The 117,705-nt window shown below is 41.4% G+C and overlaps 1 protein-coding gene across 1 annotated transcript; it reads right to left on the bottom strand.

The window, feature by feature from the left end:
* Positions 1 to 20,138: 20,138 nt before the first annotated feature.
* Positions 20,139 to 54,337, bottom strand: LOC110522285 (patched domain-containing protein 1). The gene is made up of 3 exons (XM_021600550.2): positions 53,499 to 54,337; positions 50,581 to 51,061; positions 20,139 to 27,704 (listed from the first exon to the last, which is right to left on the bottom strand). The coding sequence occupies exons 1-3, from the start codon at positions 54,096 to 54,098 to the stop codon at positions 26,023 to 26,025; spliced, it is 2,763 nt and encodes a 920-aa protein (XP_021456225.1). The 5' UTR covers positions 54,099 to 54,337; the 3' UTR covers positions 20,139 to 26,022.
* Positions 54,338 to 117,705: the final 63,368 nt, after the last annotated feature.

Raw genomic sequence — 117,705 nt, 5'->3', positions numbered from 1 at the left:
AGTTTGCTTTCAAGTACCACATGTCACACCTTATACTTCATTCCACATTCTTTGAGGAATTCGTCTTTGTCCCTTTATTTTGTAAAAAAAAAGTACAGCATTCCATAGCCATTGCAAATCTGTTGTGTTGAATAATGATAAGTGCAATAAAAGGTGCAGTTATGCACATATATTTAGATGATATAGATGTTTTATTTATGTTTGACAGGGCATCCTCATGAGGCATCCAACACCCTCATGAGGAGAGAATAGAATGGTACACAAATAGTCTGACTCCCATGTTGATACACACTTCATTTAGAGTCACCTAACACTTAACTCAGAGTCACATAACACTTCTACTCGAAAGGCTGATTCAATCATCATGACTTACATGCACAATACCCTACAATAAATTGATCCTAAAATGTAAGATATAATATTCATGTGAAGCAAATATATATATTTTTATATTTTCTACAGAATTTCAACTGAACATTTCCATGCCTTTGAGCAAGCATGGCCTAAACATTATATTGCTGTATTTAGTTGCTGACAATGGCACTTAACAGTAAACCATTTTATTTAATTTGGCAAAGGCTCAAGATCTTGCTGTAGAAATGGATATCCAGTACCAAGATTGCAGATTTTCCTCAATTTTAACTGCATGCTTACAGTGCATTTGGTAAGTATTCAGACCCCTTGCCTTTTTTCACATTTTGTTACGTTACAGCCTAATTTTAAAATTGATTAAATCGTTTTTTCCCCCTCATCAATCTCCACACAATACCCCATAATGACAAAGCAAAAACAGGTTTTTAGAATTTTTTTCAAAAGTATTTAAAAAATAACTGAAATATCACATTTACTTAAGTATTCAGACCCTATACTCAGTACTTTGTTGAAACACCTTTGGCAGGGTTTTCAGACTTGTATCTTGTTGGGTATGATGCTACAAGCTTGGCACACCTGTATTTGGTGAGTTTCTCTCATTTTTCTCTGCAGATCCTCTCAAGCTCTGTCAGGTTTGATGGGGACACTGCTCAGCTACTTTCAGGTATCTCCAGAGATGTTCGATCGGGTTCATGTCTGGGCTCTGGTTGAGCCACTCAAGGACATTCAGACACTTGTACCTACAGTTGAAGTCGGAAGTTTACATTCACCTTAGCCAAATACATTTAAAATCAGTTTTTCACAATTCCTGACATTTAATCCTAGTAAAAATTCCCTGTCTTAGGTCAGTTAGGATCACCACTTTATTTTAAGAATGTGAAATGTCAGAAAAGTAGTAGAGAGAATGATTTATTTCAGCTTTTATTTATTTCATCACATTCCCAGTGGGTCAGAAGTTTACATACACTCAATTAGTATTTGGTAGAATTGCCTTTAAATTGTTTAACTTGGGTCAAACGTTTCAGGTAGCCTTCACACAAGCTTCCCACAATAAGTTGGGAGAATTTTGGCCCATTGGCCCATCCTGACAGAGCTGGTGTAACTGAGTCAGGTTTGTAGGCCTCCTTGCTTGCACATGCTTTTAAAGTTCTGCCCACACATTTTCTATAGGATTGAGGTCAGGGCGTTATGATGGCCACTCCAATACCTTGACTTTGTTGTCCTTAAGCCATTTTGCCACAACTTTCGAAGCATGATTGTCCATTTGGAAGATCATTTTGCGACCAAGCTTTAACTTCCTGACTGATGTCTTGAGGTTTTGCTTCAATATATGCACATAATTTTACTCCCTCATGATGCCATCTATTTTGTGAAGTGATCCAGTCCCTCCTGCAGCAAAGCATCCCCACAAAATGATGCTGCCACCCTGTGCTTCATGGTTGGGATGGTGTTCTTCAGCTTGCAAGCCTCCCCTTTTTTCCTCCAAACATAACAATGGTCATTATGGCCAAACAGTTATATTTTTGTTTCATCAGACCAGAGTACATTTCTCCAAAATTACAATCTCTGCCCCCATGTGCAGTTGCAAACCATAGTCTGGCTTTTTTATGGCGGTTTTGGAGCAGTGGCTTCTTTTTATGGATCAGCTTAATATTGCGGAAAGAATGTTGCTTCCATCAATGTAATTGCCTACATCATTTCCAATCCCCCATATATTTTGTGGGTAAATATATATATCCATACACGCATGCATACATATACACATAGATACAAACACATACCTATATAAACATACATACTTTTTTTAAAGAATATACCTTTATTATTATTCCCCTCAAACCCTACCACCCTTCCCCCAATTGGAGTAAACTAATAAACACTTTGGCTTTTACCTTCAATTTATATATCTTATATACATTTTACAGACACAGTCTATTTTACAATATTTATTTTTTGTTTGTTTTTAGTCCTTCCTCTATTTCTGATGTCCATCCAGTTTGATTTCTATTTGTAACTGTGCTATTTCACAAAAAGTTCTGAACCTATATACATTTTACAGACCCCATATGTTTTACATTGTTTATCTTGTTATTAGTCCCACCCTTCAGCTCCACTCAACCCCTCCCATCTATCTCTCAACATCATCCATTTTGGATTTCTATTTGCCATATATTTTTCAACTGTGCTGTGATGCTTCACAAAATAATTTAACCTTTCTATTCTCATAGTTTCTACAGATTGTAAATAAAAAAATAAAAACTTTTGCTAAATAATTATTATATTATTGATTGATTGACTATGGCTTTTCAAATCACCCAGTATTGCTATCTGCAGCGTTAGTTTTAGGCAAATGTTGCAATTCTTCAGCCAATAACGAGCTACATATGGACAATACCAAAATAAATGATCTAATGACTCTGCCTCCTCACAGTAGAATCTGCAGAGCTGGGAAGATTGCACGCCCAATTTTTCAGTTTTTGATTTGTTAAAAAAGTTTGAAATATCCAATAAATGTCGTTCCACTTCATGATTGTGTCCCACTTGTTGTGGATTCTTCACAAAAAAATACAGTTTTACAATGCCTTGCGAAAGTATTCGGCCCCCTTGAACTTTGCGACCTTTTGCCACATTTCAGGCTTCAAACATAAAGATATAAAACTGTATTTTTTTTGTGAAGAATCAACAACAAGTGGGACACAATCATGAAGTGGAACGACATTTATTGGATATTTCAAACTTTTTTAACAAATCAAAAACTTAAAAATTGGGCGTGCAAAATTATTCAGCCCCCTTAAGTTAATACTTTGTAGCGCCACCTTTTGCTGCGATTACAGCTGTAAGTCGCTTGGGGTATGTCTCTATCAGTTTTGCACATCGAGAGACTGACATTTTTTTCCCATTCCTCCTTGCAAAACAGCTTGAGCTCAGTGAGGTTGGATGGAGAGCATTTGTGAACAGCAGTTTTCAGTTCTTTCCACAGATTCTCGATTGGATTCAGGTCTGGACTTTGACTTGGCCATTCTAACACCTGGATATGTTTATTTTTGAACCATTCCATTGTAGATTTTGCTTTATGTTTTGGATCATTGTCTTGTTGGAAGACAAATCTCTGTCCCAGTCTCAGGTCTTTTGCAGACTCCATCAGGTTTTCTTCCAGAATGGTCCAGTATTTGGCTCGATCCATCTTCCCATCAATTTTAACCATCTTCCCTGTCCCTGCTGAAGAAAAGCAGGCCCAAACCATGATGCTGCCACCACCATGTTTGACAGTGGGGATGGTGTGTTCAGCTGTGTTGCTTTTACGCCAAACATAACGTTTTGCATTGTTGCCAAAAAGTTCAATTTTGGTTTCATCTGACCAGAGCACCTTCTTCCACATGTTTGGTGTGTCTCCCAGGTGGCTTGTGGCAAACTTTAAACTACACTTTTTATGGATATCTTTAAGAAATGGCTTTCTTCTTGCCACTCTTCCATAAAGGCCAGATTTGTGCAATATACGACTGATTGTTGTCCTATGGACAGAGTCTCCCACCTCAGCTGTAGATCTCTGCAGTTCATCCAGAGTGATCATGGGCCTCTTGGCTGCATCTCTGATCCAGCCCTGGAGTTTTTCCATCCTTAAAGGCCCCAATTATATCAAGCAGTTCCTCCTCTGTAATTTGGCCTTCACATGAGTCTTTCTGTACAGATGTTGATTTTACATTATTACTAGGAAAAAAATCCATACAATTCGTTTGAGTGAGTGGAGATGGAGGAGACTGAAACGAAAACATATTCTTAAAGTACTTTACTTCCTCCTTCAAAATATAATTTGGAGAATCATGCGTGACTCCATCATTTGTAACAAGTTTTAATACATTTTTGTTTGTAACATTTCTATATTGAAGATTGAAAAAGAATTTGTTGCATTTTTCACCATATTCCATCCAGTTCGCTTTATTATTATAATATATTACACGAGATCTTTCTTGAATAAGTTCCTCCATTTCTTTTTGTTTTTCCTCTAACTTATTCTGTGCCTCTATGGTAACGTTTTTATTGCTATCTAACTGTACTGTTAGTCCTTCAATTTCCTTTGTTAATATGGACTCTTTTGTTCTAAATTGCTTTTGTTTTATAGATGAGTGCTGAATTGCATGGCCTCTAAAGACACATTTAAAAGTGTCCCATACAATAAGGGGATCTGATGTACCTATGTTATGTCTGAAAAAAGTCAGTTATAAATTATTCTGTCCTAGTTCTAAACAATTTATCATCTAGTGGGCTTTGATTAAATTTCCAATATCCTCGCCCACGTGGAAATTCTGTAAGAGTAATATATATGTCAATTATGTGATGATCATTCTGTCCCTTATCAACACTTTTTAAACTTTTGGTGCCAGAGAGAATAACATAAGAAAGTAGTCAAGACGACTAGCTTGATTAAGCCTCCGCCATGTATTTCTCACTAGGTCAGGGTATTTAAGTCTCCATATATCCACTAATTCCAATATATCCCATGACATTCATGATTTCCTTAAGTGCCTGAGGGTGATAGTTTGTAGTGTGATTTCCTTTCCAGTCCATAGAGGTATTTAAGACCGTATTAAAATCTCCCACCATAATAATAGAGTCTAGTGTTGCTTGTAGAGTTGATAAATTCTTATATATATTTTCAAAGAAGCTTGGATCATCATTATTCAGACCGTATAGGTTAATAAGCCATATCTGTTTATTGCAGTGGCTTCTTCATTGCTGAGCGGCCTTTCAGGTTATGTCGATAAAGGACTCGTTTTACTGTGGATATACTGTAGATAATTTTGTACCTGTTTCCTCCAGCATCTTCACAAGGTCGTTTGCTGTTGTTCTGGGATTGATTTGCACTTTTCGCACCAAAGTACGTTCATCTCTAGGAGAACGCGTCTTCTTCCTGAGCGGTATGACGGCTGCTTGGTCACATGGTGTTTGTACAGATGAACGTGGTACCTTCAGGCGTTTGGAAATTGCTCCCAAGGATGAACCAGACTTGCGGAGGTCTACAATTTTTTTACCATGATGTCAAGCAAAGAGGCACTGAGTTTGAAGGTAGGCCTTGAAATACATCCACAGGTACAACTCCAATTGACTCAAATTATGTCAATTAGCCTATCAGAAGCTTCTAAAGCCATGACATCATTTTCTGGACTGTTCCAAGCTGTTTAAAGGTGCAGTCAGCTTAGTGTAGGTAAACTTCTGACCCACTAGAATTGTGATACAGTGAATTATAAGTGAAATAATCTGTCTGTAAACAATTGTTGGAAAAATGACTTGTGTCATGCACAACTATAGTTTGAACTATAGTTTGTTAACAAGAAATTTGTGGAGTGGTTGAAAAACAAGTTTTAATGACTCCAACCTAAGTGTAAGTAAACTTCCGACTTCAACTGTAAGCCACTGTTGCTTTGTCTTGACTGTGTGTTTAGGGCTGAATTACTGTTGGAAGGCGAACCTTCGCCCCAGTCTGAGGTCCTGAGTGCTCTGGAGCAGGTTTTCATCAAGGATCTTTCTGTACTTTGCTCCGTTCATCTTTCCCTCAATCCTGATTAGTCTCCCAGTCCCTGCAACTGAAAAACATCCCCACGGCATGATTCTGCCACCACCATGCTTCACCGTAGGGATGGTGCCAGGTTTCCTCCAGACCCTTAACATTCAGGCCAAAGAGTTCAGTCTTGGTTTCATCAGACCAGAGAATCTTGTTTCCCATGGTCTGAGAGTCCTTTAGGTGCCTCCAAGCAGGCTGTCATGTGCCTTTTGCTGAGGAGTCTGGCCACTCTACCATAAAGGCCTGATTGGTGGAGTGCTGCAGAGATGGTTTTCCTTCTGGAAGGTTCTCCCATCTCCACAGAGGAACTCTGGAGCTCTGTCAGAGTGACCATCGGGTTCTTGGTCAACTCCCTGACCAAGGCCCTGCTCCCCGATTGCTCCGATTGCTCCCCGATTGCTCAGTCTCTAGGAAGTATCTTGGTGGTTCCAAACTTCTTTCATTTAAGAATGATGAGACTACTGTGTTCTTGGGGACCTTCAATGCTGCAGACATTTTTTGGTACCCTTCCCCAGATCTGTGCCTCGACACAATCGTGTCTCGGAGCTCTACGGACAATTTCTTCGACCTCATGGCTTGGTTTTTGCTCTGCCATGCACTGTCAATTGTGAGACCTTATATAGACAGGTGTGTGCTTTTCCAAATCATGTCCAATCAATTGAATTTACCACAGGTGGATTCCAATGAAGTTGTAGAAACATCTCAAGGATGATCAATGGAAAGAAGATGCACCTGAGCTCAATTTTGAGTGTCATAGCAAAGGGTCTGATTACTTATGTCAATAAGATATTTTTTGTTTTTTAATACATTTGCAAAAATATCTAAAAACATGTTTTCACTTTGTCATTATGGGGTATTTAATCTGTTTTCGAATAAGGCTGTAACGTAACAAAATTTGGAAAAAGGGAAGGGGTCTGAATACTTTCTTAATGCCCTGTACATCTACTTTGTCCTATAATCAGATGGTCAACATAATCAATAGGAAGAAGATGAAATATTTTAACTTCATAATTTGCAAGGAAATCCATGGAAACAGTTTTTTGCATCATGCCCTTTAAATGCCATGATTAAATGATATCTGATGATCTGAGGAAATTGTTGCATTAAAAGATAGGGTCTCCCAAAATTAAAACTCCTATAAAACAATTGTGACCTACTGTAATACTTGGCCTGCCACGGATGAAGACAGGGTCACTGTGCGTCCATTGGATAAATTATATCCACTATCCTTTACTGCCACCAGCTGGTAACTGAGATGAACTACACGATATTTGCCTCCTGGATGGAAGTGGTTGGTGATGCAAGTTACGTTATTTTGTGTAGACATTCTACAAATTTGAAGTATATAGAAGGCAGTAGCTAGTACTAACTCCTAGTAGGGCTGTATGGTTGCTGTTTTTTAGATCATTTTGTTTTGCAAAGCGTATTCCCTGAGGCTCACTGGTGATTTTATTCAGACATTTACCAATTGTAGATGTTCATCTCAGAGTGAAGTTTTTCCCTTCATACATCTGCCCTACTCTTCTGTGAACCTTGATGTTATAATCCTGTAAAAAGAATCTTAATATTGTAAAAAAGTACACATTTAAATTATGAATTCTACTGTCTACATTGTCACCCATCATCAACAATCAAATACACTGCTCAGAAAATATAGGGAACACTTTAAACAACATAATGTAACTCCAAGTCAATCACACTTCTGTGAAATCAAACTGTCCACTTAGGAAGCAACACTGATTGACAATAAATTCCACATGCTGTTGTGCAAATGGAATAGACAACAGGTGGAAATTATAGGCAATTAGCAAGACACCCCCAATAAAGGAGTGGTTCTGCAGGTGGTGACCACAGACCACTTCTCAGTTCCTATGCTTCCTGGCTGATGTTTTGGTCACTTTTGAATGCTGGCGGTGCTTTCACTCTAGTGGTAGCATGAGACGGAGTCTACAACCCACACAAGTGGCTCAGGTAGTGCAGCTCATCCAGGATGGCACATCAATGCGAGCTGTGGCAAGAAGGTTTGCTGTGTCTGTCAGCGTAGTGTCCAGAGCATGGAGGCGCTACCAGGAGACAGGCCAGTACAGGAGGAGGCCGTAGGAGGCCGTAGGAGGGCAACAACCCAACAGCAGGACTGCTACCACCGCCTTTGTGCAAGGAGAAGCAGGAGGAGCACTGCCAGAGCCCTGCAAAATGACCTCCAGCAGGCCACAAATGTGCATGTGTCTGCTCAAACGGTCAGAAACAGACTCCATGAGGGTGGTATGAGGGCCCGAGGTCCACAGGGGGGGGGGGGGGGGTTGTGCTTACAGCCCAACACCGTGCAGGACGTTTGGCATTTGCCAGAGAACACCAAGATTGGCAAATTCACCACTGGTGCCCTGTGCTCTTCTCAGATGAAAGCAGGTTCACACTGAGCACATGTGACAGACATGACAGAGTCTGGAGACGCCGTGGAGAACGTTCTGCTGCCTGCAACATCCTCCAGCATGACCGGTTTGGCGGTGGGTCAGTCATGGTGTGGGGTGGCATTTCTTTGGGGGGCCGCACAGCCATGTGCTCGCCAGAGGTAGCCTGACTGCCATTAGGTACCGAGATGAGATCCTCAGACCCCTTGTGAGACCATATGCTGGTGCGGTTGGCCCTGGGTTCCTCCTAATGCAAGGCAATGCTAGACCTCATGTGGCTGGAGTGTGTCAGCAGTTCCTGCAAGAGCAAGACATTGATGCTATGGACTGGCCCGCCCGTTTCCCAGACCTGAATCCAATTGAGCACATCTGGGACATCATATCTCGCTCCATCCACCAACGCCACGTTGCACCACAGACTGTCCAGGAGTTGGCGGATGCTTTAGTCCAGGTCTGGGAGGAGATCCCTCAGGAGACCACCTCATCAGGAGCATGCCCAGGCGTTGTAGGGAGGTCATACAGGCACGTGGAGGCCACACACACTACTGAGCCTCATTTTGATTTGTTTTAAGGACATTACATCAAAGTTGGATAAGCCTGTAGTGTGGTTTTCCACTTTAATTTTGAGTGTGACTCCAAATCCAGACCTCCATGGGTTGATACGTTTGATTTCCATTGATCATTCTTGTGTGATTTTGTTGTCAGCACATTCAACTATGTAAAGAAAAAAGTATTTAATAAGAATATTTCATTCATTCAGATCTAGGATGTGTTATTTTAGTGTTCCCTTTATTTTTTTGAGCAGTGTACATTTAACTTGTAAAGCTTTTACAAAGTAATTAGTCACAAATCAATTTAAACCCCAAAAAACAAAGATTGCTTTGAGAGACTGACGATTAAATACGCTTTTAAGCCCTGTAGAGGGAGCCATCTTCCCAGGCTTTAAAAACAAAACAACCACTGTTTTTCACTCTGTCTGGATGAGATGCATTGCTCTTCCACCACAGGAGGTTAGATTGGAATCAAATACATCAAACACATGGTTTCCGTGTGTTTGATGCCATTCCATTTAGTCCGTATTCCAGCTATTATTATGAGCCGTCCTCCCCTCAGCAGCCTTTACTGCATTCCACTTATTCTAAACTTTTTGATTGGATCATTCAATTCCGCATGGGGGTGTGGAAAAAAATACATGTGTTAATTAAATAAAGAAAAATATATTGTGTTGTAGAAACAGTCCTAGTAGCAAGTGATTGCTACTAGGAATGGCTAGCTCCACCTTGGCAGCAGATACCTGCATCTGGAGAAGCATTCATTCATTATCAATTTCCGTGAAAGGAGTTTGCATTTATTTTAGTGGAAGTAGGATGGAGAGAGGTTACCCTTGCCTGGGCCCTGCTCTTATAATAAACTGTGTGAACTCAGTGGGGGACGGCTGTATGATAGGCAGCAGATAAAATCCAGGTCTTCCATCAATATTTAATTCCTTGAGAGACAGTGGAGCAGAAAGAGCGAGAGAGAGAGAGAGAGAGAGTGAGATGGTAAGTGAGTGAGGGGGTGAGAGAGAGAGAGAAGGGGCATAGCTTGACATAGCAACAGCACAAACACGAACAGCTGATGAGAGATACTAAATCTCCAGGCCACAGCACTCCCTGTCTCCCTCTGCCTCCCTTTGCCTTCGCCAAGCCAAATGGACTGTTTTCATAATCTGATGGGGTTTTATAATTAGTATAGATGAGATTCCCTCTAACGTAATTAATTTTGAATCAGACATGAGATTGTCATTGTTCTTTGCATGGCTAGACGCGCCAGGGAGATATTTCCAGTTAGTCAGTTTCATTGGTGTAGCAGGGATCTGGTGGCCTAGCTGGTTCATTGGAATACAATAGGGAAAACCTGGGCGCTGGTGTTTGTGTGGAGAAACTCAAATATTGGGTCCTGTCAGATGATTAAATGAATTTGTCAAGCCGTGATCCCCATGTTAATTCAAAGTAGAGTCGAATCACATCATGTGCTTCAGCACGGCGAGGATTGATAAATGGATTGATAATTCCTTTGATTTGCGTTTCCACTGAATTCATAGTAAGAGTGTCAGGAATAATTTTCTAAACAAAGATACTGAATAAATATGATAAATATGACTGGCAGGTTTGAATGAATTCAACTCTGTTCCTTTGGAAATATACCATAAAAAGTATACTGCCATTAAATACAAATTCATCTATGCCCTCATTGTAGCTACACAGGAGTAAAAAAAAAACACACACAGTGAATGGGAGGCGAACTGAACTGTAGGAGTAGTGCTATGCATTGTGAATTGATTGAGGTTATAAATATTCCCCGCCTTAGGCAGTGCTAGTCCACATAGATAATCAATGTCAATGTCAATCAAGATGTCTCAGCCCTGCCTAAAAAAAAAACAGCATAGACCAGCATACATTTCAAGCTGTTCCATGCTGATCTTTGCTGTTCGATGTTGGTCAAGCTGGTCTGACCAGCATGTCTAACTGGTTTGTCTGGCCGACCAGTATGGTCTAGCTGTTTTTTCTGTCAGATCATCCTTTGTTGTGTTTTTGTGACAAGGAAAACCTAAAGCGAAATCAGCATCAAGTCACATTATGCTGGTTTACAAAGTGATGTTTAATTCCTAGAGTGGATCCCACAATCTGCATTTAGAATGACCACTAAGGTTTGAAAGATGAATGAATGAGATTACCTAAACCATATAAAGTGGAACAACCATTTCAGTAATGGGCGCAATAAATCAAACTAACAGATTGGATTAGTTTAGAAAAATGTATGCTATCTTTGTGTAGCATAAAACAAATTAATTGTTTAATTAATCAATCAATGAACATGCAAAAACACAGATACTGCAACAAACAGTTCAAAAAATCTAATGACGGAGTGGTTTTGCAGACCGTCAAAATTCAGATTACTTGGGCATCAATCTCACTGGGGAGTTGAGTTCACTACCTCTCGGTTGCCAGTGACCTGAATTTCCTGCTATCTGTGGGTTTGATAAAGATTGTTAAAATATTAGAACCAATAGACATTAGGGACAACCCTTTTGGGTGCCACATAGCACCCTTTGATTTGTCACTGTAGGGGAACACTTTTGAGTTCCATTTAAAACCATCTCATGAAAAAGCCTCTGGTTCCAGGTAGAACCAATGACATGTTCTACAGTTATACTTCCAGGATACTACTGCTTTTGGCACACACGGTTAAAAAAGTACCTAGAATTTGACAGTAAGTTACTGGCTACCGAGTTGTAGTAAAAATACAGTATTTTTACAGTTGACTTAAGGAGTTATTGTTGTAAAATAACTTGTTGTTTACCTTACTGCACTTTGAAACGTAGGTGGGCAGGGGAAATATGCTGGCAGGGGCTATTTAACATATTTGGGGGTATGGTTTAAACTATGATGTATTTGTGCCGACCGTTAGTGGAAGTGTTGTACCAGTTTAAGTGGTTCATTATTGTTAGAATTATTAATTTGTCCACTCCCAGTTCTATAGTCTTTGTAAGTGCGTGTGACACTCGAGAGGTGCACTGTTAAGTTAAGAGATTGCTGTGCATTTTCTAGTAACCTAGTGGCAGTTGGTCATTGGGAAGTTCATGTTTAATTTTCAGTAACTTACTGTCAGCTTACTGCGATTAGTTATTGATAAATTCACAGTAACTTGCTGTGGCTGATCACCGTGATGTTCACTGCACTGATGGTGTGACAGGAAGGTCAGTTTGCTGCCAACCAAGAAGGTGAGGCTGGATCCCAAGTGTGCTCACCACAAAGAATACTTAGTTGTTACTTAATGTTTCAAGCTTTTCTGTAATCAGAAAACTACTGCTAGCTACTGGCAGCTATTTGCAAGTGCATTTTACAATAACTTAGTGACATCTGGTTGCCAATGCATTGCTAGCAGTTACTGTGAGTTTTACAATAACTCACTGACAGCTGGATGCCAATTAGGTAATACAAAATTCACAGCAACAACTTTTCATTAAATTACTGTGACATGCACAATAACGTTTTAACAGTGCAGCTCTTTCATGTCACATGCGCTTACAACAATTGCAGAACTGCCCATGTTTAAAAAGAGGTGACAACCTTTGACAACATAATCATCAACCACTTAAACTGGTACAATACTTCCATTGACGGTTGGCACAAATACACATATATTAGATCACAACCCCAAATATGCTAATGAGTCCCACAGGTAAATTGCCCCCACATACATTTCAAAGTGCAGCAATGACTGTACCTTATTTTTAAAATATTGGGTAGAAAATTTTACCATTTACCATGAAGCTTGTCATCAATTCTTACATAACCTACTTTTATTGCACATGGACTACTGCCCAGTCATATGGTAAAGTGCGACAAAGAGGGACATAGGCAAATTACAGTTGTCTCAGAACAGAGCAGCATGGCTGGCCCTTAAATGTTCATCGATTTGCTAGCATTTATAAAATGTATGTCAATCTCTCCAGGCTCAAAGTAGAGGAGAGATTGACTGCATCAGTACCTGTCTTTGTAAAAGGTATTGACATGTTGAAAGCACCGAGCTGTCTGTTGAAATGACTAGCACACAGCTCAGACACCCAGGCATACCCCACAAGACATGCCACCAGGGTTCTCTTCACAGTCCCCAAGTCCAGAACAGACTCTGGGAAATACCACATCAAGTAACTCAATGAAGCAGTAAAATCAGATTTAGGACTTTGAAGACACACACACAGGCACACACACGCACTCTACACACATGTACATTGTAATGTTGTAATATTGTGGTATTATAAATGTTGTATTGTAGGATTGTAGAAGTAGTGTCACGACTTCCGCCGAAGTCGGCTCCTCTCCTTGTTCGAGCGGCGTTCGGCGGTCGACGTCACCGGCTTTCTAGCCATCGCTGCTCCATTTTTCCATTGTTCCATTTGTTTTGTCTTGTTCCCTGCACACCTGGTTTTCATTCCCTAATCACACTGCATGTATTTATTCCTCTGTTCCCCTCCATGTCTTTGTGTGAAATTGTTTGTGTGTACGCGCCAGGCTGAGTTTTCCCCCGTTATTTCTGTGGCTTTTCACTAGGGATGTTAATTGCACAACATTTGCTCAATTTTTGTGATTGTTTTACGCATAGCACTTTTACCTTTGGCTTGAGGTTTTGACGCAGTGGAGTCTGTCTGTCTGTTTTATTTGCCTCTGCCTTAATAAAGTGTGTTTTATTTGCCTCTGCCTTAATAAAGTCTGTTCTATTTGCCTCTGCCTTAATAAAGTGTGTTTTATTTGCCTCTGCCTTAATAAAGTGTGTTTTATTTGCCTCTGCCTTAATAAAGTCTGTTTTATTTGTCTCTGCCTTAATAAAATATGTTTTATTTGCCTCTGCCTTAATAAAGTGTGTTTTATTTGCCTCTGCCTTAATAAAGTGTGTTTTATTTGCCTCTGCCTTAATAAAGTCTGTTTTAATGGCCTCTGCCTTAATAAAGTGTGTTTTATTTGCCTCTGCCTTAATAAAGTGTGTTTTATTTGCCTCTGCCTTAATAAAGTGTGTTTTATTTGCCTCTGCCTTAATAAAGTCTGTTTTATTTGCCTCTGCCTTAATAAAGTGTGCGCCTGTTCACAACTCTCTGCTCTCCTGCACCTGACTTCTTCACCAGTAGCGCACCCCGTGACAGGTAGAGTGGTGGAATAACGTGTTGCATGTGTGATGCAATTGCCTTAATCTTGTTTGAACCTCAGGAACTAATGGGGCTCCTTAATAAACACAAATAAATACAAATACAAATCACATGACATCACATTCCCAGGATGGACAGACGGGCGTAATGGTTTGGGCCACATATTGAAGAAACAAGGACACAGAGACTCTGGGGTTTCGTTTGAGTGTGCGCGTGTGTGCATGCCTGCTTGCGCGTGTGTGTGTGTGCATGAATATGTGCGTGCTTAGGTGCATGCGTGAGTTGTTCAGAAGAGCAGAGTTATCTTCTGATACAGCTCCAGTCTGAAACAGAGACTGACCTCCTAGTAAAGTGGAAATGTGTTCAGCTGAAATAATAAAAAAATGTTTTGGGTGGCCTGTAATGTTATAAAAAGGCAAACGGGTGAGTCAAACTGTAATTGTGCTGAGAATCAGGACCAATTACTTAATCCCTGTTTATACCTGGTACTAACATGGGTCCTTTGTCTTGCTCGTCTACATTCTGATTGTACCCATATTTCCCGAAATGTGTCTATGCATTGTATTAAAATGTGTCTGTTATCCATCTACTGTGTCTGCATTGTGACCAGATTTCCTGCAAATGATTTCACAGATATTCATTCAAAAAATGATTTATTTATTTAATGTAAGACACATATGGATGTAATTAGTCAGCAGTGCCACCTGTCGATGATTTTAGAGTGCAGAAAATTATGATTTAAATTGTTTCTCTGTCCAGATCTGTCTACACCTGTAAGATATAGAGACACAATGCATGTCTGACTACCTCCGGAGGTGGGCAGGTTGATCTGATCACAATCAGACCACAAAGTGTCTTTTGATTGTCTACACCTGACTAAAAATGTGGGCACAATCAGAATGTGGACAAGATCAGGACAAAGGACGTAAGTTAGAACCAGGTATAAATAGGGCTTAATGTGAGCAAGCGGGACCTTGTTGCCTGCTGTATAATATATGAAAACATAGTCGGTTAATACTAAATGAAGATTCATCAAATAATAAATGAAGATGAAACATTTTAACTTTAGTTAGGTTGAGAGTCAAGAATCACAGTCAGTTAAATAGACAAAGGTTTTAATTAAAATGTTTTGGTCATATAAAAATTTCACATATGCATACTATTTATAGCTTCAACATAGCAGGCAGTAGAAAATAGTTTACAATGAAAATATGAATAGCATTCAAAAGCATACTTCTAATAAATTCACACTGAAACATTCCTTTACATAATCAATTCACTATGGTTTCATTTTTGGCTGGTCAGGTTGTTCTACGTTACAATTCAAACGTAAAGATGTTCCTGGAGTTGGATTACTTAACTTCAGCCAGACACCTGCATAGCTAAACTTTTGTCTCGAGAACGTCAGCTGAGATGTACGATACTGTCCTAGAGAACATTTATTACGGCGATTTCTGCATTTATGGAAGACTGTAGTTCATTTGGTGCTATGACCATTTGTAGTATTTTGCTAACGTAGATATATCATTGAAGATACAACCGTACCGAATGTGGTCTTCGAGAGCAGGTGAATGAGCACGCTTGCAACAAAAGTTCAAAATCAACTCACTCTAAACACTGTCATCATCCAGCCACAGTACCAACCACAGTGAAACATAAATCAGAACATTGTCTGACCACAACAAGGCTCACTCATACTAAACAGTCAGTTCTCTGCCCCAAAACACAGTGTTCAGCTGGGTTGACATCCCCCGAGGAAAGAAAGTGGCAGAAGTGAGGGGGAAGAAATCACTGTAACTTGGTTGAAGAATTTTACCACCACTAGCATGTGATGGGAACAGTTAATTGAATTAGCCACCTGCGGGCAGCAGTAGCCACACCGGGCCCAAGCAGCCCAACAGACAGGCCGGTGTCGACGGAAGGAGAGACAGAAATGCAGCACACATAAGCGTCAGCAGAATCAAAAACAGCAGCCAAGAATATCCCTCTCAGCATACAGAACAGTAAAGACACAACCCAAATACATGACACAAAACATCCTTCATTCTTCCAACTTTTCCTCTCAAGTAGTCTAAAAAAAGTATTGTGGAAACTCTCTAACATGAGGAGTAAACGTTGCGGGTTGAGAGTCCTTCTGCTGTTGCAGCAATCAGACAGCTTGCAGTCATCTTCTGTAATGACTATCACAGTTTCCTTCCTGCGCTAGCTGCTAAAATCGTTTGAGATTAAAATGAGGGCTTACCTCTCCAGTTCTCTGAATCTTTTAAATATTCTCCTGCTGCCACAAGATAAGGAAGAAGAAGAGAGCGAGAGGATTGCTGTCAGCCCTGCCAGCTTGCTACCACAGCACTGGAGCCTAGAAAAGCCTATTCAGTCAGCCACTGCGGAGCTGGGTAGAGCATCAGAAATGATAGTTCTACATTTCAACACTAATGGCCTGGTCTGAGGGCTCCCTTGTCTATGCTACTGAGTGCGAAAGAACATTGTGGTAGTCACAGGGTCACTAGCCAGTGTTCCTGTGGTATTGTTCACTTCACACCCCTGTGCATCCCTTCTCCCTCCATCATTCTCTCTACGCCGGGCCGAGTGTCTCTGAGCCATGGGAAGACCTAATGGGTGAATGACCACATTTGCATTTACATTACAGTACATGGATTACATTTGGGGTGATTACACATGGAGAAACGTTGTCCCTATAAACAATGGTTTAGACAAAATATGCTAAGTGATTTAGCTTAAACATGTGCACCAGTGGCGGTCGGTGCTGTTTAAAATGAGGGAGGACAATCTTTTTTAATGAGCATGGCCTTATTTCTATTACAGCATATTAGATTACTGTCATTCATATTCCATTCATCCAGCTCATCGTAACATCAATAGGTTTAGGCTACTAAATGATACTCAAATTTTCCATATACCCATCATGAGGTTGCTACTGTACAACCTAGCATATGAATTAAAGTTTACAACGTAGGTGCACAGGTTGAGATAAATATTTGAGTATTCAAGGTGACAGTGACACATTCAATGCTGCCTTGCACACTCTTGCCTGCATCTAGCTGATCTAGTGTGTAATCATTAGTCCAACAGTTGCAAACGAGAGTTTCTATTGGACAAATTCAGTTATGTTTATCCCCATTCCCTTCCATGTGCTACTAATGAAGAAATGTTTTTCTAAAAAATCGGTGGAATGAATACACCCCTGATAACCTCAAACAGTTCACTTTCACAGCAGCCACATTCAAACACCATGATAATTTGCTCTTTGTACAATTCCTTCTCGCATCTACGTGCTCTCCTCATCTCACTTTTTCCCATGGCTTGTGGAATGCTAGCAGCTACACACAGCATACATCGTTGCCGCCATTTTAGCTAACGTCATAGTCAACATAGCTAGCTACTATAACTAACGCGTTAATAAACCCACTACAATGATGCAATACAATGTACAGCAAGCAGTTTAGCAGTTACACCGGCAGGCCCCAGTGGCAATAAATGTTTAAAACCAAAATCTTACCTTGATAATATGTTCAATTTTATTTGGAACAGCAAGCCACACAATTAAATGGCCTATTTATATAATGCATATGAATTAAGAGGACAGAAATGATGAAATATTAAAGCATTAGAACTTTTACTAAAAGCTTCAGTCATAGAAAAGTTATACTTAAATCCAAACTGGTTCTCTAGCAGATGAGTAAGAATGTCTCACCCCATGTTCAAGAATGGCCTTTTTCCTTTTATTCAGATTACAACCTCCAAAATATCGCTATTTTTAAAGTTGGTTGCAATAAAAAGTTGGTTGCAATTTTAAATAATACAACAAATATTATGGTTACTCAAATGTCCTAATTAATTTTTATGATTAAGATTAAGTATAATCTTTGTAAATGATATCATAGGACTGGTGCAGTTATGTCACACATGCAGCTAACAAAAATATATGGAAATGTCTGTCTCTACCCAAAAATACAACCAACTAATTGCAGCGTTACCACAAAAATGGTAAAGGGAAGTGGAAGGGGGATAAAGTAAGGAACTTGTCTGTCGACCCTGCATTAAAGACCAAAATTGTTTAAAGAAAATTGTGATACATAAAAAAGTATACCAGTTTAATTTAAGAACCAAAACTGACAGTTGTGCCATATAGTTGGGAAGAGATTTCCGATGTACCGATTCCACGGTACATGGTTTATGAACTGATACGTAAAATGACACCGGATTCAAAACGTAGAATTTTTCAATTTAAATTATACAACATTTTTGCAACCAATAGAATGTTATATACTGCATATGGGGGATACAACCATCCCAGCTCTGCAGATGCTGCTGTGAAGAAACAGAAACATTATATCATTTGTTTCGGTACTGCCCATATGTAACTTGTTTTTGGTGGCAGGTCCAAGAATTGCAACATTTACCTGGAGCTAACTCTGTAAATAGCACTGCTGGGTGATTTGAAAAGTCATAGTCAATCGATCAATAATATAATCATACTTTTACAATCTGTAGAAACTATGAGAATAGAAAGGTTCAGAACTTTTCTGAAACATCACAGCACAGTTGAAAAATATATGGCAAATCAAAAATTGATTTGTAAAATATACTGTGCCTGTAAAATGGAAATAGGTTCAGAACTTTTGTGAAACAGCAATTTAAAAAATATGTCAAAAAGGGTTGAGGGAATCTGAAGGATGGGATTCAAAACAAAACAAATATAACTATTGTAAAATACATTGTGTCCGTAAAATGTATATAGTATGTATACGTTTAAATTAACAGCCGAAGTGGTGATGTTCACTAGTTTACTCCAAGTAGGCTAGGGTTCTTAGGGTTAGGGGAAAATAATAAAGGAATATATTTTTATATATACAGTACAAGTCATAAGTTTGGACACAGCTACTCATTCAAGGGTTTTTCTTTATTTTTAATATTTTCTACATTGTACAAGAATAGTGAAGACATCAAAACTATGAAATAACACATATGGAATCATGTAATAACCAACAAAGTGTTAAACAAATCAAAATATATTTTAGATTTGAGATTCCTCAAAGTAGCCACCCTTTGTCTTGATGACAGATTTGCACACTCTTGGCATTCTCTAAACCAGCTTCTCCTGGAATGCTTTTCCAAAAGTCTTGAAGGAGTTTGCACATATACTGAGAACTTGTTGGCTGCTTTTCCTTCACTCTGTGGTCCAACTCATCCCAAACCATATCAATTGGGTTGAGCTCAGGTGATTGTGGAGGCCAGGTCATCTGATGCAGCACTCCATCACTCTCCTTCTTGGTCAAATAGCCCTTACACAGCCTGGAGATGTGTTGGGTCATTGTCCTGTTGAAAAACAAATGATAATCCTAGCGCAAACCAGATGGGATGGCGAATCGCTGCAGAATGCTGTGATAGCCATGCTGGTTAACTGTGCCTTGAAATCTAAATAAATCACTGACAATGTCACTAGCGAAGCACCCCCCCAACATCACACCTTCTCCTCCATGCTTCACGGTGGGAACCACACATGTGGAGATCATCAGTTCACCTACTCTGCGTCTCACAAAGACATGGCGGTTGGAACAAAAAATCTCAAATTTGTACTCAGACCAAAGGACAGATTTCCACTGGTCTAATGTCCATTGCTCGAGTTTCTTAGCCCAAGCAAGTCTCTTCTTATTATTGGTGTCTTTTAGCAGAGGTTCCTTTGCAGCAATTCGACCATGAAGGCCTGATTCACGCAGTCTCTTCTAAACAGTTGATGTTGAGATGTGTCTGTTACTCTTGAACTCTGTGAAGCATTTATTTGGGCTGCAATTTCTGAGGCTGGTAACTCTAATTAACTTATCCTCTACAGCAGAGGTAACTTTGGGTCTTCATTTTCTGTGGCGGTCCCCATGAGAGACAGTTTCATCATAGCGCTTGATGGTTTTTGCGACTGCACTTGAAGAAACTTTCAAAGTTCTTGAGATTTTCCGTATTGACTGACCTTCATGTCAGTCAATGATGGACTGTAATGATGGACTGTCATCTCTCATTGCTTATTTGAGCTGTTCTTCCCATAATATGGACTTGGTCTTTTACCAAATTAAATGCATTCCAGGTGACTACCTCATGAAGCTGGTTGAAGGAATGCCAAGAAGCTGTCATCAAGGCAAACGGTAGCTACTTATAAAATATATTTAGACTTGTTTAAACCCTTGTTTGGTTACTACATGATTACATATGTGTTACATTGATGTAAGCTACAATTCATCTGAAATATTAAATCTGATCTACCTTAACATTACTCTTGACTTGGAAGAGTTCCAGTGTTGGATAGCCATAGCCAGCTCTGTTCGAGTAGGCTAAACTAGCTAGCTGCATTCGCTAGCTAGGTAATTCAAAGTGAAAGAAAAATACTATGAAATGTAGCTAGCTAGCCATCTCTCCCTCTCTCTCTCTCTCTCTCTCGCTTCCTCTTTATTTTTTAAGAAATTAATTTGTTCAAAACTGTTCAACTATCATCTTTCTCTCCCTTTGAGCCAAACACTCACCACATTGTATGTACTGCAGTGCTAGCTAGCTGTGGATTATGCTTTCACAACGAGATTAATTATCCGATCCTTTGATTGGGTCGACAACATGTCAGTTATTACTGCAAGAGCTCTGATGGGTTGGAGGACATCCTCTGGAAGTTAACATAATTAGTGTGCTGTTGAGGCTACTGTAGACCTCCACTGCAAAACAGTTTCTTTTAATCAATTATTTGGTGACGTGATATTATTTAGTATAGTTTTATCTAAAAAGTATTACTTTTTTAATGTTTCACAATTGATATTTTCATGAAATTCACTGAGTAGGATGGTCCTCCCCTTCCTCCTCTCAGGAGCCTACACTGATGTGCACTTAAACAAAGCTGTGATTACTCCCCATGCAATGTCATCTGTTTTCACCATAAGCTTCAGAGCAGCACAGGGGTTACAGTTGGTGTATGCAAATTAAATAAAGTGTAATTTTAGGGATGAGGGGCTGTGTTAACTATAGTACACAAACACAAATTGTTGTCATAACCACATCCTTACACTAGCTGCTTGATTCAGGGCCTACATGCTATGTATCCTATCTATGTACAGCATATCCAACATAACATTCAACCTTGGTCACAATCAAACTCCAAATACCATGTATTGATTGATATACAGTCAGCTCAACCCACCACCAGTTTTCAACTCTGTCTGACAGGATCACAACAGCACCCACAAACCATTCACCAGAATCCAATCAGTTATTTTGCATAAAAGACACATAAAGCATTGAAAAGTAATGCAATGCAACCAAACCATTCTGACAAATCAAAAGTAATTCCATTGTAGATGAATGGTGCGCATCTCTCCTGGACCCCACAGCCTTATGTAGAGCTTATGACGTGCACAAAGACATGTTATTTCAAGCTTATGATGACACGTACATAGCCTCAGACATTAGCATTTTCAAACCTAATCCAGACTCCAAATAAATCATCAAGTCATTCATCCAAGACGTTCTGTCTTTAACACTGAGCACTTTGTACTGTCTAAAAGACGGCTGACATGAATGTTCACTATGTTAGTAACATTGTATTTAAACTGGCCAAGCACACACAAGTCGTTATGAGCCAGTTCGCCTTTCAGCCTGTTGCTTATTCTAAGGTGAGGAAATCCTACTGCAGTACTCAATTGTTGACATTGACATGTGATGTAGAAATGCTGTATGAAATTGCAAATGTAAAAAAGGGGATGACTACAGTATTGATGAATGAGCAGAAAATACATTGGCTGGGTTCACAGGAGGTTGGTGGCACCTTAATTGGGGAGGACAAGCTCGCGGTAATGGCTAGAGCGGAATCAGTGGAATGGTATCAAATACATCAAACACATAGTTTGTTGCCATTCCATTTGCTCCATTCCAGCCAGTATTATTAACAGTCCTCCCCTCAGCAGCCTCCACTGTCAGGGTTACAACCAACCTGACAATACAGAATAAATGTGTTCTTGCTGTTATAACAGTAATGCAGCGTAGTCAACTACAGTTTATAATTGCATAATCTTATTGCACTGTGTTGTTGTATACCTGAACATGCAAACTTACCTATGCTTGTGTATGATCGAGGGGCAGACATTGGTTCACCTGCTGCTTGGATTATTCGGACTTTCCTATGCATCTTTCAATATTATAATTCAGTCATCATGTTCAATGGTTGTTTCACACATCTTATTGCAGTGTTTTCCTGGCAAGTAGTATAAGCTAGAATCATGAGCACAACTGCAGCAGGTTTGATGCCTATCCTTAGTATAACAAAGTGTGGTGAAATGTTAAAGTAGCCTGCTATCACCTGCTACTCAATAACAGTGTTTGGGTTTTTATATTCACACATGGAGCATCAGACACCACAGTGATCAATACCAAACCTCAGATAATGACGTCTTCACGGATGTCCTCAATCAATGACCACGTTCTGTCCAAACTCCAAACTCCAAATTACACCCTACCACACATCAGACAGCCTGATTTAAGGGATAAATAAAACCATAAGCAAGGGAGTTTGGAAATCGAGAGGATTTGGACACTGGACAGCCACGTACCCTATTTTGGATATTGAATACTTAATGATGACAAATTAAACATTGGTGGAGGTACTGACTTTCTCAGCGGAGCAGACAATGAAGTTGTTAGACAAGTGATGATTGGTCACACGTTTGAACACACAGTAGACTCAGAAAGACAGCCTTAAACACAGCTTCATCAGAGATGACTTGTACACAGTAACCCCAGCAAGCAGAGTATTTGAAAATATGAATCGACTATCCTGTATCATGAGAGTCTTGCAAAAAAAGCAACGAAAGTTATTGGAGGGTTAAGCATGTTCATGGATCATGTATAATCATATTGTAATCTGAATATTCATTAGAAGTTATGTACATATGGGCCATAACAGCACAGCAAGCCTTTAAGCTAAGTCTTAGACATTTTCAGCGTATAAAATGCAAATACTTTGTCGTTAATGTTTGTTATTTCGCTAACTATTCTGGTAGTCTAACCAAGCCAGATAAAATGGTGGTGTAGTAAAAAGAGGCTGTAATATTTCCCTGTAATATAATGGCCAAGTAGTGAGGAATAGACAAACAAACAAACAGACAAAGAAGTCTCCCCATAGAAAACATGTTGCATTTGTTGAAGCACAACAAACATGTAGGTCCACTGCAGTGTGCGATGGGTCGACCCATTCTGTATACTGTTGGCATTCCACAGTTTATTACTGGCCTACTGTGTTCAACCTTTTTTTTTCTTTATTGCTTTTTTATAATAAAACTTCAGCTTAAAAAAAAATCTTATATTGTAGAGTTTTTTCCCTATTTTTCTTATAAAATCTTACAAAAAAATCATATACAATTATATTACATGTCATAGTATGATTCTCTGGCTTTTGTCTTGTTGAACATAGAGGACATGTAGTTCTTTTTTTTGCACACGATGTTATAGAATATGCATTGAAATAGGTTACTACAGAGTAGCAAAATGAGGATACACAGACTAAATGTACAAAAATGAAATACATGCATACATACATTACAGTGCCATGCGTACAGTCATTTTGGGAAGTCAATGATTTCAATTGGAATTTTGTTCCCATTATATTAAATGTTCATGCTTTCTTGCTATACATACATGACATGGCTTTTACAAAATGCAGAGATACCAACAGCTGATGGTGTTGTAGCTAGCCTATACCCCTCACTAAACTATGTCTGGTTCAAAGGGACCAGATTCTCTCTGGCTATTTAGGTTTAAATGCTTATGATTAATCATCACCACAGACAAGATATTTGAAAATGAAATTAGGGATTTACCTTGTCAACATTTTTAACATGAGAGATTCATTCTTTGCTAACTCTGAGACAAAGGATTTTATATGGAGGATGATTATTTCATGATGGAGGACCCCTTTAATTGCATTTATTTCACTAACGGAGGAATGGGAAAGCCCATGTGCACTTAAAGGCTTAATCTTGATAACTAGCGAACTATCATACTGAAGTATAAACCACTCTTCTTTTCTTTACATTAATATGTACGCTTACAACATGATGCTTTCACGATGGTTAATTCTACTAACCATTTTTCTCATGGAAGCTTCTCTAACTTTTGGTCCAAACACACACAAATCTGCTTCAGCTGCCCTGCTAGCTTTATCTGTCCTTTCTGAGGAGAGCCTCAACCCTTTCAAGCATCATATAAAGAAAGCAATGCTTTCTCAAAGTCATGACTTTCAAATAAGAATAACCTAAGGACAGCCACAGCCTTTTACATGAGAGGCACTCTGTCACATGCCACAAGCCACTCTAAGATAATGTGTCAGAGGTCAGTGATGACTATCTCCTGCAATCTGACCTTGAGAGTGTGCTTCTCAGCCCTTACATAGATCTTATCCAGACGTTGCTAGTTAATGCGCTTGGTTTTCCCCAGGAGGAGAGGGACTACATTTTGACCACTCTGGATCGTAGAGAGGCTACTGGAGGAGAACGTTGTTATTCTCTGGAAAGTTCTACAGTACATCAAGCATGGGACAATAAAAGCCATTGGAATATGAATACCAGTGGTTGCTTAAACTAGAATAATTGTGATGTATGACATTGCTTGTGAGGTTAGATCCAATAAGACATCTTTTACATCATGATTTCATTTGACAGAATGTCCACATTTACAAAACAAATCAAGAAGTGTTTTATCTGCAACCCAAAAGTTGTTTTTCTCTCTAATTATGTGACACCATAGAATTTCACACAAGCAAAAAGAGCTAATATACAGCATCTCTGATTAAATGATGACCTAACATGTAGCCTGTCGTGTCTAACCCACCCAATCATTTATTTTGTTCATGACCCATAATCATGGGCCAATAGAACATGTGACACTGAAATGTGTTAAACACTAACCATGCCTCGTCAACCATGATGTTCAGATGACCCCATATCCGAGCCCAGTTAGTGTGGCAACACAACCTTCAACCTCTGCAGTACTCCATCCTTTGGGTTTTACTGCTTTAAAAGAGGCCCTTTCACACCTAGTTCATTCTGCTAGGATTTCTAGAACATGCATGACTCTATTAAATGACGTACCTTGCTGCAGTTCCACTGTAATTGTTGGCTAAGAACAGATGTGAAAACAGAAATAAAGCAGATATACTTGTCTTCCTGTAAAATGTACCTTGACAATTGTACTGTGCAAGATCATTTTTCATAATGGACACAGTGTATGCCATCTGCCCAGTTCAGCTGTTCGCTTGGGTGTTCACCGAAAAGACAGAATGGAATGTACTGTTGGAATTCATTATCTCTGTGTACTCTCAAACAAATGCTAATGTATAGATCCTTCTGCCTGTCATTCATCAAACTAATCATACTATAAGGGTGGTCATATATGCCAGTGAATGGCCAGATTTACTATGACAAATGGTAGAAAGCAATTTAGATAACTTTGACAACCATCCTGGAGGTAGACATGTCTCTCATTGTCATGCTAGCATGCTTTGCTCAAGGTACTGTAGATTTACAATTGCTAAAATAAGATGTATTATTCACATACACATAACACTGTAAGTGAATGTAGGCGTTTGTAGTTGCGTCCTGGCTGTGTGCATGTGTCTGCATGAACAGCAGAGGGAACCATGAGCAGACTGTGCAGATAATATACACTGTCCCATCCAGTTTGAAGGCGTAGCTGATCTATAGGTCTGATCTGGTCTGGTCTCTACTCTGGACAGCATGGCAGCTGGCTGTCTGGCTGGGTCATGGCTGCTAGCCTATCTCTTCCTCCTCCCTCTGAGGACCAGTCAGCTCTAACCCCTTGGGCCCTGTGAGGTGCTACACCGCATGGCCACCTTCACTTTAGGAAAGGCTTCCAACACCTCATCCACCAATCACTGAAGACCGTCCCGCTGACGCTCAACGTTCGCCGCTCACCGCTCACAGACACACGGCCTCTCAGACGTTAGTCACATGATCAGGGTTCTCCCTGACTTCAATGCACTCTATCTCCTCCCTTTCCCTCACTCTCTCCCTCTCCATCATCTCCCGCTCCCTCTCTCTCTCTTTCCGTTTGGCCCGTTTCTTCTTCTTGTGCCTTTTTTTGGACGGGGGGAAAAACGTTAGAAACACAGGCAGGATAACGAAACAGTGCAGCACTGTGCAGCCTGCGGTGAGGAGGGAGCACTTGAACAGTGTGTAGGTCAGGTTGGAAGGCACAAACACCAAGGGCAACATCCCAATGATGAAACAGCAGGCATTTTGCAAAATGGCCGCCCCGTGCTCCTCCAGCGAGATCTTAATGCACTGGGTCCTGGTGTGCTCCGTGGCCAGTACGAAGGTATACAGGTGGGGTGCACAGTGATCCATGGCAAAGTTGAGAGTGTAAATAAGGCACAGGATAGAGATGCTGTCCATGTGTACATTCCAGAGGGTCATGAGGCCCAGGACCCCCAGCTCTACGGAGGTGACGGTCAGGATCAACCAGAAGTTCCCCAGAGGGTTGATGACCAGGAAGAAGGTGAGGATGAGGATGGTGAGCACACTGAAAGCTGAGGTGAGGATGGGCGACACTACGGAGGAGCTGTAACGGTCCATGAAGACGAAGGTGGGGTTGAAGACAATGAACTTGATGTTGTTGATGAGCGATAGTGGGCGGAGCCTCTCCAGCAGTTCCACCACCTCCTCCCGTGTCTTCTCCGTGGTCCGTGCCACCAGGTACATCCTGGACGCGATGATCTCCATTTCATCTCCATCTGTCTTGGACAGAATGATGTCCTCCATGAAGTGCTGATACTCCGGGCTGCGCAGGAAGGAGCCCTGCAGGATGGTGATGAAATCACTTTTGGTCGAGGCGCTCACATTCACCACCTTCAGATACTGAAAGTAGTTATCCATCCAGGAGATCTTGTTGAAGCCGTGGCTCAGTGTTGTGAGGTGCTCCTGCACCGTGGAGTTCCAGTACTCGATGGGCTCATAGATGTAGAAGCCGATCACAGGGCTGTAGTTACTGAAGTACTTCTGCTGGGTCGTGGCGTAGGACACACTGGGCGTGTTGCTGGCTAGGAGGTTGACGATGTTGGATCCATCACTGATTTGTAAACATCCCATGAAGGAGAAGGAGGCGTAGATCAGATAGAGGATGACCACAAAGGGCTTGACGTAGGTGTTGGTGATCCACTCTGTGTAGTGCTCCCTCAGGAAGTGCTGGATGAAGTGGTTGTGGTAGGGCAAGACCTCGTGGTGAGTGACGTGGTCATGGCCGTCGCTCATCATGGTCTTGAACCAGGTGGGCTGGCGGTCCAGGTACTCCACTGAGGGTATCTTACAGCAGAACACACTGTGGTAGCGGTTCTGCTCCAGCTGACCAGCGAACACCAAGCAGGAACCATAGAAGGAGAACACGTAGAAGTAGTTGACAAGGACGGCTACGCACATGCTCTGGCAGAAGATCTTCACCGACTCGATGTTGGTGAAGGGGCTGGCACCCATGCCAAAGGTGATGATGTAGAGGGAACTGGTCATGGTATAGCACACCATCACGTCGGCGAAGGCGTCTGCCACGCGCTCCTTGAAGGGAAGGCTCTCTCGAGTTCTTCTCCAGCCCGCCAGGAGCTCAAACACTCCTTTGGTTCCATGACCTGAAATGACAGGAACACATACTTTGTTAATGCCAATGCCAGTGAATACACAGTCTTCATGATCTGTGTATAAGTATGGTAACATTTTAAAATTAATAAAACACAACACATGCATTGTAAAAATTAGTTAAATCTGTGGGATTGTGAGCTATAAAAATAGATTTGAATAGACACACTCAGGGGCATATTCTCCATATTCACCCACACCCATATTACACACACACACACACATATTTTGACATATTTCTGGCTGGGAGTTGCCTACCATGGATGTGTTGGCTTTGAAACATTTGAATACATTTAACGCTCCTCCATCTCCTAAATATTTCAGTGGGAGTTGTGGATTTGGCTCGTCTGCATGCTGTGTCCTCACTGTTTTAAAGATTTCCTGAAAAATCTGCCTGGTTGGTTCCTTGCTCTCGACGGCGTCATAAATTTAGACTCATTTGACACAATGAAAGAAAGTTAATTAACTATAAAGGATTAGGCCAATATAATGAGTCAGGTGGATTTACTTGGCTTGCTTTTAGTTTTATTAAGCTGCGGTACAAGTCAATTAGTTAGTGTCAGTTCATTTAGATGGTGTGTGGGAATTTCGCACTACAGTATATGCAGCAGTTTACTAACATTATTCAGTAAGGATGGTACCCATGATTTCCATTTTCTACATATCTGGCATTTCTGTGTATGATTGGAAAAGCCCTGGGTTACATTAATGTGATTTATGAGTCACAGGTGGGGAATGGATAATAATGTTGGGCCCATCTGGTAAAATATCCCCAGATAATATCTCCACCCCATTACCAAAGCCTTGGTCTGATGTCACCATCTTGATGTAAAACATAAAAACGTATTAAGGCAGACTGGGACAGGGTTTCCACTCACTTTGTGCAGACTAAGATGTATGTAAGAAAAAGGGGAATGAATTAGCCTCCACACACAGCCAATAACAAAGCTCCTCTCATTCCACGCCACCGAACCCCTGACAGGGCCATTATCATGAAACTCCACACTCGTAGAAAAAAAGGTGCTATCTAGAACCTAAAAAGGTTATTTGGCTGTCCCCATAAGAGAACCCTTTGAAGAACCTTTTTTGGTTCTTTTGGACCCTTTTGGTTCCAGGTAGAACCCTTTTGGGTTCCATGTAGGACCCTTTCCACAGAGATAAATACAGTATGTTATCACTCCCTTCAGATGCTGCTATAACACTGCATTTGTTAGCTAATGTAAGATGTGAAGCTGGCCATAAGCAGGGAGAGGATCTGGATAAAGAGGACTAGACGCCATGCGACGCGAGGAGGCACTTTCGGCGTGATACAGATGTGTCCCACGTGGCTGTATGAATCCCTGTTGCATATTCTAATCATGGCTGAGTGCTGGGCTGGCCAAGGTCAGCAGCACTGCTGGGTGCTTGATTCATACAAGTCTGCTGCTCTGCCTCCCTCTGACACTCCACCTGCCTGCTCGCTGTGGAATACACTGTGGCTGCTGTGTGTGAAGGGAGCTAGCGGGAATACACTGTGGCTGCTGTGTGTGAAGGGAGCTAGCGGGAATACACTGTGGCTGCTGTGTGTGAAGGGAGCTAGTGGGAATACACTGTGGCTGCTGTGTGTGAAGGGAGCTAGTGGGAATACACTGTGGCTGCTGTGTGTGAAGGGAGCTAGCGGGAATACACTGTGGCTGCTGTGTGTGAAGGGAGCTAGTGGGAATACGCTGTGGCTGCTGTGTGTGAAGGGAGCTAGCGGGAATACACTGTGGCTGCTGTGTGTGAAGGGAGCTAGCGGGAATACACTGTGGCTGCTGTGTGTGAAGGGAGCTAGCGGGAATACACTGTGGCTGCTGTGTGTGAAGGGAGCTAGCGGGAATACACTATGGCTGCTGTGTGTGAAGGGAGCTAGTGGGAATACACTGTGGCTGCTGTGTGTGAAGGGAGCTAGTGGGAATACGCTGTGGCTGCTGTGTGCGAAGGGAGCTAGCGGGAATACACTGTGGCTGCTGTGTGTGAAGGGAGCTAGCGGGAATACGCTGTGGCTGCTGTGTGTGAAGGGAGCTAGCGGGAATACACTGTGGCTGCTGTGTGTGAAGGGAGCTAGCGGGAATACACTGTGGCTGCTGTGTGTGAAGGGAGCTAGCGGGAATACACTGTGGCTGCTGTGTGTGAAGGGAGCTAGCGGGAATACACTATGGCTGCTGTGTGTGAAGGGAGCTAGTGGGAATACACTGTGGCTGCTGTGTGTGAAGGGAGCTAGTGGGAATACGCTGTGGCTGCTGTGTGCGAAGGGAGCTAGCGGGAATACACTGTGGCTGCTGTGTGTGAAGGGAGCTAGCGGGAATACGCTGTGGCTGCTGTGTGTGAAGGGAGCTAGCGGGAATACACTGTGGATGCCTGTGATGCAGCAACACTCAGGGAGAGAGGAGGGGGAGGGAAGGAGATCCCCCCCCCACCCACCCAGTAATGAAGATGCTTGATCTCTCTGAGGTATGGTGTTAACGGTCTTTACTGTTTGAGACAGAGAATGCAAGGCTATGGAAGCTGGTAACTCGAAAGATAATATATAATTATATAATTGAGCACATGGGCATAGCTCTTTCTTTGATCTAATAATTCTGTATAGGTAGAGTTATGAAACAAGTGAAGAACAAGACTGTAGTTTGGGGAATATGTTCAATCAATTTTTGCCTCTGGGCAAAAACTTGATCGTATTGATATAATACTGTTTAATGAATACACACTTGAAAGATTACAGTTTCACCTTGATTACTTTGAGGTCTACTTTTAAGTATTCTGCTACTTTAACAAGAAACCACTATGTAAAACAGGGAATGGAACAGAATTCAAATTAAGGGGTGAGGGCACTTTCAGAAACAACATATTCACGAGTGTGATACTCATTCAGGCAGAGCAACCTCAAACAGTTGAGGAGACACTCTCATATCCAATATGCACACAATGTCTGAAATGCAATGTCTGAAAGAATCCAAACTCCTCAATCAAACATGAGGTCTGAAAACAGGGCTGCTCAATGCGTTCCTCTAGACAGAGAATGTTATGCTCAGAATGTTCCATTTGCAGTCCACTGGCCTTCCCAGCCATAAACCCTCATGCGCTGTAGATCCACACTGTTGGCAGCACATACACAATGGGCTGAGGTTAAGGCCTAGCATAGCTTCAACTCAAATCAATCTGCCAATAAAACAAAACCAGTGCCTCTTGATCCTTCACAATCTCATCTTAAAGATTGTCCTATCGCCATACGGACGGACAACCCTTAGCCAAACAGTCAAGACACATTGTAACCGACAGGACAGCCACACATCTCAGGACGTTTAGAGCCATGAGCAATAGGCTAGGGGGGCACACCTGACACACTCTCTCAGGAGGAGGGAAATGTTTTATGATGCTGTAAATTGTGTTCCTGACGGACGGAGGACAACACCCGGGGAATGATCTCAGACGCGGCATGCCATGAGGCAGTGGCCAACGGTGTCTCAAGAGGAGGCAGGCAGTGAGATGAAAGGTTGTACTTCATGTCCACCGCAGCTCCCAGGTACAACGTTCCATTGAGCTTAAGAGGGCAGTTTGTCAAAGGCCTCTGGTGGACCATTTCAGGCACAACACTGAGGAACTGAAACCCTTATTGGAAGTAGGGAGACCGCAACCCCGAGCCTGAGTCATTAAACCAAATCACAGCTCTAAAACTTCAGTGGCACACAGGCAGAAAACACATCAATCTCAGATGAGGAAAGGGATTTATAAACCACATACATTTGTCACAGGTAATGTGACATAGCAAATATTGGATTATTTTTTTTGTGTGTATCAAACTCGATAAAAAGACAGCTGAGTAGTATGTAACAGAGAATGCGTCTTTGCGGAGTATAGCTTACCAATATCGAAGTAAACTAATGTCAAATGTAACATCTTGACAACATTTCTAATAAAATAACCTACTTTATAATAGTATTTTTTTCATTCTATTTCCCTCAGAACAACAAACTAGCTCTTGCTAGACTTTTGAGACATGTCTTTCGTTAGGCTTTCATTAGGCTACAGATTTCCCAGTGCTGTCTACTCCAGAATATGCCTTTTTTCCAAACCCTGGCCTAGTTAGCAGCATTCGTTCTCTCTGTAGGTGAGCTAATCCCTCTGCAGTAGATTACAGATGCAATGAGTGAAGCCTACAGTACTGTATGAGTGATAGAGGGAAGCCATGAAGACAGACCTACAAACACAGCGGCAGCCTAGCTAGCCTACACATGGGCATCACACGTGTTGCCAGCAGCACAGTACAGCACATCCACATCCACCCACTGCCTGCCCTGAGGCATTGGGAGGGAATGCCCAGCCATCTGGAGAAACTCACCACTAACAGTCAGAAGTGGAGGGATGTGAAACACACAAACACACACACAGAGGAACTATCAGGCTACTCCTTAAACCTGCAGCATGTTGGAAAACATATGAAAGATATAAAAACCGAAAGGTTACAAGATCAAATCCCCGAGCTGACAAGGTAACAATCCGTCGTTCTGCCCCTGAACAGGCAGTTAACCCACTGTTCCTAGGCCGTCATTGAAAATAAGAATTTGTTCTTCACTGACTTGCCTAGTTAAATAAATCAAATCTGCTGACTAACAGAGCCACCTTGGGTAAATAAAGATTTCACTGCACTTGGAACATCAATCATCTTCAAATTCCTTTGACAGATGTATGATATACTGTACAAACAGAATCAGAGACTAGTTTGTTTTGTGGCTCTTTTATTTTGATTTTGTTTGTTGAGTGCACATCTAAAAACCCAAAAGTGGCAGAGTTTGCTCTACTGTAAACTTTCAGTTTCAGCCGTGAATCTTGATATTTTCAACAGGAGTGTGAAGTGTCTTTAGGAGTGTGTCTCTGTGTGGATGGGGAAGATAGAACTGAATGTTTGATACTTCAGGAATTCATGGGAAATCATAAATTACTGTTACAGAGTTAAAATGGGGGACAAATAAAAGGAATTAATTGGAAGGGAATAAATACTGTCCCCTGTACTGTATGTGTGTCTATAGTTTTGTTTAATGTTGTGTTAAAACACATTCCACATTCACAGATGTAACAGGTTTATAAAAATATAATAACAAAAATAAAAGTAAAACATTTTTTTGGTGTATATACAGTGGGCAAAAAAGTATTTAGTCAGCCACCAATTGTGCAAGTTCTCCCACTTAAAAAGATGAGAGAGGCCTGTCATTTTCATCATAGGTACACTTCAACTATGACAGACAAAATGAGAAAAAAAAATCCAGAAAATCACATTGTAGGATTTTTAATGTATTTATTTGTAAATTATGGTCTGGCAATCTCTCTACAGCTCCAAAATACATGCATATAGGTTCCACTTTCAGAGGTACATCTTTTACAGTTAGGAGACATATCTGTTTTCATTCAATGGAGTCTCAAAGGAGTGTAATAAAATTTGTACAAAAATGTGTAATTAGATTCTTTCATTTTTACATTAGTAGAGGAGAAGTATACCCTGTTGCAAACCTCCGGCCATAACTCATCACTGATAGTCAGACCAAGGTCCTTTTCCCAGATTATTTTCAAAGGAGTAAAGGAGGAGCCTCCTTTCTCAGAAAAGAGTCTATAGATATAAGATATTTTGCCTTTAATGGGTTGTGCTGTAACAAGAAGGGTTTCAACTTTATTCAACTGAGTTCTAAACCTCCTCTTGGAAGTAAATGAGGAAATGACATGTCTAATTTGAAGATATATATTTTTTAAAGGGATCTTGGCACATTGAATTCACTGCAGAGCTCTTGAAAGGATTTCAGTGTAGTGGTTTTCTGATGAAATAGGTCTGAAAAGGTACTGATTCCTAAAGTATGCCAAAGATTAAAGTTGGCATCCCTCAGGGCTTTTGGCAAGTCTGGGTTGCCTACTATAGGCGAGTGAGAACATATTTGTGAGGAAATGCCCAGGTATTTCTTACAGTCCCTCCACGCTAGTAGGGTGCTGTAAATCACAAAGGTTTTGGCTATGTTGCCCACTTCACCAAAGTTATGAATGAATATAATTTAGCTTAAGGGCAATGAACCACAGGATTGGGCTTCTATCTGAATCCACGTTGACTCTTGTCTGTTTGTGATCCATGTTAGCATGTTGCGGATTTGGGCAGACCAGTAGTACAGTTGAAGGGAGGGAAGGGCAAGACCACCCTTAGATTCAGGTTTCGATAGAGTGGAGAACTTGATCCTAGGTTTTTTATTGCCCCATATAAATTTGGTGATGCTTTGGTTAGTTGTTTTGAAAAAGGAAACTGGGAGATAGCATGGGAGCATCTGAAATATATAGTTCAGTCTAGGGACGCCGTTCATACGGATGACATTAATTCTTCCTACTAAGCTAATTGGGAGGGAGATCCAGGTTTGGAGATCGTTCTTGATTCGATCCAGGAGTGGAAGATAATTTTCCTTGAAAAGGCTATTCAGATCTGGTGTTATGAAGATCCTGAGGTATTGAAACCCCTGTGTTTTCCATTGGAAAGGACATAGTGTTTTCATAGAGCTGGTGAGTGTAATATTGAGAGGGCAGACAGTGGATTTGTTAAAATTGATCTTATTCCCTGAAAACTTGCCATACTGAGCAATTGTGTCTAAAATGGGAGGGATTTCTCAGGGTTGGATATGCAGAGCAAAGACATCATCCGTGTAAAGCGAAATCTTGTGCTGCAGGCCGCCTGCAGAGACACCCATAATACTTGGATTGCTCCTTATCAGCTCTGCCAGAGGCTCCGCACCCAACAAGTAGAGCAGGGGGGACAGCGATCACCCTTGTCTTGTGCCCCGTTCCAGAGGGAATCTGTCAGAGTTCAGTCCATTAGTAGCCACCATGGCATTTGGATGAGAGTATAGTGATTTAATTTAATTTAATAGAATTTGGGCCCATATTGAACTTTTCTAACACTGAAAACAGAAAGCTCCACTCCATCCTGTCAAACTACTTCTCAGCATCCAGTGAAGCTAGCAAGAAAGGGGTCTTCTGTCCGTTTCCTTGATCATTAATATCAAAAAGATGGTGAATATTATCAGAAGAGTATCTGTCTCTAATAAATCCAGTTTGGTCCGCTTTTATTATTTTGGGAAGAAGAGTGTTTAGTCTTTTGGCGAGCAACTGGGTAATTATTTTGTAGTCGAAATCCAACAAGGTCATGGGCCGGAAGGACGAGCAGGATAGGGGGTCCTTGTCCTTTTTGAGCAACACTGTAATGCGAGTTGTGTGCATTGAGTCTGGGAGAACTCCGTTTTTGCAAAACTCCTCCAGCATTGGCATGAAGATAGGGCTGAGCTGGGGCCAAAAAGCTTTGTATAACTCTCTGGGGAATCCATCTGGGCCTGGGGACTTATTAGGTGGCATGGAGGTAATTGCCTCCAGGATCTCCTCAGGAGTGAAGGGGGAGTTGAGATCTTCTTGGTCTGTCTCTGATAGTTTAGGTAGCGAGATTCCCTCTAGGAAAGAGTGGAGTTCTGCCTCCGTGTGTTTTCTCTCAGAGGTATATAGTTTGCAGTAAAAATCATCAAAAGTTAAATTGATCTTTTTTGGGTCATATGTGACCTCGTCCTCTGCTGTTCGGCAAGCCATGATTGTACGCTCTGACTGCTCCTTTTTTAATTGGTAAGCAAGCAATCTACTGGGCCTATTGCTATACTCATGGTATTTCTGTTTAGTAAAGAAAACCTTCTTTTTTTATCTCCCGTGTGTAGTCCAAATTCAGTTTGGCTTTGGCTGCTTTAAGATGACTCCAGGAGGTGCTGTCTGGGGATTGTTTATGTATTGTTTCACAGCATTCCAGCTCCCTCTCAAGATCTAGCCTGTGTGCTTCCATTGCTTTTTTCTTAGAGGAAGCATATGCGATTAGATGACCTCTTAGTGTGGCTTTAGCAGCGTCCCACATTTGGCCGGAGAAACAGGAGAATCTTTGTTGTCTTGTGTGTAGTTGTCTATCCATGTAGTTACCAATGTATGGAACGCTTCGTTTGATAGCATGGAGGTGTTGAATTTCCAGCTCTTTGACCTCGGGATGTTTTTGCAGAGGTCAAAGCGGAGGTGGACAAAGGCGTGATCTGAAAGTGCTATGGGTCCGATTGTACATGTGGCTGAATTTATGAAACTCTTTGGGATGAAAATGTAATCTATACGGGAGGAGGTGTTATGGGCATGAGAGTAGTATGTATAGTCCATAGATGAGCTATTAGTCTCTCTCCAGATATCTATCAGTCCCATCTCTTTAGTAAGAGAGTTCAACATCTTTGCAGATCTAGGATTTGTGGTGGGGACTTGAGATGATTTGTCTAGGGTTGGGTTAAGGGTACAATTAAAATCTCCGGCCACCACGGCAAAGGAAACACAATGCTCATTAAACAGGGTTATTTTGACATGAAAGCAGGAGTATCTGTGTTAGGGGCGTATATATTTAAGATAGCAATTGGTTGACCATACAGTGACCCAGTTATCAAAATAAATCTCCCCTCATCATCAGATCAGATATGTTTTTGTCAATTATGAATGAAACATTCTTATGGATAAGTATGGCTGTGCCTCTACTGTTTGATTTGAAAGATGAGAAATACACCTGTCCCACCCAAGCTCTGCGGAGTTTGGCATGTTCGGCATCACAGAGTTGTGTCTCTTGTAATAGCGCGATGTCTGCTTTTTCCTTTTTTAGAGCACATAGTATTTTTTTCCGTTTTATTGCATGCCCTAGACCATGGCAGTTCCATGTCAATAGATTTAAGGTACTAGTCATCGTCATCGAACAGTAATCAAACTTTAGTGCAAGTCATCTCTGGGTAAAAGTGGATAATAGTTATAGCTGCGTTCACATAAAAGGAAAATAAATGGTGTACATAAAATAACAATCTCTGAACACCCCAACCGAGTTCCCAAACAGCTCGACACATCCCGTTGGATCTATTACCCCCCCCCCCCCCCCCCCCCCGTTGCTAACGGGAACAGTTAGCAACGCACAACGTCTCCCCACCAAGGAAATGCCTCATCCTCTCCTCTCCGCCCCACATTGAGTAAATGACAACGTAGCCCCCGTCCAGACCACACTAAAAGAGGGAGAAAATAAAATCAATAGCCCAGCCTACATATACTTCCCCCAGGGGACATAGGGAACCCCAAGTAATAATAGCAACAAAAAAACAGGGAAATAAAAGTAGGCTGAAACATTAGTAGGCCTAGGTTAGGCTATAGAGCCTATCCCTCTCAGCTAAAGGAAAATAAATGTAAATTGGACGGCTATAATGACATTTAGCGAGGCGTGTGGGTCTTTGGATATCGGCTATATGTTGTCTTACCTCCTTTAGTAACAGCATTAAATGCATTTAGTCATTGGTCCATTTCTCATTGACCAGGATTGTCTTTCAAAAAACGTTTAGCCTCTTTTTAGTTTTGAAGTGTCGCAAGGCTCCTTGGTGAAGAATCCTGAGCTCGTTTGGGTATTTGAATCCCCTGAAGATGCCTCGGTCAATGGAGTATTTCTTCACCTCGTCAAACTCTCGGCGCTTTCGGCGTATTCTAGCTGACAAGTCCTGGTGTAAAGTGAGTTTGGTATTTCCCACTGTGATGGTGTTGTTTTTCGCCGCCTGTAAGACTCGTTCCTTGTCGGTGAATCTCAGGAAACGTATGGTGATTGGGCGCGGTGGTTGTCTGGCTGCTGGTGGGGGCCTCAGTGCTCGGTGAGCTCTCTCTCTCGAGTTCTATGGGCCTGTCGGTGGGCAGGTGGAGCCACTCGGGAAGTTTATCTTGCAGGTAGGGGATCAGTGGCAGGTTTCCCTCTTCTTTTTCGCCCAGATTTAATAGAACACAATTACTCATTCACCCCCTGTTTTCCAGGTCCCCTGTTTTCTCTTCCAGATGCTCTATTTTCTTTTTAGCATATGCTATTGTTTCCATGGCATCTGTCAATAAGTTTTCCATGGATAGGATTCGCCCCTCTGCCTCGTCCAGGCGCCCCGCGTTTATGGTTATCTTGTTGTTGATGTCAGGCAAAGCGTTTTCCAGGATTGTCACCTTGCCCCCTATCGCACTGAGCTGAGAATTAATGGCATCTAATTTAGTGTTGAGTTCTGTACGTTGGGATCTCAACTCAGAAAGGATGTCTTCGACAGAGTGCGAGGTTGGCATTCGTTGGGCCTCGGGGGGGGAGCGGGTCCTCTTGCTCCTGGCTCATGGCGCTAGCTTTTTCTGAAGACAGCTTCTTCTTGGAGGCTTTCTCCGTCGCTAATGCTCGAGTCCGGGTAAAAATGTCACCTGTAGTGTCACCTTTTGTAGCCGCCATGACTTTTCTTACTAAAGCTAAATGAGTTTGAACTTGGAGTGGAGGTAAGATTAGGAATTGGAAACTACTCGTGCGGAGCTCTTAGTTCATGCGGCCATCTCGTTCAAGGGTCACGTGATCCTCCGACCAGGTCTCTTTTGAAAAATAAATGTTATCTCAATGAGAAAAACCCTGTATAAATAAAGGTTGAATAAAAAAAGACATTGCCAGTAGGCTGTGCGGGTTGTCTAGTCTACATGACGAGATTCTTATTTTACCTTTACTTAACCAGGAAAAGACCATTGAGACCCAGGGTCTCTTTTTCAAGGGAGACCTGGCCAAGAAGGCAGCAAGAATCAATATATTACAGAATTAAAACATACAACAATTCAACATGATCCAGCCTAACAAAAGCATTTACACTCCTCTATAACAGAGTCTCCCATCAATATTTTAAATTCATTCAGTGGCATTAACATATCTAGATGAAGCATGGATTGTAGACTATTCCATGTGTCTGGGGAACAAGAAGAGAAGGCAGTCTTGCCTAATACTGTGAATGTCCTAGGGACTTGAAGTAGCAACCTCCGAACAGACTGGGTCTGGTAACTGCTGGTGGTGAAGGAGACCAGACTACAGAAGTAAAGAGGGAGTTTAACCAAAAGGGCTTTGTAGATGAACACACACAAATGTATCTTTCTGCACATATAAAGTGAGGTCCAACTTACCATTTGGTACATTGTACAATGGTGGGTGAGTGACTTGGCATTTGTAATAAAGCGCAAGGATGCATGATAAACAGAGTCCAGTCTCTGTAAGACAAAGGAGGTTGCATGTCAACAAGTCAACATAAACAATTACAGAGAGAAAAGTGGCCTGAACAAGCTTCCTTCTAGCCATAAGTGGAAGGCAAGCCTTATTCCGAAAATAAAAACCCATTTTCAATTTAAGCTTCGTCACAAGATCATCCACATGAACTTTAAAGTACAACTTGTCATCCAACCAAATACCTAGGTATTTGTAGGATGACCCTTTTTCAATGGACAAGCCACCAGATGTGACAATGCTAACCTTCTCTGGCTGAGTGCGAGGTCTGGTAAAGGTCATGAATTTAGTTTTTTGTATATTCAAGACCAGTTTGAGACCATAAAGGGAGGCCTGCAGTGACTTAAAAGCAGTCTGGAGCTCTTCAACAGCCTGAACCAGAGAAGGAGCACATGAATATATAAATGTATCATCTGCATATAGATGTAACTTTGCTGGTTGCATCCCATTTCCCAAATCATTAATAAAAATTGAGAACAACACAGGAGCTAAAATGGAACCCTGGGGCACACCTCCATTAACCTCAAGAAAGCTAGACTTGTCATTGTCAGTATATACACATTGTGTTATGTTACAAAGATAGTTCCTAAACCAATTTACTGCCCCTTCACTGAGACCAATGTTTCTGAGTCTAGCTAGCAACAATTCATGGTCAACTGACTCAAAGGCCTTTGATAAATCCACAAACAGAGCAGCACAACGTTGCTTTTTATCAAGTGCATTAATGATGTTGTTTGCCACTGCTATAGCTGCAGTTATGGTGCTGTGCCCCGATCTAAAGCCAGACTGAACCCCGCTGAGTATGTTGGCCCCACCATTATCAAAAACTGAACCAGCAGATATGAAGTGCTTGTTAAAAACCCCTACAATATGGGATTTATCCTTCACTTCATTAGAATCCATCATTAAATGGTCAGGAAGGTCAGAGGATACATTAGAACCTGACACTGATTTGATTAGCTTCCAGAACTTGGTAGGGTTGTTTAGGTTCTCTGTGACTGCATTTAGATAGTCATCTGATTGGGACTTCCTGATCAAACCTGTGCATTTGTTTCTTAGACCTCTGAAGGAGGCCCAGTCAACAGGAGCATTTGTATGTCTAGCTTGAGCCCAAGATACATTTCTCTTTCTAATTAATTCTGCCAAGTTATCTGAAAACCAGGAATTGTCCCTTCCACTGATTCTACATTTCTTCACAGGGGCATGCTTATCACAAATCGACACAAATTGTATGTAAAAATAGTCCCAGGCAGTGTCAACATCGGGAATCAGACTTACTCTGTCATTATTATGGTACAGATCATGTAAGAACGCTTGCTCATCATACTGTTTAAACTGTCTTTTAAAAATATAACGGGGTTTGGCTTTGGTCATTTTTGTATTTCTAACACAAGCAATTGCACAGTGATCACTGACATCATTACAGAATATCCCAGTCAATGTGTATATATATGTGAGGGGTATTCGTTACAGTAATGTCCAATAGCGTTGATTTGTTAGGTTCTCTGGACAAGAGCAAGAATATTTTTATTTGTCAAACAGCAGTCAGGCACCGATCACCATGTCACCAGAATAAGACCCTCAACATTTATTGGAAGACAGCATCACGTTCATCACCTTGCACTTTCACTACCCTGTGAAGTTTATCATAAATGATTCCATCTGTAGCCTAGTAAACTGCATGGCTTCCCGAGTCGTAGTGGGAGGACAACACACCATATCATCGCGTGACTTCAAATGAACTTCGAGATAATGGTTATTATATCAATATTTGCTTAAAGGCGTTTCCACCGCCATAATTAATTTTCCCACCATGTCGAACGAACAAATTATCTGTTGACATTTAGAAAATTACACCGAAACTTCCTGTTTCCATTACAGCTGTCGATATTTTTTTTTTATACACAATATGACTCGCATAAAAACTACAGATGGAAAAAAAGGTTAGTGTAATCAGTTAATTAGTTCTATGTTCATAGGAAGCAGGCTCAGTAAGATCAATAGAACTGCTTTATAACATGAAATACTGTATGGGACAGAATGGTTGGTTCTATGTCTATGCATATCTACATGTATCTGTCAAACATTATACAGTACATTATATATTCATTATTTCTCTGGATGGATCAAACCCATTTCATAGTTCTGTGACCCATATCCATATCACTCTAAATCAATTACTCTGACTTGTGTCTGAGTTTCATTAAGGGTAATAAATTATTATTACAAATGTGAGCTCACACAATAGCAAGTTCGCTCTGGTGAAGCCAGTTATAGTTGAAGTCGGAAGTTTATATACACCTTAGCCAAATACATTTAATCTCAGTTTTTCACAATTCCTGACATTTAATCCTAGTAAAAATTCCCTGTCTTAGGTCAGTTAGGATCATCACTTTATTTTAAGAATGTGAAATGTCAGAATAATAGTAGAGAGATTAATTCATTTCAGCTTTTATTTCTTTCATCACATTCCCAGTGGGTCAGAAGTTTACATTCACTCAATTAGTATTTGGTAGCATTGCCTTTAAATTGTTTAAGTTGGGTAAAACATTTTGGGTAGCCTTCCACAAGCTTCCCACAATAAGTTGGGTGAATTTTGGCCCATTCCTCCTGACAGAGCTGGTGTAACTGATTCAGGTTTGTAGGCCTCGCACAAAATATTTCAGTTCTGCTCACAAATTCTCTATAGGATTGAGGTCAGGAATATGTGATGGCCACTCCAATACCTTGACTTCGTTGTCCTTAAGCCATTTCACCACAACTTTGGATGTATGCTTGGGGTCTGTCACGACCGTCGAAAGAACTGGACCAAAGCGCAGCGTGGTGAGTGTACATATTCCTGTTATTTGAAATGACACCGACAAAACAATAAACAATACAAAACAACCGTGAAGCTTAAGGGCTATGTGCCACAAACAAAGACAACTTCCCACACAGAAAGGAGGGAAAAGGGCTACCTGAGTATGGTTCCCAATCAGAGACAACGATAGACAGCTGTCCCTGATTGAGAACCATACCCGGCCAAAACAAAGAAATACAAAAACATAGAAAATAGAACATAGAATGCCCACCCAAATCACACCCTGACCAAACCCAAAAAAGAGACATAAAAACCTCTAAGGTCAGGGCGTGACAGGGTCATTGTCCATTTCGAAGACCCATTTGCTGCCAAGCTTTAACTTTCTGACTGAGGTCTTGAGATATTGCTTCAATATATCCATATAATTGTCCTTCCTCATGATGCCATCTACCCCCAAAACATGATACTGCCACACCCGTACTTTAAGGTTGGGATGGTGTTCTTCAGCTTGCAAGCCACCCCCTTTTTCCTCTAAACGTAACGATGTCCATTATGCCCAAACATTTCTATTTTTGTTTCATCAGACCATAGGATATTTCTCCAAAAAATACGATATTCATCCCCATGTGCAGTTGCAAACCGTAGTCTGGCTTTTTTTATAGCGGTTTTGGAGCAGTGGCTTCTTCCTTGCTGAGCGGCCTTTCAGGTTATGTCGATATAGGACTCGTTTTACTGTGGATATAGATACTTTTGTACCTGTTTCCTCCAGCATCTTCACAAGGTCCTTTGCTATTGTTCTGTGATTGATTTGCGCGTTTTCACCAAAGTACATTCATCTCTAGGAGACAGACCGCGTCTCCTTCCTGAGTGGTATGACGGCTGCGTGGTCCCATGGTGGTTATACTTGCGTACTATTGTTTGTACAGATGAACGTGGTACCTTCAGGCGTTTGGAAATTGCTCCCAAGGATGAACCAGACTTGTGGAGGTTTACACATTTTTTCTGAGGTCTTGCTACACCTCCAACTGACTCAAATGATGTACATTATTCAATAGGAAGCTTCTAAAACCATGACATTATTTTCTGGAATTTTCCAAGCTGTTTAAAGGCACAGTCGACTTAGTGTATGTAAACTTCTGACCCACTGGAATTGTGATACAGTGATACAGTATAAGTGAAATAATCTGTCTGTAAACAATTGTTGAAAAAATGACTTGTGTCATGTACGAAGTAGATGTCCTAACCAACTTGCCAAAACTATAGTTTGTTAACAAGAAATGTGTGGAGTGGTTGAAAAACAAGGTTTTAATGACTTAAATGTATGTAAACATCCGACTTCAACTGTATGTTACTCCGGTAAAAGTGGCAGGAGTCCCGTTTGGCAGGGACAGATCCGGAAACATTCCTGGAACAGCAAATGCTTTAATTTGCATTTTGAAGGTTTATCTTCCTGGAAGAAAACGAATTAGCACGAATTGCTAAAACCTTCTGTTCATGATGGCTGCACTAGAAATACAAAGGAGGAGAAGAAATCCTCTTTACTCTGCAAGTCTGTATGTTTGTTTGCAGTTAGAACATATCTCAGTGTTGTGCAGGGTTATGACATTCCTGAGGGAACACAAGGTATATTGGTTTCTAATGGATTTGATTTCAGTCATTTGATTCCAGTCATGCACCAATCCAGAAAGACAGTTGATTTGTAAGAGTGAGTGAGTGTGAGTGAGAGACTGTGTGCTTGTGCGTGCATGTGTGGCTTCCATCTGATAATTTCACCATAAAAACAAAGAAGCACCTTCAACATCCAACTATTGCCTATCAGCCCATAAAATGGCATTACAATAACCATGTCAATAGCCGTGACTATATCAGCCAAGCATCAATCCTGATTTAAAACTCTGAGTAAAAATGTTGGTACATTTACCAATATTACACCGAAAGGATAATGCTCCAAAACACTCAAAACACTTTCTCCAGTTATGGACACTTCGGTTTACTCTGTACTGCATAACAGAGTGTTTGCGTTACATAAATTCAAGAACAACCAATTGCATGCGGTTTTGCTGTAAGGTTTTATTGACACTTGCTTTCTCAGACGTCATACATGACTGCAGTTGGGGGAGTGTCTTTATGATTCCACTTCAGAAATGTTACCACATAAAGGAGCTATTCAGACATATCTGCAAGATAAAATAACCCTTGTCGGATTCAAGATGACTTGTTGGAAACATTCTCACAGTTATATCATTTTTGTTGTTGCTGATTAAATAGACTATAAACCTTACAGTATCAACACAGTATTTGTCTAGAAAATAATAGTATAAATAGGTGTCTAGACATAAATACACGGTGGCTGTTCTAGCTCTTATCATGAACTGGAGCGACCTGGCTTGGGAGGCCAATAGAAGGAAATACAGCCCTGGCAGGAACATATCTGTCAAGTCAAAGTACATTTCCTGCTGATTGTTCAATTAAAGATGGATTACCCTAACATACCACCACATTGATTCTCATCTATAGTGGCTTCCTCCCCAGCCGATACTCATCTGCTTATTTACCACAAGGCAGATCACTATAATACAGCATCAAGCTAATTCTTACTGCTGTAATCGGGAGTAAATGGTAAGAAAATACAGAAAAGAGTTGTTTGACAAAATTATCCTCTCTCTGAGTTCATTATGTCTTTATACAAGCATGAAACCAAAGACAAGATAGATGACGTGAATGAATCTGGGCTAAACATAGGCCCAAGTATGGGAAAAAGTTCAGATATTTATTTTATTTTATTTCACCTTTATTTAACCAGGTAGGCTAGTTGAGAATAGTTCTCATTTACAACTGCGACCTGGCCAAGATAAAGCATAGCAGTGTGAACAGACAACAACACAGAGTTACACATGGAGTAAACAATAAACAAGTCAATGACACAGTATAAAAAAAATAAAAAAAAGAGTCTATATACATTGTGTGCAAAAGGCATGAGGAGGTAGGCGAATAATTACAATTTAGCAGATTAACACTGGAGTGATAAATGATCTGATGGTCATGTGCAGGTAGAGATACTGGTGTGCAAAAGAGCAGAAAAGTAAATAAATAAAAACAGTATGGGGATGAGGTAGGTAAATTGGGTGGGCTATTTACCGATGGACTATAGAGGCAAGTAGGCGTCATCTACCCGTCATCTACCTGTATTGAACTATTGGTTAAGGGCTTGTAAGTAAGTATTTCACGGTAAGGTCTACACATGTATTCGGCGCATGTGACAAATACAATTTGATTTGATTTGCACAGTGAGTGGTTCTTCTCTCTGCCTGGATGAACATGGAAATGCCATACTAGCTGCTGCATTGCCAAGAAATCTCCCTGCGTCCTGCCCAACACGGCAATGGGATATTAAATAGTCGCTAGCTTAAAAAAACTTCTTCAGGCTAGGGACAATTTTTTCTCAGTTTCCGCCTGACTGACGTGCCCAAAGTAAACTGCCTGTTGCTCAGGCCCTGAAGCCAAGATATGCATATAATTGGTACCATTGGAAAGAAAACACTCTGAAGTTTGTATAAATGTTAAAATAATGTAGGAGATTATAACACAATAGATATGGTAGGAGAAAATCCAAAGAAAAACCAACCAGAATTTTTGTTTGTTTTGAGAGCAAGGTCTTCCAATGGAATGTATAGGGAAATCATTAAATCTAGCTCCCAGTATGTAATTCCTATGGCTTCCACCAGATGTCAGTAGTCTTTGTTCAAGGTTTCAGGCTTGTTTCTTCCAAAATGAGGAAGAAATATGAGTTTTACTACAGGGATACAGACTTGGAAATGTGTGTATGCGCGCGCGACGAAGAGGACGCGCACCTGCTAATATCACTTTCCTATTGAACATACTTCTTTCAGTATGAAATATTATGGTTTAATTACATTTTAGGGTATCTGAGCATTAAATAGAAACATATTTTGACTTGTTGAAACAAAATTTAGGGGTACATTTTCGTGTTGAACGAGTGGATTACTCAAATCGATGGCGCCAACTAAACAGACTTTTTGGGATATAAAGAAGGATTTTATCTAGCAAAACGACACTACATGTTATAGCTGGGACCCTTTGGATGACAAATCAGAGGAAGATTTTCAAAAAGTAAGTGAATATTTAATCGCTATTTGTGAATTTATGAAACCTGTGCCAGTGGAAAAATATTTTGATGTGGGGCGCCATCCTCAAACAATTACATGGCATGCTTTCGCTGTAAAGCCTACTGTAAATCAGACAGTGCAGTTAGATTAACAAGAATTTAAACTTTCAACTGATATAAGACACTTGTATGTACCTAAATGTTTAATATCCATAATTTTTATGATTATTTATTTGAATTGCACGCCCTTCAGTTTCACCGGAAGTTGTCCCGCTAGCGGGACCCCTAGCCTTTTGACATGTAATATGTCATGCTTGAGGACATTAGCGATAAGTATCTATATCAGAATGGCTTAAATGTCTCTCTTGTTGGAGGAGATCAATACATTTTGTTCAAAACATACACTTTCCGATCCAATAAATTGACATCTTTCGGTCTGCTCTGCTCTGTGCATTAATTTGTGTGAATCTCTCTCTCTCTCTCTCTCTCTCTCTCTCTCTCTCTCTCTCTCTCTCTCTCTCTCTCTCTCTCTCTGGGTGTGGTTGTGTTTGTGAGAGAAAGAGTGAGAGAGCATGTCTGTGTGTGGTCTCTCTCACTGATTGCGGGGGACACTGTCATATGCCTTCCCGGAGCAACTTGAGCATGTTTGCCATGACCACACAGCCCCTGTCCTGTTTACAATTCTAAACAAGACAGGTGCTGCCTGCTAGTGTAATGGTGCATATGCGAGTGAGTAGTGCATACGTGAGTGTTAGTGCCAGTGTATGTATGAGCATGTGAAATGCACAGAAATGCTCTCTCACTCTTACTCTCCGAAAGATGTCAATTTATTGGATCGGAAAGTGTATGTTTTGAACAAAATATATTGGACCACAATGGAAATAAGCTTTTAAGCTTCATTGTGTTATCATTGATAATTTTCTTAAATCATATGTGGAGGCGTCACCGGCTGGAGCGCCCTGGAGGCAACGGGTCTACGTGCATCCATATTTCTCCCCAGTCTAAGGCCAATAACAGTAATGAGTTGGATCAATGAGCTGACGTACTGAGGAGGAGTTATCTGGACTGTCTCTGGTAGCGTGCCACACCCACCAAGTGTCTGTCTGTATCACACATACCCTATCTGGACTGTGTCTGGTAGCGTGCCACACCCACCAAGTGTCTTGTCTGTATCACACATGCCCTATCTGAGGCCATTGACTCAAGGTTGGTGGCAGCAGCAGCACAGCACTGAATACGGATGACTTGTCTGTGACACAACAGTGTTGACAAATTGGCCCAAGAAGTGCATCAGCTGCCTGTGAACATACATTATTATATTGCTTGGACTGCTCTTAGGAATCAATGTGTTATGTGGAATGAGTAAATGTGGTGGTTTCTTCTTCGGTGGTGTATCGACATTATCCATTCTTTCCATGGACTTTTTGATCATGAATGATAATAACCAACACACTACTAAATGAAAATCAAGCCTCAACCAGTTATACTACAGTGTTTACTTATTCCCTCTTCTCTGTAAATCCCACTTCCACTCATGCTTATTATTCAGTGTGCTCATTAGGTACCAAACACATCAGTTTCATTTCCCACCGCTTCCTTCTCCATTCTCATTGGTCTTGGTGGACAGGCTTTTGCCAACAAAATATATACACTTATCTTCAGTGTCGCCACTCAAAAATTTTAACGGTTCTAACTTGACCATACTGTATACTGTACATGGAACAACTGTCTCCATTGACATACACTAAAATAACATCATCCCCTCATCCTGACATTGATTCACTGTGGAGTTCTCTCAGGATGTTTCTCATATCTGCTTCAATCACTCTCTGATAGGACTGTTCCTGGACTCTAATCTGAGTACAACTCAAAGGTTCTAATCAAGCCCTAAAGAAGATTGTATTCCCTATCTGTCACGCCCTGATCTGTTTCACCTGTCCTTGTGATTGTCTCCACCCCCTCCAGGTGTCGCTTATTTTCCCCAGTGTATTTATCCCTGTTTCCTGTCTCTCTGTGCCAGTTCGTCTTGTATGTTAGTCAAGTCAACCAGCGTGTTTTTCCCGTACTCCTTTTGCTATTCTCTTTTGATAGTCTTCCCGATTTTGACCCCTGCCTGACTTGACTACTTTCCCGCCTGCCTGATCATCCTGTCTGCCCTGACCTTGATTCTGCCTGTCCTTCGGGTACCTTTTGGACTCTGAACTGGTTTTGACCCTTTTGCCTGTTCACGACCAGTCTCTTGACTTATTTGATTAAAAAAAGATTGTAAGACTCCAACCATCTGCCTCCTTTGTCTGCATCTGGGTCTCGCCTTGTGTCATGATACTATGGCCATAATCATAATGGCAGAGAAATTGTCACATCCATTATCATCATCATCCTACGCTCATGATAATAATATTAATGAACGTGTCATCAGCGTTCCAGTCCATCAGCGGCCAGCTGGGTCTCAGAGGACCAGTGTTCGCCACATTGTGTGAAGCCTGTAACCAGCCGTGTCCAGTGTCACTATTCGTCTTAGCCTGTTGAATAAAATCAATTCCTCCAGAATTATGTTTTCCAGACAGGAAAATGCAAACTCTGTAAATCAGAAAGGACTTCCTGTAGAGCATTCACTGTGATTGATCTGACTGTTGCCTAGATTTAGGAGGCATGGTTTAGATACAAGTACTAGGTGTAGGCTTTTACCAGTTCTTCAAGAGTAGTGTTCAGTAGTCACGAAACAGGAGAAATTACTTTGAAATGGAGTAAGACTCCCACAAAGGGCACCGTGCCTGCCTGCAGAACCATTCTGCTAAGCATACACACAGCGTCAACACTTTTTAATTTTGTCCTTTAAAACAATTTGTTTACAATGATTTATGTTTTAGTAGTGCGAGCGAAATCTTTCTAGGACAAAGAATAACACATGTTGTAAAACAGAGGATTCAGAAGAACTGCAGAAAGTAAGTACTTATTTACAGCAAAGTGAATAGTGTGTGAGTTACAGTACAGTAGGTAAGGTGAATGTCCACAGCTCATTTGGTGCAGAGAGAACAACAGGCAGTGCCCTGCCAGTGGTGACATGTATGTTTCATGAGTCCTGGCACAAAGCCCTCTCTCCTCCATCTTTTCCTCCAGTTAACATCTACCCAGGGAGACGAGAACTGACAAGCTCAGCAATACAGTAATTGGCTTCACTAAGATGACATCCCAGGCAGACATAGTTGGTAAAAGACATGAAAAGGTGCACTGTGTTAAGACAGTCTGGCTGTCTCATCTTACAGTTGTCCACTGACGTGTGGTGAGAGTCGACTGCCCTCATGGGGGTTGACCCAGTCCAAAAAGACTATCATTGATTGGTTAAGTATGATTTGTCAGATGATTTAACATTACAGAACTAAAATATCATTTGGACTTTGAGTCTGGCGATAATCATGTTGCATTCATTTCGAGGATAACTACAAAACACATTTTGGACAAGGATGGAGTCAGATACAGTCTTTGTTTACTTTGTGAGAAACTACAGTGTCATCCCTGGTGGTGGGTGGTGGAAATCTTCAGTCTCGGAGGACCTGTCACGTGTATTTAGTGATTTAAAGCAGCAATTAGCGGTTGAAACAATAACAAAGCGCTCTCTGTTTCGGTAAAAGCTGGGGGATGGGGCTGGAGAAATGTAACTACTCTCAAATTCATAGACTGAGCTATGGATGCAAGGACTGACCATCCACGATATCAACATTAGTTTTAATCATGTTTTAAAGCTGCATTGTGTTTGTTTAAATTTACATTGTTAACTAACATTGGAGTAAAACAAGCTTATATTTTGAGTTCTGATGGGGTACAACAGTTGAACTAAGCTCATGAGACATGAATACGTTATTTTCTTCATGAATAAATGGGGACATATCATTCATTTATAATTACAAAAAATGGCTGTAGCAACTGCAGATTGCCTCTTTAATTAAGTTCCTCTCTGCCTATGTCTATCCTCCCGCCATTCCTCCCTGACTCTGTCTCTCCTCCTCCATTTCCCTGGTGAGACACAACCTGCAGGTCACCCAGATGCCTCTGCCGCCTGTTCCTGCTTCTTACTTAAACTTTATTTACGTCAGAGTAGTTTAGTCTCCAGGGATTGACTGACTTCTGAACCTTTCAGACTGGGAAAATAGGTTACTGCATATGGCAGAAAACCACATATACACAGGAGATCGCCTTGTGATACTGTGGCTTAGAATGGTTTGAGTAAAAACTCTGCTGGGAAACTTGTATTACCCTCCACAGACAATGGGACAATTAAGATGGAGATGTTTGTAGATGCTGGCACTTTCATAAAGAGTTTATCGATTTAGAAAATATACATGTTATAAGTAGCCTGCAATTTGTGATTGTTAAGATTATCATAACTCAGTTCAAAGTTTTCATACTAACACTAAATAGTCAGGCTTTTTTATTGCAGCCATTAGATGATGTACAGTAGTGCTTTGTAACGTACGTAATACAATGCATTTTAATTGTGATTTCATAGTTGATTAAAACATTTATCTGACGATTATTTGGGAAATATCGAGCATTGTTGTACTGATGTTAGATACACTCACATATATGCAGGGCAGGCACACACAAACACACACACATATACACACACATACACTTATACACATACACATACACACACACAAACACAATTCAACACACTCCCACTAAAACAAACTGAAAACAATCAGTGGAGGAAGGGGTGGCCCTCTTTGAGGAAGCCCTCAGCAGCCAAGTACCCTAATCCTCTCCCCAATCAGCAACATGGCTGCCCCTGATAAGACTAAGCAGCTCCAGACTCACCCATGGAAAAGAAGGGGATCCCCAGCAGCGTGGAGTTAAACTTCCCGTCGGAGATGAAGAAGATGCCAGCTGCAGTCACGTTGGCGATGGCTATTGTGAGCACACCCAGTAGACCCAGGAAGGGCTTCCCCCTCAGGCAGTCCCTCATGGAGCTGGAGATGGTGGCTGCCAGCAGGAGGAGCACCATGCTGACCAACACCTCCCCTTTAGCCAGCACTCCCGTCTGGTGGAAGTCCCTCCACAGGCTGAAGGAGGTGAGAGACTGGATGTGCAGGTCCTCGCTGAGCGTGGACAGGCGCGTGATGAGGGCGCAGAAGGCGTTCTCCCACTTCTCTGCGATGACGTCCTGAACCACGGGGCCATGGTTGCGGAGGTAGTAGGTGATCTGGACGGCACGGGCAAACTTCACCTGCTGGTCTCGGCTGTTGGGCGAGAAGGCCACTCCACCCAGCTGGTGGCCGATGAAAGAGACACGACCGTCCTGGGATATGGAGCACAGCAGACAGGATACTATCAGACACACTGACAGATGAATCTCAAGTCCCTACAGAGCATAGCTGGTGATACGCTGTTTGGTTTCTGTTACCTGAAATAACAACAGTCGGTTATGTTTTTGGATTATGATTATCTTGTGAATGATTTAAACACTGTGACCCATCAATCAACCATTACATAATGCATGAATTCCCTGCAGGAGAGATGACACATTGAATACATTTTACGGTCAAATAAATAATGTGTAATATCATATTTACTAAGCAATAGTAAAATTGCACTATGATAAACTATTCCCATCATTTATACTATAGTAAATTGTGTATCTGGGAATCTTGCCTGAAAAAGTCTGGTTACTACAGCTACTACAGAATCAGAGCACATGCACTGTACTGTAAAATTCCTAAAACACTGTTGAATAACCGTTAAACCAATCACTGGCTGCCGAGTTGTTTTTAGAAAGGCATATTTTGTCCTATCAGTTCAGCACGCCGCTAGTATAGGGATGCCGTGATATTCATTCCCCCAGAAGGTGACTGATATGTGGAGATGAGATATAGGACACCACTTAACTGTCCTCCAGAGAAGATGGATCTCCTAGACAAGTGGGGGAACAGTTAACTTGTCAGCCAATTGTGGAATTATGCAAATGTAATAGAGCATTGTTTGTTCATTTCGGACAAGGGCCCTAGCTGGTCTGATTTGATCACTATTTGTAATCTGCAGCCTACTGTACTGTACAGACAATCCTGGATCTCTTCAATACAATACTTGATGTCGATTGTACAACTCTAACGTCAGAAAATGAATGATTCCACGGGTATTGTAATTAAATACCACTTGCACTGTCAGCAGAACAGGGAATTTCCTGCTATTATTGCCATTCATTCCCTATCATGATCATGTAGATGGAGTAATGAGTAAGAACTTCTCAAAACAGTGGACCTGAACATTTATAGCCAACCCCACACCAACAAAGACTCCTCTAACAAGCAGACCACATGAAAGTCTGACATACCAACCAGAGATGTAAACGTTCATAGTGCAGTGCCGTGGCTTGGTTTAGCATCAGACTAGTAAGCACATGAATAAAGCCCCCAGCTGACATCACAGCATTGAATGAAGAGCAACAAATGTGTCAAGACATTCAGCTCAGACAGACGGGGAGTATCAATGATGCAGACGACACCAGACAACGCATGGAAGTATCTGCCAAAGAGGGGTGGAAAAGAAGGTCAGTATATGGTCAGTATATTCCAACCTTAAAACGGAAGCCTTTTACCCAGATGAGGTGAAAGGGGTTGGTGGCAACGGGAGGACAAGGGCCAGAGACATATGGGGAAACAGGCAACTAGCTGCAATAGTAATGCGTGGAGACCGTGGCCTTGGATGCAGAGAAATGAACGGTAGTAGGATGTGCTGTCTAGAAGTGATTTAGGGACAGCCCAGTATGAATTAACAGTGCAGGCCCAAGTGCATTACACAGCTAGGCCTGGTGCAGGAGAATTAGCTAGCTCACACTAGAAATGCTCATATTGGAGGAGACACAGTAGCTAGACATGTGCCTTGCAATTTAAGATGCTCTGTGTAGCAAAGGCATTCTTTTGTACAGTACAGTTTTCCACTCAGTGACAAGGCTACTCATGTTATCCAGCATAATAGTCTCACTCAAGGTAGATTATTACCTAAGGCTCTATCTACACTCATTAATCTAATGGGCTCAATGTGCCATGTTACTAGCAACAGATCTGGTCACCTGTTGTAAAATTAGGCTACCTGTTGTAGCTGTGTAACAGCTGATTAAAATATAAACCTCATTTATAACCTACTGTTTAAAATGACATGGGCATAGGTAGCCTAGCAGCCTAGCAATACATCTGCAGAGGGCTGCAATCACAGCATACACTTAGGAGGCATAACAATATTTTACAGGGGAAGACGGGATGCAGGCCCTTACTAGTCTATCAGCTATGTCATTATATATGTGCAGGAGAGGGAGAAAGACACTGCATCAGAATAGGAAGGGGGGTATTCCCTGTATACTGGAGCAGTGCAGGGCTGTGCCGCCAATTCACAACCTGCAGCTAACAATTAGCCTACACACCAGCAATTCAATCAATCTATTCTGAGTGTTTCCTTGCCTTGACTGCCTGATATGAAGACATCAGAAACCTCCATAATAGGCTTACTGAATACACCTATTGCGTTCATTGAGAAATTATTGCAGGTTTCAGACAGTGGGTTATGGTCTCATTACAGAAACATTGTCCCACTGCTAATCCAAGTAATTCGTTCGTTTTTTTAATAACACAGTGTGTCAGTCACGTCCTCTGACACTCACATCGGTAATTGATGCTTGCGGCCAACAAAAACATTGTAGCCTATAATTTTACTATAATAAAACATAATTCTCGCCTTCTTACCTTTAAGGTTGTATTTGGATAGCTCACGGGCACCTTCGAGAAAGTATAATTCGACAGAATAGCTAAACGGATATCTTCGAATATCGTAATTATATCATCCAAGATGCATCGCTTATCCTGATGGCTCAGGACACAGAGATGAGCGAAAGTGTAATTGAATCCCTTGTAATTAACACTCAAATCCAACACCTTTTTGTGAACCTGCAGGACCTGGTCGGCTAGCTCCAATATATTTCCCCCAGACTTGGCCAGTAGAATCAGTCTGCCATATCTGCCGGGGGTGTGCAGGTCGGAATACAGCTTGTTTTTAGACTGGTCGATGGGGAAAAGGCTGTTCGCAAGACTCCGCTCTACTTTAGCAAAGCTGTGGGTCGGGGCAACCAGTATCTCGAGGTCCGTTTCGGGCTTGAATCTGCTCAGGACTGTAGATCCGAAAATGATGGTTAAGACTGCGGGAACGGTGAGGAAAAAAACAGGATGCCTACTAACAAATAAGCCCAGCCAGTAGAAAGAAGCTTTGAGCCCTCTGTGTATCATTTGCCGCAGCATCCTCCTCCAGATCCAGCTTGCAGATGCCCCGTTTCTTCCTATGAAGCACATGTGACATGAGACTCCGTTGCCCAGTTTAGTTCATCTGTATGATAATACACTACACCTGGGAAAAGAGCACTGCAGCAATTTCCAACAAGACTGTCAGATATTGCTCATCTCTCGTTGCTTTTTTTTGTTGTTGTTTAATCTCAAGCCATTCCTCCCACTTATTAACCTCAGATCCGTGACTAGTCCTATTGCTCCTGCTGCAATAGCAGCAACCTGCGGCTGTCTGATGTGCTTGCATACCTAGTTCTAACTACACTATTGGTGCCGCCTACTTGACTGTAACCATGTGCTGGTTGAAGGGGGAAGACGGAGAAATGCTGATGGTGGGTTATTTTAGGAACACGCGCAATAGCCATAAGAGTCGTGAAATATTCACTGGTGGCACAATGGCCACATGCACTTCCTGAAATCACTCCCAATACCCCATGAATGAGAACCATACTGTTGCGCTTAACGCTAAATAGCCAGTAGCCTAGGCTATGCTAGGTGTATTTTATACATGGGTGTATTTGATAAATCACATAGTCTTGCTCATATTTAATACTAGCTAATGAATTATCCTCGTGAGAGGGGGAGACAGCATGTCCTTCAAAGCCTTTCAAAGTCATGGGGAGTTTGCTGAGGAAGTTATTTTTTCACCTCAGGAAGTTTATATTGACATTTTAGTCATAGCAGACGCTCTTATCCAGAGCGATGTATAGGAGCAAAGTAAAGTAAAGACAACGCTGGATTGCCTCGCAGTACAACACTTGTTTACACCTGCCACACAATCTGGGACAATACTGTCACTGATACCATCGGGTTACAGCAGGCTACCTATAGCTCACTTTTATCTGTTGGGATTCATTGGCAGTAAATAAGCAAACAAGCAATTCAGCACTATTGAGGCGATTCAGCGACATAATCGGAATTCCTATTTTCAGCACCAGGACAGCGTGGACAGCGACAGTCACTTGACACTGTAGAGTCCCTGGCCAGGTTACATGGAAAGAGGCCTATACAGGGAGGGAGACGCCTAGAATAACCTATGAACCCTGCGTCCTTGCATGACGCTAGCTGCAACTACCTCCACTAGGCTACATACATTCAAAAGACACATTGACAAAACTGTTGCCTAATATAGTCATGTTTGTTCCTTTGTGCACTGTGAAGTGTGCCCTCTCCTTGGAGAACGGATTCACTATTGCTCTCCTCAGTGATTGACCATACCACTTGCCTTTAAATATGTGCCAAGTGTTTTCTTTAAAAATCCACCAGGTCTGTGGGATGGTCACATGCACACTGCTGTTATTATGAGTGAAAGGAAAACATCTCAAGACAAGTGGATTAAGTGGAAGTTTAATCGCTGAGACCACCCTGGTTGCTGCAATATGATCAAATATGCAATGTAATACCTATAGGCTAATGTTAACTAACTCTCCCTTCACTCAATGCCAGTCACACCACGTCATAAAACACTAATGAATTGAGTTTGTGACGCTTTCTGATGAATGGTGTTGTGAAAGAGTGTAACACAATCCTCCAGCCTGCGTTGCTTCACACTAATGACTTTTCATTCAGCTCACTTATAAGAGAAATTATCTAATTATGGTGATGCATTCTCCAAAGTGCACATAAAAACAACCACGGCATTGAAAGTGCAGCAAGACATCCATGGCAATGAAGTCATATATGGCATACCTCAAATAAATAATCATAATAACGTCATGGAGGAAATTAAGTCACCAACAAAGCTAGTAAAGGAAGTTCTCCAATTACTCTAGAAAGAAAGAAACCATATCGTAGTACAGTAGGTTTTGCTGCATGCTGATCTGCATTGGATGAAGAGCTTGTTTTGAGAGTTCCTCTGTGTCCACTAAGGATCTATCATGGTCCACACACACCAATACAGTCATGACAATGCCTCTTCCTTCTCAGGAGGTTGAAAATATTTCTCATGGGCGCTCAGAACCTCAGATCTACAAAAAGTTCTACATCTGCACCATTGAGAGCATATTGACTGGCTACGTCACCACTTGTTATGGACACTGCTTGACATCCAAGGCTACAGGGGGTAGTGCGTAGAGTCCAGTACATTAGTGGGGCCGAGCTCCCTGCCATCCAGGACCTCGATACCAGGCGGTGTCAGAGGAAGGCCCTGAAAATTGTCAAAGAGCCATTGTTGCTCCTAGACGTTTCCACTTCACAATAACAGCACTTACAGTTGCCAGCTCTAGCAGGGCAGAAATTTAACGAACTGATTTGTTGTGAAGGTGACATTCTATGACAGTGCCACATTGAAAGTCACTGAGCTCTTCAGTAAGGCCATTCTACTGCCAATGATTGTCTGTGGAGATTGCATGGCTGTTTGCTCTATTTTATACACCAGTAGGCAACGGTTGCGGATGAAATAGCTTAATCCACTAATTTGAAGGGGTGTCCACATACTTTTGTATTTATTGTGTATCTACCTCAATTACCTGTTTACACCAGTCCAGCCGAAGCTGGACCCCTACACATCAACTCAGCACAGGTATTCTGTGTCATGACTGGCCTGTGAGGATCAGAATGGGTCAGATCAGCTTGGCAATGGCTGACAGTAACCAGACCTTCTCTCACCAACAGGAGAGGGGAGGAGGGAACTGGTGTGGGGGTTTTAACACCTCCACACTCTGTTGTAAATTAAGGTAGAAGAAGAATGCCATATTGGTTTTTATTTTGTGATGCCATTAAAAATGGTATGGACGAAATACGGTAACTTGGAAAGTTTCCATCCATTACATTGTGCATGTAATATGAAAAATGATGTAAGTATTATTGTTAAGATAGGGACATGATTTTAGGAACCATAAGAAAAAATAGTTTTACATAACTTTGTACATAGTAAGTAGCCATGCCCCGAGTGAGGTCAGAAGAGCGTTTCAGCCTGATGGAACCGTCCTTTTTGACCAGAGTGCTTAAAAGGACTGGCTGAGAGTTAACATTTCAGACCATGAAAGACGAGGAATTGCAGCCCACGTCTAAAGTGGTTTAAACACTGAGTCTCAGAGACCAGGAAACGTGAGGCAGGAGCTACACGTTTGAAGTGGTTTGAACTTTGAACCTCAACATGAGGTGAAGAAATAAACTCTCCTTCCTTTAGACCAGAAAGACGGCGAGCTGCAGCTCATGTCCATTGTGGTCCGAATCCTGAATACCAACACAAGGAGGAAAACAAACTCCCCTCTCAGACAATCACTGAGACAGCTGATTAGCTGTCTTGAGTCAAATATCTAGAAAAGCTCATCTAAGTGAGACTATCCTACTACGCTGAAAGGCCAACAACCTTCTTAAGGAGGGCTGGTTCCCGACAGAGATGAACAGAAAACAAAGGCATTCACACGTGAATACATTCATGATTTCTTATTCCAAATGGGTGGCGGTTTGTGTGCAAACTATTTGACTACTATGAGGATAGTTCTGAAATATATAAATGGTAAGTGTCTTTCTCTCTCTCTCTCTCGCTCTCTCTCTCTCTCTCTCTCTCTCTCTCTCTCTCTCTCTCTCGCTCTCATGTCGTTGTGTAAAAAGTCGCCATCTTGTAAACGTCCGCTAGGGAACTTTGTGTCATGTATAAAGTGTGCATGTTATCCTGTTATTATTTAGTTAGCTAGTAAATAAATAATGAAACCAATTTGTGTAGTACTGAATTATAGGTAAGGCTGGGGGTTTTGCAGATCCAAGAAGGTTACGACTGTTCAGAATGATGATATGATAAGAGGTAATGATTAATAAGATGACTATTTATCGATGTAATAGATATATACCTTATAGAATTTAATTCAGGAGACGTTAACTCTTTAAACAACCTCTTCTGTGGTGCCCCAAATTCCTAATGGGTTAATTGTTACATGATTAATTTAATCGGGTAACAATTAAAATAAGAATATGTTCATAACTGACTTGCCTAGTTAAATAAAGGTTAAATTAAAAAAGAACATTTAAAAAAACAGTTATTGGATTAAATAAATAACAGTCATCAGATTACAGTTTTTCTCAATTTCTAAAACACAATTTCTGAAACCTTGCTCCATTTCCTGAAAACATTAAACACAAAACCTCATCTTCAAGCACTATTTACATAACCTCTGACTCCTCTTGCAAAATGAAACATTCTTCTTAAAAACAGTTTGAGGCGAATGTTCAAAATCAAACACTGCTCTCAAATCATAAACAAAGTGATCAAAATGATATACACTCTCAAGCAGTCAGTAAACAATACACCGAAAAATGGAAAACACATTGTTCGAAACATACAATTCTCAGGGAGAAGTAAATTTTTAATCTAAAAAAATATTCATATTTTTCTGTCATTGTCTTTTGATGAACAAAAACATGTTCTATCATAGTAGCTCAAAATTGATCAGAAATTACTACTCTGCTTTGCTCTTTGCAATTTTATTTTTTGTTCTTCCTCCTCCTTGTACTCCTATTTTTACAGTACTGTACCCTGCATCTCACCAACTTGTCCATTGTCTCTGTGATACTGTAATTCTTGTTCTTTGTTGATATGAACCTGCAACCAGTCAAAATCTATTGAGCCGTCCGTCAGTACTGTTAATAAATGGAAAGCACAATGTTCAGGGCCATACAATTTGTCCATTGTACAGTATACAGCCTACAATGCACTGTACTGCAGTATCCATTCTCAGACTTTCTCCTTCCCACCTTCAACAACCTGTTTGCTCTCTGAACTGGCTTATATTGGTTGTGTTGCATCATTTGAAACAGGTTAAATCAATTTTGAGTGGTTGTGTTCAATCAATGACATATGTTCTCTATTTGTATTTGATTGTTGCCACTTGTGTTTACCAGTATGGATGACATGTGCATTAGAGTGCAGAATGTGTTTTGAGAATGAGAATGTGTTTAGAGTTTTGCTGAAAAGTCTAAGTGAGATCTGCAAATTGTGTTTTACCATGTGAAATTGTTTAAGGTATTGACAACAGACTGCATAATTAGCTAAATGAGTCCAGGCAACTGAGAACTTTGTACAGCCAATGGGTTTAAGTGTTTTAGCAATTAAGAAAAACTGTAATGAAAGTCAAGTCACAACATCTGTGTATGATGCCAAGTCATCGTTACTCGTGTATTTATTATTACTTTTATTATTACTTTATTTACTTTTCTATTATTTCTCCATTGTCTTTCTCTCTGCATTCTTGTGGAGGGTCCCTCACTGTTCGTCGACATCTGCTGTTTACAAAGCATGTGACAAATAAAACTTGATTTGAATGATCGCAAGCCTTGCATACGTTATGCGTTTCTTAAGTACACCGCATACAGATGACAGTCAAGCCAACCAATGTAGTTGTAAACATGCAGTTATTATAATACATGTTTTTTACTTATTTAACAATGCTCAGTTGTTCTTCCATAAACTTTCTATAGACAGTGTTATTTAGTTTCAGCTGTGGAGTTTTGAATGATATCACACTGACACGCTGATATCACCAGTGACTGCTGCTTTTGATTTGAAACATGGCAATGATTTTTTCGGTTTTATATTTCTTGTTGGGAACCATCATTGGGGTTTAATTTGTTTCTCAGCTGTCCATGTTGAAATTGTTTTTACGTAACCCATTACAGTACCCTGGGCCTATCAGGACTTGTTTGTATGTGGTGTGTATTATTTAAATGTAGACTCTTTATGAAAGTTATTTTCTGCCTCAGTGATCGTCTTCCATCCTTGTGATGGCTTGTAATCCTGCAAACTGCTCTCACATTGCCTCTCACAACTAATCACCACTATTCATCAACACCCCCAGACACACAGAAAGAGAAAGAAAGAGAGAGAGAGTGTATACACATTTACCCACTGAATTACGGATTGCTCTCCTTTGTTGTGGAGTTCTATGAAAGATGACAGTCACTGTCAAGAGGGTGGTTGGCCTTGCCAAGCATACTGTACAGTACGTCACAACAGTTTGTGTTGATATATGCGTGTGCACTTGTTCAAACACAAATCTCCATGTGGTCTGCAGCATGACAAACAGAGGTAATGCTTTGACATTTAAAACCTCTAATACCTTAAGCTGTGACTGCAGCACATCCTGTTTGAACAGTGATAAAGGTCAAGCTATGTTTCAAATGCATCATCATATCCTTTATACTTATAATGATGCTTTATTTTCAGCACATAAATGCAATGCACGTCCGACAAAATGTTCCCTTGAATAATGCTATAATATTCTAATGTTACAAAACAAACATTTCTTTAGGCCATGTATTATATTGCAGGGAGCTTAGCCAGAAGAATATAATACAAGGAATTACAGATCTGTTATTCATATTTTGAAATAGATTCAAGGGGATCAGTAAACTGTCAGTGAAATCCAGGAGGACTTGAGCAACTGAGCCTTTTGTTATGCTCAAATGATCTATTTCTGTCTCTACCTGACTACTAAAGGCCTACTGTCTACCTAAGTATAATAAATATTAAAGGACGTAGCTTTGTCATTTGATTCATGTTCTAATTTCACCATCTCTGTTCTAATCATTATTTATAAAAATATTTTTCAAAAAAATCTAAATTTAGCCGGCAGCTAGTATTTTTTGTAGTAGTAAATAAACAGAGCATCTTAGGAGCAATTCTTCCCTCTCCATGTGAAGGTGACTTAGCAGAAATCTACACTCCTTGTCCCTAATGAGGTTACAATGGAGAATGTCACTGATTAATTCAGCTTGTCCTTGCCTATTCCCCACAGACGAACCAAATGAGTACTGTATTCTACATTTCTTAGTTAGCTAATTTAACCGAAATTGGGAGTCATTAAGTCTCAATCAGCTCAACGTTTTCCTCAGTAACCCCCCCCCAGTAAGGCAACATTTATGCTACCCTATGGAGGATTCCTGGTTTTAAACTCACTACTGCAGATATTGCCTGAGATACAGTATGTGTGTTGTGTTACTCCAGTTAAACTTTGTTGCTTTGTTGTTGTTTTATTCACGACTGTCCATGGAAATACACTGTACATCCATTCATTAATACTTAGTAATGGAAACATATGTGTATATGCATATGTTGGATGTACAGTACATGCTGCTTTTCTTTAAAAGGTAGTGCAAAATATTCTTCTGTCTATCTCGGGAAGCACAAGACATCATCAATTCCCCAAAGAATAATAGTACATGCACGTTGCCTAGAGAAAGAGATGGGCTGAGTCTTGGTAGAGAGAGATGGAGAGACCACGGTGAGAAAGACATTTAGAGGTTGTGATAGGGTTGAGAGAGACAGAGGAACAGAGTGGAGGATTGGGCAGGAGGAGGACGTAGTTCAGGGCAGGGTGCTCCATGAGTTAGGGATCCCTTCTCTGTTTATTTTTAGTTCACCTTTATTTAACTAGGCAAGTCAGTTAAGAACACACTCTTATTTACAATGATGACCTACCTCTGTGCAGGGATGCAGGGATGTTGGGTGGATCACCGAATGTAGCACGGGTGCCAGGTGCTGCACTCTGGAGGTGCTCTGCCTCAGAAACACGGCCCAGAAGGACTTTTACGTTCTTAAATCACACAGCCACAGACAGAATCCACAATCACTACTGTCAGACCATCAATCCGTTTTATACCACTCCAATCTGCCCATGTCCATGCCAACAAATTGGCAGTAGGCCTGAGCTACTGTAGTAGGGTAAAAACGTGGGCGATAACAGTATATTGGATTTTCAATAGTACTGAACGTCAGTATAGGGTTATTAAAGACTATCTTATGCAACATCCATAAACTGTGTATATGATATAGACATCTATAGATATCGATTGGTAACTCCCTATGCTACCTATAATTGACATCAGCTGAGAATTTGCATTTGGGATTGTTATTGTTTATGTGGGTGGTGGAATGCTTTTAATTGTTATGTATATATTCATATTCTCTGTACTGTAGCAAAATGATACTTCATTTTCATTTCATAGTATAGAATTGTACATCTATTGACATTATTAATGCAATAATACAATATCAAACAGATGCTATATTGCTATGCTTTTTTCTACGTATGAATACAGAAGTATTGACATGTCTTCTGGTTAGGAGCACACCACCCACATGAGCTGACACTAATGTGTATAGATCACCACTGGGCCAGCCATAACATCGCAGCTAAGATGAATGAGCCTCTTTGATTAAGACTGGCTTTAAAACAGAGCTTCCTCTTGAAGGGACCCACATAGACTGCTGCTGTCAATACACCCATATCATATAAATACGAAACCTTATGCATTATTTAATATCTACTTGCGTAATGCAATTTTAAAGACGTCCCATGTGAGGTGGGATCATATCTCCGAGCTGGAGATATTGGAAAAGTGTACTCAAAGTGCACGCTATAGGCAATTTTTTACATTTATTTGAATCTTGACTGTCGATGATCAACAACTCTCATTTGAAAGCGAGTCAACATTGCAGAGCCATATATATTCAGCAATCACATGTATAATGGCCTAATGCACTGTAGTTTGATTTGCGGCAACTTACGAACGAGGCCTACGACTGGTGTATGGCGATTTGAAATGATGGGGGTTTTGCTCCAACGTGACACGCTTTTATACATATAGGGTAATTCATAACAACACTTGGGTGGCCAAGTGTTACACTGCACGTATAGCTTCTGGGAAACATCATACTAGCTCACAACAGTAGGGAGAGAGAGAGGGGGGAGAGAGAAGAAGAAGAAGAAGAAAGAGAGGGAGGTACAGGTCTCTCATTATTGATCCTATCTGTTGATCAATTAATCACAAACAACACAACAGCCGTTCAATGGAACATCGGCCAGAGAAGGACAGTGTCTGTTGCCGTTGTTTCTAGCCAGTGTTATCAATGGGCTTTTATACATACGGTATGTACCTTGTCTTGTGCTGACTCCCACCTCTGATTCCCAGTCAGAGCAACCTTGAGTCATGGATGGACTTGGCACCCGGTCAGAGGAACAGGAAGCACCACCTGGTCTGGAAATCTGACCGTATTTTCCTTGAGTACGTCTTCATCGAGCACACGATCGTGAACCCTCCTGTAAGAAGGGGAGACAGGCCAAGCCCCGGTCCACACTGGCTCTGCTATACTGTAGTACTATTCTGCAATAGGTAGTACTATGCTGCTGTGATTGTAATGCAATATCTCTTAACCACTTCCCATGAATAACAAGGAGCAGGGTGGGGGGTTGTGGGGGTGAAAAAAAAACGTATTAATAATTTCACTTGTCACAGTGGATTCTACCGCCACCAAGATGACATAGCTTTTCTGGATTACAACCTCCTTCCCTCTCAGTACTCAGCCACATGTAGAAAGTTGAGTGGTCGCAATTAATTGGCTAGGGGTTTCTCCCTTGCTTTCTCCTACCGATGAGTATTGCAGTCGTGTGACTGGTGTCATGGGCCATCCGTCATCTCCTGGCCCCTCCCTTCCCGTGAGCTTGCTACCCCAAGCCCAGGTCTCCATCCCAAATGGCATTTGATTGCCTTCATAGCGCACTACTTTGGACCAGAGCCGAATACAGGGGATAGGGTGCCATTTGGGGTAAATCCCAGTTCTAGGTGACTCATCTGGCTGGCTAAGGTAGATGATGAAGCTGAAACAATCAGTGTAGATGAAGGTCAAATGTGTCCTTTAGGTGTAAGAGCTATGGAGAGGTATTGAGTGATTTGATGGCAAATAACCAGCACTCCATCGAGCCAAGACGAACCAGCTGGCTCACACTAAAATATTATACAAAGTTGTAAAGGAGACTTGCCATTTTTATCTCCTCTGACCCAAGAAGGTATATGGTGCTTTTTCTATCAACGGTTCATTATGAAAATGACTTGATTATTTTGGTTGGCGCTGTGAGGCTCTCTGATATCTCTCTGGAGGAGGGGGGCTTTCGCATTCATAATGCTGTTACAGAACGAGAGGTGGAGGGGTTGAAGGGGCGATGGCAGCAAAGGACGAAATCAATCAAATATCAACAGAAGAGATCTTCACCGCAGCTCCAGTCCCCCAATGAAAAGAATACTGCTCATAATAGTAGTAGTGACATTGAGTACTGTACACACACAGAAAGATACATGTACCCCTGACTGCAGTGTGCAGTTCAGGGCCGGGCTCAATGTGGGCAGAGGTTTGACAGTCACGCACTGAATACAAACACACGCGTTTGTGCACGGCACACATATTTAGTTTTTGAGGATCATAAGAAATATTATATAAAGTGGTACCAGTACATTAACACTTTTGCCTCATGCTATATTTGAGACAAGCTACTTGTAACGTTTGTCGTCGGAAGGAGACTAAGGTGCAGCGTGGTAAGTGTTCATGATTCTTTGTTTACTCAGAACACCAAACAAAAGAATAACGAACGTCACGTTCTGCAGGCTTCACAGAGCTAACAAAAAACAAGATCCAACAAACACCAAAAGGAGAATGACAACTTATATGTGATCCCCAATCAGAGACAACGATAAACCGCTGCCTCTGATTGGGAACCACACTCAGCAAAAAAACAAATAGAAAACATAGAAATAAAGAAACTAGAATGCCCCCCCCTAGTCACACCCTGGCCTAACCAAAACAGAGAATAAAACAGGCTTGAACAACAGGCTTGTTATGTATGTCATGTACTGTTAAAATTGTGTTATAACTTGGTAATTATATTATTTAATTGAGCATATATATACAGTTACTACCTACCCTGATTTATAATGCAGTTTACTTTCCTCATGAGAATGGAGACAGACTATACCACATAGACATACTGACAAGCTGAATGTGCTTTGTACATGAAGTTAAATCAGCTCCAGTAAAGAGACTCTGCTGACTTCAACATCAGCTTTACTAAACAACATAACATAACACATAACACAGTCTCTCTGTGGACTGTTTAAGGGCCTCTGGGTGCTCTTGAGGGGCCACTGGCCACTGTTTAAGGGCCTCTGGGTGCTTTTGAGGGACCACTGGATGCTGATGGTATGTCAGGTGTTCAGAAACCGTGCTCTGTTGTTTATTGTTGCTGTGCAAAAGCAACAAGGAAAGGGTGTCGCACTTCTGCAAATGAAGCCACAGTCTATGATTGTGAACTCTGAAAGAGAGGAATAACAGTAAAGTAACAAGTTATACAACTTAATTAAATACACTGATGTAACTGAAAAACAACAGGGCAAATCAAAAAACGTGAACGTCAAATATATTCAAAAAACTAAGAAAGAAAGAAACTCAGCAAAAAAAGATACAGTATGTCCTCTCACTGTCAACTGTTTATTTTCTGCAAACTTAACGTGTAAATATGTGTATGAACATAACAAGATTCAACAACTGCGACATAAACTGAACAAGTTTCACAGACACGTGACTAACAGAAATTGAATAATGTGTCCCTGAACAAAGGGGGGGGTCAAAATCAAAAGTAACAGTCAGTCTCTGGTGTGGCCACCAGCTACATTAAGTACTGCAGTGCATCTCCTCCTCATGGACTGCACCAAATTTGCAAGTTCTTGCTGTGAGATGTTACCCACCTCTTCCACCAAGGCACCTGCAAGTTCCTGGACATTTCTGGGGGGAATGGCCCTAGCCCTCACCCTCTGATCCAACAGGTCCCAGACGTGCTCAATGGCATTGAGATCCAGGCTTCGCTGGCTATGGCAGAACACTGACATTCCTGTCTTGCAGGGAATCCTGCACAGAACGAGCAGTATGGCTGGTGGCATTATCATGCTGGAGGGTCATGTCAGGATGAGCCTGCAGGAAGAGTACCACATGAGGGAGGAGGATGTCTTCCCTGTATGGCACAGCATTGAGATTGCCTTCAAAGACAACAAGCTTAGTCCGATGATGCTGTGACACACCACCCCAGACCATGATGGACTCTCCACCTCCAAATCGATATCGCTCCAGAGTACAGGCCTCGGTGTAACGCTCATTCTTCTACGATAAATGCAAATCTGATGGTGACCCCTGGTGAGACAAAACCGCGACTCTACAGTGAAGAGCACCTTTTGCCAGTCCTGTCTGGTCCAGCAATGGTGGGTTTGTGCCCATAGACCACATTGTTGCCAGTGGCCTACAAGGCCTATAAGCCCTCAGTCCAGTCTCTCTTAGCCTATTGCGGACAGTCTGAGTATTGATGGAGGGATTGTGCGTTCCTGGTGTAACTCAGGCAGTTGTTTTTGCCATCCTGTACCTGGTGTGATGTTCCGATGTACCGATCCTGTGCAGGTGTTGTTACATGTGGTCTGCCGCTGCGTGGGCGATCAGCTGTCCGTCCTGTCTCCCTGTAGCACTGTCATAGCCGTCTCACTGTACGGACATTGTAATTTATTGCCCTGGCCACATCTGCAGTCCTCATGCCTCCTTGCAGCATGCATAAGGCACGTTCACGCAGATGAGCAGGGATGCTGGGCATCTTTCTTTTGGTGTTTTTCCAGAGTCAGTAGAAAGGCCTCTTTAGTGTCCTAAGTTTTCATAACTATGACCTTAATTGCCTACCATCTGTAAACTGTAATCATTAATGGTTCATTGAACAAGCATGGGAAACAGTGTTTAAACCCTTTTCAATGAAGATCTATGAAGTTATTTGGATTTTTACGAATTATCTTTGAAAGACGTGGTCATGTGCCTCACTGAAGCATGACCTTTGATGTGGTTGTTGTCCATATATTGTTCAGCCTTATATGGGCAGTGAGGAAGTTGACTGCTTAGGCTTTTTTTTTATTTTGGGTCTCTCGTCCTCCAATAACACACCAATGTGTCTCTATACATGAAAGAAAATAAGCATAGACATAAAAGGCATGATAATTAGAAAGGCATAAAATAAGCAATAGGCATTTCATTTCATTATATACTATGTGTAGGCTGTGTAGACTCGCTATGTGTAACTTAGGGAACGGCCGTCAGTATCAAAGATACACATTTAGAGGGGACAAGGAGGCAAGGAGATGAGACTGAGAGAAAATGTTATTTGCATTCTAAAAGGAGACCATTTATTTGTTTGCTGCAGGTTACATCGTTTCTGTGTCCTTTTTATGCATATTCTATTCGGAGGCAAGATGTTCCATGTCAAGTCAAAATCAAATCAAATGTATTTATATAGCCCTTCTTATATCAGCTGATATATCAAAGTGCTGTACAGAAACACAGCCTAAAACCCCAAACAGCAAGCAATGCAGATGTAGAAGCACGGTGGCTAGGAAAAACTCCCTAGAAAGGCCAAATCCTAGGAAGAAACCTAGAGAGGAACCAGGCTATGAGGGGTGGCCAGTCCTCTTCTGGCTGTGCTGGGTAGAGATAATAACAGAATGTGTGTGTACAATGCTCCTACCGTCCTGTGAATACCTTATGTTCTTTGCACTGCAGAGGGATTTCTATATAATCAAACTATTTTCATGTCCATTCCATGGTGTGGCCATTACTTCAGTGGCAGACATGCATCTTATAACGTGATATCCACTTAGTGATCTGCACTGGGTTACTCCACACAGTAGCTGAATTAGGAGGCCAAGATCTGGCCTGTGTGGGAATTTTGAGAGACACTTAACTTGATTTCTTCTGTTATCATTGGTCAATATATCTGGAAGGCCTCGTTTTTTATTACACACCGAGAGTTGTTTTTGAGATTAAATGAATAAAATCCATAGATAACATTTGAGTTGTTCCATGCAGTATAAAGATTAGGACCATAATGACCAAGCGTATGTGAGGAAGGTTTGTGCTAGTCTGACATCATCATCATATCTCTCTTACACGCACGCATGCACACGCACACGCACACGCACACACACACACACACACACACACACACACACACACACACATACTAGAGGTGTTCAGTGATCCACCTGTACACCAATATCCGAGACCTGATCTGGGACCCGAGCGTGTCCGGATCCAGAATTATAAATAATATCACAGGTCTGGGTCGGATTTGATATGATTGTCAAGGGTTTCGGATATGTGTAATTTTAACTGACTTGTACAGATCCGAACGTGACTGCTACAGTAGAGAAAGAGAAAAATGCTGCTGTTTGCACTTGCTTTACACTAGAGTGGAGTGTGGCACGTGTAGCTTGTTGTTGGCCAATCATGAGTCATCAAAACTGCAATGCACTGCAGCCTTAGGTAGCCAAGCTAGCTAACATTAGCTAGCTTAATGCCACCTAGGTATGGCAAGTCGGCTTTGTTGGTTGGTGTTTTGTTGGTTGGTGTCTTTCGTCTATCGCTCCCTCCTCCCTGTGTCACTCGCTAACAGTACGGCCCCTCCCTGCCTGCTAGAGTGGCACCTCTTCCTTCCTCTCGCGCTTTTTCAACTGGTTAATAAAGTAGCTTAATTTTTTTTCTTCTGCTGCTTCCCTCACTCGGATTGGATCGGACCTGGTCTGGATCCAACCAGATCTATATGGAACGGGTCTGTCCCTCGGGTCCGTACAGAACGGGTCTCTATATTTAAAAAATTTATGCATATTGGGTCCGGGTGGGAAAGACTCATGTTCATTTTGGAATGGGTCCAAAACACACACACACACACACACACACACACACACACACACACACACACACACACACACACACACACACACACACACACACACACACACACACACACACATGACAACAACCACATTGCAGAAGCGACAAAGGGGAAAACAAGGGGAAAATTTAATCAGTGGAAACTTTCTAATTAACGGAACTACATTTTGATCAAATTAGAAACATGTGAGTGTAATAATGGGAGTGAATTGGGAATTAATTATCTTTGATCTCCCAAATGAAGTTCTTTCTCTGTACAGTGTTAAATAGGGCATGCACTGTCTCTCCCCAAGAACACTTTCAAATTGATAGAACACTAAAATATACATTTCTAAACTTTACTGTACATAATGGTCGACTTATGGACGGACATAAGATCAATTCAAAAACACTGCAAAAAAGTTTTTGAAACACTCCCTCATATATTATTTGAATACTGTTTCTATGCTTTCATAGAGGTTAAAGAAACAAAAATAGTAATCAAATAAAATATATTTGCATTTACTTTTGGACTGAAATGTTTAATCTAATATAGAAACCCGTTTTCTATTACATTTCTTCCCCCTCAATGCGATCACTACACAAAGTTTACTGACCTTCCGGTAGAATATATTTCCATTGATTTGTCATTCACAGGGCTCAAACAGAGGTCCACTTGAGCCTGTAACCTAGTAACCTGCTGCGAGGTATGCACTAGAAAGTCTGTATACCGTGACATCGGTACACAACAACCAGAGAACCATGAATATACTGCACGTCTTCTCGATGTGGATTCATTCATTACGTAAGGCAGCTAGGCAAAGCAAAACAAAAAAAAATAACTTGTATAAGGAAGTGAATATACTCCAACACCAGCAGGAGTCTGAACTGTAAATAAAACATCAAAAGGTATAAAGAACAGGGAGAATATATGCTGTATGTCTTAACTATTAAACAGGATAGAATCTAGTCGAATCAGATTCAATGCATGGACTCTGGTCAGATACAGACCCACCTAAAATAGGTTTCTGCAGCAATTCAAGCATCAGCCACTTATATTAGCACCTTGCCAAGATGGTGATGGGCTCTATCAACAAGGACCAGGCAGCATCTCCCTTTGGAGATGAGTGGAGTGTTTTCCAAGGCAACACCTTGATCAGTGTCATTACGGCCGTGATTGTGTGTCAGCAATTCCATTATGTGTGTGATCAGTTGGAGTGGAGAGAGTATCTGGTTCTGTGCAGATAGCTAGAATGCACAGGAAGAATGATATGGGATTCCAGATGCTATGGTGGTCCCCTGAGAGAGCATTCTATGCAGCCCTTTTCTAAAGTAGCATCTGTGCTGGAGGAGAGAGAGATTAGAGGTAGAGGTAGAGAGAGGTAGAGAGAGGTAGAGAGAGAGAGAGAGAGAGAGAGAGAGAGAGAGAGAGAGAGAGAGAGAGAGAGAGAGAATGCCATGCGTGTGTGTACACATGTACATGTGTGAGTGAGAAACAGTGAGAGAAAGAGACAGAGGAAAATAAGGTAGGTGTGAGTGTATGCGTGCATGTACTGTTTAAATGTGTTTGAGCTCCTTCTGTTTTGTCTTTGTAGCACAGAGAGCAATGCCACCACATAAAGCATTACACGCCTGGAAATGTAAGAGGAGAACTGTAGAAGAAAGCACACAGCAACAGTTTTTTTTCTCTTTTTTTTTGAGAAGCATATCCTTGTTTTGAGGGCGGATTCTCCTGTGATTTAGCAGGGGATTATCCAAATGAGAAGCGCCAACGAGCCAAATTTAAAGCAACCTACTTTTCCCTCTTTCTTTTTGCTCTTTCCTTTTTAAGAGTTGTTCTGGCATTTAGCAATTTCCCCAAACTGTTCTTGGGCCAAAGATTTCTCCCTGCTACGAATCTCTCTGGTGTATATGGTGAGGCCGTTGCATGCTATGGTGTAGTCTACATACACAAACAGTGTTGTTACAATAGTGGCATCTGGTCACCATAGAGACTGGTTCTGACAGCATGGAATCGTATTGCCTCCCAGCTGTCATTACCTCATTCACATGCACAGGATTGACACAGAATGGCCTTCAACATGGTTCACAATGAGACTAATGCATGCAAGAACGCACATTCCCACATGCACACACGTAGGCATCAATGTTCCCTCTAAGCTGCACGCGGGCGCGCAGCTCTCCTGGGACTGCCACGCATGCCAGTTGAGGACTTGTGAGGCGTCTGTTTCTCAAACTAGACACAAATGTACTTGTCCTCTTGCTCAGGTGTGCACTAGGGCCTCCCACTCCTCTTTCTATTCAGGTTAGAGCCAGTTTGTGCTGTTCTGTGAAGGGAGTAGTACTCAGCATTGTACGAGATCTTCAGTTTCTTGGCAATTTCTCGCATTGAATAGCCTTCATTTCGCAGAACAAGTATAGACTGACGAGTTTCAGAAGAAAGGTCTTTGTTTCTGGCCATTTTGAGCCTGTAATCAAACCCATAAAATACTCATGCTCCAGATACTCAACTAGTCTAAAGAAGGCCAGTTTTACTGCTTCTTTAATCAGAACAACTGTTTTCAGCTGTGCTAGCATAATTGCAAAAGGGTTTTCTAATGATCAATTAGCCTTTTAAAATAATAAACTTGGATTAGCTAACACAACATGCCATTGGAACACAGGAGTGATGGTTGCTGATAATGAGCCTCTGTACGCCTATGTAGATATTCCATTTTTTTTTAAATCTGCTGTTTCCAGCTACAATAGTGATTTACAACATTAACAATGTCTACACTTAATTTCTGATCAATTTTATGTTATTTTAATGGACAACAAAAAAATGTGCATTTCTAGTCATCTTTGAAAAGTAAGTCAGGTAAAGAGCTTTTTTTCTGTAAGGGGCAGTGTTGTATTTTGAGACAGGCTTGAATAAGCTACATAGCCAATAGGCAGAGGGTAGCATCATTTGTATGATTCTCTGTAATAATGCGATGGGAATAATAACACATTTGATTTTGTAAAGTTGTTTTTTTTTCATCAAACATTTTCAGTCACCTCCTTATCTGAAGGACAAGTGGATTAACAGGTTTATGTCAATCTCTACATGTTATTTTTCAAAAGTCTCATGGAATGTAGGCCTACATTGAACACCACACATTGGCTGATACTGTAGGCTGAACGATAGAACAGCTATTTCCATGTTACAATGTAATGGGATGTATTTTCTCCATTGTTTTTTATGGTAGGCCACTCTGATAGGCCTACAATATGATCAACTAGCCTCAGTAGCCTATTGGCCACTGTTAAAACTGTAACTTCAACAGGTACAGCTTCCGTGTTCACAGTAAACGCGCGTTGGAAGTTGCACAGAATTTTCTGTAATCCCTTTGAAGACTAGCCCCTTGGTCTCAAATGACATGGCTGCTGCCGAACGACACATATCAGCCTACTGTCCTCCATTTGAGCTCCACGCCACATGACTGACTTCATTTGCTTTTGTAGGGTAAAACACTGTTATTGCTACTGCAGAACGTGTCTCCTCTCGTCTTTATGATGTAGCCTCGGGTGCTACTGTACTCTCTCTTTTCCCTGCCAACCAGAAGCAGCCTGATGGCTCCCCACAGACTCCACTGGTAGGCTGATCCTTCTGCTGCATGGAGCTACTATACATCCCAACACCGCACAGGTGTTCCAGGAGTTCCTAGGACTTCACAGATGGTTAGCATCACAAATACCATCAGACACATGCACACGCACGCACGCACCAACACACGCACAGACACACACCTACAATTGTAGACCCGTTCTTTATTTTGGCCTTCATGAGCATCCATCCTAGTGAATTGCCCAGCTCCATCAATAAAGCACAGAGAAGTCTTGTTTCTCCCTGGTTCTAACCAATGATTTATATATACACTGGATGACTGATAGAGGGTGCTGTGTTAAAACCACCATGCCCCTATATTTGGCACTCCCCAACCATTGTAAAAAACGATGTTGGAGGCTATAGAAATGCATTTCTTAATGTCATTCGTTTTTGCTACATTTATTCTATTACAGACACCTCAAAGCATATTTAGAAATTATATTGTGTAAACATTTTTATCCTTCAAACATTTAATTTAAATACTTCAGCATTTCATTAATTCCTATGGAGGACTGCTCCTACTGGGAAGTACCAATATGGCCGACCAGTGTCTTCAAAGCCTCTCAAAGGCCAATGCATAGCATCAGCAATCCAGGGTATATATACATCATTGGTTCTAACATGCGTCCTTTTTCCTGATCTTGTCCACATTCAGATTGTGCCCACATTTTTAGACGGGTGTTGACAATCAAAATGCGCATTGTAATCTGATTGTGATCAGTTCATCATGCCCACCTCTGGAGGTAGACAGACGTGCATTGTGTCTCGATATCTTACAAGTGTAGACAGATCTGGACAGATAAACCATTTAAATCCTAATTATTCCACCCTCTAAAATCATTGACAGGTGGCACCATTGACTTAGGGCATCAACTGTTGTCAAAATAAATATTATTTTGAAATAATATCTGTCAAATAACTTGCATATAGGGAGGGACCAGGAAATCTTGTCAAAATGTGGACACAGTGGACAGATAAGAGACACATTTTATGTGTAGATACATGTCTGAAAATGTAGGCACAATCAGAATGTAGACAAGATCAGGACACAGGACACATACTAGAACCAGGTATAAACTAAGATAGAGATATAGAATACAATGACATGATTGTCTGAGTGTGGATTAAAAAAAAGTAATTTGCTCAGTCTTGGGCTGGAGACGTACAGTATCTCTATTGCTTCCCCCACACACACACACAACACACACACACCATTTGTACACAAACTACAGAAGCATGGTACGAGCCTATCGATGTGATAAATTCACATTGTGGGAGTTAATCGTTCGGGGCACATGACAAATCATCTCCAACACCACTTCAATCTATCTGTACTGCATCGTCAGTCCACTACTCATGTAAATTATCTCCATTAACTTCACTCAGGAAATAATGCCTTTCTTTGCTAGAGTGGCTAAAAGTGGCTCTTTGAACCCCCTCACCTGATCACAATAGGTGATGACAGCCTTTCCAAGAGAGTGTTCTGAAATTGCAACCAATAATGTTAATCATTAAAGTCCAAAACAACACTACTGTTCCTCTAGCTGAGATCTAACAGTAATGAATGGTTGGTAAAAGACCAGATTGAGGAGGAGTGGAGAATGTGGTCGCTCCTGCTCCTATTCATCTAATTGGAAAAGAGGAGACAAGGAGTGTAACTGCTGTAGTTCTGGTCAACAGAGCAGAACGTTGGTAAGGATGAAAACCATTATAGCTAAGTCATTGATAATGATCACAACCTCCAAGCTAATGTTGGGTCATTTGAAAATGCACCTGAACATTCCCCCGACACAGCAAGCAAGGGAAATACTCCTCAGTGGCAGCCAGCTGCTAATATTACCAGCATCATACACTTTGTTGTTAGACTTCACAAGTTGTTCTATCTTTATACTCTACAGCGACTTGATCCAGGAAGGGTGTGTATTTTGGGCTGATGTTTAAACAGAGTGACATCCACATGTACATCACACGCATTGTTAAACCAGTAGTTCTCTTTACTGTACATAGTCCGTATGTCACGCCTGCTGTGGATCGGACGTCTATCATTACAGTACGGTACGGTTGACGGTCCTGGCCTCACACGCCCGATGACACTGTTACAGTAATGTCATTTATAGTTGAATCCTGGCCACTGAGAGATGCCAAGTGCAAAGCCCCAACTGAAATGTTGATTTATTATGTTATTAAAGCCATGCAAAAACTCACCCGAAAGTTTTATTTTGAAGTTTATAATGACCATGCAGGTTCAGTTCTGATGACAGTGATGGCAATGTGACAAACTTGTCATCACTGCTGATCAATAAATACAGTGAGCCACTGTCAACATGTCAGTTGTGATTTGAGCTGTGGAGACAAGCATGTACCTTCATTGTAATTGATGATAACATTGTTGCTTCAAAGTTGATGTTTTTACATAACTTGGATCTAAGGTGAGGACCACATGCTTCAGGTAGAACTTGCCATTAGGCACAGATCTAGGATCAGCTTACCATACCCAAATCCTATTTTAGGCGGTAGTTGGGTTAGGACGAAACTAGCCTTAAAGAGCGACTGAACTCATCGATTTTTCCATTAGTTTTTCTGTTGCTCACTGAGAAAAACAAGATTTCGGTCTTGGGGGTGTGGTTCGATGTGTGTTATTGTACCCTGGTAGGTACTGGTGTTTGTCACTCTTGAGACAGCGTAGCAACAAAATAACCACTAGCCTACCACTTCCTCAAAATAGTCAGAATTCATCTAAGATAAATCAATAAATCTATAATTAATTTGGAAAAACATTTCTGAGTAGGTTTTAGTCGCTCAATTTTACATGTAGCTGAGGTGTTTGGTGCAGTATTTCTCAAGTTCAAAAATGTGCATGAAAACAAGCAGTGCACTGCATACAGTCACATTATCGAGTCTGCCCCTGTGCAGGGATGTCAACAAGCTGTCAAACTATGTAAGTAAAGCACAAGCTACACACTTAATCAGAGCCCAAATTCACCAGTGATGGAAGTAGTTTTTTTGGGGTGTCTGTACTTCGCTTTACTATTTATATTTTTGACAACTTTTACTTTAACTTCACCACATTCGTAATGAAAATAATGTACTTTTTACTCCATACATTTTCCCAGACACACAAAAGTACTCGTTACATTTTGAATGCTTAGCAAGACAGGAAAATGGTCCAATTCACGCACTTATCAAGAGAACACCCCTTGTCATCCCTACTGCCTCTGATCTGGAGGACTCGCTAAACACAAAATGCTTTTTTTTGTAAATTATGTCTGCGTGTTGTAGTGTGCCCCTGGCTATCTGTACTTTTTTTTTTTTTAAAGACATTAAAATTGTGCCATCTGGTTTGCTTAATATAAGTAATTTGAAGTGATTTATACTTTTACTTTTGATACTTAAGTATATTTTTGCAATTACATTTAAGTATACTTTTACTCAAGCAGTATTTTACTGGGTGACTTTCACTTTTACTTGAGTCATTCTCAAGTAAAAGTAATTCACTTTTACTTGAGTCAAGCAATCTTTACTTTTACTCAAGTATGACAATTGGATACTTTTTCCACCACTGAAAATCACTAGCTAGCTAGCTAAGTTCCATTTGGGTTTGTCAATTAAGCTAGCTAGCAGTAGCTAGCAGGCACATTGAGCAGGCGAGCAACGCTAGCTAAATTAGCTTATCAAGTCACTGGCGGGTGCGATGTATGTGCTTTGGTGCAATTTTGTTTTTTACAACTGTTTCACAATCTACTACCAGGGTGTGTCTGTCTGGCAGTGTTTCATAGGGAATCATGTTACAAAACAGGTCACTGCAGGACACAAGATGATCATGAATATGTTTTAGAATTTTTTAATACTGACAAATGGCAGTTGGGATACAAATAAGTGTGCATCGTCTCAACTCTCATTTCACCTGACAATTCCTCTTAGGCGTTACAATCCCGTGTTAGTGAGCAAGTTGGCACAATTTAAATCAAAAATCCAAGCCCACGTAAATCAGGACAAACTCAGTAACGCAAATCTCACAAAACAAAATGTTGGAATATACTGACTTTATGACCAAAATTATCCTACTTTTTTGTCAATTTTGGCTCTGGAGTAAACATTTCGGACTAATATCGATGCCACATAGGCTGTTTTCAACAGCCGAAGTTGGTTCTTGCGTTCAATTGCCCTTTAAATCAGTGCATAGGGCACAATTTCCTCTTACTCAGTCTCTTTAGGCTACAATACTCCGATAACGTTCCCATATGGTATCCCTCTCTGCACCAAGCCAATCCTGCCAGTGGAGATAGACGTTTGCAAGGATATCAATGTTGGGGATAAATCAGAACAAATCCAGAATCCTAATGGTCTTCTCGACTCAATCATGGGCAGATAAAACTGCAATAAAAAAGCCATCATGGGCCCATTTATCCCATTCCCAGGCAGAAAGCGGCTCTGGCTCCCCATAGCGCTGGCTCCAACCCATCTCTGGCCCCTTTCACGGATCACAGCTAGAGATGCTGGGTATGGATCATAGAAATATATGGAGGACTTTCTATCAAGGACTGGGGCTATATGGGCTATATGGGCTATATGCTATCCTCTTGATATATTGGAGGGAGGGTTTAATGTTATTTTGCATCATTAATAAATGTTTTATTAAAGATTAACCTGTGCTTCTGAACTACAGATGGACAATGGGCCCTTAACAATGACATATTGTAGGGCAGGCTACAAATCACTGTATCTAAGCTTAGTGATAAGAGTGAGAGCTACTGTATGATGAGAGCCCAGCCCTATCAAAATATACAGAGCTTATAGAAAACGAAACCAAAACCAATTTCAAACAAATGCAGAACACTATTATTCATCACAGCAGTTTTGCCATCCAAAGCAATTTACTAGAATTCAATTGTGAAGACAATTGAATTATGAACCAATAAAGGTCATCATACTGTTCAGTGATGAGTAAGGCAATGTCTATCCAGCCTCTTCGTAGGTAGGGTGGGAACACGCCAGCTTGTCCTGAGTACATGAACTACCTTCCCCAGTGCACATGAAGCACAAACACGCACAGGCACACGCACACGCACTAACACACAACATCTGGCCCCATCTAGAATGCATTAACCCTCCTTACACCCATCAGGCAATGGAGTGTATAACTGAGAACTTTCTACGCTTCTGTGCAGAAGGGAGGCATTTCAGAAGTCATTTGTGGGTTATCTGAGAAAGCTAATAGTGAGGTCCCTAAGGTACAACGTGATCAGCAAGTGGTCATTTCATGCCGGGCATCAATCAGTCAACAGAGGCCCAAAATGATGTCCCACTCATTTCAGCCATGTGGCAGACATCTGGTGTTATTGACTCTCACTGGATAACTCACTGCTGTGACTGTACACTGTAAGTAAAGTGGACAAGACAAGGTAATCAATATTATTTTTTGACTCACTGATGTAGTTTTCCCTCCAAGTGCCTCTGTTCTCTTTGTGGGAGGCTGGGGGAAAAGTGAGGAGCTTTTTTTGTGAAACACTTTCCAATGCATAAGCATTATTTCAGGGATAATGCAAAGGAGAAGCATTGATTGAGAGTTTATTTGACATAGCCATCATTTTAGTAATTTGAAGACAAATTATTATGGCAGGTTAATTACCTAAGTAAACCACATCGTGAAGTAATATCTCCCTGTAAGGTAGATCTGGCCATGCTTTCCCAGCGGGGGGGGGGGGGGGGGGGGGGGGGGGGGGTTGGAGCGAGAGAGAGAGAGAGAGAGAGAGAGAGAGAGAGTGTGCCCTCATATCATCAGGGAGCACAGACAGTAATGAGAGCACTGTTTCCATACATCTTCCGCCTGCACACTCACACGACCTTGACGTCACCAGAGGATTTAGCCTTCATCAGCATAAACACACTGCCAAAAATGATGTCATGCATACTGATGAGGACGAGTCAACAGCTTTAGCATTGCACTTGGGCCCTCATTAGAATGCCCTGCGGTGATTGGTCCTCACAGTGACCTCTCTCAGCTGTGTCATCCCAGCCCCTCCCACCCCATGGGTTAGTTTGGCAGAGAATCAAATGCAGCAATACCTAGTCCCTGTCAATAGGGATCAGGCTTATTGCTAGGCAGGGTGAGGTGCTGCTAGGTACTAGCCAATACAGACGATTACTCAGTGTTCTGCTTTATCTAAAATTACAATTGATCAAATGCTTCGAATGGATGACATTTCGGAGATAATCCACAGAAAATGTATTTGTGGTGTGAAAAAAAGTAATACAAAAATGACTGTCAATGATGTACAATTAATTATTATCAACAAATCTCCTGCTCTGAGAAAAAAGTATAATTTAATGGAAAAGCCCCTCTCCTTGAATCAATATATTTTCCCCTCCGCCATCCTAGTTTTTTTCACACACTCTTCTGGACTCTTCTGGACTCCTATTATTTTCCTAAATCTCAAAGCTTTTCCATTGACAGAATAGCATGCAGAGACAGCCATGATAAATTATAATAAATTCACAGAACATAGCCACAGCCCATTTGCCTGCTGGCCAGTTTATCCTGAAATGTAATTGATCAATTCAACAATTTCATAGGAGTGAATAGAAAGCCATATATTTAGTGAATTCATATTTAGATAAGAAACTACTGTGATAAATTGAAAAATCACATTCTCTGTTGCCCTCGAGATAACAAATGAATTGAAATAGTCGGGATATTGTGTGACTGAGTGGTTTCAGAGGAATTGGTTATCAAGGGCAAGCCAAGGTAATGACAGATTTCTCTCTGACGCTTACCAGACATTAAGCAGCTATAGCGCCTCCCTTCTAAAACCTTGTAGACTTTTGTATCCCTTCCACCAGGCTACGCATGGTTCTTCTAGCCAGATTCCTCTCCTCTCAAAGTGCCCTCCCGCCCACATTGATCAACCCTTACTTGTCTTTGGATAAGCTGCTTATCAAATTCACCCTACGAAGGTCATCAATGGCCTTTAATTAATACCCTGGACTGAAATTATATCTACAGTATAGGTGGAGGGTATGAACTGGGTAACTGGGTAAAAGCGTGGTGCTAGGAGATAGTGTTCATATTGAAGTTATTCACTAGATCTCGGGGCACAGTAGGGAACTAACCTATTTCCCTGCCTGCCCTACTGGAAATTAAACTCTTTCCTTGATCTCTCAATTTAGCGTGGTTCACAAAAAAAAAAAGAACATTTAAAATGAATCTGGTCTTATCAGTCTATCATGACTTTGGTTCAAAATGTTAATAAATAAGTCCCATCACATCAATGTCGGTGAAGATATGGAGCATTGGTTAGGTTTTAATAAGACAGTAAGAGAGAGAGAGAGAGAGAGACGGGACATAATATTTTATTCATGTTGGGGCAGGTGGTGCAGTATACAGATTTAGAAAGGCCCCTGGCAACAGGGAGGGAGGGAAAGAGCCTCCTTATGCTTCCCCCGACCCACAACTTTAACATTTTCCTTTTAGAACACACTTTTAGAACACACTTTTAGAACACACTTTTAGTGTAAAGGGAGACTTTCAGGATGAAAGAAAAGGGGAGGCAGAGATCTCTATCTTACTTCAAAACTTTAACATCAACTACCTTATGGTAAGAACAATCTCAAGGAAGTGGAACACTGTAAGTGTGTGGGACATAATCACTAGTGTGACTCCCAACAGGTTCCAATGAGGAATCCACGAGGAGACACAAAATAATATTGCTAGTACTGAGGATACTAGTGAATACTGTGTCATTTGTTTTTGATATCTTCCCCCTCCTTGCATAGAACCTGTACAACATTGATGTGAGACCTTTAGAAAGGCCGGAGAGTCTGGGAGTGAGGTAGTCAAAGGCCATCTTCACTATTCACTATACGCTCCCATCGATAAAGGTTCATGTCCCACAGCTACATAAAACAGAGCTGACAGTAAACACAGCCTACAATGTCATTTACTTACAATGTTGTTTACCCCTGAGATTGCTGTGGTGTATCTCTGTCTCGTTCGGAATGCCTGGGTGTTCTCTTTATCTTTGTAAACAGAAGGGATCTGTGGGATGCTGCTGAAAGGGAGATTTTAGGACTACCCCTCAGAATACTATCACAGCTTTGAGGCACGAGCATCTGCTAGCACCCGATGGTGCACGGATGCCTGGATAAGCCTAAACACTGCAGAACAATGTGTCTGTTTCTGCATGAAGAGAGGTCATCATATTCAAAGTTGAAAAACTGTTGACTAAAGTGCCACAGGAAACTATAATTGATCAGTACAATGGCAGCATAACAACATTTGAAAATACAAAATACAAAAATAACCCTTTCTTTACATAAAACGGTATACACCATTACATAAAACGGTATACACCATTACATAAAACGGTATACACCATTACATAAAACGGTATACACCATCACATAAAACGGTATACACCATTACATAAAACGGTATACACCATTACATAAAACGGTATACACCAAATACCTTCCTAGATTGTATTACCTATGAAATGATCGGATTTCCTAAATTTTTCTGCTGATAAATCTGGTCTTTGCTTGTGTTGTTATTTAGGTCTGATGAGATAAGAGACCTGTCTGTCCACAACCACCATTGAAATGTGACTGGGCAGGCAGGCATGCGTCTGTCTGGGCCAGATGATGCGTACAGGTGGCAGCAGGTTAGAATGGCTAATGCACCTTGTAATAGGCCAAATATATATATGGGGCTTTTAGCCATCCTGCCCTGTTTGATCCATCTAAAAATAGACAGGCAGCTGGATAAGGAGGGGGGGATGACTTTTGATTTATGCCAGGAACTCACTTGCTCAAGGATGAACATCCTGCCAGATTTCATGGTTTGGAAGCAAAAATAATTTCATGCTTTGTGAGCCGGGGAATGAATTAAACCTCATTCATGGGTTAGCGGAGAGCGGGGTGAGTCAAACTTGATTAATATCAGGACAGCAGGGAAAGGTCATTTGTAACCAATTCTGCTGACATAGAAGGTCGAACTCTGGGAAAACCGGACATTAGAAGAAGACCAAGCTCAATTAGATCCATTGGTGCAGTGGGTTGTAAACAGTGTTAATGACCCTCTAGCCAGACTGGAAAATTGAAATGTTTAGCTGGTTGAGTTGGAATGATTCTAGGTTGAAATCAGGGGACATAGTTAGGGTACGAGGTCAAGGAACTAGTGATCTCATCTTGACCTCCATCTAAAATCAAAGATAACGAGTCGTATACACAGATTTGCAAATGTTATCGATTTGCAGATGTTATCGAAATTAATAAATATCAGAACAAGCAATGTCAGAGTCCGGAATATAAACACTGCTGAGTGTACAAAACATTAGGAACAATTTGTCGGGCATGGACTCAAGGTGTCGAAAGCGTTCCACAGGGATGCTGTTCCCTCTTAACTCCATTGCTTCCCTCAAGTTGTCTGGATGTACTTTGGGTGGTGGACCATTCTTGATGGAAAAGATGGAAAACGGAACAGATGGAAAACGGTTGAGCGTAAAAAAAAAACTGCAAAGTTGCAGTTCTTGACACAAACCGGTGCACCTGGCACCTACTACCTTTCCAACAATTGTAGACCTCCACAAGTCTGGTTCATCGGCGCAGTGGTTAAGGGCGCTGTACTGCAGCGCCAGCTGTGCCATCAGAGACTCTGTGTTCGTGTCCAGGCTCTGTCGTAACCAGCCGCGACCGGGAGGTCCATGGGGCGACGCACAATTGGCCTAGCGTCGTCCGGGATAGGGAGGGCTTGGTCGGTAGGGATGTCCTTGTCACATCGCGCACCAGCGACTCCTGTGGCGGGCCGGGTGCAGTGCGCGCTAACCAAGGTTGCCAGGTGCACGGTGTTTCCTCCAACACTTTGGTGCGGCTGGCTTCCGGGTTGGATGCGCGCTGTGTTAAGAAGCAATGCGGCTTGGTTGGGTTGTGTATCGGAGGACGCATGACTTTCAAGCTTCGTCTCTCCCGAGCCCGTACGGGAGTTGTAGCGATTAGACAAGGTAGTAGCCACTAACAATTGGACACCACGAAATTGGGGAGAAAAAGGGGTAAAAAAAAAAAAAAGTCTGGTTCATCCTTGGGAGCAATTTCCAAATGCCTGAAGGTACCACATTCATCTGTACAAACAATAGTATGCAAGTATAAACACCATGGGACCACACAGCTGTCATACCGCTCAGGAAGGAGATGCATTCTGTCTCCTAGAGATGAACGTACTTTGTTGCGAAAAGTGAAAATCAATCCCAGAACAACAGCAGATGCTGGAGGAAACAGGTACAAAAGTATCTATATCCACAGTAAAATGAGTCCTATATCGACATACCGTAACCTGAAAGGCCACTCAGCAAGGAAGAAGAAACTGCTCCAAGACCGCCATAAAAAAAGCCAGACTATGGTTTGCAACTTCGCATGGGGACAAAGGTCGTACTTTTTGGAGTATGTCCTCTGGTCTGATGAAAACAAAAATATAACTGTTTGGCCATAATGACCATCGTTATGTTCGGAGGAAAAAGGGGGAGGCTTGCAAGCCGAAGAACACCATCCCAACCGGGGTGGCAGCATCATGTTGTGGGGGTGTTTTGCGGCAGGAAGGACTAGTGCACTTCACAAAGTAGATGGCATCATGAGGTAGGAAAATTATGTGGATATATTGAAGCAACATCTCAAGACATCAGTCCGAAAATTAAAGCTTGGTCTTCCAAATGGACAATGACCCCAAGCATACTTCCAAAGTTGTGGCAAAATGGCTTCAGGCCAAAATTCACCCAACTTTTTGTGGGAAGCTTGTGGAAGACTACCCAAAACATTTTGACCCAAGTTAAACAATATAAAAGCAATGTTACCAAATACTAATTGAGTGAATGTAAACTTCCCACTGGGAATGTGATGAAAGAAATAAAAGCTGAAATGAATCATTCTCTCTACTGTTATGCTGACATTTCACATTCTTAAAATAAAGTGGTGATCCGCTTACTAGGATTAAATGTCAAGAATTGTTGAAAACTGAGTTTACATGTATTTGGCTAAGGTGTATGTAAACTTCTGACTTCAATTATATATATTTGTTTACTTTGAAGAATCTCAAATATAATATTTATTTTGATTTGTTTGACACCTTTTTGGCTACTATATGATTCCATATTTGTTTTTTCATATTTTTGATGTCTTCACTATTATTCTACAACGTAGAAAATAGTCAAATAAAGAAAAACCCTTGAATGAGTAGGTGTGTCCAGACTTTTGACTGGTACTATATATTCACAGTATAAGGGTGTGTTTAGACAGTATGCACAGTATATGAATAGAAAAGTATGTACAGCAGTGGAGGATCCTCAGAGGAGGAAGGGGAGGACCATCCTCAGTGATTTTTGAAAAAATCTAAAATGTTAAATACTTTAAAAGTGATCCCTTTGTAAATAATACTATATGAAATATATTCATGTCACCAAATAATTTATTAAAACACACTATCTTGCAATTAAGGTTTGCACTAGCTTCAACATCACTCTGTAGTGTAGCACCGAAGGACAGATAGCTTCCATCCTCCTCTGGGTACAATGCCTAGAAGGCTCATGGTTCTCACCCCCTTCCATAGACTTGAACAATAATTATGACAACTTCTGGAGAATGTCCTCCAACCTATCAGAGCTCTTGCGGCATGAACTAACATGTTGTCCGGCCAATCAAAGGATCAGAAAATGAATATAGAACTGAAAGCATAAGTGCTATGCTAGCTAGCACTGCAAGTTACAGCTAGCTAGCACTGTAACATAAAATGTGGTGTGCAGTTGTCTCAAAGAGAGAGAAAGACAATAGTTGAACAGTTTTAAACAAATTCATTTCATCCAAAATGAAGGAGAAGCAAGAGAGCTATAGAGAGAGAGGGATTTTTTCATGTTGATTCACATTCAGTTTCACTTACTTAACTAGCATATGCTGCTATCTAGTTTAGCCTTCTGAAACACTCTGCTCAAACTGAGGGATGCGGGTGTAAATGCTAAACTTCTTACTGACTGTACACTGTAACATTACTGTATGATTGTAGCGGCTTTATTAACATGTTAGTTCTATTAGCTACGTTGACTGTGATGTTACTTTAGCTAATACGGTGACAACTATGTAGGTTGTGTGTAGCGGTTATGATATGGTTTGGCTTGGAAAGGTTTTTTAACCTGGTCACATACAGCTGATGCACAAGTCCAAAAGCGAAGGGAAAAGGTGAGAGGAGGAGAGCGCATAGATGTGAGAATGAATACAACATGGCTGCTATGAAAGTGATTTGTGTTTACGCGTGATCAGGGATGTATTCCTTCTGCCGATTCTGTTGAAAAACTAAGGAACCAAAAAAGGAACCAAATGAAACGTGGATAAACATACCTGAATTTGTACAATAGAAACTCTAATTTGCAACTGTTGGACTAATGATTACACACTAGATCAGCTAGATTCAGGCAAGAGTGTGCAAGGCGGTATTGAATGTGTCAATGTCTGTCACCTTGATTACTCAAATTTCTCTTGACACTTCGCACCTACATTGTAAACTTTTGTTCATAGGCTATTTTGTAGCAACCTCATGATGGGTATTTGGAAAATGTGAGTATCATGTAGTAGCCTAAACCTATCGCTGTTACATTGAACTGGATGAATGGAATATTAATGACAGTCATCTAATATCCTGTAATATAAAAAAGGCCTTGCTCATAAAGAAAAATCATCCTCCCTCATCTTAAACGGTACTGACCGCCACTATTGTACAGCAGTACTTATATAGAATGAGCCTTGTTTAGAATACAGTATATACATATAAAGACAGCATAAAGACAGTATAAAAACATGATGTAAACATGACTATATACATAGGGCAGCAGTCTCTAAGGTGCAGGTAGTGTACCAGGTGGTAGTAGCTTATTAACTGTGACTAATGTTCAAATCACATGCTCCAAATACAATAGGTGTAGATCTTACAGTAAAATGCTTACTTACAAGTAAGCAAATAGTAATTTGATTAGAAGTTCAGGAGTCTTATTGCTTCGGGGTAGAAGCTGTTTAGAAGCCTCTTGGACCTAGACTTGGCGCTCCGGTACCACTTGCCATGCGGTAGCAAAGAGGGCAGAGTACTGGGTGGAGGCCGGCTAGTGATTACTGTTTAACAGTCTGATGGCCTGGTGATTAAAGCTGTTCATCAGTCCAGCGTGTGTGCACCTGTACTGTCTCTAGCCCCTTTGCTCGGTATGGGGATCTTGGCCAGGTCCCAATTGTAAATGAGAACTTGTTCTCAACTTGCCTACCTGGTTAAATAAAGGTGGAAAAAAATGTGTCATGTTGATAGTTAGTAGTTGATAATTAGTTTCATCACTCACCTCTCTACATATCAAAGCATCGCAGGGTGTAGAAAAAATATGCTGTCATCACCCATGAGCCTTTGTTACATGAGAGTAGACTACAACCTGAAAAAAATACCTTAAGTTCTTAGGAATTTGGGCTGAAAAGAATTCAAAGGCTGTGACTGAATACAAAGGCTGTGACTGAATACAAAGGCTGTGACTGAATACAAAGCCTGTGACTGAATACAAAGCCTGTGACTGAATACAAAGGCTGTGACTGAATACAAAGGCTGTGACTGAATACAAAGCCTGTGACTGAATACAAAGGCTGTGACTGAATACAAAGGCTGTGTGATCCTTGAGTTTTGCTTTGCTGCTTTGAGACGTCGTCCAGACTATGTCCTTTGAAGACGTCTACTGGGGGCAGTTGGATGAGTATTTTTTTCTCAGTTTAAGACATCTAGGTTATACATTAATAGACCCTGTCCCTCTGTTTGGATTCTCAACAGGCTGCATGATTCATAATCACAATCTCTAAACGGCGCTAAATGTTCACTCCGACCCAAAATAGTCAAGTCACCCAAGGTGACTTCTTCTCATGCCTAAAAAAGGAGGGCTACTCAGAGAGGGCTGAAATAGTTCAACTTTGGTGTGTCACAGATTTGTCCACCTTGTTATCGTCTAATGGGAAGCTTAATTGGTCCCACCTGTTTGTCCTCTGCCTGATCTCCTCCTCAGAACACTGCATAGCCATAGATATATTATTCTCTCACCAAACAACTATTAGCCCATTAGTTAGCCTGATTAGCTAGTCTATTTCTCAAAGCAGCATGTAAAACCATTCCAAACGGACTAGCCAGATGGTTTACTGTGGCTATGACCAGGTTACCTTCATCATGAGGTAAGAACACTCCTGTAACCACTACCTTTCTAACTACACTGCTCCCTCTACTATAAGTGTGAATTGTTTGTATTTATAGTTTAGCATCCATTAGAACAGCACATGGTACAGTTAGCTGACTGTAGATTCAGCTAAGATGGGAAAGAGTGAAGTAGCAACATAGTATTAGCTCTCTGGAAATGTGGTGTATAAAGAGAAATCCTTAAGTGCTGTCAGAGGCCCAAGGCGGGCACCCATCCAGCCAGCACTCTCTCCCTACACAGCAATCAATTCACACATTTGACATTTATGGCCACATGAACCTTCCCCATTTAAAACCGTCTTAAATAGCATAACCATGCTTTCAGAAACAGCAGCGACCAGTTCATGCACTTTAAAAAAATATATATATAGCTTTTGTCTCTCTGTTTCAGGACCATTTAGGAAGTGAAATATTTTTCTCTCCTCAGTCTCAGAGCTAATTTAAGGCAACCTTTTGTTCTCTCTGGGAGGTGCCTCCTTCCCCTTCCTACATTCCTCCCTACCCCTCTATCTCCCCTCCTTTCCCCCTCTCTCCCCTCTCTCCCCTCCTCCCCCTCTCCCCTTCTCTATCCCCTCCTCCCCCTCTCCCCATCTCTACTATCCCTTCCTCTCTCCCCTTCTCCCTTTCTCCCATTCTCTCCCCCCCTCTCCCCTCTGCCCCTCTCTCCATTCCTCTCTCCCTTCTCTCACCCCCCAGGTCCTTAGGTGAAATAATGGGCAGGATCGTTCCCACCCCAAATTTGTCAGTAGTTTACCCAAAATAAAGGAAGCGATAGCAATTAATTAGATTAATCAAAAATGCAAATTAATCATCATAATCCATTTTGACATGACCTCCTTTTTTTGTCTCACATCACCAACACAATTAAAACAGAAGTAGAAGGATTATCAGACAGCAAAGCCACATGAGCAACTTCCTACATGAGGGAGCTAACATTAACTCCACAATGCCTCCCTGTCAATTATTCATAAGAAAGAAACAAGCAATGCAACTCACTTTGTTGTGTACTGCTGTCTCCCTGGAAAGGTTCTCTATCTGGGAAACTGATCTAATATTGTAAAACTATGCACAGCACAAAAGCACATTGATTCAATCAGCATGATCGGTTCTGATTTAATTATTCCCAACAACTTTTGGTGTAAGCAAACTTGTATGGAAATTATGCTATGGCTGTGCATTAGTGTTTCTTCTGTGAGGGATGTAACTTGATTGTGACACTGTGTCTGTGTGGGAGCACCTGTTCCAAGGTGAAGGATGTACAGATGTAGGATCTTAATTTGAACACCCTGTAGCATGAGAACTTTCCTGCAATGCAGGAGAATTCAAAATTGTTGTGTATTTGTGACCAGTTTCAGGAAGCTAGGCATATGTCGCAAATCACTACTTCACAGGTGAAGCATTTGAATGTAATTTTTATATATATATTTTTTTTGCGTTTTTGGCAGAAATGCCTTCTGGAACGTGTGAACTTTCATGTGCCTTAATAACAAACTTGTATGCCATCTGTAAATACAAATACAATTGTTAAATTACGAGCCTAGTTGGTTTCGCCATGGAAAAAGACAGGATTCTTCCTTCCTATCCATGATTGGCTGAGATAATGGATGGGCAGGATCACTCGAGAGATGAGTTCGGATTGGTCTGCCATGTAGCACGCATCTGTCTATAACATGAGCTACTCAGTATGTGTAGATAATCCTTGCTACCAAGGCTTTTTTGAAAGATATAACGTTAGCTATGGAAAACTGTAAATGTGTTGCTACTCAATAACATTGCTGCCCTGAATTTAGCAGGTGCTATCGACAAATATTTAGTGGGAAAAGGTTGTGATAGACTACTTTCTGCACATGGTGTGAACCAGAGTGACTTAATTAAATGGGCCAAACAAGCTGTAGCTACAAACAAAACGGAAAAGACACAGGATGTCTTTCACCGTGAAGCACTCACCCATGTAAGAGCCTAGCTACATTTTCAAATATTATAAGTTTCTAATTTTTTCAGAATGTTGTTTTAATTGCAAGTTAACGAGTACTGTTAGCTAGCTAGTGAACATTAGCTTGCTGGCTCGCTAGCTAACGTTAGGTGTATGATCTGTAGAGTAATATTATTCAAATCTCAGAGCCATTTGTATTGCTAGTTATAGCCTAATGTTAGCTAGCTAACATTGAACCTAGTTTGTTAGTTTTAGCTACCTGCAGATTCATACTGCAGCATTTCATGCATGGTGGCTAGCTATGACAATCCGTTTGTACTGTATGGGTTGAGATGATGGTTCATTGTTTAGCTAGCTAGCTACATGTCTAAACCAAAGACTCCACTTCACCAGATGATTACATGACCCATCAAGTTAGCCAGGTGTGTCTGGGGGTGATTACGGCCATATATTGTATTAGCTAGATGTGGATGGTTAAAGCATTTCTTTCACATGACCCATCAATTTAGACAAGTGTGTCTGGATAAGCACCATCTAATAATTATTAAATATTTACACAACATTTTTATCTGGGGATACAAGTTTGTCAACTTTCAAAGCAGAATTACTTCCCCATTGTTCATCAACTGCAGTGCATGATATACAATGTTGAGTCGCTACTTTTATCCAACAGAAAAAAAATCACAATTTAAAATGTTGCAACATGACCCCGAATCGAGGTGGTCGGTCAAATTTGAGGTTTAAAAAGGCTTCTGAAGTTTGTAATTTACACTTTAAAATTTCCGAATTTATTTCCCCTTACAAAAATGTATCAACCCCTACAAACATTTCCATGAATTATCATATTTCCTGTTGCTAGAGGATGATTTTTCTGATGTAGCAAACTGTCTCAAATGAAGATCCTACATTTGAGTGGCAGAACACAAGCTGATTGTTAGGCCTACGCAGCTCTTCTAACTTCCTGAAATCTCTCTGGAAATTATGGTTTGTGAAAAGCCTCCCACATCCTGTGTTTCAATTAACATGTTATTTGCCAATCAGCATGGCCATGACTATGAGCTGGGAGGCGAGTTGGGAGCAGCCATTATGCTCCTGAGGAGAGTGGATCAGCTAAGGCACCGCTTAGGTGTACGCTAAGTAGTTTAGAATCTGCAGAGAGGCGCTTCCTGCTGAGCAGGTCAGGAGCAATGTTTTTCCTGTCTCTTATTTCTAAGTTCTTCTACAGGGATTTCATCAACCCAGACGGAGGGATAAAAACAATGCAGGAGGAGGAGAGAATCCCTACTGCTGTGATGGAGGGAATAAAAGAGGGGTGTCTGGAAAAAGAGAGGGAGAAAACTGTCATTGGGGGGACCAGATAAAGGCTTGCCAAGAGGAGTCCTTGAAGATTCTATTGTCTTTCATGGTAGCTGTCCATGGTTCTGAAACAACTAAATAAACCTACCTCACCAAAGAAACCACACTATTTACTCTCCAAAGAAACCACACTATCTATTTATATCAAACAGAATTCAAGCTAGAGTCTGGAATATTGTAACAGTATCCTATAAAAAGGGAAGCATCTGTGGTTTGATTGGAGCTATCCATTGCATGTCTCTGAGTTTTAAATTTTTTTTAAATCATGTAGTAGAAATGAAAGACTTCAATGACAGCGTTCAGGCATCCATTCACACGTTATCAATGCCTATGGTGACAGGATATGTTCTGGGGTTCCAATCAATCCTGTCATAGTTCAGTTTGTTTGATTTCTTTTCTGTTCCACCCATTTCAATATCAGGTTGTGAAATATGCTTCTTGAATTATGCAGCCTCGGCAGTCAGATCATTTGCATTTAGGCAGCATCTCAGCTGAAACTAAAATTAGCCATAGCAAAGATGCCTGGAAAGCTAGCAGCTAATTGCATCACTGCTGCAAGAAGGAGTGATGATGCTGCTGCAGAGAGAGAGAGAGAGTGGGGGGGGGGTAAGAGGAAGAGAGCGAGAGAGAGAGAGGGGAGATGGAGGGAGAGAGAGAACGAGAGTGGGGCGAGAGAGAGGGGAGAGAGAGAGAGAGGGGGAGAGAGAAAGTATTTTCCCAGCTTCTCTGTGTGATTCATGTAAATTAATTAGATGTTTTGTCACAGGAAACCTTCTCCTCCTTCCAGAGTCAGTCAGGTGATCAGTTAGCACCAAGTCTCTCAACCGTGAGGCGGATCAACGGATCAGCTAACTTCGATTATTATCACCGGTTCTCTCCTGCAAAGACCAGAGTAGAGATCTAATTATTTCCATGAATGTAACGTGTCAAGTCATGACCATGTCTGCCACACCACCACCTCGGGACTGGAGGTCCTGACGACAAAAGATCACATGAGACTTGACTAGAATCACGAGATAGGCCTTAGGCGTGATGTACTTTAGGGAATCTTAATGCCAATTTAAATTGCCCTGGGATATTTGAATGGACATCAATAGAATGGTGTGTGTGTGTGTGTGCGTGTGCGCGTGCGTCTGGACCTCTGCCGTCTGCCTTGAGTTATTTTCCCCCCTTGTCCAGTAAAGACTTTATTTTTATAACTGCCTACATGTCAATGTGTCAAGGAACAGCAACCTTGGGGAAAGTAGGCAATCTTAGTGGGTATTGTCCTTTCGCTCCCTGCAGGCGCTTTCCACATCTGCCTGGTGCCCTTAGGGTCAGAGACTAAGACTCACTCTCACCATCTATTTTAGAAAAATCAGGTTGGATTTTTTTCCACACACAACATGTCTGCAGTACTGTAAATTGAGCAAGTTATGGGGTTTGGAAATGGGAGTAAAATGACTTTATAATAACTATTGATGCGCCTATAATTCAAAAGACCTATTGTGATGTTTGATACTATATTGAGTTCCCCAAGAATCTTCCACAATGTAGCACTGATAGAACCAGTTTGTCGCGGTTGAATGCAGGTAATAAAACCAACAGAATCCACATGTTTTGATTGGCCTGCCATCCTTATCCCTCGAACAAAACAGCGACCAATTTAAAGTGCTGTCTTGCTGTTTGACTGCTTGTCATGGATGTTATTTTCCATCACTTTTTTTTAATTAGATCCAAATTGGAACCAAATCATCAAATAGTGTATGACTGGCAGCTAAGTCCGTGTACTGTCACTAGTCTTCTTGAATACAAACCTGCACTTTGTCTAAATATAGACTCTGATGTGTTGTAGCGGATCACAATGTGAAGATGATTATTTTCAGAAAGAGAATTCTGTACTGCCTAAGATGTGTAATGGAAGACAGGTGACAACTAACGGATATACTGTAGAATTTACCAATAGTGCCTGGCACAAGTACAGTAACAATTGAACGGTGTCCATCTATAAGGGACTAAGCAAACCTGCAAACTCTCCTCTTATTCATAATCATTACTCTCCTTTGATAGATGTCCACCAGAATCAGAGACATTGCGTTAAGCCATTTTCCCCCAAGACAATGACTCTCCCCCTGTCTGACATAAAACATTGAGGAGATGGATTTGGGTAATGGCCCAGCAACAGCCTGGTTGTCAAGCTGCTTCACACCACTGAGAGCAGGGAATACCCCAACCAGGCACCAGGCCTGGACCAGAACCACGGGGCTGTACCTCCCTGGGCTTGCTCAACACCACATCACACCTCAATGGTGGATGACCAGGGGTCAAAGTTGAAGGCAGAGGAACACGTAAGACTGATGATTGATGATTTCCATGGCCTCATAGCAGGGCTGGAGCCCTACTCAGGAAGGTGATAGAGTGTGGAGAGACTTCAGAAGAGAGTGTTGACTAAAAGGCCAGGAGTTCATCGGTTTCTTGGCAAATGCTAGTCGGTCTAGCTCTAGAACTGTCAGTATATAATGTATAGTAGTAGACCCAGAGATGGACATCGAAGAGGCAAACAGTGTATTTTGTACATGTAGAACGTACATATTCTGGTATATATGATGATGTTTTCTTATTAAGTCAAGAGCATGAAAGCTGCCACGTTCATAAAGACATTGTCCTGATGGATGATAAAATATCCAACGTTGTCCTTTTATGAAACATCAGTCTGCCATGTGAGGTTAAATGAATTCCTTCATGTCTCGGGGCTATCTACTGAGGTGTGTTCCATCACCTCATTGCTCTTCTTTATGTTTTAAGCTAGCCCAGCATTCTTTAGTGTGTGTGTGTGTTTGTTTGTATTTGACATATGTATTTCTCTGTGAATGTGCGTGCCTGCATGCTTGTGTGTCTATTATTGAGTTCTCTCTCTATATGCTCTCTATGAACTCTGCCCAGGAGATGTTTTGCAGTCAGTCCTTATTCTGGGGGAGAATGAGTGCAATTACAGGATCTGTCCATCAGTTGGCCTGCCCATTTTCTGGGGCCTGTGTTGTTGCAGCCAATCACAGTGACAGTCAGAGTGGATTTGTCTATCCCAAGTTGGCGTGATTGATCAACCGGCTTGTGACCAGACCATCTTCCAGCCTGTGTGTGTGTGTGTGTGCATGCGTGTGTATTGACAGCGAGGGTCACCGCCAAAGCTACAATAAGTTTCTCTAGCACCAAAGGGCTGTTTCTCTCCATTGAACTGTGAAGTGCAGCAATTTATTTTTACTGTGGGGTCTCCTTCTCCACACTGCTCTAGCATTTTGTGGACTTTTTTATAATGACTTTAGTAAATGCAAAGTGTGCTGTCATGTTGTGGCTGGGGATGTCACAGACAGTTATTTGCAAACCATTAAATATAATTTCAATGTACTGTGATATAACTTATTTATCTCTGTGCCCTTTTCTTTGAGGACTAGCTACCATGATTTGTATCGTTTCCCTTTTCGTTTCCTCTGAGAGTTGAAAGTTTGAGTTTGTGATGTGGTTTTACTGTCGAACGGAGACCCAGCATTATCAAATCAATAGCCGCTGAGAAACAACATCTCACCCGAGACAACTGCATTCATCAAGTAAAAGCAGTCTATTACTCTTCAGAGAGAGACAGAGAAAGAGAGAGAGAGAGAGAGTCAGAGCGAGAGAGAGATGGCTTTATTACAGTTTTCCCCAATTGTTTACATACTACAACTGGCCCTTGGGGCACAATGACCCAAACCTGTAACTCATTTAGCAGAACCATACAGAAAATGTGCAATACTACTGGCACATGTTTTGTTTTACACTTTACACTGCTTTGCAGTTCTATAACAAACATTTGGCAAAACACAACACGCAATTCCTTTGACACAACCTCCACAACAAAAATATATTGCGTGAAAATGAAAAGCAACAAAAGCAACAATTGGTCAATTACTGATTGATCACTTTCACCCGTTAAATGTGCAAACGCTAATTGCATAAATGTTCACTTTGCAATCAGACCTTTGGTATGGATAAAAAGGCCACAGGTTAGTACTCCTGTGTTTGGAAAACAATGGAAGCAAACTTGGTGGAGGTGGGTGTAGAGGTGGGTGTAGAGGTGGGTGTAGAGGTGGGGGTAGAGGTGGGGGTAGAGGTGGGGGTAGAGGTGGGGGTAGAGGTGGGGGTAGAGGTGGAGGTGGGTGTGGGGGTAGAGGTGGGTGTGGGGGTAGAGGTGGGGGTGGGTGTGGGGGTAGAGGTGGGGGTGGGGGTAGAGGTGGGTGTGGGGGTAGAGGTGGGGGTGGGGGTAGAGGTGGGGGTGGAGGTGGGGGTGGGGGTAGAGGTGGAGGTGGAGGTGGAGGTGGTGGTAGAGGTGGAGTTAGAGGTAGAGGTGGTGATGGAGGAAGACCTAGAACAAGGAGAGTAATCTCTGATGAAATTTGCGTGACAGTGGTGGACCATGTGGTCAACCATGGTTTGACCTTGAGAGAGGCTGGGCAGAGAGTGCAGCCCAATCTGAGCCGCTTCATCGTAGCATCCATCATCCAGACATTCAGAAATGAGAATAGGTATGTACTGCAGACATTGGACCTCTGTACTAGTTTAACTACCTGACAGTAATACAACATAAAGCACAGTAAAGACAGTAGATTCCAATACATACTGTAAGGGGAAACAAAGTAAATAGTTAATTTATTATTGTGTGTATTAAATTGGAAGCTATACTACCTCATAACATGTTTATCATGGATGCTGTATTACTGTAGTGTTTACTGTACTGTACTGTATGTTATTTTGTTTTTGTAGAACTGAAAGACGACCAACACATGTATGGTGGTAGAATGCATCTATTTACAGACAAACAGGAGGCTGCCATTGGGCAAATGGTAGTTGAAAAATAATGCCATAAGACTGTGGGGAAATCTAACAACATATTATTTAAAACCCTGCCATCTTCCTTAACATCAGAGTGAGCTTATCAAACATAGCATGCATCCTTAATAAACACCATCTCCGGATGAAGCACATCTACAGTTCCATTTGAAAGGAATTCCCAAAAAGTGAAGGATAAACCGTGCGAATATGTGCAAGTAAGTAATGAACTAGTATTACACTCTTGAAACATTAGAGACTCATTGATGTAGCCAGTGAACTTTACTATACAGCAATTGCAGTATTTACTGTCATTTCAGAGAACCATCCCCCAGGAACTCATATTACGAGATGAGGCTGGATTCAATTTAGCGAAGACGAGAAGGAGAGGAAGGAACATCATTGGTCAATGTGCCATCATTGAGGTACCTGGTCAGCACGGGGGAAACGTCACAACATCTGCCATCTCCTTAATTTCCTGAACACCTTACATGGCAGTATGGTGGTGGAAGGTGTATGATCGCAAACCCCATGAACGTATGGCGCTTCTCCAGGCAATGGAGGAGGCCTGTGGTGACAATTCAGCAGAGTTCTGTCAAGGGTGGATGCATCATGCCAGAATATATTTTCCCTGCTGTCTTGCCAAGGAGAATATCGCCTGTGATGTTGATGAAAGCTGTGGCCGGACCAAAACAACAGACATGACTGATTTTGTTTTCACAATGGAGAATTTGTTTCTTGACTTAAGATTTCGATTTTACTGTATTTTGACAGTTTCTTTATTTATTACGTACAATTGATCTAACATACAGTACAGTAGTACAAATAGACCTATTTTTCTTCCTTTGCATATGCAAAATGGCGCTGAAGGGGATGCCTGACGTTTTATGGGCTCCTAACCAACTATGTATTTTGTTCGTTTTTTTGCGTTGTTTGTAACTTATTTTTTTAACTGACGTTGTACATAATGTTGCTGCTACCATCACTTATGTCCAAAAATAACTTCTGGACAGAACAGCAATTACTCACCTCGAACTGGACAACTATTTCTTCTTTAATGAGTCAGATGTGAAGGATGTACTGCTTTCTCGGGAACTGGTCCAAATCCCTGTCATTTGCCTGAGGAAAAGACAGAGAAAAAGGGGGCGGAGGTCGGGCTGCCATCTGAGAATTCGTAGGTGAGTGAGTAAACCTCCTCTACCCTCTGTTCTATTAGCCAACGTGCAATCACTGGAAAACAAAGTGGATGATCTACGATCAAGACTATCCTACCAACTAGAGGTTAAAAACTGTAATATCTTATGTTTCACCGAGTTGTGGCAGAACGACGACACATCAGCAGGACAGAGAAGCTTGTCACGCCCTGACCTTAGAGAGCCTTTTTTATTCTCTATTTGGTTAGGTCAGGGTGTGACTTGGGTGGGCAAATCTATGTTTCTATTTCTTTGTTGGCCTAATATGGTTCCCAATCAGAGGCAGCTGTTTATTGTTGTCTCAGATTGGGGATCATACTTAGGCAGCCCTTTTTCCCATCTTCAGTTGTGGGATCTTGTTTTTGTTAGTTGCTGTGTTAGCGCTACAATACTTTACGTGTCGTATATCTTTCTTGTTTTTTTGGTGTTCATTTAATAAATTCAAAATGTAGGCCTACCACACTGCACCTTGGTCTAATTCCAACAACAAGCGTAACAAAGCTAGTCTGGTAAGACGAGGGGCAGGGGTGTGTGTCTATTTGTCACTAACAGCTGGTGCGCAATGTCTAATATTAAAGAGGTCTCGAGGTATTGCTCACCTGAGGTGGAGTACCTTATGATAAGCTGTAGACCACACTATCTACCAAGAGAGCTTTCATCTATATTATTCGTAGCTGTCTAATTACCACCACAAACCAATGCTGGCACTAAGACCGCACTCATCAAGCTGTATACGGCCATAAGAAAATAAGAAAATGCTCATCCAGAAGCGGTGGTCCTAGTGGCCGGGGACTTAATTAGGGCTAGGTGTCCCATCAGCGGCATTGCCCGATTTTATAATAGGCTTTACATCGAAAGCATGCCATGCGATTGTTTCAGGTTGGCACCCCACATCAACATGTTTTTCAACCAGCACAGACTTCATATAATCACAAATAGCGATTAAATAATCACTTATTGAAAATCTTCCTCTGATTTGTAATCCCAAGGGTCCCAGCTACAACATGCATGGTCGTTTTGTTAGATAAAATCCTTCTTTATATCCAAAAAAGTCTGGTTAGTTGGCCCCATTGATTTGAGTTCAACATGCAGACAAAGGAATCCAAAAAGCTAATGCTAAACTTTGTTAAAACAAGTCAAACTATGTTTCTATTTAATCCTCAGGTACCCTAAAATGTAATTAAGCTATAATATTTCATACGGAAAGAAGTATGTTCAATAGAAAAGTAAAATTAGCAAGTGCGCTCACAGACTGATTTCCAACTGTGACTCCCTGTACCAAAATTCTAAATTCTTCCTCGTTTTGGAAGAAACAAGCCTGAAACCTTGAGGAAAGATCTAGTGGAAGCCATAGGAATTGCAATCTTGGAGCTGGAAGCGCAAAGGACCCATAGCCTTCCATTGTAAGAGCATGGGATCTCAATACATATATATTTCTGGTTGGTTTTTCTTAACATTTTCTCCTACCATTTTAATTGTGTTATAGTCTCATACATGATTTTAACATTTCCACAAACTTCAAAGTGTTTTCTATCCCATGTTACCAATTATTTGTATATCCTGGCTTCTGGGCCTGAGTAACAGGCAGTTTACTTTGGGCACGTCAGTCAGGGGAAATTCTGAAAAAAGGACCCTAGCCCTAAGAAGTTTTAAATGCTGGCAAACTTAAATCCATTTTACCTCATTTCTACCAGCATGTCACATGCAACCAGTGAAAAAAAAAAGACCACCTGTCCTCCACACAAAGAGGCACATACAAAGCTCTTCCTCGCCCGCCATTTGGCAAATCTGACCATAATTCTATCCTCCTGATTCCTGCTTACAAGCAAAAACTAAAGCAGGAAGTAGCAGTGACTCGCTCAATTTGGAAGTGGTCAAAAGATGCGGATGCTATGCTACAGGACTGTTTTGCTAGGACAGACCGGAATATGTTCCCGGGATTCATCCAATGTTATTGAGGAGTATATCACCTCAGTCATCGGCTTCATCAATAAGTGCATCGACGATGTCATCCCCACAGTGACCATATGTACATACCCCAACCAGAAGCCATGGATTACAGGCAACATCCACATCAAGCTAAAGGCTAGAGCTGCCACATTTAAGGAGCAGGACACTAACCTGGAAGCTTATAAGAAATCCCACTATGCCCTCAGACGAACCATCAAACAGGCAAAGAGTCAATACAGGATTAAGATTGAATGCCACTACACCGGCTCTGACGCTTGTTGGATGTGGCAGGGCTTGAAAACTATTACGGACTACAAAGGGAAACCCAGCCGCGAGCTGCCCAGTGACGTGAACCTACCAGACGAGCTAAATGATTACCGCCCCATAGTAGTCATGTCGGTAGCCATGAAGTGCTTTGAAAGGCTGGTCATGGATCACATCAACGGCATCATCCCGGATACCCTAGACCCACTCCTATTCGCATATGGCCCCAACAGATGCACAGACGCAATCTCAAATCGCACTCCACACTGCCCTTTCCCACCTGGATAAAAGGAACACCAATGTGAGAATATTGTTCATTGACTACAGCTCAACGTTCAATGCCCTAGTGCTCAAAAGCTCATCACTAAGGCCCCTGGGACTAAACACCTCCCTCTGCAACTGGATCCTGGACTTCCTGACGGGCCACCCCTAGGTGGTAAGGGTAGGCAACAACACATCTGCCACACTGATCCTCAACCCTGGGGCCCCTCGGGATGCGTACTTAGTCCCCTCCTGTAGTCCCTGTTCACCCACAACTGCGTGGCCAAACACGACTGCAACAACTTCATTACGTTTGCTGACGACACAACAATGGTAGGCCTGATTACCGACAACGATGAGACAGCCTATGGTGTGGAGGTCAGAGACCTGGTAGTGTGGTGCCAGGACAACAACCTCTCCCTCGATGTGAGTAAGACAAAGAGGCTGATCGTGGACTACAGGAAAAGGCAGGCCGAAAAGGCCCTCATTAATATCTACGGGCTGTAGAGGAGCGAGCCGTTTTAAGTTCCTTGGCGTCCACATCACCAACGAACTATCATGGTCCAAACACACCAAGATAGCTGTGAAGAGGGCACGATAATCCTTTTCCCACTCAGGAAACTGAAAAGATTTGCTATGGTTCCCCAGATCCTCAAAGTCCTACACCTGCACCATCGAGAGCATCCTGACCGGTTGCCTGGTATGGCAACTGCTCGGCGTCTGACCGTACGGCGCTACAGAGGGTAGTGCATATGGCCCAGTACATCACTGGGGCAAAGCTTCCTGTCATCCAAGATCTATAAACTAGGCGGTGTCAAAGGAAAGCCCAAAAAATTGTCAACGACTCCAGTCACCCATGTCAAAGACTGTTATCTCTAGGACCATAAGGCTCCTTAACAGCTTCTACCCTCAAGCCATAAGACTGCTGAACAATTAATCAAATGGCCACCTGGACTATTTACATTGACACCGCTCTCCCCTCATTTGTTTTTACACTGCTGCTACTCGCGGTTTATTATCAATGCATAGTCATTTTACCCTTACATACATGAACAAATTACCTCGACTTACTTGTACCCCCGCAACATTGACTCTGTACCGATACACCCTGTATATAGCCTCGTTATTTCATTGTGCTGTTTTTTTATAATTTTTTACTTTGGTTAATTTGGTAAATATTTCCTTAACTCTTTCTTGAACTACATTGTTTGTTAAGGGATAAGGGTTAAGTAAGCATTTCACGGTAAGATCTACACCTGTTGTATTCGGCGCATGTGACAAATAAAGTTGGATTTGATTTTAAATATATTAACTGTATGTTTGCATTTTTATTTCTGTAAGACCAACAGTTATTTGCTTGACAATTACAGGCTGACAAAATGTTGTGACCGTCACAGCCCTATGAGTGTCTCAATTGTTTGCAGAGTTTCATTCCGAGAAGGAGTACTTGATTTTGATTGCTGTGTTTCATTTTGCAAGATGTCTGTGGGTTTTGGGGAAACTGTTTTGTGTTTCGAGTTTCGAGTACCTGAGATGTAGTTTCAGCAAAAGTGTGTTAACAATTGGGGAAAACTGTAATGACCAGGAGGGACAGTTCTAATTGCACCTGGTATCATCACTCCACATTATGTGGTGGAAGCGTTACCTGCTGCAGTCCCCACACAATAAAGGTCATTGTGGGACTGAAACCACTCTCATCTCTCTCTGTGGTATTTCAATATGAGAGAGGAATCTCAACCATTAACTGCCCCCTGCCTTTCCATACCTGAGTCCTGTACTACTTACGTGGTTTGAGGAGTTAGCAATGTAACTTACACTCGGGATAACCGGTACCGTGAAAGTGACTCACCTTTTAGAGAGGCACATTTCTATGGCTACAAATCTGGCAGAACTAACCTGCTCCCAGTCAGGCTGCCTCAGCACTACATCCCTTTATCCTGAATGAAATGTCTGAGCTGCAAGTTAAGGACCGGGGAAAACAGATTCCCTCTGTCTCGCAAAGATTGCATCATCATCCCCTTTATTTGTGGTAGATGACTGATTATATATTTTATTAATCAAACGTTTTTTTTGTGTGTTAAAAAAATAGTGATGTTAAAATATATCACATTACAGATTTAGTCATGTCAGAATGCATTTGAAACTTGTGCATGACTTAATCTAATTATTATATCAATAAGAGTGGGAAAAAAGGTGCTTGTGCATTGATAAGCACACCAAAGACGGCATAAATGATGAGTAATAAAATGAAGACGACACTTCAATAAGCCCATCTCACGCCTGCTGAATTTGCAAGATAACTTTTCTTTCATTTTTGCACAAATGAAAAATGTGGCACTGACTCGTCCATGGATTGACGTTTCAGGATTGTCTCAGTAAAGAATTTGGCCTTCGACTAGCAAAGTGCGACATGCAAGTGCAGTTACAAGCCTGCTAGAGTTACGAGCAATATCCACCTTCGTAGTACAGGTGAAGCCTAAGCTGAAATGTGAAGCTAACTAAAGCTGACTAGCTTTAGAAAACCCTGAGTAGCTCGAGCTTCAATCGTAGAATATCCCTTAGGTAGACATTTTGGACTGTCTGCTCTAGTTTCAGGGCTAGTTTGTGGTCTGTGGGAACGGCAGTGAGGAGTTTGTATTCTCAAGACTACGATACTCTGGAATGTGGGAGCAGTGAGATCTCCTCTGTGGGTAATCTTTTGTGTGCTGACCTTGCATGAGTTCTGCTGGAGCCAGATCCAGGAGATTTGCAGTACCTGGCCCGCCATTTATTTTTTCTGGCTGCCCAGAGGCACAGAGACGAATGACATCATCAAGGAGGCTTGGGAACTCCTAGAGAAGGCAGATTTAATCACGTTGTATCATTACATTTACTCAGCTCTCTGATAACTAGAAATGCTTTCTGTGTGTATTAGTATTTTGATCTGTCTTAAAAGTTATTGAATAAACAAATAATCCTGACACTGAGGAAAAAATGCCATTGCTGATAAAACATTTAATTACAAAAGTGCATAAGCCATAGATATTGTATACTTGATTGTTTTGTGTAAGAGTTGTCACATAGTAATATTATTTCATAGCACAGCCTGACATACTGACATTCCATCGTATTTATAAACAATTACATGTGATTAATACTTTCTTTGCTGGAGGAAATGCTGAAATATTGATGTGTTTAATTTATCAGAACAAAACTGCAGTCTGGCTAATTAAGCCATCATCCCAGGCTTAGATTGCCCCGGCTCAGAGGAAGTCTAATGGAATTTAATCTTCAAAACATTGTGAGGGAAAAAAAACGACTGCAATTGTGTTGCTTTTATGTGATTGTTCATTGCACACAAGTCACTGTAAACGAATTAGGAGTACATCAGAGGAGAAGGCAATATGCTTCCAGTGCTCACTCTGATTGGGCCTGCAAGCAGAAAAAACATTGTGCCTGGGTGTCATTTGTAATGTGTTGTATAATGTGGAACTGTGCTGGGCGTCAAGGACAACCATAATACATGTTATGACTGTAGATCTGTAGTATGACACTGAAAAATGACTAAGCCTTGTCCAGTATACAGGTATAAGGATCTTATTTTGAGCACTCTTTTGTTGCCAGATTTACATAAATTCACTGAAAACCTGCACTACACGGTTATAAAGAAAACCTGCACTACACGGTTATAAAAAAACCTGCACTACACGGTTATAAAAAAAACCTGCACTACACGGTTATAAAAAAAACCTGCACTACACGGTTATAAAAAAACCTGCACTACACGGTTATAAAAAAAACCTGCACTACACGGTTATAAAAAAACCTGCACTACACGGTTATAAAAAAACCTGCACTACACGGTTATAAAAAAAACCTGCACTACACGGTTATAAAAAAAAACTGCACTACACGGTTATAAAAAAACCTGCACTACACGGTTATAAAAAAACCTGCACTACACGGTTATAAAAAAACCTGCACTACACGGTTATAAAAAAAACTGCACTACACGGTTATAAAAAAAATCTGCACTACACGGTTATAAAAAAAATCTGCACTACACGGTTATAAAAAAACCTGCACTACACGGTTATAAAAAAACCTGCACTACACGGTTTGCACTACACGGTTATAAAAAAACCTGCACTACACGGTTATAAAAAAAATCTGCACTACACGGTTATAAAAAAACCTGCACTACACGGTTATAAAAAAACCTGCACTACACGGTTTGCACTACACGGTTATAAAAAAACCTGCACTACACGGTTATAAAAAAACCTGCACTACACGGTTATAAAAAAACCTGCACTACACGGTTATAAAAAAACCTGCACTACACGGTTATATTAGCAGTACTGCACTTTTCATGGTGTCTAATTTTGGCCAACTAATAGCCTAACCACTGATCAAGCAACATCATGGACCAAACGTTAAAATCCTGTTATTATTTTTGCTGTGACAATACGGGAACCTACATCTGTAGTTCCTATTTGATCCTGCTAGCGTATGACCTTTAGCCAAGGTTTTCCGCTGTCTTCCACTGTAAGTACTTGAGCCTTCAGGCCCCTCAAGTTGTCCTCTAAACCTTTTCTAAGTGTCCATTTGTGATGTAATTCAAGTACTTAAACCCTGAAAGCTCTGGATTTAGTCCACTGATGAGTCCAAGTAAATAGGAGGCTTATTGTAGAAATGGAAAGTGTTAAAAGCCCTTCTAAATAGCCTACTGTACAATATATTCATTCATAAGTCACTCGTCCGTCATGGCTATCTCTTTTCTATTTGTAACCATACAGCACTGACTCAGGGACTACACAATACACATATGTCATATATCTATAAATGCCAAGTGTAGCTCTTGCTGTATTGATGCCCTTGTAATACTATTGAATTGTTTCAACATTTATAAACCATCAACAGAAGTGTATTGAGCAATACATACCCTTTTGGGCCTTGGTCCTTATTCTATTTAGACTTGTTTTCAGATACTTGATAAACATTGTTTGATAAAGAACGTTGTCAGAGCACCAATTCTGGTCAGTACAGCTACACTAACGTACCCCCAATGCAGTGCATACTGTAATAGAGTCTGCCGTATAGCTAATTACTATTCTTTCAACAATATGTATTAGTACTGTATCTTAGCCTCGCTCAACAGGCACTCTGTCACCCCCATCCATCCCCACCACAATTCCCAAATGTTCCCTCATCAACATCTCTGCATCCCTGTGAGGTATCTCTGTGGAGGGGGTCTTTCCCCCTCTCCGTGCAACCAGAGATCAACTGTGCTGCAAAGTCATGGTGTCTGTGAAAACTCTATCTGTTGAGTAACACAATAATGGGCTGCCATCTGTCGCCTTCTCATTAAAGTAGAGCATATGTTAATGCTTCTCTGCTGCCTAGAAGTGCCTGGGCTAAGTCAAGGACAAAATTAGATTGCGCCTGAGATTGTTCCCCATATGCCTTGGCATTTTGCTATGTCTTTCTGATTAAAACTTTCCCTCACTCCCGTCTGTGCTGTTTTTTCCCCGGCTGTTTAGAGGCGCAGCGTAGCAGTCTTTACGAAGATCCACATCACCTTTGAACACTGTCTGAATATTGTATGACAATACTTAATTAGTATTATTTTTTTTTTAACTCAGAAATCATGCAAATGTCAAATTCTACTCTATGTACACGGTAGACATTTCAACTGGCTCTACGTTGCTCATTATGACAGATGTGGCCAGCATGTGATATTGAATATAGTTGGTTTGATTGTCTGCCATTGTGCTACCAAAGAGTGTCACGATTCTCGTCTGTGAATGAGTTATGTCCATATAATACTCAGTGAAGGGCAGTGATGGTTTTAACCAGATATACAGTATATTTGGTTGTGAAGTGGCTGTTTTGCATTTGGACGGTTGTGAAAAATTTCCAGCAGCATGTTTGTCAGATAAATAGGTATTTTGTTTTCTACCATATTTCTTTGTATCTCAACTCGATGGTTATTTAGATTTAAATAACACTTTTTCACTCTGTCAACAAAGAGGTGATGAAGCAATTCTATTCCAGAGACAGTCCATCTGTGTATGGTGCGGTGCGCACATCATAACTTTCATTCTGTTGTCATAAATTATTCCTAGCCATCAACTTTAATTTTGTCTGCTTTCCTCTCAGGCTAAAAGTTTCCCCTCAAAAGGCCTTGAGTGTTTTTGTTGTCTAAGCAGTCCACTAAATAATTTACTGCTGCAGAATTCTAAATCGACCCTTGGCTTCTAATCCCAAGGCACTTGTGTAAATCTGAAGCAAGCCAATGGGGTATGGCAATCAATTGGTTGATCTTGCCTTCTGATAGGGTGGGTTTTATTTTTGTCTTATTGCTCACGCTTATCCAATCATTTCCAATTACAGAAGTGCATAGGGGTAGGGGGTAGGGGTTGGAATTCATCACAAGCTAGCTGATAGGGCTTGGCAATCAATTGTTTGATCTTGTCTTCTGATAGGCTGGGTTGGACTTCTGGCCTATTACTTACGCTTATTCAATCATTTCAGATTGCAGTAGTGCACAGGGGTAGGGACAACGGGATTGAATTCATCATAGTACTGCATGTACTGCTACAGTATTGAGTTCTTCCTATCAACTGAACTCAGTTTATCCTCTGATTTTAAATGGCAGGGAATGAACTGGAGCAAATGGCGACTATTTAATCACCAAAACGCCCTTTGGCATTTCTGCCTATGTGCACACTGACGGGTCCCCACAGCTAGAGTGTATTACCTAGAGTGCTGAGCCACCTACGAGACAAGAGAGCATTACAAATCACCTCCTTACCCCAAGCTGGCCACTTCACTTTCCCATGTGGATTTCAGATTATTTTTACCCATAGGAAAGAGTGAATATACGATATACTAAGGGCCCTTCTCTAGTCTCTGACAGAGAGACTGACTGACTGAAACTAACATGCAGACACACATTGTAACATCACGAGTGTTATTCGAAGTGCATTGAACCTCCCATGCAGACAGTACTTGTTCCATGAATTCCACCACGGACCTGCTACTCTGACTGCAAGCCATCAGACACAGGGTTGTGATGCCTTCGCCTTTTCAATGCATTTCCAAACAGCTCCCCATATTGACTATCTCAGAGATAAATTGTAAATCTCTGACACGGGTTAAAGAACGGCAGGAGGGGCAGCTGGTTATAAATATGTCACGCCCTGACCATAGTAAGCTGTTTTTCTCTGCGTTGGTTGGGGTGTGATAGTCATCTAGGGTTTTTGTATGTCTATGTTAGCCTTATAGGGTTCCCAATCAGAGACAGCTGTTTATCTTTGTCTCTGATTGGGGATCATATTTAGGTAGCCATTTCCCTTTTGTGTTTGTGGGATCTTGACTATGTTTAGTTGCCTGTCTGCTCTATTTTGTATAGCTTCACGTTTCGTTTGTGCTTTATTGTTTTGTTTTGGAGAGTTTTCAGTTTATTAAAAATATGTGGAACTCTATTCACGCTGCGCCTTGGTCTCACTCATACAACGAACGTGACAAAATATTTATGTATTCCAAAAATGTATTTGGGTTAATGCTTTAGGCCAGTGAGGTATGTGGACCGATACGGTTTACTTTACAGTCATTAATGACTATGACTAATGCTGTTAGCTATAATAACAAAACATTATCAAAACTCAAGACCTTGACCTTTGTTTGGTCCATCAAACAAATTACTTTCTCTTTCTTCATGTTGACGTACATAACCATCCAACAGTAAACATCTCTTTTAGAAGATACTTGTCTGATAGATGGTAACATGAACCTCAGGTCTTGATACTTTTCAAATCTTTGAGTAGTGACACTCCAACCAGTAGCAGTTCAAAACAAAGCCTGACTTCTCAGGCTGGTCTCATACAGTAGACTAGACATAACATAGTAAAGGAAATCTGGGACACAAACTAGTATGATATGTTACGTTTGGAATGGTTAAACAGTGCATTCGGAAAGTATTCAGAACCCTTGACTTTTCCCACATTTTGTTACGTTACAGCCAAACTTAAGCAAAAAAAAACGTACATAAGTACTCAGACCCTTTGCTATGAGACTCAAAATTCAGCTCAGGTACATCCTGTTCCGTTGATCATCCTTGAGATGTTTCTACAACTTGATTGGAGTCCACCTGTGGTAAATTCATTTGATTGAACATGTTTTGGAAAGGCACACACCTGTTTATGTAAGGTCCCACAGTTGGCAGTGCATAGCAGAGCAAAAACCAAGCAATGAGGGCAAAGGAATTGTCCGTAAAGATCTGAGAGAGGATTGTGTTGAGTACACAGATCTGGGGAAGGGTACCAAAAAACGTCTGCAGCATTGAAGGTCCCCAAGAACGCAGTGGCCTACATCATTCTTAAATGGAAGACATTTGGAACTACCAAGACTCTTCCTAGAGCTGGTCGCCCAGCTAAACTGAGCAATCGGGGGAGAAAGGCCTTGGTCAGGGAGGTGACCAAGAACCCGTTGGTCACTCTGACAGAGCTCCAGAGTTCCTCTGTGGAGATGGGAGAACTTTCCAGAAGGACAACCATCTCTGCAGCACTCCACCAATCAAGCCTTTATGGTAGAGTGGCCAGACAGAAGCTACTCTACAGTAAAAGACACATGACAGCCATCTTGGAGTTTGCCAAAAGGCACCTAAAGGACTGTAACCATGAGAAGCAAGATTTTCTAGTCTGTTGAAACCAAGATTAAACTCTTTGGCCTGAGTGCCAAGCGTCACACCTGGAGGAAACTTGGCACCATCCCTACGGTGAAACATGGTGGTGGCAGCATCATGCTATTTGGGGATGTTTTTCAGCGGCAGGGACTGGGAGACTAGTCAGGATCGAGGGAAAGATGAATGGAGCAAAGTACAGAGAGATCCTTGATGAAAACCTGCTCCAGAGTGCTCAGGATCTCAGACTGGGGTGAAGGTTCACCTTCCAACAGGACAATGAGCCTAAGCACACAACCAAGACAACGCAGGAGTGGCTTCAGGACAAGTCTCTGAATGTCCTTGAGTGGCCCAGCCAGAGCCCGGACTTGAACCCGATTGAACATCTCTGGAGAGACCTGAAAATAGCTGTGCAGCGATGCTCCCCATCCAACCTGACAGAGCTAAAAAAAAAGGATCTGCAGAGAAAAATGGGAGAAACTCTCCAAGTACAGGTGTGCCAAGCTTGTAGTGTCATACCCAATAAGGCTCAAGAATGTAATTGCTGTGCTTCAACAAAGTACTGAGTAAAGGGTCTGAATACTGATGTAAATGTGGTGTTTCATTATTTTTATTAGATTTTCAAAAAATGTTAACCTGTTTTTGCTTTGTCATTATGGGGTATTGTGTGTACATTGAGGTAATAAAAATGATAACACATTTTAGAATAACGTAACAAAATGTGGAAAAAGTGAAGGGGCCTGAATATTTTCCAAATGCACTGTATATACTGAAGAAAATCTAAATACAACATGGAACAATTTCAAAGATTTTACTGAGTTACAGTTCATATAAGGAATCAGTCAATTGAAATAAATGTATTACGCTTTAATCTATGGATTTCACATGACTGGCATATGCATCTGTGGGTGAAAGAAAAAAAAGTAGGGGCGTGGATCAGAAAACAAGTCCAGTATCTGGTGTGACCACCATTTATCTCATGCAGCACGACACATCTCCTTCACATAGAGTTAATCAGGCTTTTGATTGTGGCCTGTGGAATGTTCTACCACTCCTTTTCAATGGCTGTGGGAAGTTGCAGGATACTGGCAGGAACTGGAACATGCTGTTCTACGCGTTGGTCCAGAGCATTCCAAACATGCTCAATGGGTGACATGTTCAGCTTCCAGGAATTGTGTACAGATCCTTGCAACATGGGGCTGTGCATTATCATGCTGAAACATGAGGTGATGGCGGCGGATGAATGGCACGACAGTCGTGCCTAAGGATCTCGTCACGGTATCTCTGTGCATTCAAATTGCCATTGAAAAATGCTATTGCGTTCATTGTCCGTAGCTTATTCCTGTCCATACCATAACCAGCTTCTTGATATGCCACACCTGTCAGGTGGATGGATTATCTTGGCAAAGGAGAAATGCTCTCTAACAGAGATGTAAACACATGTGTGCTCAACATTTTCTGAGAAATAAGCTTTTTGTGCGTATGGAACGTTTCTGGGATCTTTTATTTCAGCTCATGAAACACGGGACCAACAGTTTACATGTTGCGTTCATATTTTTGTTCAGTGTAAGACAGAAGGTTACTGCAGGGAAAAACACAAGTTGGATGCTTGGTCTGGGGGGAAGGGTATAACATGAACGTTTAGGGTTGCGTGTTCATTTAATATAATAAAATTTCATATAATAATCAGCAGCTTTGCATCTACTTACTACTTTGCAACTACTTAGCATGTTCCCTAACATTACCCTAATCTTAACCATAACCTTTTAACCCCTAAATCTATGCCCTAGCCTAGCTAAAGTTAGCCACCCAGCTAACGTTAGCCACAACAAATTGCAGTTCGCAAATATCCTACGAATTGTGATTTGTAACATATCATACAAAATGGAAGACCACATTTAAAATACCCAAATACGGGATAACATTTGGGCTTACTGTGCTCTCCAAGTTTAGCTGGAGTTTAGGACGAAAGATTTGAGAAATATGGTTGACATAGGCCTATGACATTGGCTTACGGACCAAATGGTCCAAATGCGGGATTTGTGTCAATGTCCCCGATTTTTGTTTACCCCTGAGTGCAGGTTGGACTTTTCCACAATTAGCCAAGTATCTTCCATCTTAGAGATTGAACGAAGAATAATATGCTGACCCATTCTTTATCCCAAACTACCAATAGATGGGACGGCAGCGTAGCCTAGTGTTTAGAGCGTTGGACTAGTAACCAAAAGGTTGCAAGTTCAAATCCCTGAGTTGACAAGGTACAAATCTGTCATTCTACCCCTGAACAAGGCAGTTAACCCACTGTTCCTAGGCTGTAATTGTAAATAATTATTTGTTCTTAACTGACTTGCCTAGTTAAATAAAGGTTCAAAAATGACTGACAGTACAGAATAGGCCCTACAGAAACAGCACTGCTTCTCTGAGATATAATGCTGAAGAGGTGCTTGTTGTGCCATGTCTGTTTGTCACTTACATCTGAAGTGGTAAAGTCATCTCTGGCTGAGGACCGAGCCAGTGGGACTCTCCTGTGATGTTTTCCCTAGAGGTACTGTACTTTACTAGGCATCTGATGAGGGGGAATCACATCTCCACTCACTAGTAAACACACCGAACTGCAGCACGTAATGACATCCTTTCCTAGGAGATTGACTGAAACTGCAGGTATAACAGTACAGTACTCCACTTCAGTGTGTGTCTGTGTGATAGTATGAAGTCACTTCCACCCCCTGTGTTGGCCATATAAATATATAACGGTAGATGTTTGTGTCTCTCAGGGCTCAGATGCCAGATGGTGATTAGTGATGCCTTTGAGGATGGTTATCCTGTTGTCACTCCTCACAGGGAGTCTTCAATAAATATCAGGAAACATTGACATCTGGACAGATGTTATCACTTATTCAGGAGCCCAGGATTTTATTCAATAGTTTCCGACCCATTCCAGACTGACGTGTGAGGTGGTCAATAAACCCTGGCTGTTGTTCCCTGGGTTTTCCTAGTATCTGTCGGGGAGTAGCATCCTTCCTGACAAAGTGCGTATCATACTGTGGCAAGCTGTTATAAACACCTTGTCAGCACTAGGCTTTTGTGTTTGGCAGCCGATGGTCCGGAGTTACTGATCCGCCTCGTGGGTTGTCTCTCTTCAAGGGTCGTCTAATTAATGGTGAACACCCAGCTCAAAGACGAGTGCATTGTTATGACTGGATGGATTTTGCCCTCTACAAACAATGCCCAAGTGGTGTACTGTGGGCCAGAGTTGTTACGCTGCAGAAACTTCCCTAATCAAAGGCCACAGAAATGGCACTGCTACAGATGCTGTCATGGTTACCAAAAGTAAACAAAACATCTCTATTTTGTGGTTTTCAACCTAAAGGTGACGTGAAAAAAACACTTTCCTCCATATCAAATGTAATGCTAATGAGAACATTGGAAAAAAAACCTAAGGGTGCTTTGACCTTTCGATAGAGCAATAGCAGCTGATATTCATGATCCACACTTATCTTTATGTAGCATGATTTTCAGAAAATATTAATGTGTAATACACAGAGAAAGACCAAGACCAAGCAACACATCAAGTGATCTTTCTCTCTTCCTCCCTCTCTCTCTCCATCCCTCCATCCATGCTCCCTCCCTTTCTAGGTTTTGGTGCATCCCCTCATTGTCTCCTAAAGGCAAGGATAAATCTGATGATCTCATGCACCGTTTTATTGGCTAATTTAGTTTCTACATTATAGCATGACACCATAAACAGTCCATTATACCCATCATGCACACACGCATTACCCCCCTGTTGGGGAACAAATCACTGTGTAGCTGTAATATATTGACTATCCCTCCTCCACTCCAGACAGAGACACCTCTGCTCGATGTAGATAGCAGATCAACTAGAGGCTGCAGCAGAACCAATCCACTGTGCACAGCTCAAGAGGTTTGGGGAAGCTACAGCAGATAAATTAATTCCTCTTGGCCAGACTCACTTTGGTTTTAGGCTCTTTGATGTTTGTGTCCTCAGAGGGCATGCCTATAGGGGAGCAGTACTAGTACGTCTTTGCAAAAGTGTCCTTTCTCAAGTATCACTTCTTGTAAACAATGGATTAAGGGCTGTGGCGGTAATGACATTTTGTCAGCCGGTAGGCCTATGTGTCATGAAATGAACTGCCGGTCTCATGGTAATTGACCGTTAATTAACATTAACCCTTTTAGCATCTCCAGGCTTCCACACATAGCATGCAAGCCACTGATCTAGACTTTTGGAATATCTACATTTAAAAAATGGAATGAATCAATTTAATGTAGCCTAGATCATCACAATAAATCCGTCATTTATTTGAAAGAAACATCATGATATAATGAAAATGTAGCCTATTTCAGAAGAACAGAATATGTTAGGCCCTGATCTGGCTGTGCCATATGGCTGTGGGCTACACTATTTAATTTAGCAGACAAGATTTGCTTTTAATTCCCGTGGCATTATTTTATATTTTTTTATAGTTCTAAAAATACAATTATACATAGCTGAATGAAATAGAAGGAATATTTTTTTCACCTGATGCAGCACTCCATCACTCTCCTTCTTAGTCAAATAGCCCTTACACAGCCTGGAAGTGTGTTGGGTCATTGTCCTGTTGAAAAACAAATGATAGTCCCACTAAGCACAAACCAGATGGTATGGCGACTCCCTGCAGAATGCTGTGGTAGCCATGTTGGTTAAGTGTGCCTTGAATTCTAAATAAATCACAGACAGTGTCACCAGCAAAGCACCCCCACACCATCACACCTCCATGCTTCACGGTGGGATCCACACATGCGGACATCATCCGTTCACCTACTCTGCATCTCACAAAGTCACAGCGGTTGGAACCCAAAATCTCATTTGGACTCACCAGACCAAAGGACAGATTTCCAACAGTTTAATGTCCATTGCTCAAGTTTCTTGGTCCAAGCAATGCTTTTCTTCTTATTGGTGACCTTTAGTTGTGGTTTGTTTGCAGCAATTTGACCATGAAGGCCTGATTCACACAGTCTCTTCTGAACAGTTGATGTTGAGATGTGTCTGTTACTTTTACTCTGTGAAGCATTTATTGGGGCTGCAATTTCTGAGCCTGGTAACTCTAATGAAATTATCCTCTGCAGCACAGGAAATTCTGGGTCTTCCTTTCCTGTGGTGGTCCTCATGAGAGCCAGTTTCATCATGGCGCGTGATGGTTTTTGCGACTGCACTTGAAGAAACTTTCAAAGTTCTTGACATTGGGGCGGCAGTGGTTAGAGTGTTGGACTAGTAACCGGAAGGTTGCAAGTTCAAACCCCCGAGCTGACAAGGTACAAGGTACAAATCTGTCGTTCTGCCCTGAACAGGCAGTTAACCCACTGTTCCTAGGCCGTCATTGAAAATAAGAATTTGTTCTTAACTGACTTGCCTAGTTAAATAAAGGTAAAATAAATAAAGAAAAACATTATCTGGATTGACTGATCTTCATGTCTTAAAGTAATGATAGATTGTTGTTACTCTTTGCTTATTTGAGCTGTTCTTGCCATAATATGGACTTGGTCTTTTACCAAATAGGGCTATCTTCTGTATACCACCCTAACCTTGACACAGCAGCACTGATTGGCTCAAACGCATTAAGAAGGAAAGAAATTCCACAAATTAACTTTTAACAAGGCACACCTGTTAATTGAAATGCATTCCAGATGACTACCTCATGAAGCTGGTTGAGAGAATGCCAAGAGTGTGCAAAGCTGTCATCAAGGCAAAGGGTGGCTACTTTGAAGAATCTCAAATACAAAATATATTTAGATTTGTTTAACACTTTCTTGGTTACTACATGATTCCATATGTATTATTTCATAGTTTTGATGTCTTCACTATTATTCTACAAAGTAGAAAATAGTCAAAATAAAGAAAAACGCTTGAATAGGTGTGTCCAAACTTTTGGCTTGTACTGTATGTGTGTAAATAGTTTTGAATGGGCCATTGTCATGCAGGGGCAGGGGGAAGAAAACCTGTAATCCGTATGCACATGAGAAGCAAATGGAGGGTTAATTTCCAGTGGTCCATTTTCATGCCAGCCAGGCTACTCCAGTTGTAAAGTGAAGCAATGTGCTTAATATTAGGGAAATGCATAAATAAATGTAGTAGGCCTAGCCTATAAAAAGCTGATGGGATCCTCTTTTTAATAGAGGCCATCAAACCTCTGTTTTCTCATTCCATTGCATAGCCTATAGTTGTGCAACATGGGTTCATAACAATATTCCACAATATATGTTTATAGGAAGACATTTCATTCCATGCATCAACCAAGTATTTGGAGATGGCTCTCACTGGTGATCCTATACAGGTGATCCTATTCACTCAAACTCTGAATGCTAAGGCTCTCATGAAGTGTTTGATTAGATTTTCTAAGACATTTGCATTGATGCCAGAGTGATTAAAGGGACAATAGAGTGCTGAGTACCAGGCCATTAGCGACTGGTTGTTAGCAAGTTTGGTAGGCTACTAATGACCATCAGCGACATCAGAGCGCAGTTCTGGAGAAGCCTAGTTGCCATGACTCCACAGTCATGATGTGGAGTTTGACTGAGATAGGGCCCTATAAAATCAGTCTGTATGTGCTCATAGCCGCTGGAAGTAGGGGGTGCTGAGTGTGCTGCAGCACCCCCTGCTAAGTTGAAAAAAATCTATATAGTGCGGTCACGACTCGTGACTGCCGGTGTGGCGGTAATGCACTCAATTCAATTCAAGGGCTTTATTGGCATGGGAAACATGTGTTAACATTTCCAAAGCAAGTGAGATAGATAATATATAAAGTGAATATATAAAGTGAAATAAACAATAAAAATTAACAGTAAACATTACACATACAGAAGTTTCAAAACAATAAAGACATTACAAATGTCATATTATATATATACAGTGTTTTAACAATGTACAAATGGTTAAGGACACAAGATAAAATAAATAAGCATAAATATGGGTTGTATTTACAATGGTGTTTGTTCTTCACTGGTTGCCCTTTTCTCGTGGCAACAGGTCACAAATCTTGCTGCTGTGATGGCACACTTTGGAATTTCACCCAGTAGATATGGGAGTTATCAAAATTGGATTTGTTTTCGAATTCTTTGTGGATCTGTGTAATCTGAGGTAAATATGTCTCTCTAATATGGTCATACATTGGGCAGGAGGTTAGGAAGTGCAGCTCAGTTTCCACCTCATTTTGTGGGCAGTGAGCACATAGCCTGTCTTCTCTTGAGAGCCATGTCTGCCTACGGCGGCCTTTCTCAATAGCAAGGCTATGCTCACTGAGTCTGTACATAGTCAAAGCTTTCCTTAATTTTGGGTCAGTCACAGTGGTCAGGTAGTCTGCCGCTGTGTACTCTCTGTGTAGGGCCAAATAGCATTCTAGTTTGCTCTGTTTTTTTGTTAATTCTTTCCAATGTGCACTCTCCATAACACTCTCCATAACACTCTCCATAACAGCCCTACTAAGGACGCAGGGTGAAAAGCAGTGCTTTCAAATGGTATTAATGCACAAACATCACTACCAATTACTCTGAAACATGTCATTCCAAATAAAACAAAAGGGCCAATTGGTCTTATCTGCATGCGGTTTAATTGAAGCCATTTAAATGCATGCCTTGAGCTCACACATTAACCACATGGCATAATTTGTCATTATTAATGTTACCCAACGCTTTCATCCAGCAAAATCAATTGAAACTGTAGTGAAACTGAGGTCTGAAGTAGAAATGAAATAGTTGGCCCTCTTTAATCCTGGAGTGTGTAGAACATTTGATATTCAAATAAAATAAAATGTTATTTGTCACTTGCGCCGAATACAACGGGTATACACTTTGCTGTGAAATGCTTACTTACTAGCCCTTTCCCAACAATGCAGGAATAAAAAGTAAGAAAAGATAAGCAATTACAAAATTTAAAAAATAGTAACACAATAAATAACAATGAGGAGGCTATATACAAGGAGTACTGGTACAAAGTAAACGTGGTAGTGAGATAATTGAGGCAATATGTACATGTAGATAGGGGTGAAAGTGACTAGGCAATAAACAGAGTAGCAGCAGCAGATGTGTGTGTGTGTGTGTGTGTGTGTGTGTGTGTGTGTGTGTGTGTGAATGTATGTGTGTGTGTGTGTGTGTGTATGTGTGTGTGTGACAGAGAGAGCATATGTAGTGTGTTTATGTGTGTGTTGGAGTGTCAGTGTAGTATGTGTGTGTATCACAACTAAAGTGGCCAAATAAGGTCAAGGGCAAGGGCACAACGGCCACTTTGACCGCAAATGGCATTTATTTTTCTGGGGGGGGGGCATTACGGCCACAAAAGGGGGAGGCTGCCAGGAAATTTGAGGCCTGGTGAGAATATTATCAAGTGCTTGTCAAATTGTGGATGAGAAACTGATGAAGTGTGTGCAGCCTGTACAAGAAACTAAGCAGAGCTCATGCCTTTCATGCAACTATGGTCGCATCTTGCAGCCTTAGAATGTATTAAAAATTAAAACATTTTGCCCAACATTTGTATCACAATAAAATAGCTCTAAATGAAGCATATGTTTCTTCGTTAACCGCATGTGTGCCCTCCCTCGGAAATAGTTTTGAGAAAATATTTTCTATTTTATTCAGCTACTTTCTATTTTATTCAGCTGTGTTCAATTGTATTCTTCATACTCTAAAATAATATAAAATAATGCCAGGGAATTCAAAGCAAATCCTATCTACTAAATGAACTAGTGTAGCCCACAGCCATATGGCATAGCCAGATCAGGGCCTAACATAAGGACAACTCAGAGTATGCTATTCTGTTCTAAATTAAATGGATTTATTTGACTTTTTAAATGTAGATGTTCCAAAGGTCTGCATCAGTGACTTGTATGCTATGCGTGGAAGCCAGGAGATACTAAATGTGTTTATGTTCATTAACGGTCAATTACCGTGAGACCAGTAGTTATTTACTTGAAAATCACAGGTTGACAAAATTTAATGACCGCCACATCCCTTGTGCTACGGGGCAATAGTCATTTAGAAAGGTAACCTTGGCATTCTTGGGCACAGGTACTATGGTGGTCTGCTATTACAGACTGGGTCAGGGCAAGGTTGAAAATGTCAGTGAAGACACTTGCCAGCTGGTCAGCGCATGCTGGTAGACTCGCGTCACTCGACAGCTCGTGATTGGGTTTCCCTTGTTAATCCGTGACATTTTGGGGGGACCCACCAATCCTGAAGAAGTTATTAAGGTAGGCCTACTGTATAATGTACAGCATTAGTCAAATGTCCTAGGATCTTGAAAAGGTCTTTACAATGATGATGACATATTGTCATTGCTATCATTATTATCATTCTGTGTAGTCAGAGAAAAGTAGTTGGAGAGGCTGGTGCTGGGCCAGATTTTGTGGGGCAAGAACTGGGAACCCAGTGGCCCTCTCTGATAAACTAAGACGCTCTGAGTTGTGAGTCGTCTTGACCAACCTTGCTCTGAGTACTAATACTCTGTCATCGAACCCCACTCTCGTGGCTACCCCGCCTCCCCCAGCTTCCCCCTGCCGGTTCCCAAATGTTAGCCCAGGTCAACATCCCTCACGCATCCACACACCTCCATCAGATTCTCTCCACTGATTTATCAACATGTCCATGCAATGCTTCGAAAACACTGAGACATGCTTTGGAAAAACGTGTGCTTTCCACGGTTGCGTTGATCTCCCCATCCTAGTGCTCCTCCTCCAAGGAGTTGATGCCTCTCAGATGCAAATTTCCTATCTACCAAATTCCACTCCAACTTATGGGGAGACAGACAGAAAGACAGACAGACAGCTAAAGCACCATGATTTTCTCACAGAACGAGAATGGCAGACAGGCTTCCCCTTAAGTGACCTATTTTCTGATGTAGACTCAAAGGAAGATGAATTTGGTTTCTTTGTTGGATCAGTGCAGAGACTCCAGGGCGGATCTTGTCATTTATCTTATAGACTTAGAGTTGGACGTGCTGCTGAACTTCCTTAACTCCACAGGGAGATATGCAGAAACTATTTGAGCATGTACAGTATTTACAGTTGGATCAACCCGATTTGTCCTCATTGTGCAGTTTAGCTGTGGGCAAACTAGTAAATGTATCAATAAGTGACAGAGTGAGGAGAGTGATGAACATTCCCCTCTATGCAAATATCTTTACTATTTGTATCCAATCAGACTAATAAGACAGTAGATCATTGTTGGTAATAACCACTATGGATGATCCATGAAGCATTAAATTGGTAAATATTTGTTTTGGTAATTTTGGATGACGTGCCCACTGATATCACTTTTTCATCACATGATCATTTCAGTCTCACCATGGCGACACCCAGGCAGACTCGTGATAAATCAGGTTTCCCAGAGAGTCTCTCTCTCTCTCTCTCTCTCTCTCTGTCTCTGTCTCTGTCTCTGTCTCTGTCTCTGTCTCTGTCTCTGTCTCTCTGAGCGAGAGAAGCCTCAGAAGAGAGAGAGCGCGAGAGCTGACTTTATTAATGACCAAGAGGAATAGTTCTAATTGCTCCTGGTATCATCACTCCACATTACGTGGTGGAAGCGTTACCTGCTGCAGTCCCCACACAATAAAGGTCATTGAGGGACTCATATTAATCTCTTCTCCCCCAAGAGATAGAGAGGGCTCGCCAACGTGGTCATTTTTCATAAGCCACCGCTGATTGGACTAATGCATTACAATTAGCCAACTTGGGAGTTGTGGAAATTGGAAACTGTAAACTTCAGACATTTTGTAGTTTTGAGAGATAATTA

This window comes from Oncorhynchus mykiss, chromosome 4 (genome assembly GCF_013265735.2).
Source record: "Oncorhynchus mykiss isolate Arlee chromosome 4, USDA_OmykA_1.1, whole genome shotgun sequence".
Classification (NCBI taxonomy): Eukaryota; Metazoa; Chordata; class Actinopteri; order Salmoniformes; family Salmonidae; genus Oncorhynchus; species Oncorhynchus mykiss.
Note: the sequence above shows the minus strand (reverse complement) of the source record. Positions and strands in the feature narration are given on the sequence as shown.

Coding starts and splice junctions, on each gene's coding strand:
- LOC110522285 (XM_021600550.2), bottom strand. CDS start 54,098: ATGTGCTTCATAGGAAGAAACGGGGCATCTGCAAGCTGGATCTGGAGG. Junction 51,062..53,498: donor ATCCAAATACAACCTTAAAG/GTAAGAAGGCGA, acceptor TCCATATCCCAG/GACGGTCGTGTCTCTTTCAT. Junction 27,705..50,580: donor GATCCCCTTCTTTTCCATGG/GTGAGTCTGGAG, acceptor CTGTCATTTCAG/GTCATGGAACCAAAGGAGTG.